Below are 144179 nucleotides of genomic sequence, written 5' to 3'. Positions count from 1 at the left end.
TATGTGTATGTGTATGTGTGTGTGTGTGTGTGTGAGAGAGAGAGAGAGGAGAGAGAGAGAGAAAGAGAGAGAGAGAGAGAGATAGTTTGGATATTTGTCCCTGCCCAAATCTCATGTTGAATTGCAATCCCCAAGGCTGGAGGTGAAGCCTGGTAGGAGGTGTTTTGATTATGTGGTCAGATTCCCCATGGCTTGGTGCTATCTTCCTAATAGTAAGTTCTTTCCAGATTAGGTCATTTAAAAGTGTGTGGCACCTCCACTGCCACCCCCTCTGTCTCCCTCTTGCTCCTATTTTCATCAAGTGACATGCCTGCTCCCACTTCAACTTTGGCCAGAATAAAAGCTTCCTGAGGCCTTCCCAGAAACCGATGCTGGCACTATGCTTGCTTCCTGTGCACTTGCAGAACCATGAGCTAATTAAACCTCTTTTCTTATAAATTCCCAGTCTGAAGTATTTCTTGATAGCAATGCAAGAACAGCCTAATACTGTATGTATATGTGCGTGTGTGTGTGTGTGTGTGTGTGTGTGTGTGTGTATGGCTTAGTTACACTTTTTTGCTGATGTATCTATTATCTTTTTTTAGCTTCTGCATGTATGTGTTCCATCTCTTTAACTGAATTATAAATCCACCAAACATAGGGATTATAGCTGCCACCCATTGGGGGAACCTAGATGGTGCTCAGCAGTTTCCTGCACAAGTGTAAGCACCTGGAGAGGTAAAATTTGATTTATGTATTAGTCTGTCCTCACATTGCTATAAAGATACTACCAGAGACTGGGTAATTTATAAAGGAAGGAGGTTTATTTGACTCACAGTTCTACATGGCTGAACTCACAGTTCTTCATGGCTCAGGAAACTTACAATCATGATGGGAGATGAAGGGGAAGCAAGGCACATCTTACATACCAAGAAGGGAGAGAGGGAGCAGGGGAAACTGCCAGTTATAAAACCATCACATCTCGTGAGAACTCACTCACTATCATAAGAACAGCATAAGGGAAACTGCCGTATGATCCAATCACCTCCCACCAGGTCCCTCTCTTGACAGATGGGGATTACAATTCCAGATGAGATTTGGGTAGGGACACAGAGCCAAACCATATCAGTTTACTCTCTTGGCTTTACCACCTTTTGACTGTGAGAACAAGGAAAAGTTACTCAAGTTATTTTGCCTGAGTCTCAGTTTCTTTATGTACAAAATAGATCTAATAATACTAAACAGAGTTTCTGTAAAATTAAATGAGAGAAGGGTACCTGTCAGAAGGGAGTCACTCAGTACATAGATTTCTTTTCTTTCTTACTTTATAGACATTTGATGGGAAAAATATCTAATAATGGATTTATTGTACCTGAATAAAATGTACCATGTATTAATTCTATTACAATGGCAATAACTTCTTAGCAAATGTTGCACTACTGAATTGCTGCTGATACACTGAGCCTATATTTAATGAATCACAGTAGAGTTTACCCTTTGGCTTCACCAAAATTAAAGGCCTTTTTATCTTAGAGGTCTAAAATCAGGTACATATGTGCCTTGTGATTAATAACACATGCTCATTAGCAAACTCAAAGCCCAACTTGAGGGCTGGCTGTAGGTATTATAGGTGAAAGCTCTTGAGTGCATTACAAATGCCATGAGTCATTTAGTTAATCCTTTCATTGATAATGCTAAATTATTCTACATAATGAGGCATCTGTTCAGAATAAGAATATGATTCTGACATGGTCTGGACAATTGACCAGCTCTTCATGTCTAGACAGGGGCTGTTAGAGGGCACTAACAGACAGTGAGCCAAAACTTTCCTGACATCTAATTTATCAAAAATTATTTTTACATGACATAATTCAGTATTCAGTTTTCCTTTATTGGGTGACGTATTTCCACTGGGATATCAGACTTCATCTTTTTCTCCTTTAAACACTTTAAGTCTGACTATTGACTTTGGATTATTTTATACCTGGTTCTTGGGTTGGCATAGTGTTGACTGAAAGGCCCCCTGTTCCCCAATTTTCCCTTCAGGTAAGTTTGAAATTACTGATATTCAAGGCAGGCCTTCAGATCAGTGTTTATGAAGTTGCTGATGTATGCCTGTTTTCATTCTCTTAAAGTACCGTCATGGTAGTGTGGAGGTGGAGGGAGGGAGGAGAGTCCTGTTTATGACATTTTGAGACTGAGAATTCACATTTGACTATTTAAGTTTGACTTTCCAAAAGCCCTAATAAAGCCTTCCAGTATTATTATTTCTCCAGCCAGTTTTCTCTAATAGTTCTAGAATATGAAGTCCACTAGAACACAGGTCTCACAAAGGCAGACATTTTTGTGTGTCTTTTGTTCACATGTGCAGAATAGTGCCTGCCACATATTAGGTACTTGATGGATAATTGCTGAAGGAAAAGGGTCTAAAAATGAGAGAGAGAGGGGAGGATTCTTTAACAGGCTGTTTATTCCATTCTCATTTATCCCTGCCCCCTTGCACTTCCCTTTACCCAGGGAATAGAGTTTTTAAAGGTGCCAGAGAGGGCACAAGACGATTTCTTCTTGTTTGTGGCTTGAAGGATGGATCTCCCTCTGCAGAGAGTATGGTGATGTTATGGTTTGGCTGTGTCCCCACCCAAATCTCATCTTGAATTCTCACATGTTGTGGGAGGGATCTGGTGGGAGGTAATTGAATCATGAGGTGGGTCTTTCCCATGCTGTTCTCATGATAGTGAATAAGTCTCACGAGATCTGATGGTTTTAAAAGGGGGAGTTTCCCTGCACAAGCTCTCTTCTCTTGTCTGCTGTCATGTGAGATGTGCCTTTCACCTTCTGCCATGATTGTGAGGCCTTCCCAGCCACGTGGAACTGTAAATCCAATAAGCCTCTTTTTTTTTTTTTTTTTTTTTTTTGTAAATTATCCAGTGTCAGGTATGTCTTTATCAGCAGCGTGAAAATGGACTAATACAGATGAGTTGCAATAGCACAGAGAGGTTCACAGTCAGGCTTGTTTTTCATGTAATACTGAGAGGAAGGCTGTGAAGCCCTTCATTCTGAGGTGACCTTCAGAAGGGTCTTAGCTCCTCCTCTGGATATCGCCTCATGTAAGAACTGATTATGAATACCCAGTTGTGGTGGTTTTTTCTCTTCATCTGTCTGGGGCCTCTCCACAATATTCTTACCTCTGGACCTCGTTACCTTGATAGACAGCTTTTACATAGGACTTCAAATAATTTTTTCTTCAAAAATTTTCTCAGCCCTCATAGTTTAACACATATTTAACATAACTAAAAAAATGTCTCCCACATAAGATTCAATAGTGTACAAAAATGAAGGGTTCTTTATTCTGTTCCATTGGTCTATGCATCTGTTTTTATGGTATGGGATCTAAAAATCAATTGTACTCATGGAGATAGTGATTAGAAGGATCGTTACCAGAGAGAGGCTGGGAAGGGTAGTGGTGGGCTTTTTGGGGAGATGGAGATGGATAATGGGTACAAAAAATAGAAAGAATCAATAAGACATACTATTTGATCACACAATAGGTTGACTATAGTCAATAATAACTTATTTGTACATTTTAAAAAGCTAAAAAAGTGTAATTGTGCATAACACAAAGGATAAATGCTTGAGACTATGGATACCCCATTCTCCATAATGTGCTTATTTCACATTGCATGCATGTATCAAAACATCTCATTTACCCCACAAATATATACACCTACTGTGTACCCACAAAAATTAAAAAAAATTTTAAAAATAAAGGGAACATGATTTTCACTTTCAAGGGATTTATAAGATACTAGCCTTATTAAGTTTTTACTTGCCTAAATTTACCTAAATTTTTATAAATAATGATCTTATATCTGTAAACATAATCTCCCAAATACCTCCAAGCTGAAATTGGAGTCATTTTAAAGAACTGCATGGAGGACAGATGAGGCTTCCAGTAAACTGAAAAATTTCTCCCCAAAGCCTTACTGCCATGTAGGGTAATCTTACCAAGAAATGTCTTTGAGGCATAGTTTCCTCATCCATGTAAAGAATACAATAATCTTGCTCAATAAAATTAGTTGAATGAATGAAGTATTTATTGTTCAAATGAGAATGAACATTAATGTATTAGTGACTCATCATATACTGTATGCTTTTATTCTAGGAAGAGGGTTGCAGGGTGAAGTGAGAGCTTATTCTGAGACAGAAGAGGTGGGTTTCAGTCCTGATGAAGTTATTAATTCTGCAAGTGTGATGGGCACCTTTTGGCTTCTACCCAACCATCTATTACTCAGGACCATAACTTCCCTTTGGAAATTTAAAGTTCCCTAGTTTTAAAATATGTGGTTTGGGTCAACCAATCTTAGTCCAGCATCAAAGATACTCCCATGGGGTTGTTGGGAAAACTAAACAAGTTACTATATACAAAGCAGTTAGAACAATGCCTGCCTGGCATTTAATAAGTATTGTTGTTAAACCTATATTTTATTTGTTTTAAAATAATTTCTATAAGATATTACAATAATACAAATCATTGGAATAAATGACATTCTGGCATTTTATCATAAACTCTACAGCCTCTCTTCTCATTTATGAACTCATTCAACTAATTAGCCAATCAGTTTTTATGATGCAGCTGGTACATGCATTACTTTAGTTAGGGCAGCATACAAAGGCAACAACAGCATGGTTTATATCTAATGAATCTTAAAAGACACTTGTCTTATTCAGGATTTTCACTCACCTAAAGGGTTAGAAGTCAAGACTACCATATTTGCTGCAAATGAATTAAGTGTATATTATCATAGTGGGGAAATTGCCCATTTTTTAGCCTTTCATGATTTAATCGAGTACAACTAGATGATTTGATACCTGTATATTTTATGGGTTTTCTTCCCTCTATTCCAGTGGCTACTATAGAGAGAGAAAGGAGGGAGTGAAATGGAGGTGTCATATATGGATTAAGTTGTTCAAAGGATCTTTTTAAGTTGAAGCACACAAGCAACACTAAATCCTACTGTTTTCAATTACATCACATGTTCTCACAAAAGCATTCCTTAGCTCCTGTGGAAAAAATGTGTGTTTTTCATTTTATTTTATAGGAGCACATGTAAAAGCAATAGGACATTTGGCTTTCCTAATCATAGCTGCACATTTGAAAGGGCCAGATTTTTGAAAGTGAAGGCTGTATCTATTTTCACACCTGAGTTATATCTCTTTTTTCATTGCTCTGTGTAATTTATTGGGGGAAATTCTAGTGATAACAGGCATATATAATTGCCCCATAATAGTGCTGAAATATGTTTTAAATGTATAACATGGGAGTTAGGAAACATACAAAGTTTGGAAAATCATGTTCTGTTGTTCTGGGAACCAGTATGTGGATATATGTTTCCTCTGCTTGGGAGGATCTCTCCCTCATTTCTTTTTCCTGGCAAGCTCCTACTCAATCCTTCAACATTCAGCTTGAACGTCATGTTCCCTAATCTTTTCCCATTCTCTCTGCACTTCCTACTTTGAGAATACCATCCTCAGAGCTATACCTGTACTTTTATGTACTGTTAAACATCATTTAACAAAGGGAATGCATTCTGGGAAATGCATTGGTAGGTGATGTTGTCATTGTGTGAAAATTGTAGAGTGTACTTACACAAACTTAGATAGAGCCTACTACACACCTAAGCTATATGGTAGAGCTTATTGCTCCTAAGCTACAAACCTATACAGGAAGCGACTGTACTGAATACTGTAGGCAAGTATAACACAATGGTTAAGTATGTATGTATATAAACCTATATGTTTTGGCTGTGTCCCCACCCAAATCTCATCTTGAATTCCCATGTGTTGTGGGAGGGACCTAGTGGGAGGTAATTGAATCATGGGGGCAAGTCTTTCTACATTGTTCTTATGAGGATGAACGAATCTCATGAGATCTTATGGTTTTAGAAACAGGACTTTCCCTGCATAAGCTCTCTTTTTGCCTGCTGCCATCCATGTAAGATGTGACTTGCTCCTCCTTGCCTTCCACCGTGATTGTGAGTCCTCCCCAGCCATGAGGAACTGTAAGTCCACTAAATCTCTTTCTTTTTTAAATTGCCCAGTCTCAGGTATGTCTTTATCAGCAGTCTGAGAGCCAACTAATACAGTAAATTGGTACCAGGAGTGGGGTGCTGCTGAAAAGATACCCAAAAATGTGGAAGCAACTTTGGAACTGGGTAACTGGCAGAGGTTGGAATAGTTTGTAGGGCTCAGAAGAAGACTGGAAGATGTGGGAAAGTTTGGAACTCCCCAGAGACTTGTTGAATGGCATTTCTCAAAATGCTGGTAGCAATATGGACAATGAAGTTCTGACTGAGGTAGTCTCAGATGGAGATGAGGCACTTGTTGGGAACTGGAGCAAAGGTAATTCTTGTTATGTTTTAGCAAAGAGACTTGTGGCATATTGCCCCTGCCCTAGAAATCTGTGGAAATTTGAACTTGAGAGAGATAATTTAGGGTGTCTGGCAGAATAAATTTCTAAGCAGCAAACCATTCAAAAAGTGACTTGAGTTCTGTTAAAGGCATTGAGTTTTATAAGCGAACCAGAGCACTGAAGTTTGGAAAATTTGCAGATTGACAATGTGATAGAAAAGAAAATCCCATTTTCTGAGGAGAAATTCAAGCCAACTGCATAAATTTGCATAAGTAACGAGGAGCCAAATGTTAATCCCCAAGACAATGGGGAAAATGTCTCCAGGGCATGTTAGAGGTCTTCACAGTAGCCCCTCCCATCACAGCCCCAGAAGTCTAGGAGGAAATGGTGGTTTTGTGGGCCAGGCCCAGGGTCTCCATGCTTTGTGCAGTCTAGGGACTTGGTGCCCTGCATCCCAGCTGCTCCAGCCAGGACTAAAAGAGGCCAAGGTACAGCTCTGGCCATGGCTTCAGAGGGTGCAAGCCCCAAGCCTTGGCAGCTTCCATGTGGTATTGAGCCTGCAAGTGCACAGAAGTCAAGAATTGAGGTTTGGGAACTTATGCCTAGATTTCAGAGGATGTATGGAAACACATGGATGTCCAGGCAGAAGTTTGTTGCAGGGGTGGGGCTTTCAAGGAGAGCCTCTACTAGGGCAGTGCAGAAGGGAAATGTGGGATTGGAGCCCCCACACAGAGTCCCTACTGGGGCACTGCCTAGTGGAGCTATGAGAAGAAGACCCCATCTTCCAGATCCCAGAATAGTAGATCCACCTACATCTTGCATTGTGTGCCTGAAAAAGTCACAGACAATCAACACCAGCCTGTGAAAGCAGCCAGGAGGGAGGCTGTACCCTGCAAAGTCACAGGGGTGGAGCAGCACAATATGATGGGAACCCACTTCTTGTGTCAGTATAACCTGGATGTGAGACATGAAGTCAAAGGAGATCATTCTGGAGCTTTAAGATTTGACTGCCCTGCTGGATTTCAGACTTGCATGGGTCCTGTAGCCCCTTTGTTTTGGTCAATTTCTCCCATTCGGAATGGCTGTAGTTACCAAATACCTGTACCTCCATTGCATCTAGGAAGTAGCTAGTTTGCTTTTGATTTCACAGGCTCATAGGTGGAAGGGATTTTCCTTGTATCAGATGAGAACTTGGACTGCGGACTTTCAAGTTAATGCTGAAACGAGTTAAGACTTTGGGGGACTGTTGGGAAAGAATGATTGGTTTTGAAATGTGAAGGCATGAGATTTGGGAGGGGAGGGGCCAGGGCAAAATGATATGGTTTGGCTGTGTTCCCACACAAATCTCATCTTGAATTCCCATGTGTTGTATGAGGGACCGGGTGGAAGATAAATGTGGGTGGTTTCCTCCATATTGTTCTTGTGGTAGTGAATAAGTCTCACGAGATCTGATGGTTTGATATGGGGAAGCTCATTTTGCTTGGCTCTCATTTTCTCTCTTTGCCTTCTGCCATCCATGTAAGATGAGACTTGCTCCTCCTTGCCTTCCACCATGATTGTGAGGCCTCCTCAGCCATGTGGAACTGTAAGTCCATTCAACCTCTTTCTTTTGTAAATTGTCCAGTCTCGGGCATGTCTTTATCAGCAGTGTGAGAACAGACCAATACAGTAAATATATCTAAACATAGAAAATGTACAGTAAAAATACAATATTATAATCTTATAGGACCACCATTGTATATGCAATCTGTTGTTGATGGAAATTTATGATGTGGTGCATGACTGCATCACTATTATTGCTCTTGTCTCATTGCACTATAGTTACTTGTTAATCAGTCTAAATTTGTTTCCAAGTTGCGTGCTAGAAGATGGAGTTGGTATCTTACTTATCATAGTTGTAGATACTGTGCATAGTAAGTTACCTGTTCCTAGATAAGTATTTGTGGAATGAATAAATAGTATCACTCTTCCATGACCTCATCAGGCTTTAAGCTTACATGGAAATTAGACAGTATGTGTCAGGAGGGTCAGGGATGTTCAGTTAGTTGTTTGGTGGATGGGCTGAATCCTTCTAATCTTTTCTGGGAAATCCATGATTCTGTGACACTGTCCCTAAGTCCAGAGTGGTGGATACATAATAAGCATTACAAAAGCAGAAGATATGTACTTTTTTTATAACATAATGTTTTTATTATATAAGCTATCTTTCTTAATGCTGTATTTGAAATTAGGTTTTGTGAATTATCAGCTCTTTAAAAACAATTTGCATTTAGGCACTGCTTGAAATGGTCCAGTTTTCTTTATAATTACATAGTGACAGAAACTGTGGATGGTCTATCTCCAAACCTCCTTTTGTTACTGAAGGAATGTATCCACGTTACTGGTGGCAAATCCATACAAATCTGCAGCAATCTCACTACTTGCCTCCTCAGAAGAAAGAATTTGACTGAGGGGCATAAGGCAGAAGGAGAGACTGAGGCAAGTTTCAGAGCAGGAGTGAAAGTTTATTAAGAAAGCTTTAGCACAGTAAGGAAAGGAAGGAAAGAAAAAAAAAGAAAGGAAAGAAAAGAAAGAAAGTACAACTTGGAAGAGGGCCAAGTGAGCAACTTGAGAAACCAAGTGTACAGCTTGACTTCTTGACTTAGGTTTTACACATTGTCATACTTCCGGGATCTTGTGTTACTTCTCCTCACTCCTGAGATCTTACTGGGAAGCCGCTGATCAGTTTCAGGTGTTTTCTATTAGGAGACTGCCTTTCTCTGGCACCAGCTGTGACCAATTATTACTTTAGAGAAACAGTTGACAACTGCCTGACCATCATCTGATGGTCACCAAATACTCCAAGTGTGTGTGTGTGTGTGTGTGTCTTTGTGTGTGTGTGTATGTGTATTTGTGTGTGGTGGGGGAAACCCTTTCCTGCCCTGCTTATACCTAACTAGCTACACACTATAACATTTTCCCTTATCTTTCTCTGCCTTAGAGAGTAGGAAGCTGAAACATCTTCCTAGATTCCTCTGCACCTTGTGTTGACCACAGCGCAGGTTTCTAGCTAATGAGATGAAGGCAAATTTTTCCAAAAAGGCCTTTGTTATGGACTGGATATTTTTGCATCCCCAAAATTCATATGTTGAAATCCTAACCTCCACTATTATAGTATTAGAAGGTGAGGTTTTTGGGGAGGTAATGAGGGTGGAGCTCTCATGAATGGGATTGATGCCTTTATAAGAAGAAACATGAGAAAGATGATTTCTGTCTTGGCTATGTGAGGCTATGAGAAGACAGATGGCCATCTACTAACTAGGAAGAGTGTCCTCACTGGACACCAAATCTGCCAGCATCTTGATATTGGACTTCCCAACCTCCAGAACTGTGAGAAATAAATGCTTGTTGTTTAAGCAACCCAGTCTATGGTATTCTTTTACAGTAGCATAAAAAACTGACAACTTTCTTTCCTAAAGTAAGGGACAAAGACTTGCCTCTTCTTCCTGCTTGGAATATGAATGCAATGCCTATAGGAGCAGAAGCCATTTGACACCACAAGGACTAAAACCATAGCCAGAAAGACAGAATAAGAAGATGGAAGGATTATGGAAGATACCACTGAGCCATCCAATTCTAGGTTGCCTTCATTAGGTCTTCTTATTATGCAAGCCTAGTAGTCCTCTTACATGTATATGCCATTACAGTTGAGTTTTCTATTCCTATCAGCCAAATACAACTGAAACACCATGTACAATAAGATAGGCTGGTTCATACTGCAATGTACGAATAACCTGGAAATCTCAGCAGTTACACATAAAAAGAGTTTATTTCTTGTGGTAGGCCTGATGGGGTGTTAGGTCATTCTCTAAAATATACATGTGTTAGCTCAGCCTTCCAGGCTGCTGAGCTCTTATGGCAATTTTGTGTTAACACATGCTCCCATGATTGTCAAAGGAGAGGAAGGAAGCAGAGACAAAGATTAAAACAAGTGCAATTAAATACTCTGGCCAGAAGTGACACACATCATTGGCCAAACCAAATCACCTGGCCAGGACTAACATCAAGAGTATAGAGAAGAACAATATCCCTGAACACCTGAAAGAGGAGCCTGAAAACATTGGTCAGCAACACTGATGTCTACTGAAGATATCAAACATCTTCATTGTCAGTTGAAAAGTAAAGGAATGATGTTACTGAAAAAATGCTATTCCTATCAAACTATTTGATACCAATGACATTTCTCACAGAGTTAAAAAAGCTATTCTAAAATTCATATGGAACCAAAAAAGATCCCAAATAGCCAAAACAATCTTAAGCAAAAAGAACAAAGCTAGAAACATCACATTACCCAACTTCAAATTATGCTACAAGACTACAGTAACCCAAACAGCATGGTACTGATAGAAAAACAGACACATAGACCAATGGAACAGAATAAAGACCCCAGAACTAAACACCTACACTCATCTGATCTTCGACAAAGTCAACAAAAACAAGCAGTAAGGCAAGGACTTCCTATTCAATAAATGGTACTAGGATAACTGGCTAGCCATATGCAGAAGATTGAAGCTGGATCTCTTCCTTTTACCATATACAAAAAGCATATGGATTAAAGACTTAAATGTAAAACTTAAAGCTATAAAAATCCTAGAAGAAAACCTAGGAAGTACCATTCTGGACATAGACCCTGCAAAGATTTCATAATGAAGATGTCAGAAACAATTGCAACAAAAACAAAAATTGACAAATGGGGCCTAATTAAACTAGAGAGCTTCTGCACAGCGAAAGAAACTATCAACAGAGTAAACATACCACCTACAGAATGAGAGAAAATATTTGCAAACTATGCATCCAACAAAGACCTAATATTCCGAATCTATAAGGAACTTAAATAAATTAACAGGCAAAACATAACCCCATTAAAAAAGGGGCAAAGAACGGGAACAGACACTTCTCACAAGAAATACATGTGGCCAAAAAGCATATTAAAATACTCAACATTACTAATCATTAGAGAAATGCAAATCAAAAGTAGAGTGAGATGCCGTCTCACATCAGTCAGAGTGGGTATAATTAAAAAGTCAAAGAATAACACATGCTGGCGAGGCTGCAGAGAAAAGGGAATACATGCACATTGCTGGTGGGAATTTAAATTTAGTTTAGCCACTGTGGAAAGCAGTTTTGTGATTTCTCAAAGAACTTGAAACAGAGCTAACATTCAACCCAACAATCCCATTATTGGATATATAACCCCCAAATTAGAAATCTTTGTATCATGGCCAGGCGCAGTGGCTCACGCCTGTAATCCCAGCACTTGGGGAGGCCGAGGCGGGTGGATCACGAGGTCAGGAGATTGAGACCATCCTGGCTAACACGGCGAAACCCTGTCTCTACTAAAAATACCAAAAATTAGCCGGGCGTGGTGGCAGGCGCCTGTAGTCCCAGCTACTCGGGGAGAATGGCGTGAACCTGGGAGGCAGAGTTTGCACTGAGCAGAGATCGCGCCACTGCACTCCAGCCTGGGCGACAGAGCCAGACTCCGTCTCAAAAAAAAAAAAAAAAATTGGTCTATCATTTAGACACAAGCACACATATGTTCACTGCAGCACTATTCACAATAGCAAAGACATGGAATCAACTTAGACGCTCATCAATGGTAGACTGGATAAAGAAAATGTTGTACATATATACCATGGAATAACATTCAGCCATAAAAAGAATGAGATCATGTCCTTTGTGGCAACTCCAATGTAGCTGGAGGCCATTATCCTAAGCAAACTAACATGGTAAATACACAAAACCAAATACTATGTGTTCTCCCTTATAAGTGGGAGCTAAACATTGAGCGCACATGGGCACAAAGAACATAGACATTGGGGCCCACTGGAGGATGGAGGGTAGAAGGGTGAGAATTGAAAAACTATCTTTGGGGTATTATGCTTATTACCTGGGTGATGAAATAATCTGTATACCAAACCCCTGCAACATGCAATTTATCTATATAACAAACCTGCACATGTACCCCTGAACCTAAAATAAACGTGAAAAAAAAGATCAGGCAAAGATGTTAGGATAGTTTGATAAAATAATTGTGCAAAAAAAAAAAAAAAAAAACAAAACCAAATTCCTAGTCCTAGTCTAGTCCTAGTCCAAATTCCTGTCCTAGTCTAGTCAATAATACAATCCCCTTATGTTTCCTACATGGTAATGGTTCAGAGAAGAGCTTTGTCAGTAACTTTCATGGAAGCAAGTGGGATGGATGGAAAAGGGGCATGACACAGAGGAACTTGGAGACATTCTCATTCACCCACTGGTTATTTTCCATGGGTGCTCTGATTTTTCTCCTCCCAACTTAAAATCTGCTGTGATTTTAAAGATCAAATAGAAAGGAATGCCGCTGATCTGTAATTGCTCAGGACACTTCGCAGCTGCCCTCTCAGCAGGTCCCTCTGTGTAACTTGTTTTCTCATGACTGTAACTCCAGTAAAGTGATTTTTAAGACTCTGGGAGTTTGGTAAATAGAATTGAGTTGAACCGTGATTCAGAACACCAGGCTATCATGTGGACTCAATGCAGAAGTTGTCACATGCTACAGGGGAAATGACTCCAACTGTGGAAATATCAGCCAATAAAATGTGCCTTTCTATATATATAGTGCTCTTCTGGGTTATTATGGATATTCAATGAGAGTAATAAGGAAGTGAGGAGAAGTGTGGGGAAAAAGCAACTCTATCAGAGGGTTAGAGCTGCCGCTGAGTTTTGTATTGTAATGATTTTCACAGTTGGGGCTTCTGTTACAGCCCTGGTATTTTCTAGTTGGGTGGTCTTGTCACTTCCCCTTCCTAAGCCTCAGTTTCCTTATCTGTGCAGTGGGGTTGGGAGGGGATGATACCATTAATCTCACAAGATTTCTGCGATGGACAATTGCAAGAGATTCAGAATTTATCAGTGCTTACTCCTGTCCCTTTAGGTTTCTTCTTTCACAGCAGGGAGAATAATTGTGCGTAAGATGGTTTAGATTTTTCAGGATGAGAATAATTATTTTAAAATTCTTTTCTAAAAGTTCTTCTTTTAAGCTTTTATATTTCTTTAAATTATTTCAGACTTAAGGAGAAAACCCCACTTTCTTTCTTCTTAGACGTCTTTAGAAAACCATGTGATAAATATTAATATTTGAATTCATTTTTCTTTTGGGAGGATTTTGAATACCAGGTTAGAGTAAAGGGAGAAGGCGTTCTGATTAAATTTCAGACTTGCTTCGTCTATTGGAAGCATGGCTCAGTGGTGTCCAGAAACAGTCATGAGTTCAGCAGAAGGAAACACCAAAGAGATGCAGGTGAAAACTTTTGGCTAGGCTGGATGGATACCAGCAGTGATGATTCCCTGAAGACTTCAGATGAGGCTGTGATGGGTTATGACCACATCTGAATGCAGTAGCTTGTATCAAGCCATGCAGATTAGGTTCAGAAAATGTTCTTAAAGAAGGCAAGGGTGCAGAGAGAAAGAAGAGTTGGAGGATGATACAGGATGACAATAACAAAAATAATTACAGCTAAGAAGTATTGACCTACAACAATGTGCTAATGATAATATGCTAATGGCTAACATTTATTTAGAACTTAGTATGGGTTGAGTGTCATTCTAAGGGGAGCTGATCATGTCCCAAAAAAGACAATCCCAAATATTGAAATCCCAAGAGATTAAAATCCTGAAAATGTAATTCCGAAAAAAATTACACATTATTTAGAAAATACTTATTTCTATTTTAAAAGGGCATTTATTTGAGCAACATATGAAAACATGAGAGAACATTTCACAGTCCATTTTACACAACAAAATAGTCAATAATAAATACATATTTTTAGAAGCATAAACAATCAGGTATATCAAGAAGAGTTACATAAGTATAAGAGTTATGAGCAGATGAACCATATTCATAAAGAAATAGGTCAAAAAGGGAGATGTATAAATACATCTCACTATGGCTGGTGATTGTTTGCACCCATCTTTAGAAATGTGGTCATCTGAAATAGTAACACACAACCTAAATCTTTCGACAAGATTGATCAAAAACTGTGATAGGTCACCAACACATATGCAGTTGCCCAAACAGCCAAAATCTTGAGAAATTTTGTCTTTTGCAAATGCAGATGTACAAAAAAGACATCTCTTCACTTATTGAGGAAGTTTCAACATTTTTACATGCATGCACTATGCTTACACACAAAGGCAACATTGTGGTAATGCACTTTTGTGGAGTGAAATTTGCAAAAAATGCATGAAACAATTAGAACTCTCTTAAAATCTCTGCACAATTTATACCTCCAGTATTGGAAATGATGCAAAGACAAAATACATAGCCACTCCTAGCTCCTTAAAGCACAATTAATTTCCAGATAACAACCGTAACAAGGTAATAGTTCCTCCTGATCCCGGTTTTTGGGATATTAGACATTAGGGATTTTGATCTTTTAGGATTTCAACATTTGGGATTATGGTATTCAGGATTGTGTCTTTGGGGATTAAGATCCACACTCCATGCTAAGTGCTTTATCACTGCTGTCTCATACAGTCTTCAAAATAACCCATGTGACAGTTTTCTATCATTATCCTCACCTTACAGAAAGGAAGACTGCAGTTTCTAAAGTTTAAGTAACCTCTGCAAGAAAGTAAATAGTCAAGTCACAATTTGAACCCAGCTCTGCTTGATTATGAATTCTGTTTCTCCCCTTCTCCCCCAGCTTTGCTGTAGCATCCCTATGTTAATGAGGTTGCAAGAGTCGTTTGACTCCTCAAAGAGAGATCAGACATGAGACAGCAAAGGAATAAAGCTGGAGCAGTTAAGGGAGGGGCATAGATATGGGAGAATTTAGATTATGTAAAATCAACTTGCTCTGAGGCTGCCTCTGGTTTAACCCGTAAACATGGAGGCTTCTCTGGCCCTTTCTTGGTCCTAATTTCTTTGCCTCCTATTCGGCCATTCTGGTTGACCATGAATCTCACTCCCAGATACAACAGAACCAACTGAGACTCCATTCTGTTAGTTGACCAGAATGTGATTTAAAAAGTGATGAATACTGAGATCAGGAGTTCACCCTATTCAAGAAATATATTGTCAAAGTTGGCCCCTTCCATTCCTCTTGAAAGATAGGGTGCTAAGGGAAAACAGTTATAATGCCTTTAAGCTAGTACCCACTTCATTCAATGCCAGAGAAATCTCATAGACAGACAAAATTTCAGCAACCAAAAGTAGTTTCAAAGCAATCCAAGTCATTTATACATATTCTTATATTTCCTAAGCATCATGATTCTTAGAATCCCCACACAATTCTAAGTATCTCCAATTTCCTGTCGCAAGTACTGCTTTCATATCCTGCAGCTGTTCCTATGCCTCTTATTTTAAAACTCCTTTGAAAATTTCTCTTCTAGCCCAAGTCTACATGGTCTTGTCCTTTCTCTCTTAACCCTTGTTCTGTACCCTTTGATAGTGGAGAACCCAAAAAGAGTAAGAGAGTCAAGGCTGAATCCTGATTAGCAGTCTACATGAGGAAGAAGCCTGGGAAAACTCTTAACATTAATAACTTTTGTCCCATCACCACCATAAAAGCATTTGTTGACCACCAGCACGTGAAGAGTTTGGAAGGGAGGGCTCAAAATGGGTAGAGCCACTGCTTTCACATACGGTGTAGAAAGCATTGTGGTGGCACTAGGAGACCAGTTTGCCCTCTTTGAAATGCAAGTTCTCAGTTTCTGATTATCCAGAAAGTCATGAAAGGCTACTAGTTTAAATTTAATTTTGCACTGGAGAATGCTTTTAATGTAGGCAGTCTCATCAAGTCAGCCCTCAATCATGCTTAAATGCTTACTGAGGGACATGTTTGGCCTCCAGAAGGAATTCGTACTCAGTAGTTTAGGAGAACCCCCAGTAAGATAAATGAAAGCATTTTTCTCTCACACAAAAAAATCAGATGTATTATTGCTTCAAGTCAAACACCTACAGTGTTTGTCTCATTTATCTCTGTAATTGTATCTCATTATGGTTCTTTTAACCCTAGCTCCACTGCAGTCTTGTTCAGTGCAGAAAGCAAATGTTTAATAATTTGAGGCCAGATGGAAAGCTTGATAAATTTTAGTATTATGTCCAAGAGAGTACTGTTTGAGAAATCTACCTGATGCTTAGCAAAATGAATGCACATTTTGATTGCAATATTTTTCTGGTCAGGTTTTGTGCATCATTTTTTGAACAGTAGTCAAGTTGCAAAAATTGTAAGTCATCTAAACATTTTATGGTAGAAACTTGTAGATCATTTTAGAGCTATGCACACAATTTTAAAAAGGAGTATGATAACTGTATTTTAGAAAGAGAGACTTATTTATAGGAAGCCAGGTTTGTACTGCTGGAGTGGAAAATAAAGAAAACAAAGTTGACCTAGTCTACTCTTTCATCCATATAAAAAAGGGAGACACACAAGCTGACCCAGAGTTTAATGGTCCCATAAAATAATAAGATTTATATGTTGGCTGAGATACTGCGATCATAGATATGTCTGATTTTATAGAATAAGCTGCAGCAGCACTATTGGTAATAAAGGAAACCATAAATGACTAAAATACCAAAGTAACCAGAAACATCACTGTGACGAACATTCCAACAGTTTCCTAATAAAATCTTTTATCTTTGTGCATAACATGCCAGTAAAAAGGAGAAATTTGCATTTTGTGTTGGAAGCACCAACTGATCATTTATGTTCGGTGTCCATTTCTCTCCTTTTTCCTTTAGTAACAGCACCTCTCAGGGTTTGACTGGGCACATTGCTGACCTGTGCAGATGGAATTTCTGAGCCTCTTTTATGATTAGATAGGGCCATCTCACTGAATTCTGGGCAATGAGATGTGAACAGATGTGATATGTGCAACTGGCAAACAATGCCCTGTAAATGAAGATGCCTGCTTGCACTTTTCTTTGACTGTCTCTTGTTTGCTATATGCAGACATGATGACCAGAGTGACCATACACCTTAGAAGCAAAGATGTAGGCAGCATGTTGAGAATGGTGGAGCTTCCCTTCTACACCTTGACCATTCATTCCTGGGTTGTTGCATGAGAAAGAAAGAAATTTCTATCTTGTTAGGCCTATGTATTTTGTAACCCGTTTGTTATAATAGCTTGATTGTGCCATTTTTAATACAGGATTCGAATTGTTCTTGCTGATTCTTTTGGAGAAGGGTGTCAATGAGCAATAAAATCCCCTCTACAAAGGCAGGTGGATGAAAAAGGAATCTTCAAGTTAGTGTACTGTCCCTTCTAAGTCATAGTATTTAAAAAGTGCAGCAGGAGAAAAGAAAAAGTGCCGTGAATTCTATGTGAAATGTTGAGGAAAGCTTCAGAGAAAAAGTGGCATTTGCACTGAGGTTTCAGTGTCATGTTTATATTTGCCAGCTGGAGAAAATCTAAACAAAGACTTGGAAACCTGTAGCTAAAAGTATAGAGTTTTTGGTGAGATTGTAAAAGGAATTTTATGATGCCATATTTGCAAGATTGCTGTATGCTTTGTTAAGGAGTTTGGATTTATTCCATACACAATGAAGAAGTGTCTAACAATTTAAATTGTGGAATTGAAACGACCAAATCTGTGTTTAGAGAAAAATACTCTGGCAGCACGGGAGGAGACATTTGAAAAGAAGAGAAAGTGGAGGCAGGGAACCATGGCTTTCAAATTCCTGTCATTCATTTAATTTTTGTCAAGGGATCTATCTATCTATCTATCTATCTATCTATCTATCTATCTATCATCTATCTATCTATCTATCTATCTATCTATCTATCTATCTTCTATCTATCTATCTACATTAAGTATATTTTTAAATTTGGACTCAGTGTGTCATATTTTTAACACAGTAAAATACATATTTATTTTTAAAGAGTTTATCTATGTCCCTCTTTAAACTATCCAGTATGTCTCCATGGTATGCATACCACGTTCAGGACAAATACTCAGCTGGTGCACACTACGATGGCTTCCCAGTTGTTCCAATATTGAGATACTACCCTACCAGTTGTTATATAGCTGCTGCCCTGAGCTCCTGAGTGTCACCCACTGCCACAGCTCTGGCTACCTGATGCACCCCTAGGAACCCAGGACCACCTCTTGATTTAGCATTTAGATATCTCAAGGCTCTGACCTGCCCTACAGCTGGCTTCTGCTCTGGTTGGTTGAGCCTAGTCATAATTAGTTTTTATAGATTTTATATACTAATCTTGGAAGTAAATTACAGATCATAGATTATTTTGGCTATAGCAGTAGTAGGAGGAAAGAAAAAGAGGGAACAAATTTTAGATACATTTTGAACATAAAATGTAGGGGATTGATAATTGATTGAATGTGGGAATGAAGAAGAGAGTTAAAAAATCTGGGATTTTGGTTTGTATAAGTAGATGGCTGGTGATATCATTAACTAGAAACGAGATATAGGGTACATATACTTGGAGAAGGAAGATAATATGCTTAGACATACTGAGATTGAGATGCCATTGCAACATCCACTTGGAGATGGTTCAAAATAGGTTGGATATGGTGGTGTGCTGGTAAATATTTAATCACTTATTCTCAAACAATAAAGAAGAAAGCTCATTTTTTTCTGTAGCATTTGCTGATTTCCATGGAGCAGATACTCCCACCGTGTCCAAGTTTAATACCAATGTGATGTCAAAAATGCAGAGTTGGGAAGAGATGGGCACAGTCCGCTCTTACAAGACCATTCCAGCACATTGTTGGTTGGATACACAGGTCTGGATCTCAGCATGAGGTCCGAAGATGATAGATCGATTTGGCAGGCAACAAGCTGTGTATTTTAAAACCGCTAAACTGTGTTGAGTTTTGCTTTTTGCTCCAGAACTTGGTCAACTAAAAAAATATATATATTCCATTTTGCTGCTAAAAGGCATATATATTGTGCAGATGTTGTATGCAGTGTCTATTTGATCAGTTTTTTTCATTCTGTACAAGTTTTCCACGTCCCTATTGAATTCTTTGTCTGCTTGTCTTATTAATTACTGAGAGATGTATTCCATTTGTTGTGGGTTTGTTTTAGTTGTATATATATTTGTGACCATGCTATTTTAAGTGAATAAAAAGTGAAGTATCTTTCAAGCAAATTGAAATTTTGATTATTGTAACATGCCCCTTTTTGTCTCTAGAAATGCATTTGTGTTAAAGTCCAATTTATATGATACTGACATGACTACTCCAGCTTTCTTTTACATGATATATTTTAACTTTTCTGTATTCTTAAGCTTTAGATATTTATGTTAAAAATAGCATATGTTATGTTTAAATAATTAAGCCTGGTAATTTTTGTATCTTAATTAGAGTGTTTACTTCATTTGCTTTTGAATAAGCCAGGGTCCAATCTAGAGACAGAAAGTGTGCAGTAAATTGAATAGTGAAGATTAAATATCAAGCATAAACTATTTATAGAGGATTAGCTACTAGGAGAGAATAAAAGAGAGTTCTAAAGCTTACCCTAGGGCTGAGGGAGAGAATCCAAGGAAGAACACATTTGGTAGACTGCATCCCTCTGCCCTTTGCCCCACCCAAGACTAGAATTTAGTCTTGAAAAGCATATTGCTGCAGCCTACTGGCTGGTCATGAAAGTCTTTGGATCACCTTGGGTCTAAGCTGGTCCACAGTTGGTTAGTGGGCAGGATACCATGGACTGGGACTTCTAATAAGAAAAGATTAGCAAATACAAATAAACTCATTCATATCACAAGCAAAGGGAAAATATGAAAAACTACTATATAGCAGTATTCTTTTACCTGCTGTTTTGCTTTCTGTGGTTTCAGTTAACTGTAATCAATTGTGGTTCAAAATACTAATGGAAAAAATCCAGAAATACACAATGTAAAATTTTCAAATTGTATACTTTTTGACTAGCATGATTAAATTTCATGCCTTTCTGCTCCGTCTTGGCCTAAAAGTGAATCATCCCTTTGTCCAGTGTATCTATACTGTCTATACTATCTGCCTGTTAGTCACTTAGTAGCTGTCTTTGTTATCAGATTGACTGTCATGGTATCGCAGTGCTTCTGTTCAAGTAATCCTTATTTTACCTAATAGTGGCTCCAAAGTGCAAGAGTATTGATGCATGCAATTTGGATATGCCAAAGAGAAGTCTTAAAGTGCTTACTTTAAGTGAAAAGATGAAGGTTGTTGACTTAATAAGAAAAGAAAAAAATTGTATGCTAAGGTTGCTAAGATCAACAGTAAGAACAAATCTGTGAAATCGTGAAGAAGGAAATTCATCCTAGTTTTGCTGTTGCACCTTGATAGGGTTTGGCTGTGTCCCCACCCAAATGTCATCTTGAATTCCCACGTGTTGTGGGAGGGACCTGGTGGGAGGTAATTGAATCATGGGGACAGGTCTTTCCCATGCTGTTCTCATGTTAATAAATAAGTCTCATGAGATCTGATGGTTCTGCAAGGGGGAGTTCCCCTGCACAAACTCTCTCTCTTTGCCTGCTGACACCCATGTAAGACGTGACTTGCTCCTCCTTGCCTTCTGCCATGATCATGAGGCCTCCCCAACCATGTGGATCCCTAAGTCCATTAAACCTCTTTCTTTTGTAAATTGCCCAGTCTCAGGTATGTTTTTATCAGCAGCGTGAAAACAGACTAATGCACTGCAAAAATTCTAGCCATAGTGAGTGATAAGTGCTTAGTTAATAAGGAAAAGGAATTAAATTTGTGAGTGGAAGACATGAACAGAGACATATTCCAACCAGTGGCAATTGGATTTTCTACTATCTGTGGTTTTAGGCATCCACTGGGGGTCTTGGCACATATCCCTGATGCATAAGGGGGACTACAGGAGTCTTCATTTCTGTAATTGCTCATGAGGCTGTAGTTAATATCTTTGGCTTCTTTCTTCTACTACCCACTACCTATTTCCCTTCCTCTTAGCCAGAACTTCATCTGGCCAGGGTTCTTGGTCTGTAGTAGAGTGACCCAAATCTTCATTTTTGAAGGGTCTGAATGATCAGTTGTCCGCCCTTTTTTATTTTATTTTATTTTTTTTAGCTTACTGTAGTTTTCCATTAACTTTTACTACTGGATGTAGAACTACTAAAAGGTGTCCTAGCAATGCCTGGGTTCTAGGTGTAGTCCACATTTTTTTTTGTTGTGTAGAAACAACAACCTGATTTCTGCTTGGAAATTAGAATCAATCACTCTAGGAGTAGAGTTAACTTTCCTGCCTATTTTGTCAGTAGCATACAGAGTCCCAACGGCCAGGTAGTGGTCTCATCTAATTCATTCTGTAACTCCCTCGGTGGTAGTTCTGGTAGAAGCCTTACTGTCAGGAAAGGCAAATCTATTGCCAGAATGTGTGTCTATTTCAGTGAGAATGAATCTGTGCCCCCTCCATGATGGAAGCAGTCCAATGTAATCAATCTGCTACTAGGTTGCCGGCTAGTCCTCCCCATCCCTGGCAATGCTACCATATTGGGGATTCAGTGTTGGTCACCAGTTTTGGCAGATTAGACAAGCATCAGTAGCATTAGCCAGGTCAGCCTTGCTTAACACAAGCATAACCTTCATCCCTGCCACCGTGGCCACTTTGTTCCTGGGCCCATTGAGAAGGCACTGTGTCTTGGGAAAAAGGCTTACTCACACCCACTAAACACATCATTTCATCCACCTAATTAAGAGCCTACTCTGCAGTAGGAACTCATTTGTGGACATTCACAAGGGGCACAAATATCCTCACAGTTTGTGTCCATTTTAACATTTCCATTCATATAGCTATTTCTCAGAATTCTTTGGCACCAGTTTTCCAATCTTATTCCTTCCAAATCTCTAAGCAGAAAAACTATCGTCAACTTTCCATGAATGATTTGTGGATCTGTATTTCTGGCCATCTCTCACTTCAGACAAAGTGGAATAATAACGTACTGCTTGAAGTTCTGCCCAAGGAGAGGATTTCCCTTCTCGCACTGCCTTTCAGGGTCACCCCTGAGGGGAAATACAGCACTGTAGTTGTCCACTTTGTGGTGGTACCTAAATATTATATAGACAGATGCATTTGTAAAGCAGGCTCAACTTTTTTTTTTTTCTTTTTTTTTGAGACGGAATGTTGCTCTTGTTGCCCAGGCTGGAGTGTAATGGCACAATCTCGGCTCACTGCAACCTCCACCTCCCCAGTTCAAGTGCTTCTCCTGCCTCAGCCTCCCGAGTAGCTGGGATTACAGGTGCCCACCACCATGCCCAGCTAAGTTTTGTATTTTTAGTAGAGATGGGGTTTCGCCATGTTGAACCAGGCTGCTCTTGAACTTCTGAACTCAGGTGATCAGCCCGCCTCGGCCTCCCAAAGTGCTGGAATTACAGGCTTGAGCCATCACGCCCCGCCAGGCTCAATGTCTTCTTCAGTCGTGTAGTCATTAGTAGCTCCCCCTGGAGGCCAAAGGCATGAATTGAAGGAGAAGAGGCAAGAAAGGGACCAACTTGGAACGGGGGGCTATCCCTAATAATGAGGTTCAGTTGTGTTTAATGCGAGGTTCAGTTGTGTTTAATGCGCTGTTTGTCTCATTCTTAATTGTAATTATTGTATTTTTAAGTTTTAGAATTTCTACATGATTCTTTTTCAAATTTCTGTCCATTTTCAGCATTACCTGTTCTCTGAGTTTTTATTTTCAATCTTCTCTTTATCTTAACGACTATTTTAAGCATGTCTATGTTTAAAGCCTATGCCTGATAGTTCCCAATAGCTGGAGTATTTGTGGATCTGCCTCTGTTGGCTAGTATTTCTGTTGTTTCTTTTTTATATTGTTTTATTTCCTCATTCGTATGATTACCATGGACTGTGTGCTTAACATTATATTCAAAGACCAGTTTATATAAATAAGTTGAAACCTAGTAAAATGTGATCTTACATGAGAGGGAATTTACATTTTCTTCTCTCAGTGCCTAGAAAACTGTCAGTCTGGAACTTAATCCAGTTTCAGTGATTTAGGTTTTCTAGGTCACCCAGCTGACACAAAGCTGGCATGCAGGCCAGGCAAGAAATGGCTTACTTCTGTTTCACCTTTGTTTCTAAATGCAACCATTAAGAGTCCAAACCAAAACCATATGGAAGTTATCAGATTCTTCCCAGAAACTTTTGTCCCTCTAGCCCTTGAGGCCACCTAAAAACTTGTTCAAGCTCTTTCAGATCTACCGTGCTGGCTATTCTGTATTTGCTCTTCCAGAGCCACTTCCCACTTCTTTCCACTCTACCTTTTGTCCTGAAAAGTGGAAGCATCAGTGAGCTTCCTTTTCCTCTGGATTCTGGTTGGGTTTGGCCAATGGGGGCACCATCAGCCAACAGAAGGATGGAGGGAATGTGAGAGCAGGGTTTATTCCATCAGCACCTCTAAGCTGGCTCCTAAATTAGTAGTGGCTGCATTTGACTAAAGCCCCAAACTCCTGCTAGGCAGCCCTTTCCCACAGCTCTCTCTCAGCTCTGTAACTCCTTCCTTTCCTTGCCCCTTTAGTGTTAAGGCTGGGAATGGCAACCAAACAACTTGTTGTTAGTCCTGAGGCATTTCCTCATCTCTCACTGTTTCTCTTAATCCTATCCACACACTTATGAATTGTACCTTCACTGATTGTTTCTCAGTTATGTCACTTGAATGTGCCAGGTCTTTCTTGTCAGATCCTTTATTGATATAAGCCCCAAGTTTTGCACTCCTCTGTCTGGATTTCCATCTTCTTACAGTAATACTTGTTTAAATTGCTAGTGTGCCAATGTTCTCCAGTTGAAAATTTACATACTATTTTCCAGTTTTTCTAAGTACCTTATCAGTGGGATAACTAATATGTCATTACTTAATATACCATTATTAGAAGTAAAATTTCCCTCACTCTTGCTTTCCTTTATGCCTCAGCATATATGATTTTGTTTCTAAACAATCATGCTAAATATTGTATATTTTACACAAATAAATGGAAGCATGCTGCATATAGGCTTCTGTGAATGTTCTTTTCTCATTCGATGTTGTTTTGGGGTCCTTCCATTCTGCTTTGCGTAGCTATAGTTAATTCATTGCTCTGTTTGACTATTCTGAATAACACCTACCTATCCGCCTGTGGTTTATCATTCTTCATGTTCACTTTTCCTGGTTTCTCAGTTTAAATGCTCATGTTGGCTCTATGTTTTATCTTCTATCCTTTATCTAGCTCTGTTGTTTGACATGTTTGATAGTTGATTTGGTATAGTTTCCACAGCTATGCCTTTCATACCCCTTTAGGACTTGATGTATTCATTTCATGCATTACTTGGGTAAAATATTCCATCCCATCCCTCATCTCCTTATAACTTCCCTAAAGACCTTCTTATCTGGATTCTTTTTCTTTCATGTATTTAAATCAATACTCACTTTCTCCCCGTCTTGATAGTCAAAAACTTCTTTAACCAAAACAAACAAAAAAAAACAAAAAACAAACAAACAAACAAAAAACCAAAAAGACTTGATGTAATATAATTGTTTCTTGCTTTTATTTAGGGGAATTACTATGCTTTTCATTGGTAAAATGTAACATATTATAAAAAAGGAAGGACACATTGGTTTAGAACTAAGTGACCTTAATATTTGAAAGTTCATATGTATAGAACATGCAAAAAAGGGATTAATAATACTTTTATAAAAGGATTAATCATATGATGAATTTAAATTAACAAGCTTCCTTAGTGCATTTAACATTTAACTTGATTTATACAAATTCAATTTATATTGCTGGTCAGGAATAAATCTATTAAGTAAAGCAAGGTGCACCTGAAATTATATTTGGAAATACAGTCACTCTTTCCATAGCTTGCCCTTTATGTAATAACAAATAATACCAAACTCTTTCCCCCGGAAGGAAGTAATAAATTGTTATGACTTTTAGATTGCAAGGATCTTTTATGGAGAGGCAAAGATATACAGAGCTAAGAGAATTCAGAAAAAGCACAATGAAAACATAACTTTAATTTCTAAAAACTGCAGGTGTTAAATCTTAAGAAAGGATTATGTGGTGTGGGTGTTGAGAGCCTCAAACTCTTGAATGGAAAGACAGATCATGTCCTGACTGTTCATGTGTTGCTCTTGAGCATTTGCACTTTATATCTCGTGTTTGGGTGGCACAAAGACTATATTATAAACCATCAGTAGCCTAGCATCCCAGCTAAGCTTGGTTGCCAGCTGGGGTTTGTGAAGCAATGAGATAAAACTGATAAAAGATTTAAAAAAGAATATGTATTCAATCTGAACTTTTAAAAGTATCAGTACAAACGTTTAAAAAAACTGATACTTTAAAAATATAAAATAATATCTAATCAAACAAATTCTCCCTAATCAGTGTAATTTCTTGTCATAATTATTCTGTGAATTTTTCATATTATAGATAAATTTGCAAAACTGAATATAAATATAATTCTTGAAACAAAAGTTATATATAAGAATATCAACCCCAATTTGTTTTAAGGTATACTGAAAATTAAGATTGGATGGAGAGGGAATTTAAAGTAGGCAAAAGTCTCTAGGATATATGGTGGGTTGGGGAAAAAAAAGCTATTTCATTTTCAGTGATATTGATCTTTGAATATCGACGAAAGAAAGTTTGGGAATAGTTTAATGGTAAAAATCTATAAGAAAAAACAACAACAACAGGATTTGAAACTTTTGAATGATTAGAGAGTAAAAAATCCTTTAGGAACTCCCCAAAATAGCAAAAAAGCCCAGAAAGTGAAAGCATAAAACGAGATATCATAAGACCAAACAGTTCAATTATGACAATAATGCTAATGTGTTAAAATCTTGTTAAATGAAAAAACTACTGAGCCTCACTCGTTCAAAGAATATGAGTAAAAATGTTATTATATTTTTACTTCCTGTTTTTAAAATCTGATTCAAAATAGGGAAAAGTTTTCCATTTATAACATATCTGAGGCCGGGTGTGGTGGCTCATGCCTTTAATCCCAGCACTTTGGGAGGCCGAGCCAGGTGGATCACTTGAGGTCAGGAGTTTGAGACCAGTCTGTCCAACATGGTGAAACCTTGTCTCTACTAAAAATACAAAAAATTAACCAGGTGTGGTGATGGGAGCCTGTAATCCCAGCTATTCGAGAGGCTGAGGCAGGAGAATCATTTGAACCCAGGAGGCAGAGGTTGCGAAGAGCCAAGATCGTGCCATTTCACTCCAGCCTGGGTGACAAGCACAAGGCTCCATCTCAAAAAAAATAGAAAAAGAAAAAGAAAAAGAAAATATCTGAAAAGTCAACTTAAAAACATGAACATATTTGATTATTTATATAAAATTATTCTATATTTCACCTTTCATTACAATAAAAATTTGACAAATTAAAAACTGAAATATCTATAATAAATATGAATGTTATAATTCCTAATATACAAAATTCTTATAAATCAAGATTAAAATAAAAAGACCCTAAAAACTGGCAAAACGACATATCTGAAATACCAGTGGTGAATAACTGTAACAAAATGTATAATTCACTAATAATCACAGCAATGCATATGTAAATGAGTTATAAATTCTCATTTATCAAATTGGCAAAGATTCACCATGGTGCTGTTCAATGCTAATAAGGGTATGCACAGACTGATACTGTTCTCTGCTGATTGAAGCATTAACTGGTACACGCTTTTTAAAGCAGTTTGTCCATATGTATCAAGAAGAGTAAATTTTTCCATTTTTTACTCAGTAATTTACCTTTTAGGAATCTATCACAAAGAAATAAGGAGAGGTACAGACAAAGGTAAATAAATAAGGGCATTTACTTTGGCACAAATTATTATAGCAAATATTGGATCTGGCCCTAATTTTTAAAAATCAGGAGAGTGTGATACATAGATTACAGAATGTAATCTATGACTATAAGTCATTAAAATTATATTTCCAAATAATGATGTTCTGTAATGAAAAAAACAAGACACTGATCTTTCTGCAGTTTCCTTAATATCTCTGGATATTTGTTTTTTTCCTTTATTCTTTTATACATTTTCCCAAATTTCTTCAATGATCATATATTACTTCCACAATTACCAAAATTCTTATTTAAATAATGCTCAGTAGCTTCTGTGAGGGCTTTTGTCTCTGTTTACTGAAGTGATAACCCCAGAAAGTTAATGGAAATGTGGATATCACCATTATGCACAACCTTCCCATTCAACCTTGTCAAGTGGAGGATGTTGACTGGGTAATTGTATGGCTGACTTTCCTACTGTTCTGCTCACTGAGGTCAGGAGATGTAACTGAGGCAGTGGCATATAATCAAGGATGTTTAAACGCCAAACCAATCCAATTCTTTTCAATCTCATCTTATTACATTCCCCTTCCCACCAGTGTAAATATCAAAGTTTTGAGATGCTATGCTAAGCTGCTTATGTAAGACTGATTCTGGTTGTCATAAGTACTTGATCATAAAGTACTTGGGTTCTGAGTCTTTAAGGTATTCTTGAAGTTACAAATATAATCAAACTTGAATTATTTTGATGCTATGAGTCAGAGGAGACATCAGGGGTGAAAGGCAGAGCCTCCAGGGGTACGGAGAGCAGCTCCAGTACATCATCTTCTCATTCACTTTTGCTCAGCCCACTTGTCTTTTGAGAGTGTTGGGATACCTTGCAAGATCATCCTGTGAGGGAAGCTTTATCAAAATCTATCGAACATCAGGTTGATTGTGTTTCGTTGAAATAAAAGTAGGCTTTGTTTAAATACTGTTTTCTCCGAAAATATTTTCTGTTGATTAGGTGATGCCTAATGATCAGTTTGACATGTTTTTCACATTCCAATCATGTGATTTTAGTAGGGAAAATCAGCCTTCAATGAGTAGTTCAATGAGTAGACAACTTGGATGAAATAAAAATTATTTCTTCTACCTCCCTTCTTCCATTCCTACCTCCCTTCATTTACTCCTTCTTAACATTTTTCTTTTTGAGTCTGTGTTTGAGAAGCACTGTCCCCCTGCTTGGCAAAATTATACTCATTCTCCAAAGCAAAGAAACTTCACTACTGGTTGTCTTGCCTCTCAGCCCCCTGGGAAGAATAAGAGCTTCTCCTTTTGTGCTCCAACAGGAATTTGGAAATGATACTGGGACATGCCTGACGTTTTATCAGAGCTGAGTTGGGTCTTTTCCACTAGACCGTGAGCAAGGATCACGTGTACTAAGTTTTATGTCCAGAAAGCTCAACCCAGTGACTGGCACAAAGCTGGTCCTTTATAAGTAGTGAGGGAGCTCTGTTTTTCTGGAGATGTTGTGCTTTTGAAAAAAATTGAGTCCTTTCTGTTATTTCACTTGTGGGAAAACTTCTGAGAAATGGAAGAACAAAAATATCCAAGAGTTCTGTAGTCTATTCCTTCTAGATATTTAAACAAGGACTAGAAATAACCAACGTCCCTAATAGAAAAAAAGACAGTAATAATTAGTTAAACAAAAACAAGTAATAAGGTTTAAAACTATGCATGGATTTCTTTGTTAGGTTTACTTTCCATTTTTATGAAAAAGATTTTAAAAATAATATAAACTCTTTGGTAAGGCTTAAATTATAGCTGAGCTTCTTATGTAGAATGTCTCTTCTTGGAGAAAATATTTTTTCCTCACTTGGGCATCACATTTCCCTTAGGGAGAGTAAAGCGCATCCATGCAGTTATATCTTCTCTCCGTGAATAGAAATAAAGAGGTACAAAAATATTTTGACAGGTATTCATTACTAGCCTGTAAAGGACGTGCACTGTTGGGAAATAATGTAAATAAAATTGGCTATGATTTTTAAAAGCTCTGTTTTTGCATATTTCCATAAATTTTATAACAAAAATAAAGTAGTAGGCTTTTGGAAAAAATCTAGATATATTATTTATCAATTGAAAAAATCTTGTGGTAGGGCCAGATTATGAGGGAAAGTGACAGAGGTTAGTGACTAAGCCTGAAAAATTTATCTTAGCCAGGCAACCTGCTGTAAGCCAGCCAGTTGGTTAACACAGACATTTAAAGAAATTTGCTCTTGGTAAAAGACAGCAAAAGAATCTGCAGTGAATTTAACAATGCAAGGCATGGTGACCCCTTCTCTCCCAAGGAGCTGCTGAATGGAGAATGCTGTTTTTATGGAGGAACTAAGAAAACATTGGCTAAAAGACAATTCTTGAAAAGTGAGGTTATTTTATCCATCCATTGATTGTGTTTTAAAACATACCTGTTATTTGATTAGGTGTGTTTAGTGCTGCATAAGAATCATATACTGTTACTATAGGACTCAAAGAACAGAAACAGGAAATAGAAGGAGACAATAACAATATTCCTTGGACATCAGGGTAGAGGTCATATCCCTTCTATAGCAATGATGAAGAAAAGATCAATTGTAGAAGCTGCAGAGACAGTCAGGTGGCTTGAAGACAGACAGTTATTACTTGTATGGGAGGGGGTAACGCAGAGAAGAAAGGGACCCTGAATGGGAGCAAATCTCCAGCCTGAGCTCTTCCATACAAAGGGCAGAGTAATGATAGACTAATTAATTTTAAAGATAGTAAAAAACCTTTTATATAGAACATCACTCAATTGAATTTCCAGATAATTACTTCATGCCCCACCTTGTAGTGTACGTGCATGTAATTTTTCCTTCTTCATATAATATTTATCATAACTACAGCAAGATGATAATTTCAGTGGTTGGAGGCTCACCATCTCTCTCGAAAACTTAATTGGTTAAGGATTTGGCAGACTGTTCTTTCCAAATATCCTGGGTTGCTGTAATTTTGTGGGCTTCCAGAGCATGTTTATCTCCCTTATTAAGAGATCTAGAAACTTGATGACCAATTTTTCCAGAGTTGAATTTACCCAAGGGATATTTATAGCGTTATTCTCAATCAAATGACAATGTATTTAAATTATTAAACAAACATTTGTAAAGTCCACTGGTCTAGCTGCTGAGATATAGCAAGGAATACAACACACAAAATCTCTGTCTTCATGGGTCTCATCTTTATTCCCTCATTGATACACTATTAATCACCATCTACCTATGAGAAACACCAAGACATAAGTTACTTAAGATCTTGAGTTAGAGTATTTTTGAACTGATCTGTTTCCTATAATATGGATTATTTTGTTTGTTTTTTGAAGAGTGAGTCAAGACAGAATATTAGTCCAGTAGCATGGTCTCAGGCTTCAGACTACTAGCATTCAAATCTCAATTCACTTCTTACTAGCTGTGTGATTTTGTGCAGCTTACTTAACTTTTCTGCACCTAAGTTCCTAACTGTAGAATGGGATGATGATAAATTTGTGTGACTCAATGGCTAATAAATGTTAGCTGGTATTATGATGACTGATCTTCTTATATATGAAGTTGTAAGAATTAAATGAGATTGAATATGAATCTCCAAAGAAACAGCAGAGTACAAGACATGTTATTTATATTACTCCTTCATTTAAAGATATTTAGTAAGTGCCATGAGCTAAGAGCAAGGTGGTGCTTTCATTCAATTAGCTCATGCTCTAATGGAGGATAAAAGGCACATAATAAGAAAATGTAAAGTATTGTGGTTCAAGAAATGTTACTATTGAGGCCAGGCACGGTGTCTCATGCCTGTAATCCCAGCACTTTGGGAAGCCAAGGCAGGCTGATCACCTGAGGTCAGGAGGTCGAGACCAGCCAGACCAACATGGAGAAATCCCATCTCTACTTAAAATACAAAACTAGCCGGGCGCGGTGGTGCATGCCTGTAATCCCAGCTACTCGGGAGGCTGAGGCAGGAGAATCACTTGAACCTAGGAGACAGAGGTTATGATGAGCCAAGATCACACCATTGCACTCCAGCCTGGACAACAAATGCAAAACTCTGCCTCAAAAAAAAAAAAAAAATGTTATTCAAATAACAGGATGAGAAAATTTTGAATAATACAAATGAAATAGATATTTAGACCTTTACAGCTCAGTAAAGGAGTGACAGGGCATTCTTAGATCATTTTATGCTGCTTATAGCAGAATACCAGAAACTGGATAATTTATAAAGAAGCAGAATTCAGTTTTTGCTGTTCTGACGGCCAAGAAATCGAAGGTCAAGGGACCACTTCTGGTGAGGGCCTTCTTGCTGGTAGGGACTCTCTGCAGAGTTCTGAGGCAGTACAGAGCATCGCATAGCACAGGAGCTGAACATGCTCATGTCCTAGCTCAGATTTCTTCTTCTTCTTATAAGGCTACCAGTAACACCTTTATGATAATGCATTAACCCATTAATTCATTAATCCAAGAATGCATTAATTCATTCGTGAGAGCAGGGCCCTCATGACTCAATTACCTCTTAAAAGCCTTACTTCCCAATATTGCCACATTGGATTAAATTTCAACATGAGTTTTGGAAAGGACCAATATTCAAACCATAACAGGTACCCATAGCAATTATGTGAGAGAAAAGATTTGCAGACAAAGTGCTGGTGGCATTCAGGAAGCTGTTCCTTACAGCTAAGGGGACCAGGAAGGTTGTTATTAGAAAAGAGACATTTAAGTCCTGAAGGCTGCATAGTATTTTTAAAGTTTATTTTTTATTTAATTTTCCTTGTGCTCGTATTTGAGAGAGAGGCTTAAAAAGCTGTTTGGACACTCCGGATGCATGGCCACAGCTTGTTGCCTGGTGAAATTCATTATAGGGTGATTGGGTGGGGAGTGACGAGTTCACTGGAGAGATTTCAAATAGCTGCAGGTTTTTTCTATTGTGCCAGTTAGTTTCACTAGAGAGAAATCCTCCAGTCACTTGCTTGGGGTATGAAAGCCTGACTTCCAGTGTTCTGGGAGCTGAGTGAACAGAGGTAGCTGGGACCATTCAGGAGAAGGTTTTCTCTGTCCCCCCGTTTTCAGTCTATGCCTTCTCCCTGCCCTCTGTTGTGCTTGGTTATTGTGTCTCTCTGGTTCAATGTGGAGAATAACCATGGGAGGCAGAATTGGAGAAATGGTCCCCAAAGATTCCCATCCTCTGGTTATTCCGTGAACAATAATCTAGGTACTCCTGTGAGGGGACTTTGCAGGTGGAATTAAAGATACTAATCAGTTGGTTTTGAGAAAAAGAGATTATTCTGGATTATCTTGTTGGGCACAATGTAATCATATAAACCCTTAAGAACAGAAGAGAAATGAACAAGAGCACAAGAGGAAAGCAGAAGAGACAGAAGATATGCAGTGAAAGGGAAGTCAGAGAGATTTGAAGTGTAAGAAGTACTTGATGCTGTTGCTGGCTTGAAGATGAAGGCACCACTAAGGGCAGCTTTCAGGAGACAGTCAGCAAGAAAATGGGAACTCAGTCCTACAACTTGAGTGAGCTTAGAAGTGGGTTTTTCCCAGAGCCTCCTGATAAGAGTCTTGCCAGTAGACACTTTGAGTTCAGCTCTATATAACCCAGAACAGAGAAAACAGTTGAGCAAACCTGGATTTATAACCAACAGAACTGTGAGGTAAAAACTAGGTGTTTTTTTTTTTGGGTGCTAAATTTGTGGTATTTTGTCATGGCATCAATAGAAAATAAAACAGTAAGAAATTGCTCATGTCCTGCTAAACTAGGGAAAGGGTTGTATTAGTCTGTTCTCACACTGCTAATAAACACATACCTGAGACTGGGTAATTTATAAAGGAAAGAAGTTTAATGAAATAGAAGTTCCACATGGCTGTGGAGGCCTCACAATCATGGTGGAAGGTGAATGAGGAGGAAAGTCATGTCTTACATGGTGGCAGGCAAGAGAGCTTGTGTGAGGGAACTCCCATTTATAAAACCATCAGATCTTATGAGATTTATCCACTATCATGAGAACAGTATGAGGAAAACTGTCCCCATGATTCAATTATCTCCTTTACACATCAGTTATGCCCTTTACACATAGGAGTTATTACAATTCAGGGTGAGATTTGGGTGGGGACACAGCCAAACCATATCAGGGGTATAATTTCCTGAGAAGTGGATGGTGAGGGGTGAAAGGATGGAATCTGATATTTATATTCTTATTATACAGACTTTCAACTAATCCCCAAGGCTACAGTCCCACCTCTTACCCAGTCTTCAGAGGTACCCAGTATCTCCAATTTTCAAGCTTTTCTGGGGCTCTGCAGAGCAAACTGGCTTAGTTATAGTTGGCCTCCCTTTGGCAGACACATACTTTTTTCTTTCGAAAATCAGTCATCACTCACATCCCATTCCCACTTGCTATAAACTGAATATTTCTGTCCCAAATTCATATGTTGACATATAATCCCCAGGGTGATGATGTCAGGAGATGGATCTTCGGGAGGTGATTAGGTCATAAGAGTGGAGCCCTCATGAATAGGACTAGTCCTCTTATAAAAAAAGCCCCAGATAACTTCCTTCCCCTTCCACCATGAGGATACAGCATGAAGATTGGCCCTCTATGAACCAGCAAGCAGGTCCTCATTAAACACCAAATTTTTGGGCACCTCAATCTTGGACTTCCTAGCCTCTAGAACTGTGAGAATACATTTCTGTTGCTTATAAGCCACTTTATGGTAGTTTTGTTACAGCAGCCCAAAAGGATTAAGACACCTGCTTTCCAATTTTGTTGACTTTTCTCATCTGTCATCTCTTCTTTTCCAGTTCTCCCTGTACTTAAGAATTTATTTCTTTAAAAAAAGTCTATATTGTTATCTCAGTGACATTTTGGGAGATGAAGTTATGGTGGGGGTAAGTGTATGTCATCTTTATATGGAGTTATAATAGTCTGTATAAATTATATGTAAGAAATTATTGTAATAGAATTATAAAAGGAAATGTTATAATAGAAAGATGTAGAAGAGAACAAAGTTATATAATATATAAGAAAGTTATAAAAGAGAACAAATATAAGCAGACATGAGGAAGGGAAATCTTGGATGCAAGCAGAAAGATTAAGTAGTTGATTTTGATTAGAGATGCCCTGAGAGTAGAAGAAAATAAGTTTGGAAAGGCTGTTGAAGATAAATCATTGAAGACTATGAAGGCCAGAAGTTAAGAAGCTTGGAATTGATTTTTTGGTGTTGGGAAGCTTTCAAAATCTTTGAACAGAAATAATAAAAAAATTGCCTTAGAATTATTAATTTACCAGCCATATATAAAAGGATTAAAGTAGGAAGGACTTGGAGAGGGAGAGTAATGAATCAGAAGGCTCTGACAATTATCTGAGAGGGTGATGAGTTTGAACGTGTGCTGTCCAATATGGTAGCCACTTGCCACATTTGACTGTTGAGCATCTGAAACATGGCTAGAACAACTGAGGCACTGAATTTTAAATTTAGTTAAACTTAAATTTAAAAACTGCTACTTAATTCAGTTATTAGAATTTTTTTCATATATAAGTCGAACAACATGTGTATGTGAATCTATTTTTTTAACTATAAATCTTATGAAATCTCAATGCAATGAATTTCCAATGAAATTCATCTGCAGTCAGATATGTGGTAGGTGTAAAAATACACACCAAGTATTTAGAATACATAGTTAAAAGTGTAAAGCACCTCATTAATACTATTTATATGATTATATTTTGCAATATTTTAGACATATTAGGTTAAATATTTATATTATTAAAATTAGTTTCAATTGGTTTTTTCAGAAACTTTTTTTAATGTGGCTATTGGAAAGTTTAGAATTATATATGTGGTTTATATGATATTCCTGTTGGGCATGTCTGGTCTGAATAGTTTGTGGTAGTTTTCAAAAGAGAGAGTAAGCCTCATTATTAAGCACTATGGATGTAGAATAGAATAGATTGTTAGAACTTGGGTAAATTCAAGCAAAAGTAGTGGATGGGGCTCTGGCAATGTAGAAGGTGAAGAAACATGGCTGGGGCAGAAATATACTCTCCCATGAGGGAACTCAAGCTGAGGGAGGGGAGACTCATGCAGATGTCCTGGAGAGAGCTGTTGGCTGTTTGAGGCTTGTAGCCTTAGGGAAAACAATAGTATTACAACTGATATTAGAAATTGTGGCTATTGTTAGAGTATCCAAGCATAGGGACTGAGCCTAATAATGTGGAATCTAGATATGACAAGGGCAATGGTGGGTTCTGGCAGATATATCCATATGCAATAAAGGAACAGGGAATTAATGAGTCCCATGGAAGGAGCTGAGAAGACCCAAGCAATGTTATCAGAACCCATTTCACTGGGACTAAGGTATAGGACAGGTGTCAGTTCCACAAGGTAGGAGTATTAGAAAGAGGATAAGCGCTTTGACTTGACCAGTAGGTCACGTGTATACTCAGGGATCAGCATTGCATAATTGAGTCCTAGGTCTAGTTGGCAAGAAAGAAATCTGAACACTTAGCAGTTATACCTGGATACTGACCCTGGGTGTAAAAAGAGTATGAATTTTGGCCGGGCGTGGTGGCTCAGGCCTATAATCCCAGCATTTTGGGAGGCTGAGGCGGGTGGATTACCTGAGGTCAGGAGTTCTAGACCAGCCTGGCCAACATGATGAAACTCCATCTCTACTAAAAATACAAAAATTAGCTGGGCATGGTGGCAGGCACCTGTAATCCCAGCTACTCAGGAGGCTGAGGCAGCAGAATCACTTGAACCTCGGAAGGCAGAGGTTGCAGTGAGCCGAGATCGCACCATCGTACTCCAGCCTGGGTGACAACAGTGAAACTGTCTCAAAAAAAAAAAGTATGAATTTTAAGACCCAACGTATTATAGAAGAAGAGTTAGCTGGAGACTTAACACACTTCTAAACTTTTGAGATTGACTACAAAATTGGCGAGGACATCTGTGGGTTCAGCAGTAAAAATATAGGCAGGATTAAAGAAGGCAGTAGAAAGTGGGGAAAGAAGCAATCACCATTTTGGATAAGAGGGAGCAGGGAGGAGAGAGGAGAAGATAATTATTATCTGGTTCGTGCCAAAGCAGAAAATAATAACAAAGGGGTAGGATTGGTTTTGCCTGGGAAAACAAATGATTTTTATTTACCTTATATGGAATTTGCTTATATACATTTGAAATGTTGATGAGACATCAACCAGAACTAGAGTATGGAAAGGTTGTCAGGATTGGAGACTCAAATTTGAAAGTTTCCTCATCTGATAAATTATTTGCAATGAGATTGCCAAGTCTGGAGATAATGAAAGTATAGAAGCCAAGGACGAATTTCTTTGGGAACCCACCAGTCAGCAGGTGGGAGGATGCAAAATATGTGAAGTGTTTTACTATTTTTAAGAGCCTTTGCCTCCATTATGATCAGAATGCTAATCATTAATAAGTAATGAGATGTGACTGCCAAGTGATCAAAATGTTCATATTGGCACATCAATGAATTCTCTCTCTACTAATCAACAGAAAGCATTGACATTGATTTGGAATGTATAATTGGAAATATATGATGAGGGGAAAAAGAGTAAGATGGTTTTCAAGGTTGTTTTCACCAGGATTATGGGAGCCCAGTGAATTATAGTTTTCCAATGTATGGAAAAACTTTTAAAGCATTGGCATATGTTCTTTATGAGCTAGATATAGAAACTTCTTCCCAAGTCATGTTTTTGGAAGGACTAACAACATCTCCATCCAACTTGACTCTTTCTAGGTTCCAGAAGTGCTTCTCCTTTTTGTTTGTGATGACTTGCAACATCATCTATCATTTCAACAGACTTTCATGTTATGTTATAAATTTATTTTACATTGATTATCTCTTTAGTTGGCATAAAGGAACTTCTTAACTTCACCAAAGCAAGTCATATTATGTGATGGTTACTGTTGGGAAGGTTTCCTGTAAACATCTCATTTCGTTCTTGTTGTGGGGTAGGATTGGTGTTTATCAACTTCATTACAGAGGTATGTTGATTTGGCCAGGAGAGGTTATGTTATGCAGTGACATCAAAAGACAACATCAATAGACAACATCAAAATATCTATGGCTTACAAGAACAATGGCCATCAAGGACAACATCCACCATGGCACTGTTCCATATCACCTTCACTCTGGGACTCAGGCTGATGAATCATCCTATGCCCGGAACATTGTCAACTGTGGCAGAAGGAAAAGTGCATAGAGAAGCCCACACTGACTCTTGAAGTTTTCAGTGGAAAAATCATAACTCAAATGGTTTCATCTAGTTTCACTAGAGTGAGAATCTTTATATAGAGGAGGGCAGCAAATATGCATGAGTCTATCACAGATGTCCCTTTGGGATATCCTCACCCCTTTCTGTCTACTGAATCAGTTTGCTACTGTCCAAGACATTAGAGCCCAAGTACGATGTTTTGATTACACTTTTCAGTCAACAAAAGGATTCTTTGATCCATTGTATTGGACCAATATGATGTTTTGCCTAGGATTGAGATGATGGAGTTCCCTTCAGACCATAATTTGATGGAGAGGAGGAACACAGTTGAGGCAACAGAATGTCAACTGCCATGGACCTATGCTGATACAAACTTTTCATCCTCCTTCCTGATGGTGTTGAAAATAATGCATTCACCAGATCAACTGGGACATAGTCAGACATCACATCCGGCACAGCTGATGTAATTAGGGCTACCATTTGGTTAAGTTTATGGTAATCACCAGCTATCCGCTATGATCTCATGGGATTTTGCAGGGGCTATGCTGTGCATCCTTTAAAATTTTTGAGGGTGGTGCTACTCTCTGCTATCCTACCTGGTATCTGTGATTGCTTCTGATTTATAATCTTCACAGAGGAAAAAGGACTGTTTCAAAAGTTTGGCTATTCCTATCATAATGAATCTTACTACACAGATCAGGTATCTATTGGGAGAGTTGCTACATGTATCCACTCCGATATACTCAGGGACTAGAAAAATGGTAACAAAATAGATCCTTGGGTTTATTAGGCCTACTGTGATGTGGACCTGAGCTAGGACTCCATTTATACTCTGCCTCTATTTGCTAATTTTTTAACAGATGGGGCATAGTGATATTTTAGCTTGGTTGATGTCAATAACCACTCAGCTCCTGTATCCAGCAGTCTTCAAAAAAAAAAAAAAAAAAAAAGGTTTTTCTTTCCCCTGTTTGGTTCATCTAGTTATCAACTATATAATAAACTGAGAGAAACTCTCTAAAAGAAAAAGGTACTTATCTGGGAATAGGATATTGCAATAGGAATACATGTGCCATAGTAAATTATGTGTGTGCTCAGGGAAGTAAAGGATGACAAAGATCTTAAAAGAAAAATGAGGAGGATTATATACCTGTCTTGAAATTATTATTGTTGGCTACAGGGATCAGGGATCAATAAAGGCTGATGCCAGTCTGAGGTTAGACAGGCAGTCGCTGGGCAGATGTCCTTGCGGAAGAATTTTTGTGTGTGAGGTTGCAGTGACCTTTGTGCAAAGCTGTGTGTTTTGCAGTCTTTTGTGTTAGTTTTGTTACCAGGCATACAAACATGTAAGCGTGAGAACCCTCTCTTTACTGCCTTTCCTCATCTCTATTTGTCAGAGTTTTTGTTGGTGTAGTTGTTTGTTTGTTTGTTTGTTTTAACACAAGTGCCTCCATTTGATTCTGACAACTTTAACATAGTAAATGGCTGTAGATTGCTTTGGGGAATGATTTTGAGAATCTTAATCATGTATACTTTCTATAGCATTGCGGAGTCTTTATTTAATGGGTTCCAGCTTCCCCTTTAGTTGATGGGTTTTGGAACTGAAAACTATCTCGTGTATGGTAGGTCTAAGAGAGATCATGGTTTTCCAGTGCAGCAGCTGCTCATCAGCTCTTGACCAATTTGTTCACGTAAGAAAAGCTATGCCCTTGTGGGCTGCCCAAGTCGTCTTGCTCTTAGGAACAAAATGATCTATTAGCCCCTTGTTGCCATCCTAGTTTCTGCCTGCTATAATAATTATTTCTATCTTTCCTCTGATGATTAAAAATGATATCTGACCTCTGGAATTTTAGAGTATTATCATCCCCACTGCCTCATTGACTGTAGGAAGTGCCGTTTCATGGCAACATATCCTGCCATCCACCTTGGCTGAAGAGGACAGACATTACTGAGATTCTCAATAATGTCAGTGTTTGCCTCATTAAGGCATTCCTTATTGATTCAGCGAAGCAACTTTTTTTTTTTTTTTTTTTTTTTTACTTCTCCCTCAGGATCATACAGCTGATAAGTTCTCTGGTCTTACATAATAATACGTTCTTGTTTGCCCACTGCTCTGAACTCACTGACTCCTTCTTCAATATTCTGCCAATACAACTCTGGCATCTTCATGTCTAACAATCTGTAGGTAGCCATCCAAGCAACCAGTGCAGACTATCTTCAAGTGTTATCACCCCACAATTTATATGCTGAAGTAGTGGTTCTCAGAACTGGGACTGTATCAGATGTCCCTGGAGCGCTTGTTAGAACACAAATGTCTGGGCACTACACCACAGTTTATGATTTAGTAGTTCTTAAATGGGGCCTGAAATTTTGCATTTCTAACAAGTACCCAGGTAATACTGCTGCTGCTTTTGGTCTAGGCACAATACCCTGAGGACCATTTGGCTAGACTGTGAGGTCATCATCCAGCCTTGTAATCTCTCTGTTGCCCAACTCGTTGTTAAATTTTGTCTTCTTCGCATGTTTTGCAATGTTGGTGACACAGATGGGCAATGTTTTATAAAGCTCAGATGAACATATAAGCATGTTTTGGAATATATTTTTGTTTGCTCACTTACAACAGCACTACATTGATTCATAATATAGTAGTCCCCCCTTATCTGCAGTTTCACTTTCCATGGCTTTTAGTTACCTGATGTCAACCATGGTCTGAAAATAAGTGAGGACAGTGCAACAAGATATTTTTAGATAGATAGACAGATAGATACATAGATAGATAGATGATAGATAGATAGAGACCACATTCACATAACTTTTATTATAGTATATTATAGCTGTTCTGTTTTATTATAGTTACTGTTATTAATCTCTTTCTATGCCTAATTTATAAATTAATCTTTATCATAGGTACAGATATATTTGCAAAAAATATAATATATATTGATTTCAGTACTATCAGTGGTTTGGGCAACTACTGAGCATTTTGGAACGCATCTCCCATGGGTAAGTGAGGACTGCTGTACTTACTTTAGGGTAAGTTATGATTCTTGTAGTGACCCCCAAAATTTCTCAGTTCTTTTTTTCCTCAGGCTAGATGAGTGATTGTGGCAAATGTTGTCCATTTCAATGAGGCCCAAGGTCTACTCTGATTGGACTCCAACTGGCTTCCACATTTAAGAGAGACTAGATCCTCAATAGATATTCTAGAAATTCATATTTTAAAAAGAATAAACCAGATAACATCTTACCATATCCTAAATTAACGTTTAGCTCTATATTGAATTTTAAATATAATATTTTAGTCACTGAATGAGTTCCAAGATAATAAAATGAGCCAGAATAGTCTTAGAAGAAGACTGACAGTGAGCAATTTTCTGTCCAATGAATATTCAGATTAGGCTCCTCAACCCAGCTTACATCTCTCTCGTCATAAGTCAGCTTGTCTAGGTACAGGCTACCAAAGATTAATCGTGAATTTTAGATGTTCAGCAAGCCATCAGATGGTGCTTAGATGTTTCCAAGGAAACAGCTTTGCTTATCAGCAGTTGTCTCCACAGAAAGACCAACTTTAAATACACCACCTCCCGGATATAGAAGCAATCAGCTATCGTACTTGTACCACTTACAAGCCCACAAACCATATTTAAACTATACTATAGGCAAAAATAAAAGCATCTCGTGATCTTCTTCCTCAGAAATATAGGTACCATGAAATCTTATATAATTGAGATTCCTTCATTTTTAGTACAAATAAAGGACTTTTGCTTAAAATATTGAATAATGTGGCTTAGGCACAATAATTGAATTTTATTGATTTCTCTTGTGTCTTGGCATTATTTTAAGTAAGATTATTTTTAAATTTTATGCTTAGAACTTTAAGACATAATGTTTTAATCTGTATAGCTGATTCCACAAGTAAATTAATTGCAATTCTATAGCAAACTTGGGAGCACAGTGTAAATTTGGAGCATGATTCATAGAATATGAAATTTTAGTAAAATTTGAGAACCTTTGTGCCTATACAATGTTTAAAATTGCCCATGTGGAAGAATATTACATGTATTCAGAGGAGTGCTAACTGAATTAAATGCATACCTCTGACAGTGTGGAAGTACTGTCATCATAGTCCCTCAAGTCTGCAGTAAGCATATTTACATGGCTTCAAGTCTACTAGCAGCCCCCTGCAAAGTTCCATGGGTGATCTGATTCTCTCTAAATCCACGTGGGCCTATATACATATCATTCCCACAGAGAAAATAGACTTGTAGAAAATGCACTTTAGCATTATTGATTAGTTAACCTTTAAAATAGCCCCTTGTCTTAAGATTTTAAAACTTCACTTTTTCTTTGCCAAGGAATGTACTAATAAGCAAGATAAAAGGGCAGAGAAGCAAGCAGTGCCAGTTTGGGAAGGCGATTTTAGACTTAATTCGTTTGCTTTCCAATTGGGCCTAATGTTGAACTAATGTACTTAATCTGCCTGGGTTGTAACAAGGAAAAATATGTATGAATTTATATTTATAATTTTGAGGAGTTTGCAAAATCATTTGAAAGTTAAACTTGTTGATATATGAGACACAGAACAATAAATGAGTATATAAACAAAAGCTACACTGCTTCCTTTATAATCAGAGAAGGCTTCGTGAAAGGACAGAGACCAGGTTGGGCCTTGAAAAAATATAAGATATTTTTAGTATGTATGTCTACTAATAGGAGTTATCAAAAATGCAAGACTTACAAGAGTGATCCTAATACCTCTTTAATAATAGATGTTTCTTCAAGACATTTATCAAGAAGAAATAACTGGAAAGGTGAGCAAAGATGCGTGTATATGTTTGTTCATAATACCTTTGTTTATACCCACTTAAATGAGGCTCAGTAGGGAATTTATAATTAAATTATAATATCAGAATTCAATTGGAATATTGAAGGATGAGGTAGACCTTTATTTTTATGTATTGAGTGTAAATAGCAAGTTACAGAGGAGTAAGATGCCTTCACTAGTGTTTTTAAGCTCTTTCAAAGCTGTACTTTGATATTGTGAATACTTTTTCTTTATAGTAATAATAACTACTACTGCCATTACTACCCCTACGACTCTTCCAGGCTTCCTATATTGCAAGCATTGTATATCAAATGTCACACATGCTAATTTGATAAACTTTATAAACACTCTGAGCTGAATATTATTTGATAGATGAGTAAGTTGAGAAGTTAAGCAACTTGCCTGGGTTTGCACTGTCAGTTGCTTGCAGAGGTGGGACTCAAACTCACCTATCTTTCTCAAATATGTTTTACTTTCATCCTGTCATTTAATTATCACAGCAATCCTGTGAGAGCAATGAGCAATTATCGTTTATCCATTTGTGGATTAATATAATTCATTTTTACATTTTCACATCTTCTATCAAGAGTGACATCAATTTTTTGTAACACTCTAGTGTTTTTTTTTTTTTTTTTTCCTAAACTACTTACTTGTTTCTGTGAAGCTGGAGCAAGACTCCTGATTGTTAAGTTTGGGACAGGACCTAGGTAGGAATGGTGTCACTCGATCTTCCCTCTTCCTTTAGGAACTCAGATGCCTGTAAGAGGGATGCATTCAACTCTCCTTCTCCATGCTGTAAGGTGTTTTATTTTCTTTAAAATTTAATTTTATTTTATCTTACATTCTAGGATACATGTGCAGGATGTGCAGGTTTGTTATGTAAGTAAATGTGTGTCATGGTGGTTTGCTGCGCCTATCAACCCCTCACCTAGGTATTAAGCCCAGCATACATTAGCTATTTATCCTGATGCTCCCCATCCCCCTGCCCCTCCAACAGGTCCCAGCATGTGTTGTTCCCCTCCCTGTGTCCATGTGTTCTCACTGTTCAGCTCCCACTTACAAGTGAGAACATGCAGTGTTTGATTTTCTGTTCCTGTGTTAGTTTGCTGAGGATAATGGCTTCCAGCTCCATCCATGTCCCTGCAAAGGATATGATCTCCTTCCTTTTTATGAGTGCATAGTATTCCACGGAGTATACGCTGTAAGTTTTAAAGGGGCAGACTTCTTTGCAGGGAGGCTACTCATTGTCTAATGCTGCCTATGATGGGTCAGATAAGTCTGTGTCATTCTGGGGTTCATTATCAGAATGTATATCCTAATAATGTTGTTTTATAAGTAAGCCACATCTGCAATGTATTATCAGAAATAAAAGTGCTATTTAAATTTCCCATTGTGTGAATTTTTAATTCTAATTCCATGGTGGTTGAATCAGAACCAGGAAAGAGTAAAAAGGGTGCATGGATTGGGTCCCCTTTAATGTGGAATCAAAGTGAACTTGATAATTTGGTAGCAGGCAAAAGCAAGGCAAGAAAATTTAACAGTTCTCATTAAAAACTTGTTCTTAGAGGTTAAATTTATAATTAGATAAGTACAGGAGGGTGAGACAAAGTTTGGCAATAATTCACATGGAAAAAACTTAGCGGCTTAATGTGATCACAAATACCATGATTGGAGACTACTACATGATTGTGAGGGCGTGTAAACCAGGATGGTGAGTGATTTGAAAGCAACGTTACTTCATTCAGCCATTCAGAAAATACTTCTTGAGTGTCTTTCATATGTCATAATTAGCTTAGTGTTTATGAGTTTGGTCTTTGGAGCAACATTTACATTCTGTCACTTAATTCTCTATATGAGTTGACTTGAGTCAATTCACTCAATCTTTCTGATCTTCCTATTTCTCATTTGTACAATGGGGATAAGAGTCACACCCATCATATAAGGTTTTGTGAGAATCTAATGAATTAATAACTGCTAAACATTAAGTAAGTGATAAGCTTGTAGTAAAATCTTGATAAGTATTAGCTATTGTTACTCATTTTATTGTTATTTATTTTATAATAATAAAAATATTGCACCTATGAATTTAATTACCACCCATATGATGACTCCTAATTGAATGTCTTTAACTTTGACATTACCATTTTTGCCCTCCAGGTTTGCTAACTTAATATCATATCTGAGCTTAACATATTGGAAACTGCTTTCATGTCTGTCCCTGAAACTTGCTCCTCTTACAGTCTTCCTTATATGAATAAATACCGTAATTGTCTATTGGTTTGTACAAGCTGGAAACATAGGTGTCACTCTTAATATTCTTTCCTTTTAATGGCCATATAAGTCGTTCATCAAGTCCTGTTAGCTTTACCTTCCAAATGACATTTGTACTTTTTTGCTTTCTAACTGCAACATCAATAAGCCCTCCATTACACCTTGCCTGAACTACAGATGCTCTTTGATGTGCAATGATGTTACATCCTGATAAACCCATTGTAAGTTGAAAATATCATGAGTTGAAAATGCATTTAATACACTTAACCTGCCAAATATCATAGCTTAGCCTAGCCTACCTTAAATTGCCCAGCCCACAGTTGGGCAAAATCATTTAACACAAACCCTACTTTATAATAAAATGTTGAATATCTCATGCAACTTATCAAATACTGTACTGAAAGTGAAAAACAGAATGGTTGTATGGATAGTTGAAGTATGGTTTCTACTGAACGTGTATCACTTTCACACTATCGTAAAGTTGAAAAATAGTAAGTTGAACCATCATGAGTCAGGGACCATCTGTATCGCACAAATTTCCTGAAAGCTCTCACTGCATCTCATCTCCTACTCAGCCCATCCACTCTGTGAACAAAAGTCACAGTGATACAAAATCATATCAAATCATGTTGCTTGCTCATTTAAAGCCTGTTGGGGGCTACTTGATGTTCTTAGTATAAGACTTAAATCATTGGCAATATTCTAATATCTCAGTATAACCTGACCCTTTCCTATGTCTCTGGGCTCAACTGGCATCATGCTATATCTTTTACTTTGAACAACAGCTACACTCGCCCTCTTTTAGGTTCTCCAATACGACATGAGTGTTTTTGCCTCAAGACCTCTGTGCAGTGCACATGTTCTTCCCTTTACCTTGAATCCCTTCTCTCCTTCACCCAGAAATATCCATAAATCTTTCAAGTCTCAGCTTAAATAAAATTTCCACAGGAAAGCCTTCCTTGTATCATAATCTAGATCAGGACCGTATTCATATTCTCAATACGCCTTATGTTTACTCCTAAAATAACTTATTGTAGTTTTAATAAAATGCTTATGTAGTTATTGGTTTAATGTTATTGATATCAATGCTTTTCCAGCTAGAAGGTAAATTCGAGGAGGGCAGAGATCATGTCTGTGTTACTCATTCTATGTCTTCAGGACCTGCATGATGTCTAGCAAAGAGATTGCACCTAACAAATATTTATTAAATGAATGAATAAAGGAATGGACAATGTGATATCTGAGCTGAGTTTTGAAGAATATGTAGGAGTTAGCTATGTGAGTGGGGATGAGGAGAGCCATAGGGAGTACTGGGAGTAAGGACAGCAGATGGAGGCATACAAAAGGCAGGAATATGAGAGTGGCAAGAGATGAGCTGAACACTCAGGCAGAAGCAATGAAGGGCATTGCATATTATCCTAAAAGGTATGGATTTTACCCTCAAAATCCTTGGAAACTATAAAGGGAATAGTTAAGTGTCTGGATCTGAATTGGGCTTTAAATAGTTAAGTGTCTGGATCAGATTTTGACTTTGGCATAAAACATGTAGCAGAAATTTAAAGAATAGATTGGAGAGGAACAATTTTTGAGACAGTGAGACCAATTAGAAATCTGTTAAACTAATTGACTGGAGAAATGATGTCATCTTGAAATAAGGCAGTTGTAAGGATGAAAAGAGGATGAATTCCGAAGATATTAAAGGGGTCAAATTGAGAAGACTTCATCCGCTCAGATATGGACAGTAAGAGTGGGAGATACGGATTAGTCCTTGGTTGATATTTGGAAAACTAGATGAGTAGTGGTGGAATTCACAAAGACAGCAGACAGCAGATACTGTATGAGAGACAAATTTAATGGTGGTGATAAAATACTGATTTGCTTTTGTGTTGTATTTGAGGCACTTGAGAGGCATCAGTAGAGCTGCCTTGTGATGGTGTTCAGAAGGTAGCTGATATCATAGGACTGGATGAGATTATCCTAGGAGCAATGTAGAGCTTCATTTCATAGTTCAAGAAGACTTTGAGTATTCAGTAAATATTCTTAGTCCTACGAATATGCACATTTACATACAAAATTTTGAAGACAATTTAAGGGGGTTCACAGACATCGTGAAGTCTTTTTGTCCCCTTAGACCTGAGAGGAAAATGGAGGAGAAAAACTTGGATAAGTATCAAGGAGTGAACAAGCAAGATAAGTGCAAGAGGATTATAATGGGTTGACCAGAGAGATGGCTGAGAATCAGTAAAGAATGAGTCCAAGGAAACAGGAGAAAAGGAGTTTTAAAAAGGAAAGTGTGATCAGGAGTGTTTAGATGTTTCAGAAATGTGGCGCGATACAACTGACAATAGTAGTTTCATTGGTGTTGCAGGGATGAGAGCCCAATCATCTCCAGAGTTAATGGAAAGTGGGGCAGTAGAAATAAACATATAATACACATTTCCAGAAACATGATGTTATTTAAGAAGAGAACTAAGACAATAGCTGGAGAAAGCATAGTTTCAAGGAAAGAAATAGTTTTGATTTTTCTTATTCTAATTTTTAAATGGCTGCATAATAAATGTTTCTTTATTGAGATTAAAGAGGCATTAAAAAGTTATTTGAGGACTTTTTGGGGATTTTTTTTATTCAGAAGAAAATAAGATATAAGATGTTCTGAAAGTGGAATTCAAATATTTGCTTTTTAATTTGTGCACAAGTCAGCAACTTAGTGCAGTTCTAGAGTGCAGAATAGGACCAATGAGATCCTGCCAAGAAAACAAGCGCATTGTTGTAGGAAGTATGCAAGCAAAGTCTCTTGATAGCTTGTTAGGGATAGTGTAGAGGGAAGTCCCATGTAAGCAGAAAATGGAGCTACATGAACAACCATATCCCTTTCACCTCTGGGATGATGCAGTTCTTTTTCAGGAATTCCTAGGGAGAATCAGAAAGCCTTTTATCCTTCTTGTTTGAGGAAAATTGTTGCTCTAAATTCAGAAAGGCAAGTTGCATTGCACAGAGCATTTGAATAGTTTTGGGTTGATATGCCGTGGGAACTATCTGTCACATCCAGTCACAAAAAACATGTAATCCATTACATTTAATTGCAGGTGATATGTTAGCTTCTGCCTGGGAGTTTGCCAATGATGATACGTTATTTTTCTCTTTGAAGCCATCTGACAAATTTTGAGATCCTAGAGTAATATTTACCGCTTGTAACTTAATTTTTAAAAATAAATTATTATTTTCACACTTGCCCTCCTTCATGTATAAAATATGGATATGAATGGCAGAAAGATTAAGAGTGATTCTAAATCTTTCATGCAGGATTCAAGAGATGTTCAAGGCTGGGCACAGTGGCTCACGCCTGTAATTCCAGCACTCTGGGAGGCCGAGGCGGGTGGATCACCTGTGGTCGGGAGTTCGAGATAAACCTGGCCAACATAGGGAAACCCCATCTCTACTGAAAATACAAAAATTAGCTGGGTGTGGTGGTGTGCACCTGTAGTCCCAGCTGCTCAAGAGGCTGAGGCAGGAGAATCGCTTGAGCCTGGGATGCAGAGGTTGCAGTGAGCAGAGATCACACCACTGCATCAGTCTGGGTAACAGAGTGAGACTCCATCTCAAAAAAAAAAAAAAAAGATATGTTCACAACAAAAATCTTTAAGAATATACTGGAAAACTTCAAGAATATAGTTTTATCACAAACAGTTTCAGAAAGTGAGATTTCTGATAGAATACTATTTATAAGCTTAAAGTATTGTTTCCTTTAAGAAACGCACCCAGATGCTCATGTTGGACACATTTCAATGAATTTGGCAAAGTAGAATTATTAAACACCCTCAAATTAGTGTTTAATAATTGGGTGACCCAAAATAGCACACATCGTTATATCAAAAAAGAGAGAATATATTACATTCCCACATTTATGTTATGTATTTGTGTGTATGGGTATAGATGGGTCTGTAAACCATTACTCAATATTATGAGTTGTAAAACAGCTCATAACGTCTAACATTGCAGAAGGAAGGATGCGGAAGAGAGAGGCTCTCTTTCACCCACATTTTGTAATGGAGCTGATTTACCTGGCCTGCTGAATTTGGGCACCAAGATGATTACATCAAACATCTATTACGTCTGCCCAGGCAGGTATCTCCAAGTAATGTATTTAACTCTAGACTTCATAAGAATAGCAAACAGATTAGTTAATAAACACTAAAATCACATATTTGTGAGCATTTTTTCATATAAATACTGAATGAATTTGATAGCTACCATTCCCAGCTGGCTAACTCACTAGATGAATCCTGTATCCAGAAGTAATTAGTGTGTGGGTACTTGCCTTTCAACAAATTGGTTCTGTTTTTCTTTCCCATCTTATGTTTATTAATTTATATAACAAATAATTATTAGATACTATTATAAGCTAAATTATGTTCCTCCAAAATTCAAATGCTGAAGTCCCAATCCCTAGTACCTCAGAATGTGACTGGAGCTAGGATCTTTAAAGAGGTAATTAAGGTTAAATGAGGTCATTTGGATGGGCCCTAGTCCAAAATGACTGAAGAAGAAGACATTAGGATACAGACACACAGAGGAAAGACCACATTCAGACAAAGGGAGAAGAGCGCCACTTATAAGCCAAGGAAAGATCTCAGAATGAAAGGAACCATACCGACACCTTGCTTATGGAATTCTGGCCTCCAGAACTGCGAGACAATACATTTCTGTTGTTTAAGCCACCCAGTCTGGGCACTTCGTTATGGTACCCCTAGCAACTAATACAGACACCAACTATATGTTAGATATTGTGAAATCCTTCAGTAAAGAGCTCAAACTGTAGCATGCACGAGAATAACTTGGATGCACTTTGAAATAGAGATTTCTGAACCCCATTGCCAGAGATTTTGATTCAGTAGGTTTAGAGTGGGGCCCAAGAAGTTACATTTCCAATCAGCTTTCAGGTAATGGGATGCTCCCAGTGGGACCATACTTTGAGTAGCATTGGCTTTGTAAATACAAATGCCTTTCAGAAAGGGCAATAAATTAAACTTCACCAGTGATTTGACTGAATCTTTCATGCTAGCATTCAAGATGTGTTCAGTGATTTGACTGATAAAGTTTAGTTTATTGCCCTTTTTGATTTGATTTTAAGGATGGCTGTCTTTAACAATCAGTCACTGATGGTTAATTATGCAGGATTTTTGTAATCTCATTGTTAAAGACAGTCATCCTTAAAATTGGCAATGGTGGGAGTGTTAACGTCACAGAAATTGGCAAATGCTACAGAGCAGGACTTTTATTGCTGGAAAGCCAGTTTCAAAACATTTTCCAGTACCCCAGTGCCTGAAAATAAATAGGCTTATTAGATTGCTCTTCAAAATATATGGAGAGGAGCGGGGCCAGGCGTGGTGGCTCATGCCTGTAATCCCAGCACTTTGGGAGGCTGAGGCAGGTGGATCATTTGAGGTCAGGAGTTCAAGACCATCCTGGCCAACATTGTGAAACCCCATCTCTACTAAAAATACAAAAATTAGCCAGGCGTGGTGGTACACGCCTTTGGTCCCAGCTACTCCGGAGGCTGAAACAGGAGAATTGCTTGAACCCAGGAGGCTGAGATTGCAGTGAGCCGAGATCACACCACTGCACTCCAGCCTGGGCAACAGAGCGATACTCTCTCTCTCTCTGTATATATATATGGAGAAGAGTGATAAAGCTAAGTGCGTGGGATTGTAGGGAATCCCCTAACGTGAGAAAGATACAGAGAGTGAAGGCACAAAATAGCTCATTCCTTAGGTCAATGACTTCAAAGAACTTCAGTTTAGCAATTTTATTATTATATTAATATTCAAATGGACCCCTTTTAAGCAGACAGGTTGAAAGAAAACAGGCCATTGGAACTTGAATCATTGCCCCGGTGTTTGCTGGCTGTTTGGGTTTGTTATTTAGCCTTTAAAGCAAAATTTTTTTTTAATGTAAAATGTAGGTGGACAGGATAATTTGAGCTGCCTCTTGTATCTTTGAGATTGTACATTTCTAAGTGCAGTAGCCTAATGAAGTGCCCAGTGCCATGGCTCAAATTCCCACTCACTTCAAGTGATTTGATTTGTTTTTTCCTTTTAAACTACAAAATCTCTGAGGCCATGATTGTGTAAACATCTGAGCTGATGGGATCATGGGCTTGTCCTAATTACATCTCAGGTAGTTGTGAATATTAAATGGCACCATGTACTAACAGATGTTTACAAACTCTACTGAGATATAGAAGTGCAAGTTCAAATAAATACCAGTCTTTAATTTGAGAGTTTGGCTGGAGGGCTGGTAGGAAAAATTTAGGAGCAGAGATTTCTATAGTACTCTAGTGGTTAATGTGACTGTTCTTGACGTACCTTCCTATGCCTGCAAGAAATGGAGAAGTGAGCCGTAGGGACTTACTTTAGCAGAAGAATTCCACAGAAATGTTTTTCCTACAGACTTAAAATATGCCCATGTTCGTATGTCATATTATTTGCATTAAGTTCTTCATTATTCATTATTTCAACAAATATTTATTGAGCTTCTACCATGTGACAGTCTAGAGTTAGGTGCTAAAAATGGAGAATGAATAAGGTAGATATAGTTTCTATTCACAGAGTGTTTACAAGTCTAGAGAAAAAGAAGGTTAGATGACATTTGAAAAAAATTATAGAATTTCATTGGAAAAACACTGTGTTGTCTCTTGTCTCTTAGGATTTTCTATACTTGTATGTGTGTATATATATATATACACATATGTTTTTTCTCCCCATATATACACATATTCTAAGGGACCATATACATATATATGGGGAGAAAAAATATGCATCTCTTAGAATGCGTATATATATATATATATATATAAAATAACAGCATCTTTAAAAATATACGTATATTTTTATATATACCATATATATTTATATATATATACCATATATGTATATATAAATATAAATATACCATGTATGTGTATATATATATAAATATATATATTTTTAAAAAGAAGGTTAGATGACATTTGAAAAAAATTATAGAATTTCATTGGAAAAGCACTGTGTTGTCTCTTGTCTCTTAGGATTTTCTATACATACATATATATATACATATATATATATATACACACACACACATATGTTTTTTCTCCCCATATGTACACATATTCTAAGAGACCATATACATATACATATATATGGGGAGAAAAAATATGTATCTCTTAGAATGTATATATATATATATATAAACAGCATCTTTAAAAATATTTGTATATTTTTATATATACCATATATATTTTTATATATATACCATGTATGTATATATAAATATAAATATACCATGTATGTGTATATATAAAAATATATATATTTTTATAAGACACTATTTTGAGTGAGATGGTAAGATGATCAGTATTTGGGTGTGGAGTATGATACAGAATAATTTTATGTATTGTTCTAGTTGTAGTAACTGTGTAGGCACTATAGTTATTCTTGCTTAAATGTAAACTGTGGAGTATCTCGTTATTCAAAGTCTTAACTGATGAAGCATCCATTTTCTCATGTCTGGGAGAGTGAAAAATGACAGCAGGTACCTGGAAAATAAAGATTCCAATGACAGCAGGTACCTGGAAAATAAAGATTCCCAAAGAGTCTAGCCAAAACAATATGAACACTTGAATACTTTTATTTTGAATAACATGTGTTTTTAACAATGTATAATCTGTGTTTTTTTGTGTAAGATTATTAAAACTGGACATTCACATAGCACAGAAGAAAATTTAAAATCGACATAGCTGAAATACCATGAACCAAGAAACAATAAACCAGGGCCCAAATCTGTATTAGTTATGTTTTTCATTTTCTATATTTTAGGATGCTTTGACATGTTGAAGCCTCACTGACCTCAGAGCTAACTAGTTCCCACAGATAGTAAAAGGATTTACCTGTGAACAAACTTTTGATATGCAAACCAACCAATCCAGAGCCCACACTCCATACTACCTCCTCTATCTGGCTTTTCTACTCCAGGTGACAATATTCCTCTGCCTTAATCATCCCAGGGCCAGGTACCAGGCAACTAGGGACTACCCCTATGGAGCTCTCCAAAATGACTCAAACTACTAGGCCTAAACTGCTTACTCTGCCTCACTCATCCCTGCCCAGGAAAACCACCATCATGGCTTTCCCCTTGCTCCTTCTGCCTCATGACTGAGCCTGGCGCTTCCCTGTGTGGCTCTGCATGGTGTGGTGCATTAGTTAGGGTTCTCTGGAGAAACAGAACTGTTACCCATTGAGGGTGTCCAGGTTCTTGGTTTTTTGAACAAAGAATTGGACAAAACACACAAACAAAGCAAGGAAAGAATGGAGCAACAAAAGCAGAGATTTATTGAAAATGAAAGGACACTCCACAGGGTGGGAAGGGGCGCTAGCAAGCGGCTCAAGGGCCCCAGTTACATAATTTTCTGGGGCTTAAATACCCTCTAGAGGTTTCCATTGGTTACTTGGTGTATGCCCTATATAAATGAAGAGGCTAAAGTGAAAGTCACTTGTTCAGTATAAACCCTATGTAAATGAAGAGAATGAAGTAAAGTTACAAAGTCATTTACTCAGTGTAAGCCCTATGTAAACAAAGAGGATATTTCTTGTCATAGCTGAAGTGTTTGAATGATTTAGTAATGAGAAATTCTTAAGTTCCCTGCCTCCAGCCCCTATTCTTCTGCCTTGGAACCAATAGTAGCTCACACATTTATAGAGGCTGAGGAGTTCCACAATCTGCTGTCTGCAAGCTTGGCACAAAGAAAAGCTGATGATGTAATGTGGAGGTCTCAGGGCCAGAGGCCAACAGTCTAGATTCCAGTTTGAGTCTGAAGGCCTGAGAACCAGGAGCTCTGAGGGCAGGAGATGATTGATGTCCCAGCTCAAGTAGTCAGCAGAGGGAGCACAAATTCTACCTTCTCCTCCTTTTTGTTCTATTCAGGCACACAACAGATTGGATGAGGCCCACCCACACTGGAGAGGGCCATCTGCTTTACTGAGTTCACCAATTCAAATGTTCATCTCTTCCAGAAACACCCTCACAGACACACCAGAAAGAAGGTTTAATCGGCTATCTGAGCATACTGTGGCCCAGACAAGTTGACACATGAAATTAATCTTTGCACATGGGATCCCTCTCCTCTTGGGAGCTGTAGCAAACTATTCTTCTCAATGCAATTGTCTCCTCCACTGTTGGCCTCATCATACCTGAATAAAAACAAAATCTCGGGTACATTCAGAAACAAAGTCACATGGGTAGAGCTGTCTTAGGGGGAAGTCAGAAGTCTTAGTGGGTTAGGAATACTTTTGGTCAAGTAGAGAAAATAACTGAATAGGGAGTGATTGATCCAACAGAAACTGTCTGGTAACAGAATGGTGGTGACAGAGAGGAAAAGTACATGCATTGATAAATAGTCATATAAATGAAAACCGGGTCTATTCAGGCATCCATCTATGGGCTATATCTGATGACTGCACAAACTTCAACCTGCATATTACTCGATCAAGTCCTGAGGAAAGGACTTAAAAAAATTAGCTCTGCTTAATCCTAAATGAATTAATAGATAATGCAGATCCATCTAGAAAAATCTGATAACAAGCAGCCAGTATGCACAATGTTCAGCTGCCATTGGGAGTGTAACTATGAGGAAGCAGCTGAATCTCCTGTACTCCCATTCACACCTGCCGTATGAGGTGTCCAGCATTGTTTCAGTAATAGCTTTACTAGTGATCACCTTTTTACATTTACAACTATGCTATAAAGTAGGTACAATAACTACTCCACTACTGATGAGAAAACAGGTAGAGAGAAATTAAACTTGCCCCCATGTGCACAGTGTAGGTTTCTATATTGCAGAAACTCAATATGGGTGCAAACATATTGATTCTAGTTCCCATCAACCTTTAAACTCTGCTGTCTTCTCCTTCCTTCCACCTAAAGGATGCTCAAATTTTAAATGCCAGTGTCTCTTGTGAAACTTTCTCTCTGCTCCTTCTCTTTGTGCTTTGTAGGAAATGAAGCATCCTTATATCACAGCCAGTATCAGTTAGTAATGGCGTAAACAGATTGCAGTTTATTTGTCTTATGCAATAAAAATTCTGTAGGGGCCATGCTGGGTTACTGATTGATATTATTAAGAACTCTATCTTTTTCCATAGTTTTACTCTACTGTCCTTAGATTTAGGATTTTTTTCCTCATGCATTGTGCCTTTCAGTTGCACAATGGCTGCTGCACTTCTTGACTCTTATCCATATTCTTAGGAAGATGGGAGAAGGGCAAAGGGGCAAGGAGCTAAGCAACATATCCTAGATTTTGCCTCTGTTCAGAAGGCAATGCTCTTCTGCCTTAATCTCATTTATCTATTGCATACACCTGTAGGCACAGGAGTCTGGGAAATCAAGCATTTTTAGCTGGTTGCATTGCTACGTTAATTAAAATTGAGAGTCTACCAGCAAGAAAGAAAAAGCATATTAAAAATAGTTAGGCACCTGGCAGGGTCTACACGTAATGCTTAACAGAGTGTATTTTGATTATTTAAACCTGTTTATCTCTCCTGGTAGACTGGCTCTGTGTTACATCTGTGCATTCCTCCTCGATATACTCTACGCCTAGCATATTGCAGAAACAGTAAAATTTTATTGAATGGATGACAGTGATCCTTAAGACCACAGGCATTTGTTGTTGTTGTTGTTGTTTTATCTAAATCTACGTTTTGAAATTCTCAACTCAAATTTTATTGTGAAACTTCATAAAGCACTGAATGTCCTTTCAGAGAGTAAAAAAAATACACAATGCCTGAAAAAAAAAAGATTACTGAATTAGAACTGCCGGAAGCACAACTCAGACGTTGTTCCAAAATGAATACACTCTAAATTGGTCTTTTAGAAAAAAAAAAAGGACACACACACACACACACACACACACACACAAGCAATGAAACAAATGGTGTACATGCAGAGACAGCTGGGAGACCATGGAAAGAAGTATAGCAGCCATCAAGCAGCTTCGTTGGTTGATGCTTTTGTGATCCATGAGTAAACCATGATTGTCAGGGTAAATGATGGGAATGGTCCATGCTTTCCTTGGAGTTAGGTTTGCATAGACATTACCTAAAAAAAAAGAATAATTATATTTCCCATTATTTTTAAACTGTTAGGGGAAAAGTTTTCCTCTTTTAGAAAACATCGGTTGGGGTTTTCTAAAAGGTGAATCACCTGAAGAGGAAGATTTCAAATGTTGACAAAATATTGGCAGAAGTCTAGATTTTAGCCAAACACTTCTGGGGTGGTAAAATGACAATGTGGAATCCAAGCCTTAGCAGTTGACTTGACATTGTTTGGGAAGAAAACTGAGCTGGGTCCAAGTGATATCAAGTTTAGAAGAAAACTCTGGATGTTTAATGTGTCCGCCACTGCTGCTTCCATGTTCTTCTTTCTTTTCCCAGGCATCAAAGTTAATTATTTTTCTCAGAAACTCTCGTTTTTATACACACATATATGTGTAATAGACAGATGTTCCCTACACCACTTTTATCTAGTGTCATTTGCATTGAAATAATGTGTCTACCTCCACAACTATTTCATGAATTTTCTAACACTCATATAATTGCATCAGAAGATACTTAGCGTTGGGTGATGTTAAAAGTTAATTAGAAACACTTGTCCACACTTAAATTAATACTTTAAAAAACTCTGTCAATAAGTCGTTTCTTGTAATTAATCAATCTGATTACTCTTCCCATTGGTGTCCAAAGATCTGATATACAATTTTCCCTTGCCAATTGAGCACTGAAGACAGGTAGCTATGATGTAATCCAGCTGTTGTAGTTTAAGTTCCCTTTTGCGAGTTGATGTATTCATATGTGTTGGGGGCTGGGTTGGATGTAACTTTTACCACTCTCCACTCTGCCCTCCACTCTGGGAGACTGGCTTCTCTGGACAGCATCAACCATGCTCGCCTTGATTGTGACGGTGGTGGTGGTGCTAGTGGTGGATGGGCAGTGCTGGCAGGATAATCAACGATAAGTAGAGAGAGGTTGGAGTATTTGTTCTCCTGGTTCATTCCCTCTCTGGCCATGGTCTGACAGTTGCTTGTTCTTCACTCCGAAAGCCGCAGCTACTGCCATGTTCCGGCAACAACATTGCCCCCTGCTTCCCGTTGCTGCTTAGGCCTTAGAGATGTCAACATACAACCTGTTCTTGTGAGCTTCAGCTGCATCACTGCCCCTTGTTTCTCTCCTTTAGCATTGCCTTAGCATTATGAATAGTCTTTCCATCAATCCCTTCAGCCCACTGTTTGAAGCGTGTCATTACTTTCTTGCTACAACTTCAACGAATAAAAGAACACCCTGTGTCACTAACCTTAACGTGAGAGATCTTCAGTACTATTTCTCAGCAGATAAATGGTGGATACGTTTTTTTCTGTTCATTTATTCTATCATCCCACAGGAGGAAGAGTGGGAAAGTCCTAGTGTGTGAGCACTGCCTGTTGTCTTGCTTGTTCTTGTTCTGGGATCAGCATGTCTACCGGCAGCCTGTATTCTCCTTTTCTTGCTGCTGTGGAGAAGCTCCCTGGAGCAGAGATTCTGTGCCCTACTGACAGCTGTGACTGAGTAGGGGTAAGTTCTTGGAGGCATAGTTTGGGGTCTTACATCCACGTTGCCTTCTCTGGTCCAGATTTATTGATCATTAAGTTGATATTTTGATTCTCATCTGTTTCCTGTGTGTAATTCTCAATTTGTTCAGAATCTAGAGGGAAAGAAAAGGTGATTGATTCCACTGTTTCAAAACTCGAATAAGAATGGAATCTTATACATAGAAGTAAATGAGGAGACATTGCCAGTCTCCTCATTTTCTTCTCCATATTTCTTGCCACAAAACCTTAATGACTTCCACAAATCTATTTTGTTGGCAGTTAAATAACTGTACATATCCGTGATCGTAAACCAAATTTACCACTTCAGACCTTATCATTTCACTTTAATGTTTGTAATTCTGAGGTTATTAATGACATTAAACAATGAAGGAGAAAACTTTAGAAACACTTATACCCTACAAAGAAATTTAATATTTTTATTTTATCAGGCAAGTTGATTTGACGAACTCTATGATCTTAGGCAAGTCAAGTAAATCCTTGGGATTGTGCTTCCTTGTCTGTTAAGCAAGAGATTTTAAATTAGTGGAAGACACGTTATTCAAATAAAATTCAGTATGAAGCGTAGGTATGTAAGAGAATGTCAATGAAGATTACATTAGCATAAATGTATATGTTGAACTTTAGGACTTTTATTTATACAATTATAAAATAATCATTTTAAAACCTTGTTAGGAATGACAACTATAGTCTTGTACCAGCCTTAGTCTTCTTCTTTTTTTTTTTTTTTTGAGATGGAGTCTTGCACTGTTGCCTGGGCTGGAGTGCAATGGCATGACCTCAGCTCACTGCAACCTCCACCTCCTGGGTTCACGTGATTCTCCTGCCTCAGCCTCCTGAATAGCTGGGATTACAGGTGCCTGCCACCCTGCCCAGCTAATGTTTTGTATTTTTAGTAGAGACAGCATTTCACTATGTTGGGCAGGCTGGTCTCAAACTCCTGACCTTGTGATCCACCCGCCTTGGCCTCCCAAAGTGTTGGGATTACAGGTGTGAGCCATCATGCCTGGCCCAACCTTATTTTTCTATTTAATAATTTGGTTTTGGTTGAACAATATTTAGAAAGGTCTGATTTCTTAAAGATCAACAGTTCCAAGTGGAAGCAGTTTTTAAAATAGTTTTCTTTCAAGCTTATTATATTTTTAAGTAAATTAATCAAGAAGCTTGAAAAAGGGGTAGCAAAATAGTTTTTGATTCAAAATTAAGTTACCAATAATGACTATCGACTATTTAAATTTCCACCCTGGCTTACTTTACTTAGCACAATGTCTATCAGGTTCATCCACATTGTTGTAAATGGCAGAATCTCCTTTTTCAAGGCTGAATAATATTCCATTGGGTGTGTGTGAATGTGTGTATGTGTGTGTGTGTAGCACAACTTCTTTATCCACCTGTCAATGGACACTTAGATAGTTCTATGTCTTGGCTACTGTGAGTAATGCCGGTGTGATCTCACTTATATGTGGAATCCAAAAAAGCCAAATACATAGAAACAGTAGAACTATGATTACCAGGGGTGAGAAGATGGGAGAAGTAGGGAGACCTTGGTCCAAAGGTACAAATTTACAGTTATAAGGTGAATAAGTTCTGGAGGCCTAATGTATAGCACAGTGACTATAGTTCATAATAATGTATTATATACTTGTAATTTGCTAACAGAGTAGATATTAAGTATTCTCACTACCAAAAAATAGTAACTATGTGACGTGATGGACATGTTTATTAGCTTGATGTGGTAATCATTTCATAATGTATATGTATATCAAAACATCACAGTACACCTTGAATACATACAATCTTTATTGTCTATTATATCTCAATAAAGATGAAAAGGAAATAAATTTCCAGTCTATCTCCTAACATTGTAAATAGTGTTTTTATGGAGAACTTCTACAACTCAATAAGGCAGCATCACACAAACAAAACAGTAAAATAGGCAATTGACATAAAAGGAATCCTGCATGATTAATAACACATGAAAACATGCTCAGTCTCACCAGTGACCAGAAAAATATTTAGTAAAATTGAAAACGCAAAGCACTAAATATTTAGGATTCTGTTTCTACATACATATTTTAAAGTAACCATTGCACATGGGCACCAGGAAACTTGTTCAAGAATGCTAATTTTAGAGTCAATTTTAACAGTTACAAATACGAATAACCAAAATTCCATCAAAGAAGAAGGAAGCATTATCTGTGTGATGGAGTGCTACAGCGATGTTAAGGAGAATGGCCTAGATGGATATGTAACAACATGGATATTTATTGGATATGTAATATTGGAAGGGAAAAAAAAAACGTGTTTCAGATGACAAAGTATGACAGTGTTTATACAAATCGCAAAACACACAAAGTAATACTGAGAGACAGAGCAAGATGGTAGAATAGAGAGCTCCACCGATTGCCCTTCCCCCTGCAAGGATACCAAGTTAACAACTACCTTCACAGAGAAAAACACCTCCATAAGAACGAAAGATAAAATGAGCACTTACAGTACCTGGTTTTAACTTCATATGGCTGAAAGAAGCACTGAAGAGATTAAAAAAATAGTCCTGAATCGCTGACACCACTCCTCCCCCCACACTGGAAGCAGCTGCCTGGTGTGCAGAGCATCTCTGGGTACTGAGGGAGGGAGAAAAGAGCAATTGTGAAGCATTGAACTCAGTGCTGTCCTGTCAGGGCAGAAAGGAAACCTGGACCAAATTCAGTTGATGCCTGCCCACTGAAGGGGCATTTAAACCAGCCCTGGCCAAATGGGAATTGTGCCTCCCAGTGGTTTGAACTTGAGCTCCCATAAACCTCACCACTGAAGGCTACAGTGCTCTGTATCTCCAACTAAACTTGAAAGGCAATCTGGGCCATAAGGACTGTAACTCTTAGGTGAGTCCTGGTGCTGAACTAGGCCCAGAGACAGTGGACTGGGATTGCACCTGATATACTGAGACACCAGCTGGGGAAGACAATGGAGTGCTGGCATCACCCCTCCCCTAACCCCAGTCTGCATAGCTTGAGGCTCCAAAAGATACCACTTTCTTTTACTTGAAGAGAGGAAAGAGTGGGGAGGACTTTGCCTTGCATCTTGGATACCAGCTCAGCCAAGCACGACAGGGCACTGGTCAGGGTCATGGGGCCCCTGTTCTAGGCCTTTGCTCCCAGATGATGTTTCTAGACACACCCCAGGCGAGAAGGGAACCCACTGCCTTAAAGGAAAAGACCCAGTCCTGGCAGCATTTATCACCTGCTAACAGCCCTTGGGCCGTGAATGTCCAGCAGCAATACCCAGGTACTACATCAAGGGCCTTGGGTGTCCAGCAGCAATACCCAGGTACTAAATCAAGGGCCTTGGGTGAGCTTCTAAGACTTGCTGGCTTCAGATACCAGCACAGCCACAGGGAAGGAGAGTAACAAGTGGGCTCTTGGGGTCCCTAATTCAAGGACTTTACTCTTGGACAGCATATTGAATCTGCCCTGAGCCAGAAGGGAATTCACTGTCCTGAAAGGTGAGTTCCAGGCCAGGCAGCATTCATGACAAGCTGACTTAAGAGGCCTTGAGGGGACATGAGCAGTAGTCTGTCAGTACTCCTCATGGCCTAGGGTGGCAGTGGCTATGGGGTGAGGCTCCTCTACCTTTGGAAGGGGAAGGGAAGAGTGGGAAAAACTGTGTCTTGTGGTTTGAGTGCCAGCTCAGCTGCAATATAATAGAATACCATGTGGACTTCTAAGGTTTTTGACTCTAGTTCCTGACTGTCAGATGGTACTTCTGGACCCACCCTGGGCCTGAAGAACCTTGCTGACCTGAAGGGAAGAAGACAGAATCTGGTTGGATTTGCAAACTTCTGATTATAGAGTCCCAGGGCCTTGAGTGAACATATGCAGTAGCCAGGGAGTGGTTACAGCAGGCCATGGGTGAGACCCAGTGCTGTGCTGGCTTCCGGGTCACTGCTGACCCAGTGCAGTCATAGTAGTGGTGGCCACAGGGGTGCTTGTATCACTCCACCCTAGCTTTATGTGACTCAAAGCAAAGAGAGAGAAACTCTGCATGTATGGGAGAAAGTGAGAAAAGACAACACAAGCCTCTGCCTGGTATCTAGAGAATTCTATCAGATCCGGTCCAAGACAATCAAGGTGGTATCTCTATAAGTCTGCAAGAACCACAGTGTTACTAGGCTTGGAGTGCCTCCTAAAGCAGATACAGCTTAGATGACAACACCCAACTCCTTTTAAATATCTAGAATGCCTTCACAAGAAGGATGGCTACAAATAAGCCCTGACAGTGAAGGTTACAATAAATACCTAACCCTTCAATGCCCAGACACCAAAGAACACCTACTAGCATTGACACCATTCAGGAAAACATGACCTCACCAAATGAACTAAATAAGGCACCAGGGACCGATCCTGAGGAAACTCAAAGAAAATCAACATGGAAAGTTTGTTCAAATGTATAACAGAGAACTTCCCAAACCTAGAGGAAGATATAAATATCCAAGTGCAAGAAGGTTATAGAGCACCAAGCAGATTTAACCCAAAGAAGACTACCTCAAGGCATTAATACTCAAACTCCTCAAGGTCAAGGATAAAGAAAGGAAGCTAAAAGCAGCAAGAGAAAAGAAACTAATAACATACAATAGAGTTCCAATACAGCTGGCAACAGACTTTTCAGTGGAAACCTTACAGGCTAGGAGAGAGTGGAGTGACATATTTAAAGTGCTGAAGGAAAAAAAACAAAAGAAAAAAAACAAAAACAAAAACCAACTTTTACTCTGGGATACTACATCCAGCTAAAATATCCTTCAAACATGGAGGAGAAATAAAGACCGTCCCAGACAAACAAGAGAAGAGGGATTTTACCAATGCCAGGCCTGTCCTACCAGAAAAGTTAAATGAAGTACTTCAATCAGAAAGAAAAGGACATTAATGAGCAATAAATAATCACCTGAAGGTACAAAACTTGCTGTTAATAGTACACAGAGAAACATAGAGTATTATAACACTGTAACTGTGGTGTGTAAACTACTCTTATCCTAAGTTGAAAGACTAAACAATGAACCCATCAGAAACAGTAACTACAATAACTTTTCAAGATATAGTTAGTACAATAAGATATAAATAGAAACAACAAAAAGTTAAAAAGTGAGGGGATGAAATGAAGGCATAGAGTTTTTGCTATTTTTCTTTTGGCTTGTTTGTTTATGCAAGTGGTGTGAAGTTGTTATTAGGTCAAAATAATGGGTTATAAGATAGGATTTGAAAGCCCCATGGTACCCTCAAACCAAAAAACATACAATGGATACACAAAAAGTAAAAAGCAAGAAACTAAATTATATCACCAGAGAAAATGCCTTCCCTAGAAAAAGACAGGAGGGAAGAAGAACATAAAACAACCAGAAAACAAATAACAAAATGGCATGAGTAAGTCCTTACTTATCAATAATAACATTGAATGTAAATGGACTAAATTCTCTAACCAAAAGCTATAGACTGGCTGAATGGATAAACATGCAAGATCCATTTATCTGTTGCCTACGAGAAACACACTTCACTTATGAAGATATACATAGACTGAAAATAAAGGAATGGAAAAAGATATTCCATACCAATGGAAACCAAAAAAGAGCAGGAGTTGCTATAGTAATATCAGACAAAATAGCTCTTAAGACAAAAATTATAAAAAGAGACAGAGAAGGTCACTATATAATGATAAAGGATCAATTCAGCAAGATAATATAACAATTTTAAATATATATGCATCCAATACTGGAGCATCCAGATACATAAAGGAAATACTATTAGAGCTAAAGAGAGAGGCTCCAATATAATAATAGCTGGAGACTTCAACACCTCATTTTCAGCACTAGACATGTCTTCCAGACACAAAATCAACAAAGAAACATCAGACTTAACCCACACTATAAACCAAATAGATCTAATAGGTATTACCATAACATTTCATCCAAGAGCTGCAGAATACACTTTCTTTTTCCCAGCACATGAATCATTCTCAAGGATAGACCACATGTTAGGTCACAAAGTAAGTCTTAAAACATTAAAAAAATTGAACTAATATCAAATATCTTCTTGGACCACAATGGAATAAAACTAGAAATCAGTAACAAGAGGAATCTTGGAAAGTATACAAATGTAAATAGGAAATTAAACAATATGCTCTGCAATGACAACTGGGTCAATGTATTAGTCTGTTCTCACAATGCTATGAAGAACTGGATGAGACTGAGTAATTTATAAAGTAAAGAGGTTTAGTTAACTCACAGCTCTGCATGCCTGGGGAGGCCTCAGGAAACTTATAATCATGGCAGAAGGCACCTCTTCACAGGGTGGCAGGAGAGAGAATGAGTAGCAAAGGGGGAAGAGCCCCTCATAAAACCATCAGATCTTGTGAGAACTCACTCACTATTATGAGAACAGCATGGGAGAAACCACCCCCATGATCCAATCACCTCCCACAAGGCTTTTCCCTAGACATGACACATGGGGATTATGGGGATTCCAATTCAAGAGGAGATTTGGGTGGGGGCACAGCCAAAACATATCACTCCAGCCAGCCCATCCTAAATCTCATGTCCTCACATTTCAAAACACAATCATGCCTTTCCAACAGTCCCCCAAAGTCTTAGCTCATTCCAGGATCAACCCAAAAGTGCAAGTCCAAGGTCTCATCTAGACAAGGGAAGTCCTTTCTGCCTATGAGCCTGTAAAATCATAAGCAAGTTTGCTACTTTCAAGATAAAATGGGGATACAGGGATCAGATAAATGCTCCCATACCGAATGGGAGAAATTGGTCATAACAGGGGCTGCAGGCCCCATGCAAGTCCAAAATTCAACAGGGCAGTCAATAAATCTCAAAGTTCCTAAGTAATTTCCTTTGACTCTATGTCTGACATCCAAGTCACAATGATTCAAGAGGTGGGCTCCCATGACCTTGGGTAGATCCACCCTTGTGGCTTTGCAGGGTAGAGCTCCCTGGCCCAGCTGCTTTCACAGCTGGCGTTGAGTGTCTATGGCTTTTTCAGGTGCACAGTGCAAGCTGTCAGTGGGACTACTATTGTGGGGTCTGGAGGACAGTGGCCATCTTCTCACAGCTCCATTAGGCAGTGTTCCAGTGGGGACTCTGTGTGGGGACTTCAACCTCACATTTCCATCCTGCACTGCCATGACAGAGATTCTCCATCAGGGATCCACCTGTGGAGCACACCTCTTCCTGGACATCCAGGCATTTCCATACATCTTCTGAAATCTAGATGGAGGTTCCCAAACCTCAGTGATTATCTTCTGCATATCTGCAGGACCAGCACCACATGGAAACTGCCAAGGCTGGGTCTTGCACCCTCTGAAGCAATGGCCTGTGATGTACCTTGGCCTCTTTTTAGCCAGGGCTGGAGCATCTGGGACACAGGGCTGAGGCCACACACAGCAGCGGGTCCCTAAGCTTGGCCCATGAAACCATTTTTCCCTTCTAGGCCTCTCAGCCTGCCATGGAAGGTGCTACTGCAAAGGTTTCTGGAAACATTTTTCCCATTGTCTTGGTGATTAACACTTGGCTCCTCGTTACTTATGCAAATTTTTCCAGCTGGCTTGAGGTTTGAATTTTTCCCCAGAAAATGGGCTTTTCTTTTCTACTGCATTGTCAGGCTGCAAGTTTTCCAAACTTTTGTGCTCTGTCACGTCTTGAATGCTTTGCTGCTTATAAATTTCTTCTGCCAGATATCCTAAATCATCTCTCTGAAGTTCAAAGTTCCACAGATCTCTAAGGGCAGGGGTAAAATGCCACCAGTATCTTTGCTAAAGCATAACAAGAGTGACCTTTACTGCAGTTCCCAAGAAGCTCCTCATCTCTCTCTGAGACTACCTCAGCCTGGACTTCATTGTCCATATCACTATTGGCATTTTGGTCAAAAACATTCAACAAGTCTCTAGGAAGTTCCAAACTTCCCCACATCTTCCTGTCTTCTTCTGAACCCTCCCAACTGTTCCAACCTCTGCTCATTACACAATTCCAAAGTCGTTTCCACATTTTTGGGTATCCTTATAGCAGTGCCCACTACCTCAGTACCAATTTACTGTATTAGTCCATTCTCACACTGCTATCAAGAACTGCCTGAGACTGGGTAATTTATAAAGAAAAGAGGTTTAATCGACTCACAGTTCTGCATGGCTGGGGAGGTCTCATGAAACTTACAATCATGGCAGAAGGCACCCCTTCTCAGGGTGGCAGGAGAGAGAAGAGCAAGTAGCAAAGGGGGGAGAGCCCCTTATAAAACCATCAGAACTCACTTACTATCATAAGAACAGTTTGGGAGAAACTGCCCCCATGATCCAATCACCTCCCACCAGGTCTCTCCCTAGACACATAGGGATTATGAGGATTATAATTCAAGATGAGATTTGGGTGAAAACACAGCCAAACCATATCAATCAATGAAGAAATTAAGAACGAAATTAAAACATGTCTTGAAACAAATGACAATGGAAACAAAACATACCAATATCTATGGGATACAGCAAAAGCAGTACCAAGAGGGAAGTTCATAGGTATAAGTACTTACATCAAAAAAGAGGAAAAACTTCAAGTGAATAATCTAAGCATGCATCTTAAAGAACTAGAAGTGCAAGAACAAACCAAACTCAAAGTTAATAGAAGAAAATAAATAATAAAGATTAGAGCAGAAATAAATGAAATTGAAATGAACAAAATAATACAAAAGATGAATGAATCAAAAAGTTGGGTTTTTGAAAAGTTAAACAATATGACAAACCTTTACCCAGACTAAGAAAAGAGAGAGAAGATCTAAATAAATAAAATCAGAAATGAAAAAGGAGACATTACAGAAATTCAAAGGATCATTAGTTGCTATTATGAGCAGCTGTATGCCAATACATTGGAAAATCTAGAAGAAATGGACCAATCCCTAGACACACACAGCCTATCAACATTGAACCTGGGAGAAATCCAAAACATGAACAGACCCATAACACGTAATGAGATCGAAGCTGTAATTAAAAAGTCTCCCACTAAATAAAAGCCCAGGACTTGATGGCTTCATTGCTGAATTCTGCCAAACATTTAAAGGATAATTAATACCAATCCTACTCAAATTATTCCAAAAACAGAGGAGGAAGAAATACTTCCCAACTCCTTATATAAGGCCAGTATTACTCTGATATCAAGATGAAACAAAGATACATTAAAAAAAAAAGAAAACTACAGGCCAATACCTCTGATGAATATTGATGCAAAAATCCTCAACAAAATACTAGCAAACCAAATTAAATAATACATTAGAAAGATTACTCATTATGACCAAGTGGGATTTATCCCTGGGATTCAAGGATGGTTCAATATACTCAATTCAATCAATGTGATACATCATACCAACAAAATGAAGGATAAAAACCATATGATCATTTAAGTTGATGATGAAAAGCATTTGATAAAGTTTATTATTCCTTCATGATAAAAACCTTAAAAAAACTGTGGATAGAAGGAACATGCCTCAACATAATAAAAGCTATATATGACAGACCCACAACTATTATCATACTGAAAAATTGAAAGCCTTTCCTCTAAGATGTGGAATACGACAAGGACACCCAATGTCACCACTGTTATTCAATGTAGTACTGGAAGTCCTAGCTACAGCAATCAGATAAGAGAAAGACATAAATGGCATCCAAATGGAAAATGAAGATGATATAATCTTATATTTGGAAAGACCTAAAGACTTCACAGCAAAACTATTAGAACTGATAAACAAATTCAGGAAGTTGCAGGATATAAAATCAACATATAAAATTCAGTAGGATTTCTGTATTCCAACAGTGAACAATGTGGAAAAGAAATTTTATAAGTAATATCATTTTTCATAGCCACACATAAAATTAAATACCTAGGAATTAATTTAACCAGAGAAGTGAAAGATCTCTATAATGAAAACTACAAAACACTGATAAGGGAAATTGAAGAGAACACTAAAAAAAAAAAAAAAAAAAAAAGAAATATTCCATGTTAATGTTAATGGATTGGAAGAATTTATATTGTTAAAATGTGCATACTACCCAAAACAATCTGCAGAGTCAATGTGATCCCTATCAAAATACCAATGACATTCTTCATGGAAATAGAAAAAGCAATCCTAAAATTTATATAGAACCACAAAAGACCCAGAATAGTCAAAGCTGTCCTAAGCAAAAAGGTCAAAACTGGAAGAATCACATCATGTGACTTCAAATTATACTATAGAGCTATAGTAACCCTAACAGCATGATACTAGCATAAAAACAGACACATAGATCAATGCAACAGAATAGATAATGCAGAAACAAATACAAACACCTATAGTGAACTCATTTTTGCGAAAGGTGCCAAGACATACATGGGGAAAGGACAGTCTCTTCAATAAATGGTACTGGGAAAACTGAATATCCATAGGCAGAAGAGTGAAACTAACCTGTATCTATCACTATATAAAAATAAAATAAAAATAAATTGAAGATGTAGATCTGAGACCCCAAACTATGAGACTACTACAAGGAAACATTGGGGACTATCTCCAGGACATTTGTTTTGGCAAAGACTTCTTGAGCAATACCCCACAAGCACAGACAACCAAAGCAAAATGGACAAATGGGATCACATCAAGTTAAAAAGCTTCTCCTCACAGCAAAGGAAACAATGAACAAAGTGAAAAGACAACCCACAGAATAGGAGAAAATATTTGCAAACTACCCATCTGTGAAGAAGTTAATAACCAGAATATATAATATAAAAGGAGCTCAAACAACTCTATAGGAAAAAGTTTAATAATCTGATAAAAAATGGGCAAAATATTTGAATAGACATTTCCCAAAAGAAGACATACAAATGGCAAACAGATACATGAAAATGTGCTCAACATCACTGATCATCAGAGAAATGCAAATCAAAACTACAAGGAGATATTATCTTCTACCAGTTAAAATGGCTTACATCCGAAAGACAGGCAATAGCAAATGCTGGCAAGGATGTGGAGAATAGGGAGCCCTTGGACACCGTTGGTGGGAATGTAAATTAATACAACCACTATGGAGAACAGTTTGGAAGTTCCTCCAAAAACTAAAAATTGAGTTACCATATGATCCAGCAATCCAGCTACTGGGTATATACCAAAAGAAAGGAAAGCAGTATATTGAAGAGATATCTGCACTCCCATGTTTGCTGCAGTACTGTTTAAAACAGCTAAGATTTGGCAGCAACCTAAGTGTCCATCCACAGTTGAATGGCTAAAGAAAATGTGGTACATATACACAATGGAGTACTATTCAGCCATAAAAAGAAATGAGATCTAGTCATTTGCGTCAATCCGGATGGAACTGGAGATCACTATGTTAAGTGAAGTTATCCAGGCACAGAAAGACAAACATCACATCTTCTCACTTATTTATAGGATCTGAAAGTCAAAAACACTGAACTCGTGGACATAGAGAGTAGAAGGATGTTACCAGAGGCTGGGAAGGGTAGTTGGAAGGTGAGAGGCAGAGAGAGATGTGGATGGTTAACAGGTGCAACTAAGTAGAAAGAATGAAAAAGACCTAGTATTTGATAGCACCATATGGTGATTACAGTTAATAATAACTTAGTTGTACATTTAAAAACAAAGAGTGTAATTGGATTGTTTATAATTCAAAGGATAAATGCTTTATGGGATAAATATGCCATTCCCCATGATGTGCTTATTTCACATTGCATGCCTGTATTAAAATACCTCATGTACCTCATACAGATACAAGAAAAGAAAGTAATACTTTATAATGTTCATGGTTTTTGGATTTCAATTTTATTTGCAAACTATATTTTATATAAACTTTTGTTTATTTTGGATGGAGGATATCTGTTGCATCACTCTGTACCCATTTATTCCCTTTAATCTTTAAAAATAGAAAGCAAAGCCAATCATACAATTACAGACTATATATATATATATTATCAGGTGCCATGAATCTGAAACTTCTGATGAAGTTTCTGAAGTATTTGTACTCTAATTGTGATAAAAATTTAAGGCTGAGTTTTGTTGCCATTCAAACCCATATGAGCATATGTTCTATAGGAGTGTACTTGCCTGTACAGTTTTATAGGAATAGATATTCTAGATCTGAATTAAGAAAACTTAAAAAACAAAAGCATAGTGGAACATAGTCACCCTGAGCAATGAACTCTCTACAAGAAGTTTCAATATATGCAAGAGCAGCCGTATTCTAAAGTCTGCTAAACACATACTAATCCTATGTGTTACAAATATCTATTGTCACTTTGTGGCTACTTGTTTTCATTTTTATGGTGCCTTTGGCTGAAAGAATCTCAATTTTAGCGTGAAAACTTATCAATGTTTTCTTTGTAATTTGTGCTTTATAAACTTTAAGAAGTCTTTCCTTACACTAAGGACTTACAGGTCATAAGGTTATTTTATTATAAAAGCTTTAAAATTTTTATTTTTATATTTTTAGTTTTCTCTATCTTTGGACTCCAATTTTATTGTAATGTAGATGCTATTGTCCTGGCATCAATTTTGAGTAGTCCCTTCCCACTGATCTGCAATTCACTGCCTTTATATATGAAGAATTCATATAGGCCAGTATGTTTCTAGACTTTCTATATTCTGTTCCTTTAGTTTTTTTTTTTTTATCTTTTCCTGTGCCAATACCACTCTGGTTTAATTACTATAGTTTTAGAATTTGTTTGGATGTCTACAAGAGCAGTGATTTTCAAACCCTGATGAGCTTCAGAATCACCCAGGAACTTAAAACCACAAAGGCATGAGTCAGCCTATCTCAAGAAACTTAGGTCTCAGAGTTCTTTTTCATCTCTTTAGGTGATTCCGCTACACAGCAATGCTTGGGAACCACTGTCTTGGGGCAAGTGTCCCCCAGCTTCCAGCACACACAGAGAGATATTTCTTCATCTTTTTGAACAATCTAGCTACTCTTGCTCTTTCCTCTTTTACTTATTTTTTTTTAAATCTTTGTCAGTTTTACATCATTTCTGTTGGGATTCAGATGGGGACAACATTAAATCTATAGATATTTTGTAAAAACTTAGTCTAAAATTGCTTTTTCTTCTTTGTTACAGGATACCATGAAAATCTATCTCTGCCCCACCACTCCACCAGAAAAGACATTAATTCACAGCTACCATTAACCACTGTGGTATATATTTTCATTGTAAAATACATATTTGAGAAATAGTAGGAAAGAAAAAAATTGCATGGAGAGGAAGATGCTCTGTCAGCAGAGTTGCATCAGTGTGTTGGTTATAGGAATTGCATTGCTAAACACATTCAGAACTGATTAAGGAAAACCTGGGCCTCAAAAAATTCATCTTTCTCACAAATGCTAGCACACACTAAAACTTGTGTATGCTCGAGAATTATATCACAATACATTTGGATTAATCCATAAGACTCCGGAGTGAATTAAGTGCTTAAGTCACATCAGGACAAATGTTCTCACCTTATTGATTTCCAGAAAAGAGTCAGTAGGAGTATTGATTGACTTGACAGCTCTTTTACTTCTCAGGAAGCAAAAGAAATAGTGCTTAAAACTAGAATGATGAAAAACACCAGCATCTGTACCTCTGTGTCCTGCTGCTCAGAGATTAGAAACCACATTAACTAGATAAGGAAACAAGTTTTCCTGAGCTGTATATGGAATTCCACAAATTCTCATGAGGTGCAAGGTCACAATTTGCCTTTAGTTATCGGCATCTGCATTGAGTTTGGTGCAATCTTCTAGCCTTATCTCCTTTCCTAGAACTGATCATGCAGCTGATATAAGAGGCAAAAGAAAATGAATAGAGGAAACACCTATATTTCTTCATTTTTTCTTCTCTGTGTCTCTTCTTCTTTTTAAGCATTTTGCACTGACCAAGAGGTTGAAACACGTCTGAAATAATTTAGTAGGATTTACGTTCCAACCCTGTCATTTATGAGTTGTGAGACCTTAGGATATAGGTTAAAACCTGTACTTTATTAGAAAAAAATAATATAATAGTAATAAGTTTTTTGGAAAGTTGTCACAAGTGCTAAATTAGTAAATGCATATCAAGAGTCTTGGCATTAGGCAGTGATTTCAAATGTTCTTCATGAACATTTAGTACAAAATCAATATAATGGGTAGCAAACAACTTAATAACATGCAAATATAATGGAAAATATCAGAGTATATCATATACAGTAAGGGTATGTATTGGATGGTGAAATTTTTGTTTCAGTTTCTCATATAGACCTACACGCACATGTATATACCAGATAACTCTGAAAACATATTTCTTACTGTGGGTTGAGGTAAAAGAAGATTTAAGACACTTGTATAGGGCTAAGTAGTCAGTAAATATTAACATCTATCTTTTTCATTTTTATTTTACCTTTCATCAGCCTTGTATACTGTTATTTGGTCACAACAATTACACTTGACCACTACAATTTGTGAGGGAACAACCTAAATCTTTAAGAAATGTATGTCATCCTGTCTTCATGGGGGCTTGGTTTTAACCACCATAAAATCCCTTACATTTTCTTAAAATCTTCTACTTACACTATGACATGCAAATTAGTACTGTGATGGAAATGGTAGCAGCAGATCCATACCCCCACTCACTCACTTGTTCCTGCTCATTAAGTGGAAGGGAGGATAGAATGTTCCATGCCTTGTCTTTTCTAATAAAAATTATTTCATTTTTTTCTTTTAGCTAAGAGCAAATGTTTATATTTCAGTAGTTAAATGCATTCTATGCTGAGGTTATAGCTTACAAGAAAAAGTAGAGAACAATAAATTTCCCTTGAGATGTGGCCACTAGATGACCTCTCAGGCACTGTCACTAATCATTTCAGAAGATGTGTGGCATGAATGGAACCTCAGCAGTTACAATTTCCTACGGTCATGGATCATCAGATGCACTTGCAGATAATGAAAAACTCTGGAATTCCAAATTCCCATAAGAGCCAACCCGATGAATATATTTGTTCCAAATGTAATTTTCAGATCATCATACCAGGCTTTATGTAAGTCATTTGACCTCTCTAAACCTAAAGGTTCTCATCTGTCATATGGGGATATTACTTTTTGTGAGAATTGATTGAGTTAATATGTATAAAATATATAGCACATAATAAGCGTTCCATACATGTCAGCTATTGTCTCAGGTCAGGGGCCCAGGAAAACAGCTCCGAGACAAAGATTTGCATGCAGGGGGTGTTTTGGGGAGTGATCTGAAGAACATCGCCTACAAGTTAAATGAGGAAGGAGTAACTGGGCAAAGGAAGAAATCAAATGTGGCAGAGGAAGAAATCAAATGGTTGCAACAGAGGCCTCTGGGAGAGCTCTGGTAGTGAGATGCATCAAACAGGGATAATTTGGGGTAATTCCCTTGTCAAGGGAAAGCCCCAGAGAGAGACTCAGCTGTGATAAATCAGTAGCCAACTCTCTTAGGAGCTGTGAGAATGAACGTGTTTTAGTTCCAAAGGAGGGATCTGGGTAGCAGACTTCTGGCCTCAGTGCCCATGTCAGGCCATGGCTGTTGTCTTTGTCCTTTTATCATCAAAACTGGGCAGGGGAAGAAACACCAAGAAACACCACCATGGCCACCAGGGTGCTCACTGTATTCTTCTCTGCCTCCAACATGTGAAAGCTCCCTGACTTCCTCCTGGTGACTGTGTTCCAGCCCTGCCAAAATGGTCACTCCTTTTCTTGCCTGCTGTTCTCCTGGCATGAACAGCTTAAAGTGACTGGACAGAAACAAAGTTTAATATGACCCTCACTCTGTCCTCTGGTAGAAACATCACTGCTGAAACCAGGGTCTTTAGACCCTTAGAGCTTAAAGTTGTGAGAATGGAGAGCACAGATACCCTCTGGGAACCAGATCCTTCAGACACACAGAAGCTAATGTCACAGGGCAGGAAACACAGATTCCCCAAATGGGTCCTTGGGAGTGATGGTGAGTGAGGCCATTTCTATTTTCACTCCCTGGCTCTGAGACTGTGTATTCTACTATGGGGGACACAGCACCAGCACCTACAATAGTCATCAGTGTTTTATACATATGGTTTCCTAGAGGGTGGCCTCCCATCCTTAAAAGGCATCATCCCAAGTCAGTGACCCAGAGATATTTTCAAATGGCCATATCACTGCTTATCAGGCCAGCTGCTGCTAGTTGGTGTGGTATGTGCTAGGACCAGTGAATTTCATTTTTGTGCATACATAGCATTACCTGCTTCACTATAAAGTGCGTTTCTTTGTGTGTTCACAAAGATATTATGTGGGATTCCATGTTAATAGATCAAATACTTTGTAAGAATGTTTGTAATGAGGATGCTAGTCAAGTCCATGTAAACTGGCAGTAGTTATCAATCACCTCAAATGAGAGTTTGCCTAATAGTGAAACCAATATACAGGAAATAAAAATTGAGAATTGGAGGGAGAACTATTTCATGTAGTATTATTTGAGCACTTGGTTCTTTAGTGCCTGAAAATAATCTCCCCCAAAGTTTTAGCTAAATGTCTTAGTTCATGTTATGTTGCTGTAACGGAATAATACAGATGGGATAATTTATAAAGAACAGAAATGTATCTCTCACAGTTCTAGAGGCTGAAAGTCCAAGATCAGGGCGTTGGCATTGGGTGCCTGATGAGGGTCTTCTTGCTGTATCCTCGCATGGTAGAAGGCAGAAGGGCAAGCAAGCAAGCTAGTCTAAGGGTGTGTGAAGCCTCTGTTACTAGGGTCTTAATCCCACTAATAAGGAAGGAGCCCTCATGGCTTAATCATCTCTTAAAGTCCCTACCTCCTTGTAAGTGTCACACAGGCAACAACAGAATTTTGGAGGGGACACATTCAAACCATAGCAATGAGCCCACACATTCTTATTATCTGAGTTGGGCTTTTGCAATATATATCCAAAAGCATTCTGACAAAACCATGAACCACCAACTTCCCTTCCATGGCTTTTTTTTTTTTTTTTGAGATGGAGTCTCGCTGTGATGCCCAGGCTGGAGTGCAGTGGCACAATCTCGGCTCACTACAAGCTCTGCCTCCCAGGTTCATGCCATTCTCCTGCCTCAGCCTCCCGAGTAGCTGGGACTACAAGGTGCCTGCCACCACACTTGGCAATTTTTTTTTTGTATTTTTAGTAGAGACGGGGTTTCACTGTGTTATCCAGGATGGTCTTGATCTCCTGACCTCGTGATCCACCCGCCTCGGCCTCCCAAAGTGTTAGGATTACAGGCTTGAACCACTGCGGCCTGCCTGTTTATGCGTTCTTAATTTTGCAGGTAATACCACAAATAATGACTTATTCTGTCTTGAAAGTCATTTTATATCTTTAGGCTGACTTTGAATATCTCCAGTTTGATCTATGTTGTGATGATTTTATAGCTGAAATCTCAGAAACAGGTATTTCCACGTTCTTGTGGGTTTTATGATAGTTCCCCATGGGGATATGAAAATACCATGGTGTATAAGAGAGAGAATATAGGGGTGTGAAAGCCCAAGAACTGCTACCGTTTTTTGAGAACTTACAATGTGCCCAGCACTGTCGTAAGTGCTTTTGTAATTACCAAAGTTTAGTCTTATTACATTCCCATGAGAGTGATATTAGTTTTCTCATTTTGACACCAAAGAAACAGGATGAAAACTGTTGGTTGACTTGCTTTAGTTGACTTCATGAATAAGTAGAAGAATCACAAATTTAAAATATGTTGCACTGACTGTGTTGTTGGTAGGAGTCCAGAGATGTTTTTATTTTGTTTTGTTTTGTTTTTTTGAGACAAAGAGTCTCCCTCTGTTGCCCAGGCTGGAGTAGAGTGGTGCAATCTCAGCTCACCGCAACCTCCACCTCCTGTATTCAAGCAATTCTCGTGCCTCAGCCTCCCGAGTAGCTGGGATTACAGGTGCGTGCCACTATGCCCAGATAATTTTTATATTTTTAGTAGAGATGGGGTTTCACCATGTTGGCCAGGCTGATCTCGAACTCCTGACCTCAGCCTCCCAAACTGCTGAGATTACAGGCCTGAGTCACCATGCCCAGCCTAGGAGTCCAGAGATGTGAGAGATCAATGCAGGCTGCAGGAATCAGAAAAGCCTCCTGGTAAAGTGTGAGTGAAACCGCTCCTCTTGGTTTCATCATTTCAAAGCCTATAGTAAAACAACGAGTTGGTGTCCTGAAGGCATCCTTTGAATTGCCTGAACTATTATATACATGTATGAAAACTTATTTTTGATCTTTTTCTCAAATTTCTTGCTCCAAAATGACATTTAGAAAATGGAAATAAAAATATTTAGTCCAAAACTATTATTTTGTTAATATCTTAGTGTATTCAGGCTGCTATGACAAAATACCATAAACTGGGTGGCTTATAAACAACAGAAATTTACTTCTCACAGTTTTGGAGGCTGAGAAGTTCAAGATCAAGGTGGCAGCAGATTTAGTTCTGGTAAGAGTCTGCTTCCTGGTTCAGAGACAGCCCTATGTTTGCTGTGTCTTTACATAGACAAGGGGTGAATGAGCTGTCTGGGGTCTCTTTTATAATGGCACTAATCCCATTAATGAGCGTTCACTCTCATAGCCTAATCTCCTCCCAAAGGCCCCATCTCCTAATATCATCCCCTTGGGACTTTGAATTTCAATGTACAAATTTTGGGGAAACACAAACATCCAGATCATAGCAATATCCTAGTTTTGCAAATCAAGAAACTGTTAAGTGACTTGCCCCATGTGACACAGCCAGTGTGCGCAGAGGGAGGCCTTGAACCAAGTCTCAATGGCTGTCAGCACTGTTAGCCCCTGTACTGCTTTTCAATTTTACAGTAAAGAAAACTGTTGCCGGGCCCGATGGCTCATGCCTGTAATCTCAGCACTTTGGGAGGCCGAGGCGAGTGGATCACCTGAGGTCAGGAGTTCAAGACCAGCCTGGCCAACATGGCGAAACCCCATCTCTACCAAATACAAAAATTAGTCTGGCGTGGTGGCACAAGCCTGTACTCCCAGCTACTCCGGAGGCTGAGGTAGGAGAATTGCTTGAAGCCGGGAGGCGGAGGCTGCCAGTGAGCCGAGATCATGCCACTGCACTCCAGCCTGGGCGACAGAGCAAGACTAGGTCTAAAAAAACCAGAAAAACAGGCTGGGCGCGGTGGCTTACGCCTGTAATCCCAGCACTTTGGGAGGCTGAGATGGGCGGATCATAAGGAGATAGAGACCTTCCTGGCTAACACGGTGAAACCCCATCTCTACTAAAAATACAAAAAAATTAGCCGTGCCTGGTGGTGGGCGCCTGTAGTCCCAGCTACTCGGGAGGCTGAGGCAGGAGAATGGCGTGAACCCGGGAGGCGGAGCTTGCAGTGAGCCGAGATCGCACCACTGCACGCCAGCCTGGGCGACAAAGCGAGCCTCCGTCTCAAAAAACAAAAACAAATAAAAAAGAAAAAAAAAAAAAAGAAAAGTGAGGTCCAGAAAGATCAAGTGACTTGCTCAAGTCGTCCCAGTTGTTCAGTGAATAACTATAGCTCTTATACCAGTGCATTGAAATCATTTACCTAATATATGTTTCTCCTATTAAACAGTAAGAAAAGACCTTTCGTTTATGTTGCCATTATTTTAACTTTGTCAGTATCTGGAACAAAGGTTACTCAATAATAACGTGTTGAATCAATAAAAGGAAGTTGGATAACTATAGCTTTTATATCAGTGCATTAAAATCATTTATCTAATATGTTTCTCCTATTAAACAGTAAGAAAAGACCTTTTGTTTATGTTGCTATTATTTTAACTTTGCCAGTGTCTAGAACAAAGGTTACTCAATAATAATGTGTTGAATCAATAAAAGGAACTTGTAATCTATTAGAAGCCTTGAGTCCAATGCAAGAAATGTCAAAACTAAGATCACTACTTTTGAGCTAAATGTTTGGGCAAGTTGAAATTATAAATTTAACTGACTTCTTTTACATTTCAATAAAGTATATCTTCTGTAGCAAGAACTCCATACTCTCTAGGATTTTCTGTGAATGTCACCAATAACTTTATATTTAATTATAGAGTGATTTAATAACAAGAAAAGTCAGGGTTGCTACAGAGAGAGTTGCTACTTGGTTTAAATAAAAACCAAGTTGATTGCAAAATTACGGAAACTTTGATATATCTTGGAAGACATTTTTAGGAGTCAAAATAACTGGAAAATTTTGAATACTTATTTGTGAGTGTTTTCTAATGGGCTCACAATGGACCAGGGTCATTATTATAATGTGTCTGGATTTGTTTCTGAAATGTCAAGCCCTGAGAATCAAAGATGAGTGCTTCTTGGTGTTCTCAGGACATTGGTCATCTCTAATCTACCTCTCTCATGGGCTGCTGTAAATCAACTTTTCTAAAGGGGCTTCAGACAACAATACTTTATGATCATTATTCTACAAGTAGCAGAGGGCAGAAAGATGATCGTGAGTGAAGGTGACAACTTGGCTGTGGCCAGGGTGACCACAATTACAGGCCTGATGTCTGGTATTTTGGCTTACATGAATTTTGTCTTGGAGAAATTCTTAGTCTTCAAAGGGAACCTTATTAGGAAAATGGAAGTGAGTTTCCCAAGAAGTAAGTGTCCTGTCTAAATGACAGTGTCCATGGAGATACGGCAAACTCTGGATTTTTTGTATCCAAGGAAGTCTATTTAGGATGGATGTGAGAATGAGTCATCCCTGGTTAGCAATGATTCTTGTAGTCAGTTGGTGAACACCCTTCTTTGTTGAAGCTGTATCAGCAAGTGGGGTGGAAGGATCTGTCAAAAATAAAATCAGATCAAATTAGAAAATTTAACATTTTAAGTTCATTGTGCATACAAAACAACAGTTTATAAACCAGAAGACTTTGAACAGAAAATGGAAAGAAACTCACTTCACAGCAATTACAGCACAGCTTATAAAGCATAAAAGAGAAAATATTTTGACCTTTTTCATGATTGTCTGTTATGCATTAATATTCTTTTGAAGACAAGTAGAGTTTTTAAGCTGATTTATGTATGACTGGTTGGTTTAATTTTGCTGAATCATGCTAACAGGGTTGTAAAGCCTACATTTTTTGTTTCATTTGTAATTAGAGCTAGTGTTTCAGGGAAATCAGGATGACTTAAATTTTGACTATGTTGGTATAAGTGGCTGGCTTTGGGGTATATCTAAAGTGTGGCTTCTCTTTTTATTTTTGTTTAAAAGATTGCATTCAGTCTTTTACAGAGCACCTAGCAGGAGCAGGCCAGTGGCAGGTTTCCATTCTCAGAGGTCACATGGGTATGGATCAGGAACTGTGATTGACATCCACCATGTAGACTGAGGAAAAAACCCTGGTGGTGGTTGGAGGGAATACCATCCTTCAGTGAGAAACAGGAAAGAGTGTACCAAGGGGCTGTAATTAAAGTCAGGCTCCTTTCTCAAACCCCTGGTTAGAAATAAAAATCTCACTTAGAGCAAATAAACTTGACTCAGCCCCCAGACTCATTGGCTTTTGAATGACATTCATATCTTCCTCCTTTGCTTTTTATCTGTAGCACATTGTCGAGATTACAAAGCTTTCTACATGGTCTGAAGCAGCATATCTGCCCCGTGACTAGTTATTTGTTTCATAAAATCCACAGCTTCTTCAAATGGAATATTGAAAATAACTATCTTGTCTGGCATAAATTCTGAGATACCTTATCATTTGGCTTGCTGTTTGGGCAGCAATGTGCTGCCAGGGAACAAGATGAACTAACTACAGAGCTGTATGTCTAGAATTCCTCAAGGTGCATGATGTAGTGAAAGAAGCATAATTTTAGCTTTATGTAGACAAAGGTTCAAATTCTTGCTTGTCTGCTTGCTGAATGTGTGCCACACTGCTAGCCCTTACTATCCATATCCCAACACAGGCATTCACATTTTTCAATCTTATTATGACTTTAATATTTAATGTTATCTTATAGAATGGTTTCAAATTATAACTCCAATAAAATGTTATTTTAAGAAGGAATAATGTTTGACAAAAATTGTGTAAAAGCCAATCCAACCATTTTCTACCCACCCTCACTACTGTATCTCTCAGCTAACCAATGATAAACACTTGCTGTATATGCTTTCTTACCTACCTCCTTGCTCATGCAAAGATGCGTATACACACATACTCACACTCATACACACACACACACACACAGAGAAACATCTAGACACTCATAGGGGGTTTTTTGTGTGTACTGTTAGCTAAATAGAGTCATGCTTTGCAATATGATTTTTCTTCTTTCCTCTTAATGCAGCATGGCATCTGTACCAGTTAATATAGATCTAAGTTTATTTTTAAATTCTAATTCTGTCATGCATGCATATTCACACAGATACATGATGTCAAACGGATTATTTCATTCTTACTTTAAAAATATTTTCTTGCCTTACATTTCTGTAATAGTCATTATAATCATATTAACACACTCATACCTGCCCCAGACCCTTCCAGCCTCGTCTCTACCTCTGACCTTCTGAATACAGAGAGCCCCTTGGTTCAGGATCTTTGCCCTTGGGCTCACATGAGTTCTGCCACTAACAAGTCACGTCAGCCCCCTTTGTGTGGGTTTTGAGAGTCCAAGGTATTTTCTTCAAAGCACCTCCCTTCAAGTAGTCCCTGATAATTATAAACGATTTCATTTTTCATATTTAATTCCCCACATGCCAGTTTCTAATTGTATGTGCAAGGTTATTTTTAAAAATTTTTCTAAGCCCTTGATTGAAGGTATTTAAAGAACTTTCTAGGGACTGTGTAAACTCAGGGCAAAATCAACCGATGGAGCCTTTCATTCTAAGTTCCACGTTCGTATCTAGTCTAGGTCAAGAATGAGTGACAGCAACAACTTTAGCACCCCTTGGGAGAGGAACTAATTCCATTTCTGGACCTATTCAATTTGATCTCATCTTTTGAGACTTTTAGGAAGGAGTCTCAGAGAGATTTAAAGCTGCTTGGGAGCCACCATGGCCTTGTGGAATGAGACCATGTCTCAGAGTCAGAGCCATCTAGAGTTTTGTCCTGGCACTACCTCAGCCCCTGTAACCTGAGAGAGGATTCTTCACCTCTATTTGACTTAGTTTCCTCATCTATAAAATTGGGATAATAGTATGGGCCCTGAAGGAATTGTGAGGATTAAATGAGTCAGTGAGTACGTGGCACATGTCACAGACTGGGAGCTTGTCAGACACATGCACACACACGCACAGCACTCACAGTGTGCCAAGCACTGTTTAAAACACTTTTCAATTCTTAAAATCTTCACTATTCATAATAACTTGTGAAGAGGAAAATATTACTCTCCCCATTTTACATATGAAAAAAAATGAGGCTCAGAACAGTGATGTGACTTAATGTCATCAATAAGTGGTAGATCTGTTTCAAGTTCAGGCAGCCTGGTTCCAGAGTCCACGCTCTTAACTGTTACTATGCTGCCTTCAGTGGTAGCTGTTTTGTAATCTAGTTTTAAAATGTTGACTACAATAACTAAATTGCAAGATGTGTGTGTGTCCATTGCTTCTGAAGGAAGTTTTACTACAGTCACTTTCAAATAGGAAATAAAATGAACTTTATTTATTAAGCCTTTAATGACAATAAAATAGAGTCACAGCATTTAAAACAGGTTACTTAAGGATGATTTAAGAAGTCTAAATTTCTCCAAACTATTCCATAACTGCAGTATATCTTTCCTTGAAATTGAGTGTTTGGATATACTGATTCGTAAATCGAAGAAACTCTTTTTTACTTGGTACCCAGCACTTACACTGACACTTTAAAGAAACACAGCATCTCATTATAGAGTTTCTCTAGGATTTACTCAGAGAAATATGCCAAAAAACAAGACATCACACCAATAAGCAATCATTAAGTTTCCACAGTAAATTCATCATGCTAATCTAAATCAGTGATTCTAATAAGTGTGGGAAATCCTATATCCAGGTGGAACAGTTAATTTATTTTTAAATGCAAGGACTTTGCTGAGTCTTTGATATATTAATGTGCTGTGAGTCTCTTAGAGAGCGATATCGTATGCCATGGGTCCTTAATTTGTTGGCTGTGGTACCTGTGGTGGCCTCCTAATGTGTAAGCTTGGCTAGGTTGAGCTACATTTCCCATAATTCCCTTCTGTGAATGTTTTCAGTTAGCGTAGCCAAGAGAGACATTCTTGTGGAAGACTTGGGAGGTGGAAATGAAGCGGTAGCCATTCTGTAACTCTCCCACGATGTTGCTTACCTGCTGGCTCACCTTGTTGATGTGGGCCAGCAGCTGAGTCTGCAACCGCTCCACCTTTCCCTGGTCCCGCCTTTAGCTTCTCCAGCTCTTGGGCCAGGTGTGCATTCAGCTCTATGAGGAAGAGCATCAGGTCAACAATGTCAGAGGCAGTAAGAACTAACTTGGGTTCCAGCTGTGCTCATGAATTTAACTGATCTTTGTTCTCCTCCATGTTATTTCCTTTCTGATTGCCTGTCCTGTGAACTTCAAGCCCCAGAGCAGACATAACAACAACAACTTTAGAGAGATAAAAATAGTGCTTAAAAGTTCCCACAATTATGTAAGATAAAATCCTTTGGAATATATAACATATGGTATATAATATACAACATATATTATATATAACCTATTCTCTTTCATGTCTGCATAATTAGACAGGACCTTGGGCTTTATGTTCGGATATAGAGAAACGGATGTGGTAACGTGAAGTCAGCTAAACAGTATTTATTTGCCAAGTTTCATTAAGGCCTTTTCCTCTGCTGAAGCACTGTACTTTTATTGGCAAAATATAATACAATTACCAGAGACAAGTGTAACCAATAAATCTCAGCACTATTTGCTGAAAAGAGTATGTTAATTGCCTTTGCAGTTTTGTCAAAGTTGAGTTGGCTATATATGTATGAGTCTATTTCTGGGTTCTTTATTCTGTGCCATTGGCCTGCATGCCTCTACTTTCACTAATGCCTTGATTACTGTATCTTTATATTATGTCTTGAAATTGTATAGCATAATTCTTTCAAATTTGTTTTTGTTTTTCAAAGTTGTTTTATATATTCTAAGTCTCATGCATTTTTGTATAAATTTAGAATCAGCCTGTCAATTAAAATAAGGGTGCCTATTGAAATTTTGATTGTAATTGTGTTGAATCAATAGATCATTTTAGGAAGAATTGACATCTTAATACTGTGCTGGCTGATCTATGAACATGATATAGTTCTCAATATAGTTAGGAATTCTTTAATTTCTCTCAGCTATATGTATAATTTCAGTGTGTAGGTCTTACGTCTCTTTTGTCAGGTTTATCTGTAAGCGTTTCATTATTTTTAATGCTATTTTAAATGGTATATTTTGTTGATTTTGATTTCTGATTTTTCATTACTGATATTAAAAATAAAGTTTGTACATATTGATCTGATAATTTACAGCCTTATTAAAAATTACTTCTTAGTTTTAATAGCTTTTTATAGATCTTATTGTGTTTTCTACATAGACAATTACATCATGCACAAATAAACCTTTACTTTGTCTTTTCCAATCTGGTTGGCATTTATATTTTACTTTTCTTACCTTATGGTAATGGATAGAGCCTTCAGTATAGTGTTGAATGGAAGTCATGAAAGTGAATATTTGGTTTTGCTCCTGATCGTAGGACAGTATTCAGTTTTTCACCATTAAGTATGGTATCAGCTGTAGGTTTTATTATAAGTGCCCTTTATCAGGTTGATATAGTACTCTACTATTTCTAGTTTTCTGAGAGCTTTTATCAGGAGCAGATGGTGGATTTTGTGAAATGCTTTTTCTCCATCTATTAAGGCAATCATAAAGGGTGGTTGTTTTGTCTCTGTGAGTTACATTGATTGGGCTTTGAATGTTAAATGAATTTAGTATTACTGGGACAAACCTCATGTGGTCATGATGTATTATCCTCTTTATATATTACTGGATTCAGTTTGCTAAACTTTGTTAACATTTTTTTTTCATCCACGTTTGTAGGGACGTTGGTCTGTGGTTTTCTTGTAATGTCTTTATCTACTTTGGTATCAGAATAATGGGGACCTCAGAATGAGTTGGGAAATATTCTTTCCTCTTGAAATTTTTGGAAACATCTGTGTATAATTTATATTATTTCTTACCTAAATGTTTGGTAGATGCCCAGTGAGGGCATCTGGGCCTGGAGTTTTCTTTGTAACAAGTATTTTAAATGCAAATTGAATATCTTTAATAGATATATGACTAATCAGGCTATGCAATTATTTTTTATTACACTTTTGTCATTTTTGTCTTTCACGAAATATGTCCATTTCATCTATATTGTACAATTTATTGGCTTAAAGTTCCCCATAATATTCTATTACTGTCTTTTTAATATACATAGAATCTGTATTGATGTTACTTCTTTCATTCATGAAATTGGTAATTTCTGTATTATTTCTTTTTATCTTTGCCAGTCTGGTTAGTGTTTTATTACTTTTAATGATTATAATGACGGTAGAACTATTTTTTTATTCATTTCTCTATTTTTAAAATTTCACTGATTTATGATCTAATCTTTATTTTCTGTCTTCTGCTTACTTTAGGTTTAATTTGCTCATTTTTCTAGTTTCTAAGCTGAGGTCACTGATTTGAGAGATTTCTTTTTTCCCCCTAATTCAAGTGTCCAGTGCCCTGAATACTGCATTAGCAGCATCCCCAAATTTGGATATTTGACATTTATATTTTTATTCAGTTCAAAATACTTTCTAATTTTCCTCATAATTGCCTCTTTGAGTCACTATGCTATTTAGAAGTGTAATATTTAGTTTCCAAATATTGGGGGGAGATTTTCCAGATATCTTTTTGTTATTGATCTCTAATTTAATTCCATTGTGATAAAAGAACATACCTTGTGTGAATTGAATCATTTGAAACTTACCAAGACTTAATTGATGGTCTAAATTATGATCTAAATTGGTAAATGTTCTGTGTGCACTTGGAAGTGTATCCTGCTATTGTTAAATGGAGTGCATTATAAATGGCATTAAGGACTAGTTGGTGGATCTTTAGTCATTTTTCTAATTGTTCTACTTTTCAGTGAAGATATTGAAAAATCTGATTGTAATGGTATAAATGGTATTTTTGCCTCATATATTTGGAAGTTTGTTTATTTTGTGCCTAGATGTTTAGGATTGTTATGTCACCTGGGTTGACCCCTTTATCGTTATGAAATGACTTTCTTTACACCTGGTCACATTCTTTATCCTAAAATCTATTCTTTCAGGTATTAATAGAGCCTGCCTAGCTTTCTTTTGACTAGTGTTAATGTATTATATACTTCCCACTTTTTAACTTTTAACCTATTGTTGTCTTTATGTACAAGGTGGAGTCTTGTAGACAACATCCAATTGGGCCTTGCTTTATGTCTAATCTGACTGGCTCTGCCTCTCAATGAATATGTTTAGATCAGAGGTCAGCAAACAACAGCTTAACAGCTTACCACATATTTTTGTAAATAAAATTTGATTGAAACACAGTCATGGTCATCATGCTCATTTTTTAATGTAATGTTTACAGCTGGTTTCACTCTCCAATGGCTCAGTTGAGTGGTTATGACAGATACCATATGGCCTCAAAGCCTAAAATATTGACTGTCTGGTCCTATAAAGAAAAAGTTTGTCAATCCATGGTTAACATCATCTACATTTGATGTAATTATTGATAAAGTCATGTTAACACCTACTAATTTGCTATTTGTTTTCTATTTGTCTCATCTGTTTTTCCCTTTTCCTTTTGTTCCTGATTACTTTTGAATAAATTGACTAGATTTGTGATTCCATTTTGTCTGCTTTGGTTTTCTAGCTATAACAATTTTTTGTGTTATTTTCATGCTTCTGTTTAGCGTTTATAGTATTCATCTTAATGTATCATACTCTCTCTTCAAATATGTCACTTCACATATTGTATAAGAACCTTACAAGAAAATATTTCCCTTTATCTTCTCAACTCCAGGCCTTGTGCTATTGTTAGCATGTATTTTACTTGCATATATTTTATATACCTTAAAATATTGTGCTATGGTCTTTGCATTAAACACATAGTTGTCTTGTAAATAGATTTAAATAAGAAATTTTTTATAGTTTCCAACAGAATTTAATAGTTACCATTTCTTGTGCTCTTCGTTTATTTGTGTAGATTTATATTTTCATTTGGTATCATTTTCCTTCTGCCTTAGAGATTTTCTTTTTATTTATTTATTTATTTTTATTTTTATTTTTTTTATTATACTTTAAGTTCTAGGGTACATGTGCAGAAGGGTGGGTTTCATTTTAAAAGTGGTGTAGCATTGTTGGAATAACCACACTTAATATAATTAATAACTTACCTCGAAAATTTTAGGATAATACAATTTTTTCACAATTATAAATAACACTGAAAAAATTTTTTTTCTATAAAATCTTTGACTGTATTTTTCCCAATAAGGTAGATTCTTAAATGTGTAATTCTAACTATAGATAAAGACATCTTTTAAAGCTTTTGATAGTTTGTGCTAAATTGTCTCTCTGAGCTTGGCTTGGCTGATCTTGGCTAGGCTTGCTCACATTTCTGGAGGTGAATTAGCTGTGGGCTTAGGTAGAATGGCCTTGGCTTGGGTGACTGGGACACCAGCTCTGGTTGACGTGTCTGTCATCCTCTAGCAGGTTAGCTGGGTTTGTTCTCCCTGGTAAAGGCTGAGGTAAAAGGGAGCAAGCAGCAACGTGCAAATATTTTATTTACTTCTGTTTCCATCACATCTGCTGACACTTCATTATGCAAACTGTCACATGACTTGGCGTGAATTCACATAGACACTAAAAGGTTAGATGGCAAAAGCTCGGTTACAGTGAGGCTTAAAAAATCAGGGCTATTTATTCAGTCAATCTATCTTATTCTGTGAGGCATATTAAGTGCTCAGTGAAAGATACCATTTTACCTTTTTCTTTTTAGAGTATATTACTCTTAGAATGCATTAATATCCAGTGATATATTTTAGTCCCAGTAGCTTAGTTCCATAAACACTCACATTTATGAAGGAATTTATTTTCTTTCTCCAAGGAATTACTCAATGCATGACTGTTGTATTAAGTAACACTGTATTCATGCTACTGTACAGGGCACGTGAGACAAAAGACTACAAACACATGGTTGTGAAACTATTAGAATAATTCTAAATTAATTCCATTTCTTTGACTTTTTTTTTTTTTTTTTTTTTTTTTTGAGACAGAGTCTAACTCTGTCACGAGGCTGGAGTGCAGTGGCACGATCTCGGCTCACTGCAATCTCCGCCTCCCGGGTTCAAGCAATTCTCCTGCCTCAGCCTCCTGAGTAGCTGGGACTACAGGCACGTGCCACCACACTTGGCTAATTTTTGTATTTTTAGCAGAGACAGGGTTTCACCATGTTGGCCAGGATGGTCTCGATCTCCTGACCTCATGATCTGCCCACCTTGGCCTCCCGAAGTGCTGGGATTACAGGCGTGAGCCACCGCACCTGGTCAAGTATTATTTTAATACCAATCTATGAAATGCCTTTTCCCTTGCTTATCTAACTTTTATTTTCTTAACTGCCCAGCTCACATTCCAACTTATACCTGAAACATTCTTGAATCTATAATAATCTTGCTTTTGCTAATATAGTATCTCTAGAAGGAACCGGGGGTAGAACCCCAGGTTTTACCATACTAGATTCTATAAAAACTAGTTCATGTGAGTAATTAACAAAAATTTTGAGAAAAGTTCTCTGGTCACAAAAAGAAGCTGATAAAATTCTTGGTTAAAAAAGTTGAATTTTTATTTTTAATGCCCCATACAACAGTTTAAATTGCGTATCTACAAAGGGGAGGGGAACAATTATTTGAAGCATTTCCCCAATTTATTAATCTAAGTAAAAAGTTTCTTTTTTTAACTATTTCATAAGCTAGCATTTTAAGAATTTCACTTTGGGATGCATTAATACATAGTATGCAATATGGCAATTTAATATGTGCTTCCTGGTCATTTCAAATGTACTTTATTTTCATTTGCTTATGCCTAGTTTCTTCAATAATAATATCATGATGTACACCGGGGTTGGAGATTACAAAAAGGATTTTCATAAATTATTTAATTTGATCTTTACAACAATATCTGAGCAGCCTGAGCTGGTGATATTTAAGAAGTGACCCGAAGGCCTCACTCAACTTTTTAACTGATATTGACTGAATAATGATGTGATTCTTATCAGTATGGTAGGCTCTGGGGATACACTGGTGTCCAAGAGAACAGTTCATGGCAGGGAATCATTCAGGCAGGGACATATGTAAAAATAATGCAAAGAATGAAGTCTTTAGGAGATAGATGGTGGTGATGGTTGCATTGCAGTTCATAATGCTTCAGAACTGTACATTTAAAGATGGTTAAAATAGTGAATTTTATATTATATATATTATACCACAATAAAAAATAATTAAACAAACAGAAAGCAGATGAAGAATATGGTAAAATGATAATAAGTATTAAGACTAGGTGGTAAATGTTTGGAGCTCTATATAATATTCTCTACTTAAATATTTTTGACTTTTTATAATAAAGTTAAAATCAATGTAAGAAGAAACACTCTTCAATCTAACAGCAATGGACAGCTATCGGATGATTTTAAAGAGAGCTACGTGATAAGATTTTATCTTTTAATGGCAAAAACCACAATTACTTTTGCACCAACCTAATACAATCACTGCTGGATGCTTCATGGAGAAATAAATGATTGGGAATGAAAAGGAGATTTGAGATATCTAGGTAGAAGAATGTTTTTTTGTTCTAGGGTGATATCAGTAGTCATGGGGAAAAGTGGATATATTGAAACATATTTAGGATGAAGAATCATTAGACTTGGTGATTGGATACGTGACATTTCTGACATAAGCTATGGAGTAGGTGGTGGAGGAGGTAAGAAGATGAGAAATCCCATAAGTGTCGTGTCAGGGAAACTAAAAGAAAAGATGGCCAATGTTGAATGCTGCAAAGAGCTTCAAGTAAAATGATTTCTGACATGAGAAATATAGAAATTATTTGTAACCTTAGCAAGAGGATTTTTGGTTTAGTGAGTGGAAACTAGCAAGTAGTAGGTTGAATAGTGAATAGAAAGGGAAGAAATTTATTCAAGAGGTATGTATGATTCTGACCGGTGGGGTTGTGAAAGACATTGAGCGAGTTGTGGAATGGAGCTTTTGTTTTGTTTTATTTTAGGATTGGACAAATTTGGACATCTTTGAATGCTTATAGGAAAGATCCAGTAGATAAGAAGTGGTTGAGCCATAGTGGGAAGGAATGGGCTCTAAGCCAGGGGTCGGCATACTTTTTCCTTAAAGCGTCAGATAAGTAAATATCTTAAACTCAGCTGTCATTTCAGTGTCTGTCCCCATGACTCAACTCTGACATAGAGCAGCCATAGACAGTATGTGAAGGAACCAGTATAACTATGTTCCAGTAAAACTTTATTTGTAGATAATGAACTTTGAATTTCATATCATTTTTACGTGTCAAAAAATATTCTTCTTTTGAATTTTCTTCAAGTATTTAGAGATATCAAAATCATTCTTAGCTCTTGGGTCATGCAAAAACAGGTGGGATTTGGTCCCTGGATCATAGTTTGCCAACTCCTGCTCTAGAGCACAAGTGAAGAGGTGGACTTTTCCCCAAGGGAAGCATAATATAAAAGATGGGAAGAAGGAAAGTTAGGTGAAGATGGATTTGTTGGTATGGGGTTGGACAGTTAAGGGAATTTCTACCTGGTGACTTCTATTTTTCCTGTGAAAATATAATTAGAATACAGGTAATAGTAACTTTTCTTGATTGCAAGTATTATTTTGGAAGATTTACATATACTGACTCATTTACTATTTATACTAACCTTATGAGAGAGGAGCTACTATTGTCTCTATTTTACCAATAAGACACAGAGGCACAGAGCTGTTAAATGTATGCCTTCACATTATCTTACTTGAAACTATAAGGCTACAGTAACCAAAATAACATGGTACTGGTACAAACACACACACATAGACCAGTGGAACAGAGTAGAGGACCTAGAAATAAAGCTGCACACCTATTGCCATCTAATCTCCAACAAATCCAACAAAAATAAGTAATGGGAAAAGGACTCCCTATTCAGTAAATAGTGCTGGGATAGCTGGCTAGTGGTATGCAGAAGAATGGTATACCTTTCACCATATACCAAAATTAACTCAAGATGGATTAAAGATTTAAATGTAAGGCCTTAAATTATAAGAATCCTAGAAGAAAACCTAGGAAACACCATTCTGCACCTGGGCCTTGGGAAATAATGTATGACCAAGTCCTCAAAAGCAATTGCAACAAAACCAAAAACTGACAAATGAGAGCTAATTAAGCCAAAGCGCTTCAACACAGCAAAAAGAAGCTATCAACAGAGTAAACAGACAACCTAAAGAATGAGAGAAAGTATTTGCAAACTATGCATTCAAAGAAGTTCTAATATCCAGAATCTATAATAAATGTAATTCAACAAGCAAAAAAAAAAGGCAGACAAAAGCATGGACACTCTTCAAAAGAAGACATATGAACAACAAATATATGAAAAATGCTCAACATCACTAATCATCAGAGAAATGCAAATCCAAATCACAATGAGATGCTGTCTCACACCAGTCAAAATGTATATTACTAAAAAGTCAAAAAATAATAGATGCTGGTGAGTAAGACCGTGGAGAACAGGGAATGCTTATACATTGTTGGTGGGGATGTAAATTAGTACAGCCACTGTGGAAAGCAGTTTGGAGATTTCTCAAAGAACTTGAAACTATCATTTGACCCAGAAATTCCATTACTGGGTATATATGTCCAAAAGAAAATAAATCCTTCTACCAAAAAGACACATGCACTTGTGTGTATCACAGCACTATTCACAATAGCAAAGACATGGAATCAACCTAGGTGCCCATTAACAGTGGATTGGATTAAAAAATTGTTGGTTCACATACACCATGGAATACTATGCAGTCATATAAAAGAACAAAATCATTTCCTTTGCAGCAACATGGATGCAACTGGAGGCCATTCTCCTAAGCAAATTAGTGCAGGGACAGAAAACCAAATACTACATGTTCTTGCTTATAAGTGGGAGCTAAACACTGAATACCCATGGACACAGAGATGGCAACAATAGACACTGGGAACTACTACAAGGGAGGCAGGGAGCAGGCACAAGTGTTGAAAACTAATTATTGAGTACTATGTTCACTACCTGGATGACGGGATTAATCACATCCCAAGCCTCAGCGTCATGCTATATACCCATATAACAAACATGCACATGTACTTCCTGAATCTAAAATAAAAGTTGAAATTATATATATATAAACTATGCCTGAAGTTACATTTATAAAAGTTGCCAGAGCCTTAATAAAACCCAAATAATTTGCTTCTGGAGCTCACGGTCTTACCTACAAGCATATTTCACTAAGGCCATCCACTGATAGGGAAGGGGACATGGGTGGGGTGGTTCTCCTAAGGAGTATGAAGGAAGGGCAGAATGATTGGAACAATGTATTACGATCATAAGGGATGTCTAGAGCTCAGCTGAGACCTGTAATGAGAAATTGAAAGTGCTATCAGTCAACCTGGTGATGTGATTTGCTCTTGAGGGTCTCAGCTACTGGAGTGCAGGCACTGAGAAGACAGACTGTTGGGTTTATCTAAGGTTAGGATTTATCAGGTATAACAGGAGGACAAAGTGAAAATGGAGAGTGAGGATGGCTGTAATATTCTATAGAGAAAAAGGCTTTGGGAAATATATTCTGCATATTAAAAAGCTCTGCTATGGCAGTATTTTTCTTACCGGTCTCCTCTGGCAAAGAATTTTGGTGAATAGAGCAGAGCCTTGCAATTTAGCTAAGTTCAATACTCTAAGAATTCGTGTATGTTAAACTGTTAGATGCTAGGCATATTTTGAACTAGGACTTTGCTGTTTATCTATTCTTAATGCCATTAGTTCCAGAGATTTTGTCCAAAAGCAATGCATCAGATTCTTCAGTGCTTTCACTCGGGCCTACATATTTACTCCGCCTCAGTTGCAAGGTTATACTAATGATGACTTTCAGGTTTCTTTTATATCATTTATATCACTTCATAATAAAAAATGTGTATGTTGTAGTATATGAACAGACCCTAAATTTATATCTCAAATTTTATTTTGCAGTCTAAAAAGTTAAAATTTACACCTGAGGACAATCAAAAGCAAAGAGTCAAATATAAAATTATGTACATATCATAATGACCCATCTCAGCAAACTTTTAATAATTAAGACTTGGGTAATTGGATACCTCTAAATAATCTTCGTGGTCAGTTGAAAATTAGCTGACCATCAATGTGCTTTTTAAAACTTGCTTTTATGATGACTCTGATGGACTGAAATTGTGAACTGGATTCTGAATCACAAAATTTTGACTAGATTAGGCAATAATGAGATAAATTATTAGAAGTGATTTTATTGTGAACTAATTAATGCAATGTACAAAACTTGAATCCAAAGGTAATAGAATTAGTTGTTTAAAATCAGAATATTGGGCCCCATTCCAAGTTTACTGAAACAGCATATGCAATTTAAGAAGATCTCCAGTGATTTGTATGGACATTACAATTTAAGAAGTACTTGTCTCTGTCATCATTTTAGTAATTAAGCATTGTAATGAGTTAAAATTTTATCTCATGTAAAGCATGCATTTGTTTTTATGTTTTTGGTCTAGTGATGAGCTGACCACATGTGAGCCCAGATTTTTTTTTAGGTAAAAAGTTAGTTTGAGAGGAAAATGGGAGAAAGGCTTAGGGTCTCATTTTATTTTGGACTTCAGTGACTGCTGGTTGGCAAAAGCATTCATTCACAATTCTAATTCACAATTCGAATACCCATTTTCTCTTGTCCTCCCTATAATTCAATTAAGAAACCCTGATTTGCAAAGGCAATAGTTTCTAGACTCTCAACAGCCCGATATTTGTTGCATAGAAAAAAGAACCCAAAACATACCTACAAAGTTGCCAGGATTCTGGTGGTTCAGGAAATTTTGAAAATCGTCACATGGGGATCTAACTATTGAAATGGCTGATAGTTTTTGTTTTTTTTTTCCAGGACAGGGCAAAACATTGACTCACAGAAATTAATGTGATTAACCTTCAGCCAAGGCATGTTCAAAGCAAAGAGGTGAAGCTGACTCAATTAGTTTTTGGTTCTGGAGCAATGAAGAGTCATGGCATTTGCCCTGTCCAGGCCCTTTGAAATGTGGATCAGCTCAATTGCATAATTGCTGCTTCTGACATTTTTCTTCTGCATGTTTCTTTCTCAAAAGCATAAAATGCCAAGATGAGTGACAGGAAGATAGTGGCTATTCAATGTATGGCAAAGAGAACCAAGCTAAGGTTTTCTTCTTGTAAAATATTTCCATTGAGAGCACTTTTATTTCTTCATCTCTGTGCTTTCTTATTGGAAAAAATGTAATAAATGAGAGGTCAGAGCACCGGAACCGATAACGGAAGGACTCCAAATAGACAGGCAAAGACAGTTTCTATCTCTTCTTACTTGATTTTCCTCTCATCTTTAGGATTTAGGTTGATGCTTTTAGGTAGACAATGCCCTATGAAACAAGACGAAGAATGCTTTATTGCTCAATTACTCTAGGTATTAAAGCCAATTGTCATGATTTTAAATTGATATTAGATATTCAAGAGAATGAATTAAATCTAGGAGTATTTAAACAGTGAGTATAAAAATAAATAGAATGTTCAGCTCACTGACCTGGCAAAGAAATAGTCCACTCTAAAAATAGTATTAAATCATCACTTGTGGACTGTTGCATTCATTATCTCATTTAATCCTCTGGATGACCGCTATAAATGTAAAACTATTATGATTCCCTTCATTCAGACCAGGAAACTGAGACATAGAGACATTAGGCAACTTGCTCAAGGTCACATGGCTTGTCAGTGGCATGGCTGGGATCCACTCCCAATACTCCATCTCTCTCCCCCACAGCTAAGCCACAGGTTACCACAGAATGTGAAGATCTTAATCCATGATTTTTCTATTCTCTTTACTTACACGTGTCACATACTCTCATAAAGCTCTTGATTGCATTATGAAAAGTTTCAAAGTCATGTTCCTCCTAACTACCAAATAAATTTGTGAATGTATTCATAATTACAAGTAGGATTCATTATTTCTCATTCTTAGGCCCATAGGAAAGGTATTGATTTAGAACACAATATTATGCCCTAAGTTAATAAAGTGAATAAAAGCAAAAATTGGCTGTGAAGAGAGTCCTAAAAAGACTTCTAATGTCCTTTAATACTCAAATACTATTAAACCTAGAAAAGCAAACACACAAGCATTCTCTTTAGCGATGCTCTCACTTCTAATTCCTTAGGGTCTTCACACTTTAGTCTTTATCAACTGTCTTTACACAAAGTAATAAATTAACAAATCAGTAAGGTGTTTATGTGGGCTATGACAGTCATATTATTTGCCATATTCTCCTTCTTCCTTCCTGGAAATCTTGCCCCCCAAATTATTTTCTTTATATTCTTTATCTTCAACCTTCTTCTGTTTACATTTAGTCATGCATTAACATTTAAACATGCCAAATGTCTCCTATCTTGGACAACAATGATAATAATGATAAACCACCCATATATTGCTCCAGTTATAGCTCTACTCTCTTATCCTTTGCAGCCAGCACTTTCACAAAGGTTGGTGAAAAGTTACAATTTCTTCTCTTCATTCTCCAACCCACTCCTACTCTTCCCTCTGCTATACCAAATCAGTATTTTCCAAGATCGCCAATGACTTTCTCATCTCTAAATTTACTTGGAAAAAAAATAATTCTCAATCTACTTGAACTCAGAGCAGCATTTAATATGATTGATCACTCACTCCTCTTGAAACCCTTCCCTCCCTTTGTTTCATGAGATACACACACACACTCCTTGTTTTCCCCCATATCTGACTGCACAGTTGTAGTTCCTAGCTCTTCTGCCTGCTGCTTCTCTTTCGGTATTGTGTAGGGATCCATCCTTTTTTCTTTCACTTTACATCTTCTCCTGAGGCAGTCTTATTTACTTTCTTGGCTTCAATTACAGTCTACTCCCCAACACTCTCAATAACATAGCAAGACCATTTATTGAATAATTACAATGTGCCAGGCACCACACTAAACTCTTCATAGGAAGTATCTAATTTATGCCTCATAACAACTCTTACGTACTTAACTCCACCCTGTGCTTTCTGCTAAATCCTTGGATTGCTTATGTAAATGTATGTTAGAAAATTCTCTTGACTCTCTTAAAAGTACCTCAAAGGCACAATATTCAAAATGGCACTCTTCATCTTCTTTATTCTACTCTACTTCTTCCAGCCTTGTTCTTCCAACATTGTTCTCTAAATCAGTTCATGGTACCACCAATCAACAATTGCTCAAGCTAGAAATCCAAGAGTCAAATTTTTTTTGCTCTTTATGCCTGACCACTCTGTCTAATCACTAAATATCACAAATGTTATTTCCAAACTATCTTTCTAGTATGCTGCTTCTCTTCATTTTTACTACCTTCAATCTACTCCATGGTTTCTCAACCTTAGCACCATTGGCATTTTGGATCAGAGAATTCTTTGTTGTGGTAGGCTGTCATATGCATCATAGAATGTTTAGCACCATCACTGCCCTCTATCCACTAGATGCCAATAGCAACCTTCCCGCCCTCCCCCTAGAATTACGACAATCAGAAATGTCTGCAAACGTTACCAGATATCCACTGGGAAGCAATACTGCTCCCAGGTGAGAACCACTGCTTTAGTCCCAGCCAATATCATCTCTCTCACTCATTAATGCAACAGACGTGGTTTCTTGTAAATGATGCAAAATGCAAACCTAATTATGTCACCACCTTTTTAAAAAAAAAAAAAACCTTATTTAACTTATCCTTGCCTTTATAATAAAATCAAAAATCCTTAAAAACATTTCCAAGTTTTGACCCTTACTTCATTTTTTTTGACCCCTCTTCATTTTTTTTTTTTTTTGGCGGGGGGGTCATATTAGATTTCCTTATATTGGCATTTCCTCAAAATGCCAATTTTTTAATCCTCAGTTTCACACAGCTCTTACTGTTGCTTGGAATGTTTTCACCCACCCCTCCCTCTTTAGCTAGTCAATTGCCCGTCATCCTTCAGGTATCAGCTGACACGGCGCTGTCTCAAAGAGATCCCCACTAACCAGCAACCATCTCTCCCTCTGACTGGGATAATGATCTATGCTACCCAAACTACATGCTTTCATAGCACATTGTATTTTCCTTTTCATATTTTTTGGTGTAATTACCTAGTCAATGATTCTCTTTCATGTCAATCTAAAATCTATGATGATGGTTAGTTACCATGTCTATTTCATTACTCTGTTATGTACTTAGTACCTGCTACAATGCTGAACACATAGTACAGACTCAATTCATATGTGTTGGATGAATTCTTGGAAGAATCAATTGGAAGGAAGCAGTGGTATCTTGTAGACTACCAGGACAGGAAACAGCGAAGTCTCATTAGCTGCTAGAAGTGGGAACTAGAAAGTCAGCGACCAAGCTTACATTCTCTATTTGCTGGGGGCAAAACGGCCTCCTGTCTTTGTCTTTCTGACTCATTTGCTTTATTTGCTTCTCTCTGCACTTCACTGTCTTGTCTTACCTGTGCCAACTCACCCCTGACTCCACATGACCTTCAGATTGGCTTGTCTAATGCCAAGTAACACCGCTACTAAGTCATAAATTTTCTAAGTGAGAAAGGAAAGTTAGTGGACAATTCAGCAACCCCTTATCCTGAAATTAATGAGGAAGAAGATAGTGAAAGGGATGTCTTTGTTTCTATGATTATTCTTTTGGTTTTCCAGAAGACAGTAGAAGGAATTGTGACACTCAAATGAAATGTAGGATCATTTCTATTTTTAAGCTCCCTTTAGTGATCACTCATATCAGAAGCATGCCTGGTAGGAATGTGCGTGGAATAGCCTTGCATATCACAGCAATGAGATGGAAACAATTCAGATAAAAAGTAGACCTACATCTTGGAGGCTTTTCCTTTCCAGAGCACCTCCTTTGCTTCTTAGGCCTTCTTTTGGAAGAGCATCAGTGCTTGGCTCCAAGAAAACTAAGCCAAAATCTGTCACGGTCTCTGAATGCTGACAGGGCCACTAAGGAACATGGAAGCCAGTCAACATGGATCAACCTATTTTCTTGGTAAGTGGATATCAAAGAAAATAACTTGGTTTGTTTGATGATCCCACATCAATAAGGTTTTATTTATTTTTTAAATGGAATTAGAAACGGTTTCTGAAAATGTTTTTATTTTACTGCAAAAGATTGGTAAGAGATGCAGGAAACTGTTGTCATTGAAGAGCATGTGTGGTGGAGATACGTATATGCTGAGACACAGAGAGGGAAAAATGGGTCAGTTGTGTAGGGGGCACCTGGGCTTTGAAAGCACACTTAGCCAATTGTCCCTAAATCCCCAAAGTGAGACACATCTTACATTTCGGAACAACTGAAATCAGACTTCTTTTTCATGAACATAGATAAACACTCAAAAATGTGAGATATCAGGTGCCAGAGGCTGTCACTTGGAGCAATGCTGATTTATATTGGAAAGCTAAGCCAAGGGAAACCCATAATTTTTTAAGGAAAAGATTTTGCAATCGTCTTTAAATTTTCAGATGCTAATTCTTATCTTATTTCTATAACTACCCGCTCTAGAGCATGTTTAATGAAAATAAGAGATGATGGCTGTCATATCTTCAGTGAGCTAAATTTTATCTGCACTGAAAATCATTGTGAAATAATCTCTAATTATAAAGCTGGGAAACAGAACATTTCAGCACATGTGCATTGAAGGAGTGAGGCCCCAGTTCTTACCACTAGAGCTGTCTTGAAAATTACTCACGTCTGCTAAAAGGGGGAAAGACTGAGCTTCTTCATTAGTGTTTTTTTAAAAAAATCTAAATATTTAGCAACCATTCTGAAGTTTGGCCTAAAGACCTATTTTTCTAAGTTAGTGATTAAAGACATCTTATGATGCATGAAAATGTCTCTGATTTTGTAATATTGAGTTTAGAAATTATGTAACATACCATAAATAATTCTGTAACTGCTCAATGGAGGCCGTGTGCCAGGTATCATGCTAAGTGCCTCACATATTATCTGCCTTATGTTTACTTCCCACCCAAGATAATGATAAAGTGGCAGAATCCAAGTGGGATTATCTCAACTAAGAAATTTCCAAATGCTTCAGAAAACTGTTCAAATCTTGAGGTAACATAACTCTCCAGGAAAAGGGTAGAGAAAAGAACATAAAAATGTTTTATATAGCTGCTTTTAATACTGTAAAGGGTTGGATTTTTATGGACTGAGAATTGTGGTAATATGCATCATTTATCCTTGTACTTCAATAACAATACTTATATTTATTTTAAATCAAATTATTAATATATGCATTCTATATGTTGACACATGCTAAGCTATGTAAGGGCTGTTTCCACATAGATCATAAATTCATTCCTTCAGCATTTCTTCCATTTCGACTCAATAGCCCACTTTCAAAATTGTGATTAAGAAACAACCTATAGCAGAACTAAGAGGATTCTTGAAAACGTCACAAATACTTGTGCTATGTAACAGTTAATAATCCTTCTCTGGATTGCTACTTACATTTTGAAAATTGCATATTTTCCCTCTCTCTCTAAAACTACCAGCGGGAGAAGAATGATTTCTGTGAGCATTAAAGGGCCCATCAAAGCTAAATGGATAAGTCCTTGCCAGAGTCATGTGGCAGTTGTCTCCAGGCTGGCCATCTCTATCCATCTAAACACATATGATGCTGTGCTAGAATTTGTGTTAAACTTAGCATGGTGTAATGATCTTAAATCCACTGTCATATGTTTATTTTGTTTAGAGATATATTTCATGGAAATGTTGCTGTTAGCTTAAAATTCTCAGGTTCACAACAATCAAAAACAAAAACAGGCCGGGCACTGTCATGCCTGTAATCCCAGCACTTTGGGAGGCTGAAGCGGGTAGATCATGAGGTCAGGAGTTCGAGACCAGCCTGACCAACATGGTGAAACCTGTCTTTACTAAAAATACAAAAATTAGCCTGGTGTGGTGGCATGCGCCTGTATTCCCAGCTACTTGGGAGGCTGAGGCAGGAGAATCACTCAAACTGGGGAGGCAGAGGTTGCAGTGAGCCGAGATCATGCCACTGCACTCCAGCCTGGGTGACAGAGCAAGACTTTGTCTCAAAAAACAAACAAACAAACAAATAAAAAACAAAACAAAACAAAAAAAACCAGCCCATAAACTGAAAAGTTTAAACCACCTCAGGTTTCACTAAGTGAAAATACATCTGATCACATTTACTTATTTGTGGGGGAAAATTAACCAAATTGACTTTTCTGAGGCTTTATTAAGTCTTTTTGAATTGTTGTAACAAGCATTAGTGGAACATTGAAGAGTTAAAAAAAAAAAAAAGCCAAAATAGACTTAGTTGATCATTAAAACAAACAAACAAAAAAAAAAAACCTGAAAAATGCTATCTTATTGTTTTGGTTTTCAGACATATCCTAAAGGCTGGATCAGATTGATCCACCAACAATTCAACTGAACTTCTACCTTGGGACAAGGAAACCCATCAATCGATAGCCCCAACATTGTCTGAGATACACTAAGTCACTCCCATTGTATAAGTTTCTTCAAAAGAGAACGTCAAACATCTTTTGTACTAAGAAAGAATAAAATTTCCTGGCTGAAATCTGATAAATTTTGTGCATTTCTTGGTGAAGTAATTTTGCCTCTCTGTACACATCAGTGTCTTCTGGCTCAAAAGGTCACCTATGTCTTACAACTTCTGAACTAGAATGTCTGTTTTATATTAAAATTATATGTTTGCTATTCTGCAGAGGAACTGCAAGGGATAGAAAGTAAATTCATACACCATTCTAATTCAGGCTGCCTTTAAGAGGCTACCTTGACTGACAGCCACACTGCACCATATATTTTCATGAAGCCACTTGATGAGAACTGTGTCTCATCACTCACCTACCATTTCAACTTGTCTTTTCAGCATGAACTTTAGGTCACCCAGCTGTGAACCACATTGAATTATAGGCTCACTTGTTTATTGAAAGTGACAGGATCTTATATATATATTTGTCAAATTGACTATTACATGAAAGTGAAAATTAAATAGAAATCTGAAAGCTCTACCACAGTTACCTGATAGTAAGTGCCAACTTTTTCCACTTTAGAACAGTAGGGCCTTAAAAATCCTAACACGTGAATTCTATGGTATTTTCCAGTGATAGTCAGTAATTTATTACATACCCACTGTTTGCAAATGTTTATTGTATAATACATTTCAATATTTTCATCTTGGATGAGCAAACAAAAGTCTCAGAGAGCCATTTTTTTTCATAGTCACACAGCTTTTCTTTAATGAGAAAACTAAGACAAGAATTTAAATCTTTTAACTTCCAACTCATTTGTCTTGCATCTCTGTTGTTCTATAGGTATTTCTCTAGCACCTTGTTGCTCAAAGCTAGTCTGCAGCCCTGACGTATCATGTCAGCTAGAGCTCGTTAGAACATCCTGACCTACTGAGTCAGAATCTTCATTTTGACCTGTGTTGTGCTGAACTTCTGTTGACTTCAATACAGGTGGCACCACGTTCAAGAGGCCCAGGAAGAGACTTGAAGCCAGTGAATGAGACACAGGATTTATTAAGGGGACTTACATACAGGATGGTCCAGTTGTGGCAGGCTGGACAGGATAAAGAATCACTACTGTTTGTGAAAAGCAAGCAGTTTATACAGCACTTTCACATAGCACTCTCCCTCTAGCAACCTCCACCTGGCAACATTCATTTAACCCAAAGCAAATGACCTTGATCTCCTGTATGGCCTGAATTCCACAGGATGAGCCAGGAGTTCAGATGTTCGTCAAAGATAAGGAATGAATCTCTGGATTGGCCACTCCTGGATTCCTTAGTTTGGAACTCTGAACACAAATAAGTGAAGTTATTGGTTTCAGTTGTGTCTGCCATGCAACATGATCTCCAAGTGTTTGGCAAGCTTGACAGGCATTGATACATGTTGTGCTAGGAGACTGGAAGTCTAAAACTTAATTTCAATATAGGAGGAAAGAGCTATTAACTATTATAACTATTAAATCATTGAACTATTAAGTAAGCCAACAAAGAATAATTCATTGCTATTAATTATTGGCATATGAATAGGTCGAAGTTTTAGCTTTGTCTGCTCATGAGCAATATTTATATGACAACAAAATAACTAAGGATTGAGAATATAACACAAGATATTTTTACATAATACTGAATAATCCGTTTGGGTTAATATTATTGTCTGAATTAAATATTTATCCTGTTGGCATATATATAAAGTTTATCATTTGAATAACCTATTACTGGATGAATATATCATTTGCACCTAAATTGTTAGGTCTGACCATCACTGCCTTTCTGGTGCGTAGGCATGGTAGATGCCATTATCCAAATTCTACAGGTGAGGACAATGAGCCAGAGTTTAAGTAATTACCCAATATAGTGTGATGTATTTGTTGCCCCTTTTCATTTGCCCATGATAGAAACCCAACTCAAACCAGCATAAGCATAACAGAAAATTCTGAAATGTTTGAACCTAGGAGCTGTAGATCTCAAACAAACTGGCTAAATATGGCAGATATAGAACTGCTCAGCTCCAGATGTATCTTATCAGCTTAACATCCTCAGTGGAAAAAGGAGACTTTCTCTTTCCTCAGAACTCTGGCAGAAAATCCTTGGGAGTACTCACTCTCACTGGCTTATTTTGAGTTTGTGGTCAGAGGGGTAGGATAAGCAGATTTGATAGGGCTGGATCATATGTCCAACCACTCGTGTGCCCAAGGAAAGAAGATTAAATAAAAGACAGGATTCAGCCCCTACAAAGTACAAAAAAGATATTGTCTCTGGAAAGAAGGACTCTTGCTTTAGAAGGGTGAAAAAATGGTTTGAACTAAGTTAAGATCGTAAACAGATATTTTGATTTCTCTTTTCTTTTGATTACTCTTTACTGAAGCATTGAAGCAGTAGATTTCATTTGGTTGTGTTGATGGGCTGCATTCATGTCAAAATCACCTGGAGGAGAATGGATGTGTACACTCACATGCATGAAGCCCTGCATGGATGGAATAAAGAATCTTGGATGGGAGTGGGTGAGACAATAAAAGGGTAGAGTCTAGAGTTTTAAAAGATACCTCTCTGTATTTAGGCATTTGAATAGCAGCAGTACATGATTAGTAAATGTAAAGCTTCTTGGTTTAAATTATATTATCTTTCATTTTAAATAAAAAAATGTGTATCACATTCCTTATTTATGTAACCGTACCTGTGAAAAGCTCATCCATTCAGATGAAGAATTCGTGTTAAGATAGCAGGCAGCAGGTCAGCAGGTGGGGACTTATGCTGGAAGAAATAAACAGCCACCAAGTATTTGTTTTGTAAAACCTTGCAGACAACACAGCATCATGCAATACCCCCATGTAACAACCTGCATATGTATCCTCTTTATGTAAAATAAAAGTCGAAATTATTTAAAAAGCTCAAATCAATTGTTTATTGCATTTTTAATGCTCCTGGTATGTATGATGATCAACATTAATAAGTAAAATGAGAACTGTCGATGTTGAGGGTATCAATTACTAAGGTCTCTCTAGCCACATTTATGAGAATGAAGGAGAGAAAAATATCAGTCAATGCTGTCCTGCTGAAGTAATATTTTCGCTGCACACATCTGAGGGTTAGGCCATCATAAGTCTTAAAGTCCTTAGGAAAAGATACCAATTTCCTCAACCCTTCATTAAACATGTATTAAAGTATCCTTTATCTCTTTTTTAATAGTCTCTAAATGCCAAAATATTTTTAAATTTTGGATTTTTTGTAACATGTTTTATTTAAATCTTTTTTCTGATCTCTACAGGTAATAGGTAATGATCTTATCTTAATCAACTGTTAATTTTTTTCAATGTAACATAATTCACAAGAACTCTAGTTCTTTGTTAATGACTATGTGTATAATAAAAGAAATGTTGCTTAGCCTCATCTTTTAATCCCCTTGCCCAGTCTATTATCTGCCTTTCTATAACCTTTCCTTTTTTCTACAAAGTGCTTGACAAGATATCAATCTCTAATCTCTTAGTTCATAGAAAAATCCTCTAAAGTCTTTCCAACCTGAGTTTCTTTTTAAACTCAGCACTGAAATCCTCTCCTGTGTAGTACAAATCTTTCTTCTTCTGAAAATCACTTCAAAAGGTGTTTCATGTTTTTAAAAAGCTAGTAAACCTCATCATACTTAGATGCCATCTTGTTCAAAGCTTTTAATACTTTGTTTGAGGCATGTTACTAAAGTGCTAGGGTAAGACTTACCACATGTAAAGATATTTACAGCATGAGTGGGCTGTAAAATCTAATCACCTTGGACAGCACAGACAGAATGTGAAAAGGATACTAAAATTAAGATACCTTCTTTCTATTCCTTGTCTAAAGCTATCTTCGACTTCACACTTTTTGCAAATCAAAGCCAACCATTATAATAAAGTCACAAAGAAATAAGTCCTTTTTGTCAATTGCCTAATAAAAATGGAAAGACAATTTAGTCAATGCCCCTCAAACCAAGCTGTCTGTGGTTTCATTTTTAATATTAGCAACAAAAACACTATAAAAAAGAAATCAAAATCCAAAATCCTACACTTAATCTTCCACTGCTAAATTTAAGAAGCTTTGTGTGGCATGGACATGAAATATGCCTATGTATTCATAAGGTATTTTAAGCATAAACGCAAGCCATCTGCCCATCTTCGTGTCTCCCCACTCTTCATGCTATTTTCCTTCTTACCCTTACTTAGTATCTCTTCTTTTTAGTTTTAAAGCAATAAACAGGTTTAAGAAAAAATACATACATGATCTCATTTGTTACCTAAAACTGTAGGTATATATTTATGTTTGTAAAAATTCTATTTTTGTATACATACCAGTATATTAACATGGCTACATAGAAAAAGGGCTGAAAAATACCAAGTTATTAAAAATAGTTACCACAGAAGGAGTAGAATGAGTTGAGGTTGATAACAATGTATGAAGACAGAATTCCATAGACACATGTTTTATTCTTCACGTTACAGTAAAAACATACCTATGTTTAACTTGTGGAAATGTTTTACAAAATTATAGCCACTTTCAAACTATTGCTTGGTAGAGAATTTTGAGTCAAAGGTGAAATCCCAGTTCCTTGATCATTGACATTCTTACCCTTTGAGTCTAAGTGAGCAGAGGTGAGTTTCAGTAAGATAGAAGAACAAGTAACATTAAATGTAGAGAAGTTGAGGACATTAAAGAAATGAGCCATTGCTGTGGTTATAAGAGTTGATTGGTGACTTTCAAGAAAATATTTCAGCAAGAGTGGAAATAAGAAATTGGAGTAAGAGAAGGTTAAAGAACTTAAATTTGTTCAGCTGAGTGTGAACTATCTTTTCAAAACATTAATACTTCAGGGAATGAGAGAAACAGATTCAGAGCTTAAAGGAATAATATGGAAGGACATATTTTTAATGTAGGAGGGAAGACTTTATCATGTTGAGGCCAGAGGAGAGGAAGAATATAGTGGAAATCTCATGAAAATACAAGAAGTTTGGTATTTGATGTTACAAACCTAAGCAGGAAGCCTTGAAGAGACAGGGAAAAAGTTTAAAAACTTTAAAAAGATGCAATAATGGCTAATGCTATTTAAAAGATGCAATGATGGCTAATTCTCTTGAAAGATAAAATTTTCATGCAGTGAAAATAAATTTGACCAAGTTAACAGTGGCTTTTCTACAGAAAAAAAGAATTACAGCATTTTTTTAACCTAAAAGAATTCCATTAACAAAAAAGAGTCACAATCATGATTTTTTACTTAAGAACTTCATTTGTGTTTACCTGAGTAACCGCACAGCAATGATTAGACAATCTAACAAATCCTTATAACCTAGTTAACTTCTCAGTTCTTCCTAGCATGTGATGTTGAAATCTCACAGGGAGAACTGTGCTACTTTTTAATAAAAACTATCTGGACAGCAGTTAAGTGGAGCATTAACCTGTTTTGGAGAAAAATAAATCTGCTGACTCTTGCATGTCTCTGGAAATCAAATGACTGGAAGAAAAATATAAGTGACACTTCTAAATGTACAGAATAAAGAAAGAGAAATTAAAGACCCAAGTAGATACACTCATGTAAAATTGTATAGTCATTCCTCAGTATCTGTAGGGGATTGGTTCCAGGAATCCCCAAGGGTGACAGAATCCACGGATGCAAGTCCCTTATGTAAGGTGGTGCACTATTTGCATATAATGTATGTACATCCTCCTGTATACTTGAAATCATCTCTAGATTATTTATAATATCTAATATAATGTAAATGCTATGGAAATTGTCATACTGTATTGAAGAGTGAATAATGACATGAAAAAAGAAATCTGTACGTGCTCAGTACAGACACAAAGATTCACTTTTTTTCAAATATTTTTGACTTATGTTTGATTGAATCCACAGATGTGGAACCCATTGATATGAAGGGCCAACTGTATATATGAATTTACAGAGAGCCTCCAACATGCAAGGGACTATATTGGGTATTGGGATAAATTTTAAAAGTTTAGGCATTTGAGAAACTTTAACATGCTTTAAATATATTCAGAATTATTTAAACATATTCAGAATTAGTATAAGTTTAAATTATTACATTTAAACTTTTTAAATCTTCCATGTAATGAATAAGTTCTATATAATCCTGCTGGAAAAATTTTACGTGATCACTAAATAAATTTTGGAAAATACAGAAAGGAATTAAATAGAGAATGAAAATCACCTTTAATCCCTCTACTGAGAAACGGCCACTATTAATATTTTGGTGTTTTTACTTACAGTAATTTTTTCCCCATGCATTGCTATTATTACATGGCAAATAACCTATTATCTCCATTGGATGAAGTCCTACGAGTGGAGTTACTGGATGGGAGTGTATAGACACTTTTTTTTTTTCATATTTTATAAGCACTTTTTTTTTATTACACTTTAAGTTTTAGGGTACATGTGCACATTGTGCATGCAGGTTAGTTACATATGTATACATGTGCCGTGCTGGTGCGCTGCACCCACTAACTCGTCATCTAGCATTAGGTATATCTCCCAATGCTATCCCTCCCCCCTCCCCCCACCACACCACAGTCCCCAGAGTGTGATATTCCCCTTCCTGTGTCCATGTGATCTCATTGTTCAATTCCCACCTATGAGTGAGAATATGCGGTGTTTGGTTTTTTGTTCTTGCAATAGTTTACTGAGAATGATGGTTTCCAATTTCATCCATGTCCCTACAAAGGACATGAACTCATCATTTTTTATGGCTGCATAGTATTCCATGGTGTATATGTGCCACATTTTCTTAATCCAGTCTATGATTGTTGGACATTTGGGTTGGTTCCAAGTCTTTGCTATTGTGAATAATGCCGCAATAAACATACATGTGCATGTGTCTTTATAGCAGCATGATTTATAGTCATTTGGGTATATATACCCAGTAATGGGATGGCTGGGTCAAATGGTATTTCTAGTTCTAGATCCCTGAGGAATCGCCACACTGACTTCCACAATGGTTGAACTAGTTTACAGTCCCACCAACAGTGTAAAAGTGTTCCTATTTCTCCACATCCTCTCCAGCACCTGTTGTTTCCTGACTTTTTAATGATTGCCATTCTAACTGGTGTGAGATGATATCTCATAGTGGTTTTGATTTGCATTTCTCTGATGGCCAGTGATGATGAGCATTTTTTCATGTGTTTTTTGGCTGCATAAATGTCTTCTTTTGAGAAGTGTCTGTTCATGTCCTTCGCCCACTTTTTGATGGGGTTGTTTGTTTTTTTCTTGTAAATTTGTTTGAGTTCATTGTAGATTCTGGATATTAGCCCTTTGTCAGATGAGTAGGTTGCGAAAATTTTCTCCCATGTTGTAGGTTGCCTGTTCACTCTGACGGTAGTTTCTTTTGCTGTGCAGAAGCTCTTTAGTTTAATTAGATCCCATTTGTCAATTTTGGCTTTTGTTGCCATTGCTTTTGGTGTTTTGGACATGAAGTCCTTGCCCACGCCTATGTCCTGAATGGTAATGCCTAGGTTTTCTTCTAGGGTTTTTATGGTTTTAGGTCTAACGTTTAAATCTTTAATCCATCTTGAATTGATTTTTGTATAAGGTGTAAGGAAGGGATCCGGTTTCAGCTTTCTACATATGGCTAGCCAGTTTTCCCAGCACCATTTATTAAGAAGGCAGAAATAAAGATGTTCTTTGAAACTGACGAGAACAAAGACACAACATACCAGAATCTCTGGGACGCATTCAAAGAAGTGTGTAGAGGGAAATTTATAGCACTAAATGCCCACAAGAGAAAGCAGGAAAGATTCAAAATTGACACCCTAACATCACAATTAAAAGAACTAGAAAAGCAAGAGCAAACACATTCAAAAGCTAGCAGAAGGCAAGAAATAACTAAAATCAGAGCAGAACTGAAGGAAATAGAGACACAAAAAACCCTTCAAAAAATCAATGAATCCAGGAGCTGGTTTTTTGAAAGGATCAACAAAATTGATAGACCGCTAGCAAGACTAATAAAGAAAAAAAGAGAGAAGAATCAAATGGACACAATAAAAAATGATAAAGGGGATATCACCACCGATCCCACAGAAATACAAACTACCATCAGAGAATACTACAAACACCTCTACACAAATAAACTAGAAAATCTAGAAGAAATGGATACATTCCTCGACACATACACTCTCCCAAGACTAAACCAGGAAGAAGTTGAATCTCTGAATAGACCAATAACAGGATCTGAAATTGTGGCAATAATCAATAGTTTACCAACCAAAAAGAGTCCAGGACCAGATGGATTCACAGCCGAATTCTACCAGAGGTACAAGGAGGAACTGGTACCATTCCTTCTGAAACTATTCCAATCAATAGAAAAAGAGGGAATCCTCCCTAACTCATTTTATGAGGCCAGCATCATTCTGATACCAAAGCCTGGCAGAGACACAACCAAAAAAGAGAATTTTAGACCAATATCCTTGATGAACATTGATGCAAAAATCCTCAATAAAATACTGGCAAACCGAATCCAGCAGCACATCAAAAAGCTTATCCACCGTGATCAAGTGGGCTTCATCCCTGGGATGCAAGGCTGGTTCAATATACGCAAATCAATAAATGTAATCCAGCATATAAACAGAGCCAAAGACAAAAACCACATGATTATCCCAATAGATGCAGAAAAAGCCTTTGACAAAATTCAACAACCCTTCATGCTAAAAACTCTTAATAAATTAGGTATTGATGGGATGTATTTCAAAATAATAAGAGCTATCTATGACAAACCCACAGCCAATATCATACTGAATGGGCAAAAACTGGAAGCATTCCCTTTGAAAAGTGGCACAAGACAGGGATGCCCTCTCTCACCGCTCCTATTCAACATAGTGTTGGAAGTTCTGGCCAGGGCAATCAGGCAGGAGAAGGAAATAAAGGGTATTCAATTAGGAAAAGAGGAAGTCAAATTGTCCCTATTTGCAGACGACATGATTGTTTACCTAGAAAACCCCATCGTATAGACACTTTTTAAAGTCTTGAAACATATTTACTAAATGGATTTCAAGAAAACTTCCATCAGCTCATGTGCACTTGCCTGGATTAAATGTGTATGTTTTTGGAAATCTTGACTAATTTACTAGATAAAAATGCAATCTCATTGTTTTTATTTTCTTTTTTATTAGTTTCAACAACCAACATTCATTAAAAACTACTATTCACAGGGAGCAATTCTAGGCCCTATTTAGATATAAATGTGAATATGAAAGTATCTGCCCTGAGGGAGCTCAAAATAGAGGAAATGTTTACATAGGAGGCAGCAAGGTGAATGTCCTGATGATGCACAGGGTGGACCCTAAGTGATGGGAGCAAAAAGGAGGAGAGTTTAACCTTTCTTGGAGGCCTGTGATTAATGATTTTATTTTTTCTCTTGGAGGATAAAGAGTACACTGAAAATTGTAAATATTCTTTCTTTTTTTTTTGTCCCAGAGACAGAGCCACGCTGTGTCGCACAGGCTGGAGTACAGTGGTGCAATCTCTGCTCACTGCACCCTCTGCCCCCCAGGTTTAAGCAATTATCCTGTCTCAGCCTCCGGAGTAGTTGGGATTACAGGTGCTCGCCACCACGCCCGGCTAATTTTTGTATTTTTAGTAGAGACGTGGTTTTCCCATGTTGGCCAGGCTGGTCTCATACTCCTGACCTCATGATTCATCCACCTCAGCCTCCCAGAGTTCTGGGATTACAGGCATGAGCCACCACGCCTGGCCGGCCATACATATTCTTTAATTTGAATACAAGTCTATAAAAGAAGGTTATCATTTTCATTTGATAGGTAAGGAAACAAGTTTAAACAGAGAATGATTTACTTTGGGTGACAGATCTAGCAAAGAACAAAGAGGAAATGAGACTGTAATGTCTATCTCCTTCAAAGACTCCACCTCTTATCTTCCTACATAGATTCTCTGCAACTCCCAAGAAGGTTATTAGATCTCTTTTGTTTTGTTGTTTGTTTAACCTCAGAATCTTGTCTTAATTCGGAGATCAATTTGATCTTCCAGTTCTGTTTCTAATCAGATGTTCAAGGCATTGAGTGAGCTCAAAGTTAGATCTCAGTGGTCCCTGGAGGCCACCAAGTTCAACCAGCTCTTGTCTTGGATGAGGAAGCTGATGCTCAGAGAAGAAAGCATCATAGTTACTTGCGGTGGAGCTGACACTAGCATTTGCATGTCCTGATTCCTAACCCATGTGGCCTTCCTCAAAACCACACTGGTTTTGGTGTTTAATTTTTGGTTCAACAATATCTGAGGTCTGAGCCCCAAATCAAATGCATTTTTTTTTAAATTGGGGGAATCAATGTTCAGTTTTGTTCAAGTTCTTTTTCTGTGTTGGTTGAAGTGTGCAGAGATATTTAGACAGTCTGCTCTGCTGCTTTCAATAAGGGAAAGGAAGGGGAGAAACTGAACATTTGAGTGCCTACTCATTATATGCCAGACACTTTGGTACTTTTTACCATGTAGTCCTCACAACAACTCTTTGATGTAGCTATTATAATCTCCAAGGCACAGATGGGAGTATAGGGGGAGTTTAAAGAACTTGCTTAAGTTAAATTCCTCAGCTTCTACGCATTAGTGGGAAGATCAGAACTAACGTCTGTCTGACACCAAAGCCTCTGCCCTTCCCACTGTATCCCGCAGATTCCAAGTCCTCATTAAAGATTGATGTAATCTTGAGTACTGGATAGATATGATTATAATATGTTATAAATACTCACTTTTGCATCATCTCTTGCTATTGCTGAATCTAATTCCCTGCCCCCACTTGTCTCAGCTCCAAGCACCTGGAATTTACTTCAGTTCCTTGGATGAGCCATTGGATCACTTGCTTGAGACTCAGTAAGAGGTAGTGCAGAAGAACAGTTAAGCAAGAGGATTCTAGAGCCAGAATGCTTGGGTTCATTTCTATACTCAACTACTTACAAGCTGTGTCATGTTGGGCAAGAAGTACAAACTCACTGTTGCTCAGCTTTCCTATCTGGAAAATGGAATCAATAGCAGTGCGTACCTCATCAGGTTGTTGTGAGGATGAAACAAGACTGTGTGTGTACAGCACTTAGCACAGGGCCTAACATATTGTAAATACTTAATAAATATTATAAATATTAGTGATTATTACTGTTGCCTCTGCAGTTGTCCACATTCCATTTGCTTGGAACAGTCTTTGCCATTACTCTTTTTGTCTAGACAATTTCTATGCATTCTTAAGTCTCAGTTTCAGTGTTGTTTCTTAGGAGAATTCTTCCCTGACCATCTAAAGTTGGGTTCGGTGCTTCTCCAACATGGTCATAGAGAACTCTGCTTTTTTCCTATCAAAAAACACAGACACTCTATCAAAACTAAATCTTGTCTATAATCATCACCAATCTGAAGTTCTTTAGAGGTAAGGATTGTGTCTTTCTTGTTCACCATTTTTTCTCCTGCACAGCACAGAGTAGGTAGGAGTGCTCTTAGGCGAGTAACAAAATTGTACTTTAGTATTTTATCAGTGAGCTTTGGGAAGTGTTTCCTTTCAGGGAAGACCAATAGTATGAAGGGCAAGAAGAAAGGTGTTTTGGCACTCCTGCCTTTCTGAAGCCACAGCTGTTAGGTTGGGCAGGGCTGCCTGATTGTGAGTCACACCGACTTTTGCTGCTAGCAAATTAATTGATAATAGCTCTGCAATTGTGACTCTCAGTTATAAGCAGTTTAGGCAGTGAAAAAATAAAGAAAATAGATGGCTCTGGAGGCACACACTGGGATGCGATAGTGCAAATTAATAATAATAATAATAATAATCACCTGGCAAGTGGACTGTAGGTAGCTGAAGCTGTCATACTGACTTCCATAGCTGGCAAGGAGATCCCTGCAGACTCATCCTGCAGAATGGAGCCCTCGGGTGTCTTTCTTCTCCATCAATGCATGGAGCCAAGTTCACTATTTGGACAGGCAGTGTATTAGTTTACTGTGACTGCTGCAACAAATTACCATAAACTTAATGGCTGAAATAATATGCATTTGTTATCTTTTAATTCTATGGACAGAAGTCCAGGATGGGTCTCACTAGGGTTAAGTTGAAGGCTGCATTCCTTTCTGAAGGCTCTAGGGGAGAATCCAGTTCTTAGCCTTTTCCAGTTTCTAGAGGCTGCCTGTATTCCTTGCCTCATGGCCCCCCTTCCTCCACCTTCATAGTCAGCAACAGCTAGGTGAGCCCTTCCCACATTGAAATCTCTCTGGTTCTTTGAAGCCTGGATAGGTCCTCCACTTTCAAGGATTTATGTGATTACATTGGACTTACCTCTATAATCCAGGATAATCAACCCATCTCAAGGTCCTTAACCTTAATCACATCTGCAAAGGCCTTTTGCCATGTAATGTAACATAGTCACAGGCTTTGGGAATCACAGCATAGATATCTTCAGGGGCCATTATTCTGCCACCATAAGTAATTCTATCCTTTTGTTAAACATCATTGAGAGCGTTTCCAACTGAGTTGCTAGAAATGCCCTCTTGTGCTTGACAGTGTAGTGAGTGTCGGGGCGTACCACCTGCATTCCTCTCCATGACGCAGGCACTCATTCCCTCAGCTGCTGAGAGCATTGACAGCAACTGCATGCAGCTGGATCCCTTTTTGGGAATTGCCATTTGCTGAAAAACGCCACCAACTCCAAAGTCACAGTTTCTTCTGGGGGACCACCTGCATAACTTGTCCTGGTTGGGGAGAGAGTGTGAGTTTAAAAACCAAGCTTCTCTTCTTCAATGTGGGGCCACTCTGAAGTCCCAGTCTGGCTCCAGCCCTCCCTGATGCCTTCTTTGTGATCTCATCCCAGTTCAATGTTTCCTTTTGCCCAGTCCTGCTGTCTTCATTTCCCCACAGGAGCTGATTTCAGAAACAATTCTCCATAAACTTCCTGCATGCAAATCACCAACTCAGAATCTGCTTCCTGGGAACCTGTCTGCAATATGCTGTGATAGACAATATGTGGAGTCCTGCAAGAACCTGCAGAATTCCTAAAGCCAAACACAAATAAGAATAAAGAAAACTTTTCAACCATGCACTCTTTCATTGATGAAAAATCATCTGCCTGATTTGTACCCACTAGCAAGCTAACATTCATGCTTCTTAAATATGGTCGATCCTCATTATTCAGATTCCATATTGGAAAATTTGCCTTCTTACTAAAATGTATCTCTAACCCCCAAATCAATATTCATGTCACTTTGATGGTAATTTGCAGACTATGACATGCAAAGACTGATAAAAATTTGAGCTTCCCAATGTGTAGTTCCCAGCTAAGGTCAGGTAAGGTGATGTACCACCTTCTTATTTCAGCTCTCATACTGTAAATGTGTCCTTTTTGTGGTCTATTTAGTGCCATTTTTTTTGCATTGTTTCTCCTTTTTTTGTTGGTTATTTTGCTGCTTTAACTGGCTCCAAAGGCAGTGCTGAAGTACTATCTAGTGTTTTTAAGGGGAAGGAACCTTGATGTTCTTTAGAGAGCTTATATAAGATAAGCTCCATCCAGGCATGAGTTAAAGTGATATTAGCCTAAAGTTCAATATTAATCAGCAATATATATTAAATACGGTGTCTTTAAATAGAAACATACATAAAACAAGGTTACTTATTGATTGGTTGATGAAAATGGCATGACTAGGGGCATATAGGAACCTAACCGTTTTCCCCTAGAAGCAATAGTCTAGTATTCACTAATTCAGTGTTCTTGGTGACTTTTAGGACACTATTACCATAAATAACAAAAATTTGCCGTATACTGCTATATAAATGCATTTTTCAGTATACTATAGTAAGAGTCTCAAGTGTGATTACTTCATTGCCCTGTATATTCTGCAGCCTTGGGGTGTCCTGAATAAGAACTGTGAGTGTACATGCCTGGAAGCAAGAGAAAAAGGAAATCCTCTTTTCATTTCAGATTCTGCCAACCCAGATATTCTGCTTTAACCTGGCTTCTGACTTACAGGATGGGATGATCTTTGAATATTTGTTGGCACCTTTTATGCCCTGGGAAAAAGAACCCAGATCAGTAGGTGAAGCCCTGAGCATCTTACAGGAGTACTGTAAGAGGAGTACAATGAGGCTAATTGGTGGAGTTCAAAGGCAGCCATAAACATTATTTTTCCCCAGATCATATGTTGTCTTCTGCAAATTACAGAGTAATCAAATGGAAGAGTTTTCTGACTCCTGTGTTCAAGCTATAGGTAGGAGAAATAAGAATTCCATAAATATGGACTTGAGAGGGGCTGATTCTATTCACTAACCTATAGTGATTCCTATTCAGCCCTCTTCAACTTCCTACAGAATTTATTTGTTTAGTTTTTTTTTTGTCCTAGTGCCAAGGTTGTGTGCATGTGTCCCTAATTATTGTGTTTCTCATATGTTCATTGGAAAAAGGAATCAGTTGAATTTCTTTTTTATTTTAACTTTTATTTAAATTCAGGGGTACGAGTGCAGGTTTGTTACACAGGCAAACTTATGTCATGGGGGTTTGTCGTACAGATTATTTCCTTACTCAGATATTATGCCTAATACCGATGAGTTATTAGTTATTTTCCTTTCCCTCCTCCCCTCTCCACCCTCCAAAAGGTTCTCTTGTGTTTTGTTTCCCTTTATGTGTCCATGTGTTCTCACCATTTAGCTCTGACTTGTAAGTGAGAATACGTGGTATTTGGTTTCCTGTTCCTGTGTTAGTTTGCTAAGGATAATGGCCTGAATTTCTTTCCAGATGCCACAACTGAGGGCTCAGGCCCTGCCGTCACATCTTAGCAGGTTGTCCCCTCTTTCTGATACCCATAGGCCTGTCCCTTTGCTCATTCATGTTAATATCATCTGTTTCTTACTGGATTGTGACTAAAACAGGCACCAGTTTCTTAAGCCCTACAGAATGATGGATACCCGAATTTTGTTAAACACTCCAAAGAAATGGCAGGTTTTAAATGGCTTTGTTTTAGACATTTGATTATCTTCTTACAAGTTTATGTAAACTGCATTTCTGTAATTCCAATTATGTGTTATATGCACTAAAAGAGTATTGGATTTTTAAAAGCATTCTCTGGTACATTATTCCATAGTGAAGAACACTTTTACAAAAGGAATATTCACCCCATAGTGTATCTGTTTATTGATCTGGATTTTGTGTGTACTCAAAGATGCTGTTGACTTCCCAAGCACAAACTCCTGAATGGAAAACAAAAACATCTAACTTTATATTTTTGCTAAGAAAAATTTTAATTTTTTTTCTCATGTTCCCCCATGCCTCTTGATGAAGTTCCGTCTGGGTATTGTTAGTCAATTTCCGATTTTCTTTTTTTTTCCTAGGAGATAGGGCTTTGCTGTTTCCTAGGCTATAATCACTGTAGCCCTGAATTCCTGGCCTCAAGCAGTCCTCCTGTCTTAGTCTGCCGAGTAGCTGGGATTACAGGCATGTGCCAACACATTTACCTAATATTTTCTTTTTAAAACAATTGTATTGTAAAATGGGGTGTTGTTATGTTCCCCAGACTGGTCTCAAACTCCTGAACTCAAGCAATCCTCCTGCCTTGGCCTCCCTAAGTGCTGGGATTAAGAGTGTGAGCTACTGTGCCCAGCCCAAATTTACTGGTTAATCATTAGCTTTACTCCCAACGATGTCAATATTTTTCCTAAGTTCTTCAGAGTCTGAACTAGTGCCAAGGTGTGAGAATGAGGATGTGGCACGGTGGAAGTAGGGAACATCTAGTCTCAGGCATCCATGCTGATGTTCCTTTAAGACACCCTCAGCATTCTCTGTTGTCTGCTTTTTGTTCATACAGATGACTTCAGTGTCCCCATCATCTCAACCACTAGGACTTTCCAGGATCTCAGCTCTCTGAGTCACGCCCTCACCATTCTATGCCACATAAGGAAAAGTTCTACTGCTTCCTGTGCCACACTGGAAAGCATGAGAACTCTCTGAGGCTGCTTGAGGTGTGTCTACCTAATTACATGTCATAGCCATTTTCCCTTGGCTGCTCCCTAGTCATGGGGAGCAATGTTTTTTTTTTTTTCCTTCACCTACAGATTTGGAACCTCTGCTTTCAATTCTTCAAATCTGCATGAGTACTTTAAAAAATTTACCTCTCCTAGTGCATATAACATATAATCAGAATCAAAGGCAATTTACACCCACTTTTGCAAAACTCCTCAATTGCTTCTGGACCTTGGGTGAGGGCGTAAGACACAGGCTCCTCATCCGGGATGCACTGAAGTATGTTTTCTCTTTCTTCCCTTGGCAACTCATGCTCCCTGGCTACTTTATAGAATTCTTATTCAGGGGACAAGGTTATCCTGGCCTTCATCATTCTCTCAAATGTATTTTTTATGGCATAAACTTTATGTCTCGAATCCTTCAGGACCTTTGGTTTGATTCTCAAAACATCTTTTCTTCAAGCTAATGCCTCTGCCATAAATTTCAAGAGACTTTAGATTTTCATGGAGAGGACTCCCTTGTAACCTGAGTTTGGCTATATATTCTCTCCTGTGGCAATAATATACCAATCTAGTTTGAATAAGGAAGGGTCAGGTGGTCTGAGGAAATGCCTTGGAAAGAGATTGAAAGTGTGTGGGATGCAATCATTGATATTTAAAACTATTGTTCAGATATTCATGGGCCTTATGTTTAGAAATCTTTATTATGAAAAGTTTTAGGATCTGTTTTACTTTATTCTATATTCATTTTTCCCTTTCATATCATATGACACCACTGAGAAGCTACATTACCGTATAAGAAATAAATATTTGATGACATGTTACTTCTTTAAGTCAAGTAATGGAACAAAGATTTCTAACTATGCAAATACCTATGGAAACCAACCTGCCTTTTGCTGTGCAGAGTACGCTAAATAAATTGAGCCATCCATCATTACATGACTGCATTTCGGGCAGATTAAAGAGAGAAAACATTTATTTATTTCATTTTCTTTTCGGCTGCTCTCTTTCATGCCCTCATATCTTGAAGCATTGAATTCTAGCAGCACATTCTTGTCTCCAAAAATACACTCTTTTATTTATTATTGTGAAAAGGCTTAATGAGAAATGACAACCTGCCACCTCATCATGATTCAGTTTTTAGACTATCTAAAGTCTTCTAATTAATTTACTTCCAATGTGATTTTCATCCTTCTTAACATTTTATTGATTTATGGATTAATCAACTGCAACATTTCTACTGAAAGCAAATATAGCACCAATTCAAATAATTTATTCTTGCGTAAGCTTATCCTCCAATGCTGTCACCCATACCTTAATTCCCGAGACATAGAAGAAAGGTTGAATATTTTTTAAAGTACCATTTAAACTACTCCTTCCCAGAGTCTGTGTCTCCCCAGTGCATTCCTGTCCATCAACCTTCTTTTTTGTTCACTTCCCTCTTTGCCAAAGAAGACTTAATATTTGTCACTATAAAGATGCTCTTGCAATACTCCTTTGCTCCTTTGTCCTCTTTTCACACTTGATAGCTAAACAACAACTATCTTTGCCTGTACTCAAACAGCTCCTGAAACAGAGTGCGATGCCCTAGTAGGAAAAGAAACACACAGCTAGGAAAAGAAACACACAGCCATTGTTAAAACAATGAGCATATGAGCAAGTGACCTAGTAGTTGAAGTAGAAGGTTTGAATTTTAAAGCCCCACTCAACCTCCACCAACTTCAGCAAGAGGTCATGAGAATTCCCCTCAATTCACATATTATTCCTGAAACAAGAACTAGCAGGACCAGAGGAAACTTAATTAGGAGCAGATTCGAGATGATGTCATTGGATATAAAGGTATTGTTTGTTAACAACCATATTATTTAATAATTGATAATCAGGAAGCAATGTTTTCAGCATTTCATATCTTACTATTATAATTTGTTACTTTTGCATATACACATATTGCTGTGTCTTAGTTTCATTTTATAAAAATTGTAAATTGGTTAAGAATTTTTAAATTGAAATGTGCTACTTAATATTTTTCCCCTTAAAATAAAAATAGAGATTTTTTCCAAGATGCCTGACTAGAGATGTCAGAGGCCAGTTCTCCTCAGAAAGAAGAACCAAACTTACAGATGAATAATCATAACTTGAATAGAATATTAAGAGAAGAGTGCCAGAGCCTACCAGACAAGCTAAAGCACAGAACAACAACAACAACAAAAAACAACAACAACAAAAAAAAACAAGCAAGGGTTTGGCAGAGATTGAGCTTCAAGGGACTTGGTGTCTGGTGAACAGGGTAGGCGGGGTTTTCTGGCTCCTGTCACCCTTGCAGTAGGCTGCTGATTGCTGAACTGTTGGAGAGCCCCTCTGCCATCATGAGCCCAGGCACTGGTGTGAGTGGTGATGTGGGAACTTCTTGAGGGCATTGCACTGGGCTGCCAGTTTATGCAAGGTTGCTCACTCTTCTGCCACACCTGAGCAGTGGTGGGTTGATGCATACCCATTGTGGGACTGTCCTGCCTAGGGAATCTCAGCCCTTTTGTTGCCACATCATTGGATCCCCTGCAAACATTCCAAAGCACCTGCTCAAATTAAGGTAGCCAGACAGGGCTGACTGAACCCAGGGAAGCTGCAGAATTCCCAGTGATCTGGCCCTTGGGCCATGCTGCTCCTAGGGGAAGAGAGAGTGTAGCACACCAACAAAGCCCCCTTGGAACAAAGGAGACAAGAACATGTGCTCTGCTGTGCCTCCAGAGTGCCACACTTGTGGGCTGAAGGTGACTTCCCCTTTCCTAGTGGATACACAGACACTGTGTTCAGTCCTGTGGGGGAGGAGTGTGTTCTGTCCTAGAATCTAGGCAGCTCCATTGCTTGGACGTGGATGTGGAGAAGGGAACTTCTCCTCACCCTGCTCATTGCTGCAAACACAGACGTGGCTGATCCCACAGGGAAGAGGCATGGACACACCTGTGGATGGCCATTCCAGGGCTAATAAGAGCAGCTGCACCTCCTCCACTGTTGAGTGTCCACTGGATTGGGAATGCGTGAAAGGCAGAGCCCCTCTCCCTCTACACATGGAGCAGCAGCATTCTTGCAGTGGAAAACAGGCAGGTCTCAAAGCTATCTGTTTTAGACTGAGGGAAGAGGTTCCAAGTCAAAGCCATTTGGCAGAGTGCCATAGAACAATTATTTTCTATGGCTCTTAGCTACATTGTGGCCAGGGGATAAACAGCAGTGTCTATCTGAATTGAGAGTCATGAGCCCCAGGAGGGTACAAATGAAAAGTTCACTAGAGAGATAGATTAAAAAAGAAAAACACTCTGAACTTCTGGAAACAAAAAAGTCATGAAGGAATTACAAAATACAGTTGAAAGCCTTAACTGTAGACTAGACCAAGTAGAGAAAAGAATTTTAGAGTTTGAACAGATCTTCAAATTAACATAGTAAGACAAAAATTTTATAAAAAAAATTAAAAAGGGAACAAACCCTTTGAAAAATATGAGATTATGTAAAACATTCAAACCTACAAGTCATATGTATTCCTGAGAGAGAAAAAGAAAAAATAGAAAGTTTAACAAACCTAATTGAGGAAATAATTGAGGAAAGCTTTCCTATTCTAGTTATAGATTTATACCTACAAGAAGCTTTGAAAACTCCTTTAAGATACTTTTTCAAGACAGACCACCAAGGCATATAGTCGTCAGACTATTTAAAGTGATCAGGAAGGAAAAAAATCTGAAAGGCAGCAAGAGAAAAGCATGTAATTAACAATAAAGGAAATTTTATCACACTAACAGCAGATCTCAGCAGAAATCCTGCAAGCTAGAATAGATTGGAGTCCTATTTTTGGTCTTCTTAAAGAAAAAAGTGTCAGCCAAGAATTTTTTTTTTATCCTACTAAACCAAGTATCATACATAAAAGAGAAATAAAGTCTTCCCCAGACAAGCAAACATTAAGGGAATTTGTCACCTGTAGACTAGTCCTGGGAGAAATACTCAAAGAAATTCTAAACATGGAAACCAAAGGTTAATAATCACCATCACAAAAGGACACAGAGGTATATAACTCACAGGTCTTATAAAACAATTACACAACTGAGACTACAAAGTAAATAGGGAACAATTAACATTATAACAGAAATAAAATCTCACACACCAATATTAACCTCAAATGTAAATTGACTAAGTGCTCCACTTAAATGATATACATTGATGACATGGATACAAAAACAGGATGAAATTACATGCTGATGAAAGAAAACTCACCTAACTGGTAATGACACTTATGGACTCAAGATAAGTGGGTGGAAAAATACATTCCATGCAATGGAAACCAAAAGCAAGCAGGAGTAGCTATGCTCATATCAGATAAAACAGACCTTAAATCAACAATAGTAAAAAAAAAGACAAAGAAGGTCATATAATGATAAAGGGATCAATTCAACATGAGAATATAATAATTATTCATATATACATATGTACATACATATATGCACCCAACATCAGAGTATCCAGATTTATAAAATAAATACTAAGAGACCTAAGGAAAGAGATAAACAGCAACATAATAATAGTTGAAGATTTCAACACCCCACTGAAAGCACTAGATAGATCATCAAGGCAGAAGATCAACAAAGCAACACTAGACTTAAATTGAACTCTAGACCAAATGAACCTAACAGACATTCTACCCAACAACTGCAGAATATACATTCTTATTAGTGCATGCATCTTTTTTAAAAATAGGCCATATGTTATGCCACAAAATAAGTCTTGATAAACTTAAAAAAATCAAAATTATATCAAGTATATTATTCTCAGATCATAGTGGAAGAAAACTAGAAATCAAAACTATGCAAATATGTGGAAATCAAACCATGTGTTTTGACTTATATTTGGTCAATAATTAGATGAAAGTGAAAGTCAACACTTTTTTTGAATTGAATGAAAATAGAGGCAACATATAGCAAAAGCAGTGCTAAGAGGGAGCAATGAAAGGCCTACATCAAACAATAGAAAGATTACAAATTAACCACCTAACATCACATCTTTGGAACTAGAAAAACAAGAACACACCAAGCCCAAAGCTAGCAGAAGAAAAGAAATAACAAAGATCTGAACAGAACTAAATGAAATAGAGATAAAAAATGCAAAGGATCAATGAAATGTAAAGTTTCTCTTTTGGAAAAATAAACAAAGTTGATAGACCACTAGCTAGATTAACTAAGACAAAAAGAGAAAAGATTCAAATAAGCAGAATCAGAAATGAAAAGGAGACATTACAACTGATACCACAGTAATACAAATGATCATCAGAGATTTCAATGAACATATCTACACTCACAAGCTAGAAAACCTAAAGGAAACAGGCAAATTCCTGGAAACATACAGCCTCTCAACATGAACCAGGAATGACTAGAAATCCTGAATAGACCAATAAGGAGTAGTGAGATTAAATAAGTAATGAAACATCTCCCAACCAAAAAAAGCTCAGGACCAGACGGATTCACAGCTGAATTATGCCAGACATACACAGAAGAACTTTTACCAATCTTATAGAAACTACTCCAAAATAATTGAGGAACCAGAAATCCCCTCTAACTCATTCCATGAACCCAGTATTACCCTGATATCAAAGCCAGAGAAGGAAAGAACAACAAAAAGCTACAGGCCAATATCCCTGGTGAATATAATGCAAAAATCCTCAACAAGGTGCTAGCAAACCAAATCCAACAACTCATCTAAAAGAAATAAACAACTATCAACTGGGTTTTATTCCAGGGATTCATGAATGGTTCAACACACAAAAATTAATAAATGTGATTCACAACATAAACAGAAAAGCAAAAAAACATCTGATCATCTCAATAGATTCAGAAAAAACATTTGAATCATTTGATAAAATTAGGCATCTCTTCATGAAAAAAGATCCCTAGATTTTATAAGTAAATAATGTCAGTACAATTTCAGGATACAAACTAGACATTGAAAAAAATCTCAAAATAACAAAAACCATACACAAGAAACACATAGTCAACATCATACTGAATGGGGAAAAGTTAAAAGCATTTCCCCCTGAGGATTTTAAGAAGACAAGAATGCTCACTTTCCCTACCCCTATTCAACACGGTACTGGAAGTCCTACCTAGAGCAATCAGGCAAGAGAAAGAAATAAAAGGCATTCAAATTGGAAAAGAGGAAGTCAAATTATCTGTATTTTCATATTATATGATCTTATACCTAGAAAATCCTAAAGACTCCTCCAAAAGACTCCTAGATTTTATAAATAATGTCAGTAAAGTTTCAGGGTACAAAATTAAAGTATAAAAATTAGTAGCATTTTTACACACTAGTAATGATCCAGCTGAGCACCAAATAAGAACTCAATCCCATGTATAGTAACTACCAAAAAAAAATTATTGGAATACATTTACTCAAGGAGGTGAAAGATCTCTGCAAGGAGAACTAAAAAACATTGATGAAAGAAATTGTGGATGACACAAACAAATGAAAAAACATGGCATACTCATTGATTGGAAGACTTAGTATTATTAAAATGACCATATTGCTCAATGTAATCTACAGCTTCAGTGCAATTCCTATGAAATTGCCACTGTCATTTTTCACAGAATTAGAAAAGAATAATCCTAAAATTCATGTGAAACCAAAAGATAGCCCACATAGACAAAGTAATCACAAGCAAAGTGAATAAAGCTGGAGGCGTCATTTTATCCAATTTCAAATTAAACTGCAAGGCTATAGTAACAAAAACAGCATGGTACTGGTATAAAAATAGACACATAAATCAATGAAACGGAGTAGAGAATCCAGATTTAAAACCTCTATATTTACAGTTGAATTATTTTCAACAAAGTCAAAAAAACCTACCCTGGATGAATGCATCAGTAGGTTTTATTCTTAAAAAAAAATTTTTAAACTACCCTGGAGAAAAGACACAATAGTTAATAAATGATGCTGGGAAAATTGGATAGCTATGAGTGAAACTGGACCCATATCTCCCACCATATACAACAATTAACTAAGGATAAATTAAAGACTTACATGTTAGACATGAAACTATAAAAATTCTAGAAGAAAAATTAGGAAAAACTCTTCTGGACATTGGGCAAAGCAAAGCACTTATGAGTAAGTCCTCAAAAGCAAATGCAACAAAAACAAAAATATACAAATGGTACCTAGGTAAACTAAAAAAGCTTCTGGGCAGCAAAAGAAATAATCAACAGAGTAGACAAAATGATGTACAGAAAAGGAGAAAATATTTGTAAATTATGTATCCAACAAAGGACTAATATCCAGAATCTAAAAGGAAGTCAAACAACTCAAGAAAAAGCATATAACCCTATTAAAAAGCGGACAAAGGACATGAACAGCCATTTTTCAAAAGAATATGTACAACTGGCCACAAACACATAAAACTGCTCAGCATCGTTAGTCATTAGAGAAATGCAACTTAAAACCACATGGGATACCATCTTACACCAACCAGAATGGCTTTTATTAAAAAGTCAAGTTCAACACACGTTGGTGAGGATGCATAGAAAATGGAATGCTTATGCACTGTTGTTTGGGATATAAATTAGGACAAAGTCTATGAATAACAATATGGAGATTTCTGAAAGAGCTAAAAATAGAACTAGCATTTGATTCAACAATCCCACTACTACCTACATAAGGGAAAAGAAATCATTATGCTAAAAAGATACCTGCACTTGTATGTTTATCACAGCACCACTCACAATAACAAAGTCATATAATCAACCTAAGGGTCAATGGATGGTTGGATAAAGATAACTTCTGTTCAGTTTTAGTGAATATTATTCCTTCATTTATCTCTTTGGGCATTTTAAACATTAAAATAATTCCATTTACAAAATAAATATGTTTTGAAATTGATACAATTCTAATTTATCAAATGTATGTGTAAGAGTTACCAGAATCAAAATGAAATCACTTGTGAAAAAAGAAAAAAAAGGCAAATAGAGCCAGGGAAGGCTGTAAAGAAAGGGTTTCTTACCCTGGTATGCCTGATATCAGAACTATAACAAAAGGTTTGGTAAAAACTACCTCGCACAAAGGTCATTGCAACCTCACACAAAAAATACTATCATAAGAACATATGCCCAGCTACTACCTGTCCAATCTCAGACTGGTGTCTCCTTTGCTATTGAGCCTTGTGGCCAAGGGAAATTATCTGAAAACAATTATGTAACCCACCTGCATTTTTCCTTTAAAAATTTTTGTCTTCTCTTACCTTCCTGAATATGCACATAGTTTGCAATGGCATGTGTAGTCCCATTGCAATGCCTTATTTCTGAATAAATATCATTTTCTTTTACAGAATCTCTCTATGCTTGTTATTTAGGTTGATATACGTATATGTTCATCAACACATACACAAATGTTTCTGAGCTTCACTTAAATCAATCAGGTTTTGCCTCTAGCTTTGGTAGGGCTGATGTATGTCTACATGGCCAATGTCTTTTGCTGTTTCATACCTTTGCTGTACTGGTTGCTGTGTGTTTTGAATATCCCTCTGGCATTAGGTATAATGAGACCTATAGCAGAAATTCTAGTTGCCTTCTCTTAATGGCAGAAGGAATCACAACAGCAAAGAAAAAAGAAAAGAAAGAAAGAAACTGAAGAGAGAAACATCATATAATCCACCAAGGCAAATTTGACCCAACCTCCGGAATTTACAGCTACCTTTAATAATACCTAAAGAGGAAAAGTCTGAATTAAGCCTTGGCATTTTTTTTTTCTAGAAGAGAAAATATTGCACAGAACAATACAAAATTAGAATCAAGAGGGATTACATATTCCATTAAGTAAAAGCCTCTCATTTTAGAAAATTAGAAAAAGAGAAACAAAGGTGTTAACTGGCCAAGTTCTTTTGGCTGGAGACTGTTCAGAGGACGGACATGGCCCCTTTCCCTGACATGCTCTTTCTCTATTTCGTGGTTTCCTTTAATCCCCAGAAGACTTCAATCTCCCTAGCATTGTTTATAAAAATATTCTGGCATATGCCAGCAAAAATGTTCAAATACGTAAACTCCTTCTCATCCTCCCTTAGCCAGATTTTTCACTAACTTTATCTCACTTGAAAGAAACATGAGAAGTACTTCTCTTTAGGATGTGAACCAGCAAAATCAATGTCTAAAAACAGTTATTTGGTTTCATAGGCTTTAATTAGCAAAGTAATTTTTTTGGTAGCATTTTTCACCACAGTGTTATTCTCAAAATAGTTTTAAGGATAACATGCTTGTTTTCTAAAAATATTGAGTTCATGTGGAAAGCATTTTTTTTAATTTAGTCTCCAAATACATTTTTATCTCTCCAACAAAGGTCAATTTGTAACCAATTATCACCTTAAAAATATAGGCAAAGCCTCTGCATTAGTCTTCTATGCTGTTATATTAAAATTAAAATGTCCAAAATTAAATTAATATTTAAATAATTAAAATGTGAAGTCTTTTTGAATATGTTCCATATATCTTACAAATTTTAAAAACACATATCTAAATAGATAATTTTACTTCTTAAAACTTAAGACCCCTCAGAACTCATGTAGCGTCCATTCAGATGATTATTGTGAATAATTATTATATATTGAGAATCTACCAGGTGTCAAATTCAGTGGGTTACTTAAGTCATCTTGCTCATCTCTCACAGCAAGCCAGTAAGGTAGTTATTTTTCTCACCTTATTCCCATATTATTTTCTTGAAATTATTCCTCAGTTTTCTGTATAGGTCATGGGAAACTGAAGAACACAGAGTAAGGAAACTTTTCTAGAGAAAGGGCTAGCTGATGTAGAGGTGAGATATAATCCGTATCTGCCTGATTTTAGTGCTTAATTTTGTTATCACTATATCAATGCTTCTCATATTTTTTCCTCGTTGCAGCTCTTTTAAGTTTACTCTAATTTTTCTTATATTTTCAAAAATTCCCACTTTCCTTTTTACATGATTCAAAAATTAAATCTCCTCTTTCTAAGTCTCCTACCTTTTTATTTACTCTCCTCATTCTTTCCGCAAAATATGACTACATTAAACTGTTCCATGACAGTAACAAAGACTTAAAAATCAAAAGAGGAATATTAATTATTAAACTTTTGAATAAACTGTTGTTGAATATCATTTGGTGTTCTTTTTCTCCTGGATATCTGGTAGATTACTCCTTATCTTTCTTCAAATTTCTCTCCAAATGCTGCTTTCTAAAAAAGGATTTCTTTTCTACCCTTCTTTTATTGTATTGAAATATAATTCACATATAATAAACTTCGCCATTTAAAATTATACAATTCAGTGTGTTTCAGTGTATTAAAAGCTTATGAAACCATTACCACTAATTCTAGAACATTTTTGTAACCTTCCCAAAGAAGCCCTATCCTCATAGATCAGTCACTCCTCAATCTCTTCTCTTCCCCAGCCACCTGCCGGCTCCTGGCCACCACTAAGCTTTCTGTCTCTGAGAGTTTGCATATTCTTGACCTTTTGTGCAAGTAGAATTGTACAATATGTGTATGATTTTATGTCTGGCTTTTTTTCACTTGACATAATGTTTTCAAAGTTCATTCATGTTGTAGCATGTATCAGAACTTTATTCCCTTTTATGTCTGAATAATATTTCATTGTGTGGTTATACTATACTTTGTGTATCCATTCATTAGTTGATAGGCATTTAGGTTGCTCCCACCTTTTTAGATGGTATGAATAATTCTCTTATTAACATTTGTGTTCAAGTTTTTGAGTGAATATATGTTTTCATTTCTTTTGTATGTGCCTAAAAGTGGCATGGCTGGGTCATATAGTAAATTTATGTTTAACTTTTTGACGAACCTTCAAAATGTTCACCAAAGTAGCTGCGCTATTTTATATTGACAATGTATGTTTCCAATTTCTCCACATCTTTGCCAACACTTGTTATTGTTCATCTTTTTTGTTATAGCTATCTTAGTTGGTGTGAAAGGGTATCTCATTATGGTTTGGTTGCATTTACCTAATAACTAATGATTTAGATAATCTTTTCATGTGTTTTATGAACTTTATATATCTCCTGTGTAGTAATAGCTATTCAAATACTTGACCCATTTTTTTTCTCACTGAGTTGTCTTTTTATTATTGAACTTTAAGAGTTTTAAAAATATGTTCTGGATCTAAAATCTTATCAAATGCATGGCTTGTAAGTAAGGTAGGCTATTCTGTACGTTGCCTTTAAATTTTATTGAAAGTGTCCTTTGATGCACAAATGTTTTTAATTCAATGAAGTGCAGTATATATATATATATATTTTTTTTTTTTTTCTGGTTGCTTATGCTTTAGGTATCTTGTCTAAGAAACTTTTGCCTAATCCGAGGCCACAAAGATTTATACCTATGTTTTCTACTATGAGTTTTATCCTTTTTTTCTCTTACATTTTTGTCTCTTACCTATCTTTTTTTTTTGAGGTGGAGTCTTGCTCTGCACCCAGGCTGGAGTGCAGTGGCGCGATCTCAGCTCACTGCAAGCTCCACCTCCTGGGTTCGCACCATTCTCCTGCCTCAGCCTCCCCAGTAGCTGGGACTACAGGCACCCGCCACCACGCCCGGCTAATTTTTTGTATTTTTAGTAGAGACAGGGTTTCACCATGTTAGCCAGGATGGTTTCGATCTCCTGACCTCGTGATCTGCCCGCCTCGGCCTCCCAAGGTGCTGGGATTACAGGCGTGAGCCACCGTGCCCAGCCATCTCTTACCTATCTTGAGTTCATATTTGTATATTCGATTTCCTTGCTAATCTTCTATCTTCTTATTTTATTCATCATTGAAAGTCAGGTGCTGAAATCTCCAACTATTATTGTTGAATTGTCTATTTCTTCTTCTAGTTCTGCTTCATGTATTTTGGGTCTCTGTTGTTAGGGACATACAGTTTTATAATTATATCTCCTTGATGGACTGACCTGTTCAGCATTATAAATTGTACTTTTTGTCTCTAGTAATAGTTTTCCTCCAAAGTATATTTTGTCTTCTATCAGGAAAGTTACTATAGCACTTTGGTTGCTGTATACATGGTATGTCTTTTTCCATCCGTTTAGTTTCAATCAATTGTGTCTTTTAACAGAAAGTGTATCTTCTGTAGAGGGAATATAGTCACAGCATAGCATTTTATCCATTCTACTAATTGCTTCCTTTTTGATTGAAATGTTTAATCCCTTCAAATTTACTATAATCACTGATAAGGTAGGATTTATGTCTGTCATGTTTCTAGTTGTTTTCAATGTCTTTTCATTCCTCTATTATTCCATTCCTGCTTTCTTTGGGCTACATAGATATTTTCTAGTGTACCATGCAATTCCTTTACCATTCCTTTTACTATGTTATTTTCTTAATTGTTCCCTGATAATTATGATTAACATTATTATTTACAAGAGTCTATTTCAGATTTATGCCAATTAATTTCCATAGTGTACAAAAACTTTTCTCCAATATTGCACCACTTCTTTTGCTCTCCTTTGTGCTATCATTGTCACTCATATTACGTCTTTGTACATTGTATGTAATATAAATGAACACACATATATAATTATTGCTTTATGTAGTTGTCTTTTAAATCAGATACGAAAAAAAGAGTAATCACAAATTTCAAATACATTTATACTCTCTTTTACATCTACCTGTATAATTACTTTTACCAGTATCTTTTATTTCTTCATGTAGATTCATGTTACTGTCTAGTGTCTTTTCAGGTCAGTCTGAAGTACTACATTTAACATTTCTCTTAAAGCTGTTTTGTCAGTGACAATGATCTCAGTTTTTGTTTGGCGATATCTTAATTTCGTTTTAATTTTTGGAAGATAATTTTGCTGGATTTAGAATTATTGAGTGAAATTTTTGTTTTTCTTTTAGCAACTTGAATATGTCATTCCATTGTCCCTGGCCTCAATAGTTTCTAATTATACACTTGCTGTTTATCTTAGTGAGGATTCCTTTTACATGATGTATCACTTCTTTCTGGCTGCTTTGAAGATTCTTTCTTTCTTTGTCTTTGACAGTTAATGACTCATCTGATTATAATCCTTATTGAGTTTAAACTATCTGGAGTTCATTGAGCTTCTTTGATGTATAGATTAATGTAACTTTTGAAATAAAATTTGTTATGTTTCCTGTCCTTTTTTTCAAGTTTTCTTTCTGTCCCTTTTTTCTTTCCTCCCCTCCTGGACTCCGATAATGCATATATTGGTACAGGTGATGTTATCTGTAACAGCTCTCTAAGACTGCTAATTTGTTATTATTGTTCTTTATCTTTCTGAGACTGAATCATTTCAATCCACTTATCTCTATGTTTGCTGATACTTTCTTCTGCCCTCTCAAATTTGCTGTTGAACCACTCTAGTAAATTTTTATTTTAGTTTTATTTTCAATTCCAGAATATATATATTTTTTATTTTTTATACTTTAAGTTCTGGGATACATGTGCAGAACATGCAGGTTTGTTACATAGGTATACAAGTGCCATGGTGGTTTGCTGCACCCATCAACCCATCATCTAGGTTCTAAGCCCCTCATGCATTAGGTATTTGTCCTAATGCTCCCCCTCCCCTTGCCTTTCACTCCCCACAGGCTCTGGTGTGTGATGTTCCCCATTCTGTGTCCGTGTGTTCTCATTGTTTGACTCCCACTTATGAGTGAGAACATGTGGTGTTTGATTTTCTGTTCCTGTGTTAGTTTGCTGAGAATGATGGTTTCCAGCTTCATCCATGTCCCTGCAAAGGACATGAACTCATTCTTGTTTATGGCTGCATAGTGTTCCATGGTGTGTATGTGCCACATTTTCTTTATCCAGCCTAACATTGATGGGCATTTGGGTTGGTTCCAAGTCTTTGCTACTGTGAATAGTGCTGCAATAAACATATGTGTGCATGTGTCTTTATAGTAGAATTATTTATGATCCTTTGGGTATATAACCAGTAATGGGATTGCTGGGTCAGATGGTATTTCTGGTTCTAGATCCTTGAGGAATCACCATATTGTCTTCCACAATTGTTGAACTAATTTACACCCCCACCAACAGTGTAAAAGCATTCCTATTTCTCCACATCCTCTCCAGTATCTGTTGTTTCCTGACTTTTTAATGATCGTCATTCTAACTGACATGAGATGGTATCTCATTGTTGTTTTGATTTACATTTCTCTAATGAACAGTGATGATGAGCTTTTTTTCATATGTTTGTTGGCCACGTAAATGTCTTCTTTTGGGAAGCATCTGTTCATATCCTTTGCCCACCTTTTAATGGGGTTGTTTCTTTTTTCCTTGTAAATTTGTTTAAGTTCCTTGTAGATTCTGGATATCAGACCTTTTTCAGATGAATAGATTGCAAAAATTTTCTCCCATTCTGTAGGTTGCCTGTTGACTCTGATGATAGTTTCTTTTGCTGTCCAGAAGCTCTTTAGTTTAATTAGATCCCATTTCTCAATTTTGGCTTTTGTTGCAGTTGCTTTTGGTGTTTTAGTCATGAAGTCTTTGCCCATGCCTATGTTCTGAATGGTATCCCCTAGATTTTTTCTTCTAGGGTTTTTAGATTTTAGGGTATACATTTAAGTCTTTAATCCATCTTGAATTAATTTTTGTATAAGGTGTAAGGAAGTGGTCCAGTTTCAGTTTTCTGCATATGGCTAGCCAGTTTTCCCAGCACCATTTATTAAATAGGGAATCCTTTCCTCATTGCTTGTTTTTGTCAAGTTTGTCGAAGATTATCTCTATTGATATTCCATATTTGTTAAGTCATTGTTTTCATACCTTTTTTTAGTTCTTTAGCTATCATGTCCTTGAGGTCTTTGAACATATTTCATATAGCTGGTAGAAAAATATTTATCTAGTAAGTCAACTTTTGGGCTTCCTTGGGAATAGTTGCTATTGCTTTTTTTCTTATGCATGGGTCACACTTTCTTAGGTATTTCCATCTCATAATCTTTTGTTTGAAACTGGACATCTAAAATAATCTAATATGACAATTCTAGAAATAAAATTCTCCCCCTTCTCCAGGATTTGATGCTGCTGTTTGCTGTAGTAGTCTTGTATGTTTGTTTAGTAATTTTCTGAGTTAATTTGGTAAAGTCCATATTTATTGTCACATGTGGTCTTTTAGATTACTCTATTACCTTAGTGCTCAGCTAATGATTGGATAATTTCCTTAAAAGTCTGGAACCAATACATCTTCCAGCTTTTGCTGAGGGGCTTTGTGTGCTTGTTGCAAAGCAGGCCCTCAACATTCAGTTAGGCAATTGACAACTCTGCCTTAGCTCTCACTTTCTCATTGCACAGGTCCCTATGGTCAGCCAGAGGTGGTAATATGGGACTTCTTAAGGATTTTCTGAGCATTACCACACCCCTGAGAATGTGCACAACCCTATATGACTTTCTAAATAACAAAAATTATGTTGGAGATTTTTTCAAAGACTGTATTGACATGTCATTTCTCAGCTTTTCCTTTTAAATTTTTAGTCACTGTTTCTCCTGTTATCCACTGCCTAAGACAACCACAAAGTTAAAACACTTTCCAGTAATTGTTTTTGATAAATATTCTTCAGGGAAAATAATTTTTGCACTAGGTGAGCTCCTAAACAGGCCAAGTACAGGTGGCCTTGTAACTGATATATTTCAGAGAACCACCAGACTGCTCAGATAATGACAATTATTTTGGAATGAAGCTTTTTAAAAAGTTGCAGCTCCTTTGTACTCCCTTTGATGGCTTCTGGGCTACAGTGGAAATGTGGGCTGTTTTTTCTCAATGGTACTGCAGAGCTGTAGAGCAGGAGATAAGATTAGGACACTCACTGTTCTTGCTGAGATCATTTATTTTTCTTGAATAAATCCTCCCTGTGTTACTTCAAGATTTTTGTTATTTTTTCCAGTATTTTGAAGAAATGATTCTGACTTTTTTTTTTTTGGTCAATTTTCTCATTACTTTTGTGGAGGAGATCGTTTTTGGAGGTCCTTCTGCCATCATTTTACTAACATGTCCAGAAGGCATTTTCCTGAACACCTTATTTAAAATAAATGATATTAACCTCTCACTCGTTTTCATATATATATACATATGTATATATAGACAGTTTCCATAGTACTGTTCATTATCTGCCATACTATGTATTTAATTGTATACTTGTTTATTGCATGCGGTAGACTTTGTAGTCTTTTCCCATTTTATTTTCCTTTTCCATCTTAATAGCATTTTACCTAGGCCTTGAATGAGAAACTAGAGACTACATTTTCCTCTCTCCTTTGTAGCTGGCAAGCTGATGTTACTAGTTCTGAACAATGGGAGTAATGTATGTAATATCACTGTAACTGTCTCAAATTGCAGTGTCTCAAAAGATAAATGCTTGCCATGGAATTTTTTCTCCCCTCTCAGGTATATATGTCGTGTTGACAATACAGCTGCAACCATGTGTGTAAGGACTACCATATAAATAGAAGAGTTATAGCACAGGAGGGCATGGCAGAGCAAGACGGAACACATCTGGGCCCCTAAATAACTTTGTAGAGCGAGCTGCTCTTCCTCATCAATATCATTACTAGCCTTCAAAGAAAAAAAAAATCTCATGATTAACCAGGGACCAAAGTTTTGCCTATAAAGTTATTTACAACTTGTTTTACTGAAGCTGGAGGCAAAAACAAACAAACAAACAAAAAACTGTTCATGGGAGAAACTGCTAAAATATTTTCTTCAAATAGATTTTTCTGTCTATGGGGACTCACTATTAAGTTGCACTGCAGAAGATATATTAGGGGAAAAGATGCTTCATGAGCACCAAGGGTAGTTAATAACATTCTAATCCATGTAAATTAAATACAAATTATAAAATAATTTCTAAATTCTAGGATCATATATTCATGGGACTTACAGATAGACACTGAACTTTTAAAAAATATGAAGCCGCCTAATTGGGTCAGGTGGACAAAAAGGCAATAGTAGAACCAAATGCTTGTCCTTAGGCCTAGATTGGTATATTTACTTATCTGTCATTTTTCCTGTCGTTATGCATGGCTAGGAAACATGATTGTGGTGGACTGTCATGCATTACATCATGGTAGTAACTACTAGATCCATCATTACTTGTTCACAGGGGAAGCACAGGAGAATATGGTCTCAAGGCATCATTTAAAGATGCTGGATTTCCCATAACTGGGAGCTAAGCTATGAGGATGCAAAGGCATAAGAATGATACAATAGACTTTGGGACTCTAGGGGAAAGGATGGGAAGGCGGTGAGGGATAAAAGACTACAAATTGGGTTCAGTGTACTGCTCAGGTTATAGGTGCACCAAAATCTTACAACTCACCACTAAAGAATTTACTCATGTAACCAAATATTACCATTCCTCAAAACCTATGGAAATTAAAAAATGAAAAAATAAATAAAAATAAATAAAGATGCTGGACTTACATCACTGTAGCCTACCTTCTGCCTGAGTATCTGAAGTTGTCCCCTTCATCTCACTCTGTTGGCTCCTTCTGCAAAGAGCAAAGAATTGATTCTCCTTAAATCATCTGTTCATGGTTGTTCCTTCAGAATTGGGGCTGATTTTCCATCGCTTAAAGTGGACTTTCTCTCTTTCCACGCTCTGCAAGATATTATATGGTTGTGTCCAGGACCCAACTTTGATCATACAGACAAGAAAAATGTCCTAGGGGATGGGAATGCAACAGAAATATGGGTATACACTTGCTCCCTGAATGACCGTGTGAATCAGAACCTCCCCACTCTAATTGTGAGACTCTGATTCTACCTAGGACACTTTCCATATGCAAGTTACCGATGCTGTATAAATTTTTAAGCCACATTCTGTGTTTTATGATATTGTTTTGGAAAATGAGAAAGGTATATTATTTAGAATTAAACTCAAATTGCTGTAAGCCCAAACACAAAGCTTAACGAAAATTCAAGGCCACTACTATGGTTCTGGGTCATTATTCTGTGATGTAATAGTGTTAAGAGGAGTCATCAGGAAGGTGATGCTTTCAAATGGCCATCAGGGACCATAAAACTATAAAGACAACAAGGAAAAGGAAACCCAAAACTTAGAACACTGGTTTGCTCTTAGTGGGAAGGGGAAAGAAAGGGACATGTAAGAACTACAAAAGTAATGGCATAGATGAATTTTTTGTTAGTTGACTTGTTTTGCTTTCTGCCAAATATATATTTATAAATACTTTACTCAATTTTTAATAAAAAATTTTAAAAAAGAAAAAAGTTAAAAAAGAGTTCTTGGTAAGACAATGAGAATTAATCCTTCTTCTACCAACTCTGTTAACTAGGAAGAAGGGAGAGAGTAGAAGACACTAATATTTATTGAGCACCTACTATGTGCCAAGCAGTTAAGGTGTAGTAACCAAAATTATTTCACTTACCTATCATAAAGATACCTTGAAAGTCATTACTATAAACTATTTTTGGAAGAGAAAACTGAGGCTGAGAGACTGAATGATTTTCCAAGGTCACACAGCTAGTAACCAGCAAAACTGGGATATAAGCTTGTATATTTCTTGACACCAAGGCCTGTGCAAATGGCTAGTGGTATAAGGTACTATTTCCCAATTCTTAGTTGTTGGCTTAACATATACCTGATATTTTCCATATCTGAGCACTTTTGACTACCACTCTAATCATTTCTACCATGCTGAACATATCATATTGTTATTTCCTTAATATTTTTTCTTTATAACTTGATTTTATTTAAAATGGAAACTTTGCATCATAGGTGGAAAGTGGAAAACTGTTATCATTTGGCATAAATAGAAGATAACAACTGTGAGTAAAATTGTGATGATTTATCTAGATACTGTTTGTTGAAGGCTCTGGGTCAAGACCTGTTTTCTGTTGCTTGTAAGGGGGAGATCAGCAAGTGTGTATGCGAGGCTGTTAGAGGTATGTTCATACCAGACTGACTCATATTCAAGAACTATTGAGAAAAAAATGGAAAGAGAATTACAGTTTATCAGGTGAATCCATGGTGCTTATTGTTGTACCTGAGTGTCAAGTCAAACCTAAAATATTTCATATTCTATCAGTCTAGTACTTTGGGAAATAATAGTTAGACTGAAGTGGGGTCACATCTTTGCTTCAGCAATTTCCAGTTAACAAACTTCTCTCATTTAATGTTTTCTCACTTGTAAGATGGAAATGTACCTGACAGATTCTTGTGAATATTAAATGTGACAGTACATAGAAAGCCCTTAACAACCATGCCAGTAGATGTTCAGAGAAAATGAACCATGATTTTCCTGTTCCCTGCACTCTATTGTTTTTGCTGTAGCTACCTGACCTTGTAATTGTAGTTATAAAATTGTGGCCCCATCCCACTCAAGAGTTCATTGAGATTCTTGTTACTAACCACTTGTCACATAAACAAAATTGGATTAAAAAGGTCAATGAGGAAGTGTATCATATGGAGACATTTACTGAGCACCAGCACTGATGGGTAAAGTGATGTTTTTTGTTTTGTTTTGTTTTCTCTGCACAAAGGTGTCTGGGGCTAAAGGAGCAAGTGGGATCTGAAATGAAGCTTATGTTATGCAACCTAAGCCATAGGCCCTGGCACGGTGCTGCGTGAACCTTAGCAGGTTTTTTTTTTTTTTTACCTTATTTGTATTAAAGTGCCTTATTAGTGTGGCAGTGGTCTCTCCCTTCTAATTGCCCATTACTTATTTATGTGAAGGCATTTCCTATGCATTATGAGTGCATTGATGATAGAAAAATCAGATTAAAGATTCTTAAGCAAACTTACTAAAGAAGGCAGCTAATTTTTTTTCCAGGTATCTTTAATGTGCCAAATACTAGGCTAGGGACTTGGCAAGGGTCCCAGAACCCTGCCCAACTCTGTTAACTGTTCATCCTCTCTCCTATGTTTGACAGTGCTCACATCAGCTCTGATTCTGCTTCCAAATAATGTCAAAGTTCAGTTTTAAAGTTAAAGTGTAAGTCTCCATGGAATTGAAGAAGGAGCTGAAGGATGGATAAGTAAACTGGGATATACCAGGGAGAGAGGCAGGATAGAAAAAGTCATCCAAATTTAGCCGTGGCAGAACCGGGTTATTTTTATTTTGACCAATAAGCAAAATTCAGAAAAGGATCTTTTCCCTTTTGTCAACTTTAAAATAAAGAGACCTCTGTGTCACTGCAGTGGCTTCAGGCACTATATTTATTCTTGTAAGGGGAGTGAAAGGAAGAAAATTGATGGAGCCAGGTCTCTTTGCTTGGGTTTTAACTTCTCTTTCTCATCATTTGAACCATTCCCACCTGTGAGCCAGGCTAGCTAAAGGGACCTGGTTCTCAGTGGGAGACAAGAAGTCATGCATCCACGTGGGCCTTCCCTTCCATTTGCCCACACAGATAGGCATTGTGGGTTTTCGGGCAGGTCCCTTAGCCTCTCTTCATCAATGTCATAGGTTCTCACTGTGATCAGCACTTTATATGTATCAATTGGTTTAATCTTCATAACAATTCTAAGAAATATTGTAGGGTTGAGTAATACTCCTATTACTATTCTAATTTTACAGAAAAAAAATGAGAGTAACTGTCTAAAAGAAGTACAATTATTAAGTGGCAGAGTTTCATCTAGAAAATGGGACTTGACCATTTCCAGGAAGGAGGTGCATCTTCTCAGTTTCATGCTGGTACTTGGACCTCTACTTCTATGAAGTCTAAGTTAACAAATTAATTGGTTTATTATTTATTATTAGCCAGTGTCTAAAAGCTTTATCTTTCAGGATTTTAAATCAAGCATGTAAATGTGGCGTTTGTTCAGCCTTATGGGCTGTGAGACCTTCTGTATATACATGGTTTAAGCAACTAGGGAATCCTGAGGTGAGGTGGAAGTGGCAGCCCCAATGTTGCTGTACTGACATCAGCTACTGGGGGACAAAATGAGCCCCAGGAAAGCCCAGTTGAGGTTCTCAGCTAGTAGAAAGCAAAGCATTGACTCAGCATCTCTCATGTTCCAGAAAAGTAAAAAGACACATCTTGGACAGTAACGGAGAGACCTTCTGCTTATGAACACCTTGGCTGCAGTTGGGAAAGAAAAACTAAACAAAGTAGGCTTACGAAGACACCTCTGAACCAAGCCCTTCTGTATCCATGATGTCTGCTATAAATAAAGATAGACTTGCAGATGGGACCTTGGAAACGCTAAGATAGTTTTGGGTAAGTGTGTGTGTATGTGAGTTTCTTTAGTTTGGAGTATACAAAATGAATCATTATTCATTTTTTTATTTTGAGACATGGTCTCACTCTATTATTCCTTTTTTTTTTTTTTTTTTAGACAGGATCTCACTCTGTCACCCAGGCTGGAGTGCAGTGGCGTGATCTTGGCTCACTGCAACCTCTGCCTCCTGGGTTCAAGCGATTCTCCCGCTTCAACCTCCCGAGTAGCTGTGAGTACAGGCGTGCACCACCAAGCCCAGCTAATTTTTGTATTTTTAGTAGAGATTGGGTTTCACCATGTTGGCCAGGCTGGTCTCGAACTCCTGGCATCAAGTGATCCACCTGCCTTGGCTTCCCAAAGTGCTAGGATTAAAGGTGTGAGCCACTGCTCCTGGCCCATTATTCATTTCTAATAGGCAATTTGTATGACATTGGCTCCTAAATTACAAAATGCAATTGCAAAAACAGTTTTTCTTTTCTGAGAGAGGTCTTTTTAGTTTGACAACTTCATAAATCTTGGACCTCTTGATACAAAGTTTCTGTGTTGGCTCCTATCACTAGTAGAGAACATTGGAAAGTCTGCTCACTGTTTACAATGATTTACTGGTGATCCTCTAGTCTGATGCCATCATTGCCTGCTGGTGGGCTGGAGGTACCAGTCAAGTAACGGTTCTCAACTGTAAGAATTCTTGCTCTTCCAGTATTAAGGTTACTTTATTATCCTGTTCCAATCTGATACCCTGATACCAGGGACTCAGCTCACATAGAGCTTCTTTCTAATGGACTTAGCCCTAAACTCCATTATTCGTCCTCCATGGCACCCAAGATATTTTCTTGGGTTACGCCAGGATTTCTTGGGTTAATACCAGGATTTTGGGGTCAGCAATTCTTTAAATATCCACATCATGCAGTGCCTGGAGCTAGTCCTTACCAAAGACTTTGGGTATTAGCTTTGTTTTCCTTGCATCACACCTGCTGGAGAGATGTAAATTCAATAGGATCTCTGTAAATTGGTGTTAATACATCCTCTATAGCTACTCCTACTGCTTCCAACCCCAGTGGAGAAAGTGGAGAAGTGAGGGCCGTATTAGGAATCTCTGCTTCCACAAGCCAGGGCTGAGGGACTAAGTGGCTAAGTTGGCTGGACTTCCTGGGTCAATAGGGACTTCCCTAAGGGGACTTTCCCCTAAGCCGAAATGGGTCATAGCTGCAAGCTAAGGGATTGAAACTTCAACCAATCAAAGTGGACTTTCCCCTAAGCCCAAATGAGTCATAGCTGCAAGCTAAGGGATTGAAACTTCAACCAATCATATAGGGAGTTTAAGCTCTAGCTACAGCCTGATGTTTTTAACCAATCAAGCCCGCTAGCCCACAAGTGGATAGAAAATAAGCTAATTCTATAGGGCAGAAAAAGGAAATGGGGAGGGGTCATAAGGGGCTATAAGCATAAGACACCCAACCAGAAACAGCAACCCTTCAGGGTCCCCTTTCACCACATGGAAGCTTTAGTTTTGCTTCTGTTTTACTTTCACTTTCGCTTTAATAAATCTTGCCGCTGCACACTCTTTGGGTCTGCGTGTTTCTCTAACTGAGCGGTAACACTCGCCACTGTGGTCCACAGCTTCATTCCTCCCGTGAGATCACAAACCCTTCGATCAAGAAAAACCTTCTATCGGAAGAAGACTTCTCGTCTCAGGTCCATGTATCTACTACTGCAATTCCTAAAAGTGAACTTCATACCTCCATTAGTCAGATGTTTTCTTTTCTTTTTTATTCCCAAAACTCGCTTATTTCTTGTCTCTGTTGAATGGCAGCTGGACGGACCACTGTGTTTCTCCAACTATCTGCATTGATCATTCTTCCCGTTGGTCACTTGATTACATGTATCTAATGTGTCTACCTATTTTTTGCATAGAGGCTGATTACAGCTGCAGGAACTGAGGGGGCTTGACTTTTGATAGAAACTCTGGATCATGCCCCAGAACCACTTTAAGAGACTGGACTCATGAGACCTCTTGTCTTGGGCAGGGCCCTTGATGGCTATGTCTGTTTCTCACAGAGTGGGTTATAACAGGGGACTAGATAGTAAAATGTTTAGATGAAAGAGGAGGCAGAAGACAGAGATTCATTTAGACTGGATGCTTGGTAACTCTGAGGTGTTAGAAGTGGAGAAAATGATTGGACAGCCATAGAAGGATGATCAGGAGGTCAATTTTGGATGAGTACTGCTTTTAAAAGTTTAGGCTATGTATTCAAACGATGAAGTTTTGAATCCCAGATCTGACATAGATTATCTGACTTTCAATAAATTAGTTAATCTTTCTAGGATCCAGTTTTCTCAACTATAAATTGAGGATAGAAAAGATCGTAAGTTGCAAGGTTGGTGTATGAACTAAGTAAGACAACACATGCACAACACCCAGTGCCTGGCCCTGGGAAGGCCCTCTAATTGTTGTCAAGGCCCCATTTTGAGGCTATTGGTTAAGTTGCTAATGGATGCATAAATCTTCATTGGTAACATTAAAATCTAAAAATATTTCATGTCACAAAGCCTATATATCCAAGAAGGTTGAGAAATTTGTATATGATTTGATTGTACATTTTTATATGATTTCATTTACTTTGAAAGCCTTAGATAGTATTCTTATTGATCATTTTTGGAAACGAAAAGGCAAACCTTCATGGAGAGGGCTAAGAAATAAAGTATAAATATTGCCCATATAATTAGTTTTATTTCCATCTGCACCTTCATTTTTCAGCCTCATCCTAGTCCTGGGTTCTGCTCTGGGTTTGAGGTGGAAATGGGACTTGAATCCCTTTATCTTTTTCCCTTGCTAGCTGCCCTGGTGACATTTTGTGGACTGAGAGAAGGAAGCGGAAAGCAAGGGGAGGAAGAGAAAGGAGAAGTGGATGGTAGTGAATCAGAAGTCAGCGAAGGGATGACAAGGGGGCAGAGGAAGGAAAATGGAGACTTAGTCACTAAATGGTAAAAGAAAAGTCCCACTCCCAATTCCCCGCTCTTCTGTCCCCTGCACATGGGAGACACTGTAAGCTAATGTGCCCAATCTAGCATCCGATTTCTCTGTATCCTCCATGCATTCTGGCACAGTCTTTGCCTCAGGCATGCAAATTTGCATTTTTCCCTTGACACTCTTTTAATATGCACTTGTACAAGTAGCTTTCTAAATTTGCCTGAAATAAAACATTTGCAAGGTATTTTAGAAGGCTTATGAAGAACTGGATTGGAGTTAAGCTTAATTATTATTTTACCCACTTTCTTCTTTTTTATTTTAATTTAATTTCTAAAGAAACTGCTAAACTGTCCATAATTTGAGAAATTAAAAAATATTAAACAAAAATAACTATAACCCAGAGACCATCTTTCACTGGCAGAAAGATGGATGAGATGGTTGGTTCTAAGTTAATTAAAAACATTTGTAACGATTGCAAGTACTATGTTAGAACTCTAGAATGTGTAAGTGTATGCAATACCTCAACGCCCCCTCTACTTTTATATGGATGGAGAAGGGCTGCCTCTCTGAGCTGAAGTCCAACTATTTATTCCGATTGATTAACATCTTCACAGATTTTGCTTTAGCTCCTTTTATTCACTAATCATTAGTCAGTTCCACACTTTCAAAGGACCTGATTACATGGCTTGTAGAATTGAATTAACAACAATCTAGGAAACCATTAGGCCTTTATTCTCAGGTTTTTAACATAGTGAGGTACAACAGCTTTGCGTTGGGCTGACAATGAGACCAAATATTTTAAATAGGTAGAAGGCTGCATGAGGCGCTAAGGGGGCAGAGCCCTCAAAGCATCGTAGGTAGAGGTTGGTCCTCTTGTCTTGGTAACTGCCTCAGAGACTGATGAATGCCTGGGAGCAAAGCTAAAATTTCAATAGAAATGATTGTAATTTATCCCATGTTCATTATGAACCCTGTTCATCTGGTTTCTTAACATCTCTCTTCCAGCCCTCTTAGAGTAAATTTACTTCCTTCTTAATATATTAGTGTTTTGATGAAAAAAGTAGAGCTGCTCAGAATTTTTATTTTAATCAGTTATGGTTTAGCTGTTCTGAGCACAGACTTGGGGTTAAACATTCTGGGTTGAATTTTGCTTCCCTCTTTCGCCAAGTTCTAGTTTTGTGTAGATTAACTCGCCTAAAGTTACTCTAACTGAATAAATGTCAAATTCCTTATCTGTAATATGGGAATAACAATGCCTACCTAACAGCGTTGTTGTAATGTATTAAGGTGTCTGAGAAAAATTCAAAGTCAGATCCAGAATATAGTGTTTATGGAGCTAGTGAGTTGGTGACTCATATGCATGAGGTTTGGTTTTGCTAAAAGTAGAGAAAACTAGTTTTCAGGATTGACAATTAAGCAGTTAGAGGGAAAGGTAAGTTGGATGAGGGAGAGGGAGAGGATGCCATACTCTGTGCCATGTTCTAGTCCTTTAGTTTGATATTGGATCCAGTGGACAGAGAGATGGGAACTAGAATTACACAGAAAGTGCTACTTAAAGGTTCAAGTTACCGCATGGTACCCTTTGGGAGAGAAGGGCATTCTCCTTTTTCATGGACCACAGTGCTGCTGTGGCATCTTAATGACCCTTGGCTCTGAGAGTAGCAAGAGACAGCCCTGCACTGGGTGTTCCCATGGTGAACACTGACGAAGGCAGCCTTCAGCATGATGAAACTTTAGACACTCCAGGGCCCTGACCTCGCTTTTCTTAGAACATTTACTTTAGAAAGCCTGTAATTTCAAATTCCTTCTCTGCTCCTTTGAGATATATATCATTTTAAAGGCTTCTGGCCAGCGTTTATAACCTACGAGTATCTTTCTTAAGGACCTGGGAGCCATCCCTTTGATGGCTATCCTATCATCAAGGAAGATAGAATCCCTCTCGCTCAGTCTCTGTGGTGAGACAGATGCCTAGCTTTTGTGGGTATCTTGCTCCACATTGTAAAACTGTCTATTGACATGAAGATAAGTGCACATTTACTTTTCCTTTGGGTAAAGCCAATTAACAAACACGGACACCTTGAGTTTTCCCTCTTTGAATATTGCCAATTAGCAAACATAGATAGCTTGAGTTTTCCCTTTCAGCTCAGTTCAGTTAAGTTCAGACTTAATTCTGGCCTCTCTCCCTTAGTGCAATAGCTTTGAATAAAAATTTCTTTGTTGAACTTTGTCCTGTGCCAATTTTTGTTTTGATAACACTTTCCACTGTGGCAGTGGGAGGCACATTCCTATGGCTTACAGGGCAACGGGGGCTGACCATATGAAAAAGAGACATAAGGAACAAAAATATTAGAAAAGTTTGCCTCAGGGTGATTTGAGCTTGCGGTCAGTTTGTGCTGAGATGGGAGGCACCCTATGGAAATCCAAGAGTGGAGGCAGGGGATATTTAGATTTCTATTGTTAATGTCACTCCATTACTGTGCAAAAACTTATAAGGACATTAAGGCTACAAAGAATCAGGTAATGCAATTAAAGAGCCTACTTCTGAAATAGATTAAGCCCTTACTAGGTGACAGTTACTGTTATTACTTATTCATAAATACACCAGTATTTATTGAGAGTCTACTATGTACCAGACATGGTCTTAGGCACTAGGGATACAGCAGTGAACAACAACAATAATAAAACAAAGCTCTGCTCTCATGAAGCTTATATTTTAAGTGAGGGAGAAAAGTGAACAAATAATGCAAGTTCAGATGATGATATTCATTATGGAAAAAATACAGACAATTAGAGATTGGAGAGAAGTTAGGGAGGAAGCCATTACAATCATTTCGTCAGCATTCTAGCAGTCTAGTAGTCCAGCAAACGCCAGCATTTTGGATATACACCAAGAGATGACATGAGTCCTCTGGCTGACTCTGATAAATCACAGCATCACAGGATCTCAATAGCCCTGAGTGGCTTTATTTCACCTGGCCTGCATCTCCTGATGAGACATCAGGGTTGGCCATGCACAGCAAAGACAGAAATCATCTTTGAGTGTTGTTTTCTCATCAAATAGTCTGTCCATGCAGTAGCCCCTGTTTTCCTCCAACTTTCTCTTGCCACACTGAGTGCTCAATTGGCCTCTTCAGTAGGGCGCCCACTGCTGGTACTCATTGCCCGATCGGTTGCTTAGACTCAGGAGCTGTACTGAAGGGTTGGTGCCCAAACCATACCAGTTGGTAAATATTTTGAATCCTACTCCTGCTTTTAAGCACGTATCAATGAAGCTAATTTTTATAGTCTAACACAGTCTAGGCAGACACATTCCTATTCGATCTTTGTCTATATTCTTGCTCATCTTTCTCTATAACATGAGAAAGAAATTACTCAGCACACCTTTCCCCCACATTTCCACCTGAGATTTTGTCCTTATCCTTAATTCTGCTTTCCTGTGACTCTTACTAAATGATCACTTGTTAATGCAGAGGCCAGAGCTTACTGGTCTTTGCTTCATAGAAACTAACTGATTGCCCTTCATGGAGAGACACTCAATGAGTGTGCCAATTAAGAAACAACATCCCAACTTATTTCTTTCCCTATAGAGATGAAGTTAGAATTTTAAAGAAATTGTTTTGAGCTCTTTAACACACTCATCTGACATGTCATGTGAATTGGTTGGGAGACTTTAAATCTTTAAATTTGAAACATTTCTCAGCTGGGGAGAAACCACTTTCAGTAATAGCTTCCCTAGGCTACTTAGATTGTTCCCAAGCCCAGACCCACTCCGAGGGAATTTTCTGATTCTGCAGGTCTCCCTTAGCCATAGATTTATAAAAGGCATCAGGACTATAAAATTGGGGGTGACAGGATAATATATGCAATTTTCCAGTTACTTCATGAAAAAAGTTGTAATGACAGTGGATCAAAAATCATTCATTTTTTTTTCCAGTGAGCACTACATGCATACTTGGTATTATAATACCCAGATGAAAACTGTTTGAATGGTACCAACAAATACAAAATTAAAATCTGTTGAAGGTCCTTGTTTAGACTGTGCATACTATGAAAATATGGAAAACATTATTGTGATGGATGATTTTGTCTTTTTAATGTATGTTCTGTTAATACAATTGATCTTTTATCAACTTTATTGAGGTATAATTGACAAACAAAAATTGTATATATTCAAGGTGTACAACATGATGTTTTGATATATGTATACATTATGAAATGACTATCAACATAGGCATCACTTCAGAAAATTACCCCCCTTTTACTGTGTGCTTATAATACTTAAAATCTTCTCTCTTAACAAATTTCAAGTGAAATAAGCCAGACACGGAAAGACAAATACCTCCTTATCTCACTTATATGTGGAATCTAAAAAAAAGTCACAGAAATAAAGTAGAATTGTGGTTACCCAGGGTCAGGGTGGAAGAAATGGAGAGATATTAGTCAAAAGGTACAAATATTTGATTATAAGATAAATAAGTTTTGGAGACCTAAAGGACAGCATGGTGACTATAGTTAATAATAATGTATTATATGCATGAAAACTGCAATTTACTTTCAAGCATTAATTAAAACAGCAATTCACTTTGCAATTCTAAACACCTGGAATTCTGTCCATGCAGCCCTTGTTGCAGCTTTAGTGTCAGTTATAAACATAGGTGTGAACAGTCTGTAGTGGGGGCCTTGCTAATGTCTATTAGTTAAGTTCTTTTTTTTTTATTTTTCAGAGATGGGGTTCTTGCTCTCTTGCTCAGGCTGGAGTGCAATGGTATGATCATACCTCACTGCAGCCTCGACATCCTAGGCTCAAGTGACCCTCCTGCTTCAGCTTTACAGAGTAGCTGGGACTACAGGTGTGCGACACCATGCCTGGCTAATTTATTTTTATTTTTTAGAGACAGGGTCTCCCTATGTTGCCCAGGATGGTCTCAAACTCCTGGTCTCAAGTAATCCTCCCACCTCAGCCCCCCAGAGTGCTGGGATTACAGACACAATCCATCTATTAGTTAAGTTCTAA

The 144179-nt window shown here is 37.5% G+C and overlaps 2 long non-coding RNA genes across 13 annotated transcripts, besides 2 other annotated features; one reads left to right on the top strand and one right to left on the bottom strand.

Moving 5' to 3' along the window:
• Nucleotides 64132–64632: an enhancer, noted in NCBI's record as "H3K4me1 hESC enhancer chr4:37148075-37148575 (GRCh37/hg19 assembly coordinates)". NCBI's record gives its function as "activates a minimal SCP1, AML or CMV promoter by ChIP-STARR-seq in naive H9 embryonic stem cells {active_cell/tissue: H9 hESC(naive)}" and the evidence as "EXISTENCE:reporter gene assay evidence [ECO:0000049][PMID:30033119]".
• Nucleotides 64633–65133: an enhancer, noted in NCBI's record as "H3K4me1 hESC enhancer chr4:37147574-37148074 (GRCh37/hg19 assembly coordinates)". NCBI's record gives its function as "activates a minimal SCP1, AML or CMV promoter by ChIP-STARR-seq in naive H9 embryonic stem cells {active_cell/tissue: H9 hESC(naive)}" and the evidence as "EXISTENCE:reporter gene assay evidence [ECO:0000049][PMID:30033119]".
• LOC101928721 (uncharacterized) lies at nt 77236–137536 on the bottom strand. 12 transcript variants are annotated; one of them, NR_188355.1, is made up of 8 exons: nt 136781–136861; nt 133835–133953; nt 132453–132615; nt 111339–112051; nt 110843–110977; nt 110181–110370; nt 101729–101805; nt 100047–100343 (listed from the first exon to the last, which is right to left on the bottom strand). It is a non-coding gene; the product is annotated as an uncharacterized LOC101928721 (long non-coding RNA). The 12 variants fall into 12 exon arrangements; NR_188352.1 differs by lacking the exon at nt 133835–133953; NR_188347.1 differs by lacking the exon at nt 133835–133953 and having other exon boundaries at nt 132453–132505.
• Nucleotides 81498–99104, top strand: LOC105374402 (uncharacterized). The gene is made up of 3 exons (XR_925198.2): nt 81498–81579; nt 96407–96536; nt 98905–99104. It is a non-coding gene; the product is annotated as an uncharacterized LOC105374402 (long non-coding RNA).
• Nucleotides 137537–144179: the final 6643 nt, after the last annotated feature.

Source organism: Homo sapiens, chromosome 4, assembly GCF_000001405.40.
Source record: "Homo sapiens chromosome 4, GRCh38.p14 Primary Assembly".
Classification (NCBI taxonomy): domain Eukaryota; kingdom Metazoa; phylum Chordata; class Mammalia; order Primates; family Hominidae; genus Homo; species Homo sapiens.
The sequence above is the reverse complement of the archived record's forward strand: the minus strand, read 5'-3'. Positions and strand labels throughout refer to the sequence as shown.